At 44.1% G+C, this 144,179-nt stretch overlaps 6 protein-coding genes across 9 annotated transcripts in view; 2 read left to right on the plus strand and 4 right to left on the minus strand.

Moving 5' to 3' along the window:
- The window catches only part of LOC141084877 (trypsin-like), a 6,253-nt gene extending 5,511 nt beyond the window's left edge, over window positions 1-742 (minus strand). The window contains exon 1 of the mRNA XM_073569833.1: window positions 678-742. Within this exon, the coding sequence (XP_073425934.1) occupies window positions 678-717 (40 nt within the window). The 5' untranslated portion in view covers window positions 718-742. The remainder of the gene's footprint in view (window positions 1-677) is intronic.
- An 8,862-nt stretch (window positions 743-9,604) lies between these two features.
- On the minus strand, window positions 9,605-13,934 carry LOC141084878 (trypsin-like). The gene is made up of 5 exons (XM_073569834.1): window positions 13,882-13,934; window positions 12,669-12,825; window positions 12,236-12,492; window positions 10,151-10,290; window positions 9,605-9,943 (listed from the first exon to the last, which is right to left on the minus strand). Exons 1-5 carry the CDS (start codon window positions 13,919-13,921, stop codon window positions 9,767-9,769), a joined length of 771 nt encoding a protein of 256 aa, XP_073425935.1. The 5' UTR covers window positions 13,922-13,934; the 3' UTR covers window positions 9,605-9,766.
- A 12,795-nt stretch (window positions 13,935-26,729) lies between these two features.
- LOC141085261 (alpha-tectorin-like) lies at window positions 26,730-43,847 on the plus strand. Its single transcript, XM_073570528.1, has 8 exons — window positions 26,730-26,786; window positions 32,113-32,177; window positions 32,258-32,290; window positions 34,345-34,475; window positions 34,911-35,192; window positions 35,346-35,483; window positions 35,615-35,774; window positions 43,395-43,847. Exons 2-8 carry the CDS (start codon window positions 32,138-32,140, stop codon window positions 43,565-43,567), a joined length of 957 nt encoding a protein of 318 aa, XP_073426629.1. The 5' UTR covers window positions 26,730-26,786; window positions 32,113-32,137; the 3' UTR covers window positions 43,568-43,847.
- Window positions 43,848-62,575: 18,728 nt separating this feature from the next.
- On the plus strand, window positions 62,576-85,903 carry LOC141084879 (alpha-tectorin-like). Its single transcript, XM_073569835.1, has 8 exons — window positions 62,576-62,628; window positions 64,001-64,062; window positions 64,133-64,171; window positions 69,905-70,035; window positions 83,602-83,883; window positions 84,021-84,158; window positions 84,296-84,455; window positions 85,450-85,903. The coding sequence occupies exons 2-8, from the start codon at window positions 64,023-64,025 to the stop codon at window positions 85,620-85,622; spliced, it is 963 nt and encodes a 320-aa protein (XP_073425936.1). The 5' UTR covers window positions 62,576-62,628; window positions 64,001-64,022; the 3' UTR covers window positions 85,623-85,903.
- Window positions 85,904-93,418: 7,515 nt separating this feature from the next.
- LOC141084880 (alpha-tectorin-like) lies at window positions 93,419-119,262 on the minus strand. Its single transcript, XM_073569837.1, has 8 exons — window positions 119,152-119,262; window positions 109,313-109,368; window positions 109,102-109,140; window positions 108,835-108,965; window positions 95,763-96,044; window positions 95,493-95,630; window positions 94,986-95,139; window positions 93,419-93,974 (listed from the first exon to the last, which is right to left on the minus strand). The coding sequence occupies exons 1-8, from the start codon at window positions 119,241-119,243 to the stop codon at window positions 93,802-93,804; spliced, it is 1,065 nt and encodes a 354-aa protein (XP_073425938.1). The 5' UTR covers window positions 119,244-119,262; the 3' UTR covers window positions 93,419-93,801.
- An 11,209-nt stretch (window positions 119,263-130,471) lies between these two features.
- CTU1 (cytosolic thiouridylase subunit 1) lies at window positions 130,472-143,004 on the minus strand. 4 transcript variants are annotated; one of them, XM_073570532.1, is made up of 4 exons: window positions 142,845-143,002; window positions 138,348-139,850; window positions 137,273-137,769; window positions 130,472-131,879 (listed from the first exon to the last, which is right to left on the minus strand). In XM_073570532.1, coding segments are annotated over exons 2-4 (1,029 nt in total). In that variant the 5' UTR covers window positions 138,350-139,850; window positions 142,845-143,002; the 3' UTR covers window positions 130,472-131,349. The 4 variants fall into 4 exon arrangements, with proteins under 4 accessions (XP_073426633.1, XP_073426636.1, XP_073426634.1 ...); XM_073570535.1 differs by having other exon boundaries at window positions 138,338-139,850; XM_073570533.1 differs by lacking the exon at window positions 138,348-139,850 and having other exon boundaries at window positions 142,845-143,004.
- Between the last annotated feature and the right edge of the window lie 1,175 nt (window positions 143,005-144,179).

The raw sequence follows: 144,179 nt of genomic DNA on the forward strand, positions 1-144,179 counted from the left end.
TAGAAATACAGAAAAACTAGCATTAGTTATATATAGTGGGTGACCATGTGGGCAAAAAAAAATACATTATATGGAGCTTCTTACAGTCAGGGCTGGTGGTGGACCCCCATCCCGAAGCCATGGAGGCGGTCCCATCAGAAAGTGTGGTTCACGATTGGTCGGTTGGACCCAGAATTAGGACAACCTCTCTAATACCCATTTGCCAATTTATTCTTTTACCCGACAGAAATGTATTTAATTTTTGTGGTTTGTTATTACGTGGACATTTTAGATACTGCCAAACACAGGCAAGAATGTCGCAGATCTCATGTACCCTGTTGATTCCACCTGTTCCTGTTTTCTCTTTAAAAGAAAAATTAAATTACAAAAAGTTGACCCACCACCCTTCCATATTACATACAGTAAGTACGCACTACGGCAAAAAATAGTATCATTAATATATAGTAAACTTCTCAATTCCTTCAGAACTTCCTAAAACATCTAGAAGAAAAGTGAACCTCTCCCTAAAGTCCAACAATAGGGTTTTTTGAATCTTATGTTAAGTCACTGTTGCCCTAGAAACACATGGTTTTAAGGATAGAAGGGTCCTGTAAATGCACAGTACAAGACCCCCTGTGAACCCACCGAATCCTTTAGCGTAACACATGAGAAACCAGCTTGTAAAAAGCTCAACTTACCGATGACCCCCAGGAGAGCAGCCAGCAGCAGTCGGTACATGGTGAAGAATTTAGTGCTTAGGAAATTTTCGCCTTCTGTCCCAACTTCTTTCTTTTTTTACTTGAGATTAGGGTGTAAATAATTAACTCCAGGGCCTTTCACTTGCTCTGGATCATATGGGAAGGTGCAGGGGATTGAAGTAATATTTACCAGTCACTAACACTGAGTACAGTATATATCTATCTACTACACAGTCAGGAGCTCACTGTTGGGTACTTAGCTTTTGACGTATATCAGCTCTGTATATCTCAGTCCATGTCATTTGGTGGCTTCTTACATCACAACTAAATATTTTTTGTTTTTTTCCATCATGTCTCGATAGTTTACAAAAGCTAATGACTTCAGATATAATATGGGAAGAACAGGCCAGTCTGAATTGTCCTGCATCCTCACCACCATTGATCCAAGCCCTTCCAAACCGGACCTGATTTCCATGCAGGAGTGATCTCCCAGTGGTATCAAAGCTTTGTACTCCTCTACTTCACAATTATTTGTTCTATCTAGGTATTGTGTGCGATATCAGGGCAGAATGTTTTATCTGAATACAGTGCAATACCTGGGCATTGCTTGAATTATTTGGACACTTTGTGTATTGTCTGGGCACTGTGTGTAATAAATGGGCAATTGTATATTGTCTTGGCACTGTGTGTATTATTTGGGTACTTTCTGTACTATTGAGGCATTATGTTTATTATCTGGAATTTATTGTACTATCTGGGTAACATAGTAACATAGTAATTAAGGTTGAAGGAAGACTTTAAGTCAATCTAGTTCAACCCCTTAGCCTATCCTAACCTGCCCTGCCCTAACATGTTGATCCAGAGGAAGGCAAAAAAGCCCATGTGGCAAACAGTAAGCTTCACATTGGGGAAAAAAATACCTTCCCGACTCCACATACGGCAATCAGACTAGTTCCCTGGATCAACGCAATATCAAGGAAACTAGTGTATATACCCTGTAATATTATACATTTTCAAGAAAGGCATCCAGACCCTTCTTAAATTTTAGTAGTGAATCACTCATTACAACATCATATGGCAGAGCGTTCCATAGTCTCACTGCTTTTACAGTAAAGAATCCGCATCTGTGAGTATGCTTAAACCTTCTTTCCTCCAGACGTAGAGGATGCCCCCTTGTCCCCGTCACAGGTCTAAGAGTAAAAAGATCATTAGAAAGGTCTTTGTATTGTCCCCGCATATATTTATACATTGTAATAAGATCACCCCTAAGCCTTCGATTTTCCAAACTAAATAACCCCAAGTGTAATAACCTATCTTTGTATTGCAGACCCCCCAGTTCCCTAATAACCTTGGTCGCTCTTCTCTGCACCCGCTCAAGTTCAGTTATGCCTTTCTTATACACCGGAGACTAGAACTCTACACAGTATTCTAGGTGTGGTCGCACTAGTGACTTATATAGAGGTAAAATTATGTTCTCCTCATGAGCATCTATGCATCTTTTAAGGCATCCCATTATTTTATTTGCCTTTGCAGCAGCTGCCTGACACTGGCCACTAAATGTGAGTTTGTCGTCCACCCATACACCCAGGTCTTTTTCAGTGACAGTTTTGCCCAGTGTTTTACAATTAAGCACATAATTATACATCTTGTTTGCTCTACCCAAGTGCATGACCTTACATTTATCCCCATTAAAACACATTTGCCATTTATCAGCCCAAGCTTCTAGTTTACATAGATCCTCCTGTAATATAAAATTGTCCTCCTCAGTATTGATTACCCTGCAGAGTTTAGTGTCATCTGCAAATATTGATATTCTACTCTCTATGCCCCCTACAAGGTCATTAATAAATATGTTAAAAAGAAGCGGGTCCAATACTGACCCCTGTGGTACCCTACTGCTAACAATGACCCAGTCCGAGTGTGCTCCATTAATAACCACTAGAGTTGAGCGATACGTCCGATACTTCAAAGTATCGGATCGGAATGGATCGGCCGATCTTAAAAAAAAGTATCGGTATCGCCGATTCCGATACCGGAAGTCCCATTCAAGTCTATGGGACTTCCGGTATCGGAATAAGAAAAACCCTGTTTTTGCCTTGTACAGCCTCTCTGGGGTCTGTACGGGCCTTTCGGGGGGCTGTGCCAGCCTGCCAGGGGGTCTGTGCAGGCTCCGGTGGTCTGTGCCGGCCTGCCGGGGGGCTGTGCCGGCCTGCCGGTGGTCTGTGCAGGCTCCGGTGGGCTGTGCCGGCCTGCCGGGGGGCTGTGCCGGCCTGCCGGTGGTCTGTGCAGGCTTCGGGGATCTGTGCAGGCATCGTCCGATGGGACTACAAGTCCCATCGGGCGATGCCTGCTACCATGACAGTGATTGACACATTAGCCAATGATGGGACAGTAGTAGTCCCATCATCCGGCTAATGTGTTGAATGTAAAAAAAAAAAAAAATTACATGCTACATACATGCTACATACATACAACATGCATACTACATACATGCTACATTCATACTACATACTACATACGTGCTACATTCATACTACATATATACTACATGCAACATGCATACTACATATATACTACATGCATGCAACATGCATACTACATATATACTACATGCAACATACATACTACATATATACTACATGCATGCAACATGCATACTACATATATACTACATGCTACATACATACTACATATATGCTACATACATACTACATATATACTACATGCATGCTACATACATACTGCATGCTACATACATACTACATGTATGCATGTAGTATGTATGTAGTATGTATGTAGCATGTAGTATGTATGTAGCATGCATGTAGTATGTATGTAGTATTTTTTTTTTTTTTTTTTTAACATTTAACACATTAGCCGGATGATGGGACTACTACTGTCCTATCATTGGCTAATGTGTCAATCACTGTCATGGTAGCAGGCATCGCCAGATGGGACTTATAGTCCCATCGGACGATGCTTGCACAGACACCCGGACATCAGCACAGCCCCCCGGCAGGCCGGCACAGCCCCCCGGCAGGCCGGTACAGACCCCCACAGGGTGCACAGACCACCGGCAGGCCGGCACAGCCCCCCGGCAGGCCGGTACAGACCCCCACAGGGTGCACAGACCACCGGCAGGCCGGCACAGCCCCCCGGCAGGCCGGTACAGACCCCGGGCAGTCCACACAGCCCCCCGGCAGGCCGGCAGAGACCCCCGGAAGGCCCGAAATGACGGCACATCATGATGCGCACACACCGCGCATCATGATGACGTCAGGCTGTCAATCAACTTTGAACTTCCGATTCCGATGCCGACTTCCGATATTGAAAAAATATCGGAAGTCGGTATCGGAATTCCGATACAGCAAGTATCGGCCGATACCCGATACTTGCGGTATCGGAATGCTCAACACTAATAACCACCCTTTGTTTCCTATCCCTGAGCCAGCTCTTAACCCACTTACGCATATTTCCCCCTATCCTCATTGTTCTCATTTTATGGATCAACCTTTTGTGTGGCACCGTACCAAAAGCTTTTGAAAAGTCCAAGTACACCACGTCCACTGCATTCCCTTGGTCCTGTCCAGAACTTACCTCTTCATAAAAGCTTATTAGATTAGTCTGACAGGAACGGTCCCTCGTAAACCCATGTTGATATTGGGTCATGAGGTTATTCTTCTTCAGATACTCCAGTATAGTATCTCTTAGAAAACCCTCCAGGATTTTACCCACAATAGAGGTTAAACTTACTGGCCTATAATTTCCAAGTTCAGTTTTTGTCCCCTTTTTGAATATTGGCACCTATTGGCACCTCCTATTTATAGCATGTTTATTCCCATACGGTATATATTGTGCCCAAGTCCTATTCAGGATGCTAATAAATGTCTTCCATTTTCTTTGTGTATTTTTATGTCTCAGGATATCGTCCCAGTTAATTGCACTAAGATAATCTCTCATTTGTTGGAAATTTGCTTTCCTGAAGTTTAGTGTCCTTGTAACCCCTCTACTACACATCTTATTAAAGGATACATGAAAATTTATTATTTTGTGATCACTATTGCCCAAGTGACCCCCAACCTTTATATTTGATATGCGGTCTGGCCTGTTTGTTACTATTAGGTCTAGCAGTGCCCCCCCTCTTGTTGGGTCCTGAACTAGTTGTGAAAGTTAATTGTCTCTCATAGTTGTCAAAAACCTATTACCTTTGCTGGAACTGCAGGTTTCGGTTCCCCAATGTATTTCAGGGTAGTTGAAGTCCCCCATAATAATGACTTCTCCTTGAGTCGCAGCTTCATCTATTTGCTCTATGAGGATATTCTCCGTTGCTTCCATTATTTTTGGAGACTTGTAACAAACCCCTATCAGTAATTTATTATTTTTTCCCCCTCCCCTTATCTCTACCCACAGGGACTCTACATTTTTATTAGATTCACATATATTATCACACAGGATGGGTTCTAAGGATGATTTTACATATAAACACACACATCCCCCCTCGCTTATTTGTACGGTAATTTCTGAACAGACTATAGCCCTGTAAATTAACCGCCCAGTCATGGCTCTCGTCCAGCCATGTCTCAGATATCCCCACCATGTCATAATTATGTTCCAACAAAATTAATTCTAATTCCTCCATTTTATTGGCGAGGCTTCTGGGTAGTTTATGTATTTATGGATTTTGTATTATGTAGTCATTTTTGTAACATCTGGCACTGCGTGTAGCATTTGAGCACTGTGTGTGATGTCCTGGCAGTGTTTATTATATGGGCATTTTTTATATTATTAGGGCAGCTATCTGGGAACTCTGTCAATTATCTTGTCACTGTGTGTATTATTTGGACACTGGGTGTTTTATCTGGGCACTATGTGTATTATCTAGGCACTGTGTGTAATCTTGGCAGTATGTATTATTTGGGCAGGGTGTGTATTATCTGGGCACTGTATTTATCAGGGCACTGTGTGTGTATTATCTGTTCACTGTGTGTAAAATCTGGGCACTGTTTGCATTATCTGGGCAGGACAGTGGGTACAGAAAGTATTCAGACTTCACACCCCTTTAAATTTTTCACTCTTTGTTTCATTGCAGCCATTTGGTAAATTCAAAAAAAGTTCATTTTTTTCTCATTAATGTACACCCTGCACCCCATCTCGACTGAAGACTGAAAAACAAACAGAAATGTAGACATTTTTGCAAATTTGTTAAAAAGGAAAAACTGAAATATCACATGGTCATAAGTATTCAGACCCTTTGCCCAGACACTCATATTTAAGTCACTTGCTGTCCATTTCCTTGTGATCCTCCTGGAGATGGTTCTACTCCTACATTGGAGTCCAGCTGTGTTTAATTAAACTGATAGAACTTGATTTGTAAAGCACACACCTGCCTATATCAGACCTCACAGCTCACAGTGCATGTCAGACCAAATGAGAATCATGACGTCAATGGAACTGGCCAAGTAGCTCAGAGACAAAATTGTGGCAAGACACAGATCTGGCCAAGGTTACAAAAGAATTTCTGCAGTACTCAAGGTTCCTAAGAGCACAGTGGCCTCCATAATCCCTAAATGGAAGAAGTTTGGGACCACCAGAGGTCTTCCTAGACCTGGCCGTCCAGCCAAACTGAGCAATCGTGAGAGAAGAGCCTTCATAAGAGAGGTAAAGAAGAACCCCAAGATCACTGTGGCTGAGCTCCACAGATGCAGTAAGGAGATGGGAGAAAGTTCCACAAAGTCAACTATCACTGCAGCCCTCCACCAGTTTGGCCATTATGGCAGAGTGACCTGAAGGAAGCCTCTCCTCAGTGCAAGACATATTAAAGCCGGCATAGAGTTTGCTAAAAAACACATGAAGGACTCCCAGATTATGAGAAATAAGATTATCTGCTCTGATGAGATGAAGATATAACTTTTTGGTGATAATTCTAAGCGGTATGTGTGGAGAAAACCAGGCATTGCTCATCACCTGCCCAATACAATCCCAACAGTGAAACTTGGTGGTGGCAGCATCATGCTATGGGGGTGTTTTTCAGCTGCAGGGACAGGATGACTGGTTGCAATTGAAGGAAACATGAATGCGGCCAAATACAGAGATATCCTGGACAAAAATCTCTTCCAGAGTGCTCTGGACCTCAGACTTGGCCAAAGGTTCACCTTCCAACAAGACAATGACCCTAAGCACATAGCTAAAATAGCAAAAGAGTGGCTTCAGAACAACTCTGTGACCATTCTTGACTGGCCCAGCCAGAGCCCTGACCTAAACCCAATTGAGCATCTCTGGAGAGACCTGAAAATGGCTGTCCACCAACGTTCACCATTCAACCTGACGGAACTGGAGAGGATCTGTAAGGAAGAATGTTGGGGTGCAGAGTGTGCATTAATGAGAAAAAAATGAAAATGAACTTTTTTGAACTTACCAATGGCTGCAATGAAACAAAGAGTGAAAAATTTAAAAGAGTCTGAATACTTTCCGCACACACTGTATGTGTATTATCTTGACACTATTTGTATTATCTTGGAACTGTGTGTTTTATCTGGGCACAGTGTGTATTATCTTGGCACTATGCATATTATCGGTGCACTGTGTGTAATATCTGAGCAGTATGTATTATCTGGGCAGTGTGTATATTAAATGAGCACTGTTTGTATTATCTGGGCACTATGTATATTTTCTGGGCACTGTGTGCATTATATTGGTACTATGTGTAATATATTGACAGTGTGTGTATCATCTGGGCACTGTGAGTAATATTTGGGCAATGTATTATCTGGGAAGTGTGTGTATTCTCTGGGCTGTGTGTATATCAAATGGGCACTGTATGTAGTATCTGTGCACTGTATTATCTAGGCAGTGTGTATTATCTGGGCATTGAGTGTATTATTTGGGTATTGTGAATTATTTAGTCATTATGTGTAATATCTGGCACAGCATGTAGTATTTGAGCATTGTGTGTAATTTCTGGGCAGTGGGTATTATTTGGGCATTTTAAATATTATTTGAGCACCTATCTGGGAGCTCTGTGAATTATCTTGGCACTGTGTATATTATCTGGAAACTCTGTATAAGATTTTGAGTACTGTATATCTGGGCATTATGTTTATTATTAAGATAGTGTTCATATTGTTTGAGAACTCTGTGAATTATCTTGGCATTATATATATTATCCGGGCACCATGTGTAATATCTGGGCAGTGTGTGTATTATCTGAGTACTCTGTGTATTATCTGGGCACTGTTTGCTTTATCTGGGAACTGTGTATATTAGCTGGGTACTGTGTGTGTTATCTAGGCACCTTGTGTACTACCTGGACACTATGTGTAATAGCTAGACACTGTGTGTATTATCTGGGCACTTTGTGTAATATCAGGGTACTGTTGCACTATCTGGGCAGTGCATGAATTATCTAGGCGCTGATTGTATTATCTGGGTACTGTGTGTATTATCTGGGCAAAGTTTGTATTATCTGGGCACTGTGTTTAATACTGTTAGTATTAAATGGGCACTGTGTTTATTATCTGGGCAGTCTTTGTATTTTTTGGGTAGTGTGTCTAATATCTGGGAACTACTGTATGTGTAATATCTCGGCACTGTATTATCTGGGCAATGTGTATATTATCTGGTCACTGTGTGTAATATCTGGGCAGTATGTATTATCTGGGCACAAAGAGTAATGTCTGGGCATTGTTTGTATCATCTGGGCACTGTGTGTAATATCTGGGCAGTATGTATTTGGGCACTAAGTGTAATGTTTGGGCATTGTTGCATCATCTGGGCACTGTGTATTTTATGAACCCTTCGCTCAGTATCTGGGCACTGATTGTATTATCTGGGCATTGTGTGTAATATCTAGACACTGTGTGTATTATCTGGGCACTGTTTGTACTATCTGGGCACTGTGCGTAATATCTGGGCACTGTGCGTAATATCTGGGCACTGTGTGTAATATCTAGACGCTGTGTGTATTATCTGGGCACTGTGTGTAATATCTGGGCACTGTGTATTTTATGAACCCTTCGCTCAGTATCTGGGCACTGATTGTATTATCTGGGCATTGTGTGTAATATCTAGACACTGTGTGTATTATCTGGGCACTGTTTGTACTATCTGGGCACTGTGTGTAATATCTGGGCACTGTGTGTAATATCTGGGCACTGTGTGTAATATCTAGACGCTGTGTGTATTATCTGGGCGCTGTGTGTATTATCTGGGCACTGTGTGTAATATCTGGGCACTGTGTGTATTATCTGGGCACTGTGTGTAATATCTGGGCACTGTGTGTATTATCTGGGCACTGTGTGTATTATCTGGGCACTGTGTGTATTATCTGGGCACTGTGTGTAATATCTGGGCACTGTGTGTAATATCTAGACGCTGTGTGTATTATCTGGGCGCTGTGTGTATTATCTGGGCACTGTGTGTAATATCTGGGCACTGTGTGTATTATCTGGGCACTGTGTGTAATATCTGGGCACTGTGTGTATTATCTGGGCACTGTGTGTATTATCTGGGCACTGTGTGTAATATCTTGGCACTGTGTATTATCTGGGCACTGTGTGTAACATCTGGGCACTGTGTGTAACATCTGGGCACTGTTTGTACTATCTGGGCTCTGTGTGTGTTATGTGGGCACGGTGTGTAATATCTGGGCACTGTGTGTATTATCTGGGCACTGTGTGTAATATCTGGGCACTGTGTGTAATATCTGGGCACTGTGTGTAATATCTGGGCACTGTGTGTATTATCTGGGCACTGTGTGTATTATCTGGGCACTGTGTGTAACATCTGGGCACTGTGTGTAACATCTGGGCACTGTTTGTACTATCTGGGCTCTGTGTGTGTTATGTGGGCATGGTGTGTATTATTTGGACACAATGTGTATACTGGCTTTATTCTTTATTGTATGAATTATATAATATTTACAAGGAACACATGAGAAAAAAAATCACAATTTTATTGACATGTCTTCTTTGAACATTTGCTTTTTTAATATTTTTATTTTTTACTTATCATTTGTCATCACCAGTAATAGATATCAGTGACAGAGAATTTGGTATAGAAGACACGGCCACATATCATATTGGCGTCCACCTCTAGCTATTTCTACATATTGTGCAATCTTCAGATTCCATCACATAGTTAATCCAGGCAAGATACTTGCAAACTTTGGTGTAGACTCCGGGTTTATTGGGTTGTCCACAGGTTGGATCTCCCCATGAAATGATTCCACATAAGCAGGACCCACAAACCAGAGGACCCCCAGAATCTCCCTGTATGATGCAAGAAAGAATGATTGTTTGCAGAAGTTCATTATGATCTGACAGCAATAATGGACAATCTGGTCTAAATGCTGGGCATTCAAAGGGAAAAGTATTCAGGCTCAGGAGTTTGCTATAATGATTACTATGTACAGCTTATCGTCATGTTTATAGATATATAGAACAAGGATGCTGTTCAATTCAACGCCCAAATATTACCTGGCAAGAATCCTTCCCTCCTGCAAGGTCTCCGGCACAGAACATGTTCTCAGTAACACTGCCATCTTCATAGAACTGCTGACATTCATCATCAGGAAAAATCGTAACATTGAGACACTGAAGAACATCAGGGTACGTCTCTGATAGGGAGGAAATATTAGGGAGTTATACTCTTGTACATAGGACACCCCCTCCTCCATCAACTTAGTGACTCCAAGCAGCTGGCTCAGAGACATCATATTGATGCTGAGGACAGAGAAGATCTACATAGCACTGGATGGACCAGAACTGACAAGCTAAAGTGATCCCACAGCCCAAGCCTCCCACAGTAGCTAGGATTACAGGTGTGCACATGCTGCGGATTTTTCCGCACGGATTTGCTGCAGTTTAAAATCCGCAGCATGTCAATTCTTTCTGCGGATTCCGCAGCGTTTTGACACCTGTTCCATTGTACAGGTGTCAAAACGCAGGGGAAAACTGCAGGCAAATCCGCAGGTAAAACACAGGTCATTTTACCTGTGGATTTACCTGCAAATCTGTGCAGAAAAATCCACAGCAGAATCTGCAAAGTGTGCACACGACCTTAAAGTAGTTATATTCTTGTACATAGGAGCAGTATATAGTAATTATATTCGTGTATATAGGAGCAGTATTATAGCAGTTATATTTTTGTATATAGGGGGGTATTATAGTAGTTATATTCTTGTACATAGGGGCAGTATTATAGTAGTTATATTCTTGTACATAGGGACAGTATTATAGTAGTTATATTCTTGTACATAGGGACAGTATTATAGTAGTTATATTCTTGTACATAGGGACAGTATTATAGTAGTTATAGTCTTGTACATAGGGAACAGTATTATAGTAGTTATATTCTTGTATAAGGGGCAGTATTATAGTAGTTATATTCTTGTACATAGGGGACAGTATTATAGTAGTTATATTCTTGTACATAGGGGCAGTATTATAGTAGCTATATTCTTGTACATAGGAACAGTATTATAGTCGTTATATTCTTGCACATAGGAGCAGTATTATAGTAGTTATATTCTTGTACATAGTGGTCAGTATTATAATAGTTATTTTCCTGTACACAGGGGCAGTATTATAGTAGTTATATTCTTGTACATAGGGGACAGTATTATAGTAGTTATATTCTTGTACACAGGGGGCAGTATTATAGCAGTTATATTCTTGTACATAGGGGACAGTATTATAGTAGTTATATTCTTGTACACAGGGGGCAGTATTATAGTAGTTATATTCTTGTACATAGGGGACAGTATTATAGTAGTTATATTCTTGTACATAGGGGACAGTATTATAGTAGTTATATTCTTGTACACAGGAGGCAGTATTATAGCAGTTATATTCTTGTACATAGGGGACAGTATTATAGTAGTTATATTCTTGTACACAGGGGGCAGTATTATAGCAGTTATATTCTTGTACATAGGGGACAGTATTATAGTAGTTATATTCTTGTACACAGGGGGCAGTATTATAGCAGTTATATTCTTGTACATAGGGGACAGTATTATAGTAGTTATATTCTTGTACATAGAGGCAGTATTATAGCAGTTATATTCTTGTACATAGAGGCAGTATTACAGTAGTTATATTCTTGTACATAGGAGCAGTATTATAGTAGTTATATTCTTGTACATAGGGACAGTATTATAGTAGTTATATTCTTGTACATAGGAACAGTATTATAGTAGTTATTTTCTTGCACATAGGAGCAGTATTATAGTAGTTATATTCTTGTACATAGGGGGCAGTATTATAGTAGTTATATTCTTGTACATAGGGGGCAGTATTATAGTAGTTATATTCTTGTACATAGGGGCAGTATTATAGTAGTTATATTCTTGTACATAGGGACAGTATTATAGTAGTTATATTCTTGTACATAGGGGTCAGTATTATAATAGTTATTTTCCTGTACACAGGGGCAGTATTATAGTAGTTATATTCTTGTACACAGGGGGCAGTATTATAGTAGTCATTTTCTTGCACAGTTCTTGTGATTGTTCTTGCTGATAATTGCAAACTGTTGATTATCTGTATATTTGTTGTTACCTAGAGGACTGGTAGTTGTTCCCCATCCTGAGATTAGACAGTTGTCACCATGCTTTAGTGATTCAGTGGAGCAGAATGAAATAATGTTCACATAGTCATTAAGTGTAGCTGGTGTTGCCAGCTTCAGGAGCATAATGTCATTGTCGTATGTCGATATGCTGTAGTTCTCATGAGGACATATTTTTTTAGCATACGTAAACTGCTCTGTTCCCTCATCCACGTTCAGATTATGTTTTCCAAGCCGAACCTGAATATTCCTATTAAACAATGAAAACATGACATTAGAAAAGGGAGAAAAGAAATTGGAGGCGCTCCCCTCTGGTGAAATGAATCCCCCCAAAAATATTTTTTAATGCTCAAAGTACTACAAACGTTCAGTGTTTTTCAGTGTTGAGTAATGGAGAGCCAGCATATAGGTAAATATGGCACTTACGGTACATTGCAGTGAGCAGCTGTTAAAACCCAGAATTTGTTTATTAGCACTCCTCCACAAATGAATTTATCAAAATAGTAGAGTGCCACCAGCCAAGGCTGTGAATGAGGGACACATTCCTCTCCTCCTATAATCCGCTCTACGGAATAGCCATGTACTAGTAAAAATACAAAGTAGCACAGATTAGAATAATACGTAGACAGACAAATGTCATTGGTGACTTTAGGGATTGGTATTCATATTTCCTGCTATATAATACCTTAATTTTGCATTCAGCCATCTATATTTCACTCTAGGATACCAGAGAGCTGAGACCCACTTCCTTTTAAAAGGAATCATAACTATAGAGCTCAATTAAATAAACAAGAAATATAATTGACCCCCTTTTCATTCTTGTAGACATTCTGCAGAAAACACAGAGGGTAAATTTCCTACTAATCTGGTCCAAGGAAAGAAGTTTATATACCGTATATTAATTTTACATGTAAGTCAACTTACAATCAAGGAAAGGAAGCATTCAAAAGAAGAGAGGATGCACTTTTATATTTAGTGATCCTAAAAGTTCTATTTAATTTTTAATACTTTAATGAAACAGTGCTTGGAATAGAAACATACACATAATAATGAATAATATTGTGAATGCTTTCCATAAATTTCACCCTAGGATATCAGGGAGCTTATATGAATTTATTAATACATTTTAAGACGTACATTTTCATTTGTATTTTTATCACTTTAACATGAAATTTTCTAGAGTTTTTATACTTTTTTTAAAAAATGTTTTACAATTTTTAAGATCTCTGATGCTGTCTGTCAGTTGAAAAGTTGAAAGTTGTGTGATCATCCCAAAGAGTTAAAGAAGAATTTAAACAAAGTGGAGGACCAGGGTTAGGCAAGGGTGCAGACTGACTGCAGAGGGTAGCTGGTCGGGAACACGACATTTGACTTATTCTCCTTTATAACTCAATAAAAATCCATCATTAAGTGTTGTCATAAAAAAATCTATCTATTTACTCCCTTACATGCAATTCAATAGACATCAGAAAGCTGCTTGTAAAGTGTCAGCGAGCCCGTTGATTCCTCGTCTCCTGGGAATCTAGACAGAGCAAGTACACCACTGAGATGAGGAGGACCCCTGTATGATAATCTTTGGCTTCTTATAATAAATCCCACCACATCCTATATTTCATACCCCATATTCTCACCATCTCACCTGCTGACCCCAGTAGAGCTGCCGCAAGTAGTAGTAACATTTCTGACGACTGAGAATTTTGCACTAGAACTTTCCTATTTAACCAGCGTTTTTGATTAAATGGTGAATTATTAACATTTCCAACTTGTATTTCCAGCTTTTCACATTGACATAACATCCTGTGGACTATAGAAATCAAGATTTTCATTATTAATGTCATGGGCTTTTGAGGATGAGCCAGAAAGAGACTAATGGAGGAATGTCATGCCAGCTTCCCTCCTGCTATGCAAAAAATAACAGAAAAATAGGTAAATTATCAAAAGAGTGACAACCAATTTTCCTATCAAGAAATGAACACAAAATGAACATGAACTTCCCTTTGCCCCACTCATCTTGGTACTAGACACAAGGAATGGTACAACACTGAAAAAGGTTCCCAACACAAGAAAATGAAATCTGTGCTTCACCCTTGGGCACGCTGGGAGTTGAGGATAAGTTATTCCAATTTCTACATTAGGTGCAACTCTGAATTATTTTTAGTGAGACCACTGACCAAATACACTAATCATTGCTGAGCATCAATCAACGTCCGGATAGATAAGGACTAAAATTAACTATTAAGCACTAGGGGAAGGGCAAAAGCTACATTACATCAATGAATTATTGAAATCACATATTAGTTATATTGCTACTTTAATTAAATTCAATGGCTGAATTGCTAACAGCACTCATAGATTATTTTATTCCACCTGCAGCTACATCACTAATACCTGAATAAACATAAGCGGAATTATCTCTCCACGACACAAGTTTACCACCTTTGCTTTTCCCAGGGACTTACTGATACAAGTGTGAGCACATCCAAGGTCCCAGGATACAGATTTGGCACCAGAATTATAAGTAAGATACATAACCTGATAGCTATAAACCCGCAGGAATATATGCCAACAGCAACTTCACAACACAGAGTATCAATAATATTAGTACAAAACATGTGTCAGGAATAGAAAAGATGCACATGATCACTTAACCTGTATCAAAAATGTAAAGGTGTTATTCACTGTATTGATATGATGACATATCTCTAGGATAGGTATCAACATTAGATAGGTGATAGGTGCCGGGTGTTAGACTTTCATCAATCAGATGCTACCATCCTCGGCAGAGAACCTCTTGATTTTGAATGGTCCCTGTTACGCAGCTCTTGGATGATTGCGGTTACAAATTGCAAGACAATATTTGTGTTAATTTAGTAGGATCACTGCTGAGTAGGACAAGGGACTTGATGTTGAGAGCACTGTTGACTTTGAGGGAAGTGATTGCTACAGGAACGTGTGAGAGTCACAGATACTCAGCTACAAACTTAAAATTCTTTCCTCTAATATTAATTTACCTTTGGTGTGAACAAGTATTAACAGTAAACAATTATTGTTTACAGATTTGTACTGACTGCAAAATGATTCTACAAAAATTTGATAAAAAGTCAAAGCAGAGAGGTTTCTTTTATTTATTAAACATACGTAAAGAGTTTTTTTAGTTTATTATTTACACCCTAGGATATCATGGAGCTGAGGATAGATGTGCATTATAGAAAACACACAGCAATAATGGATTTTCAGCTTATTATTTGCACCCTAAGATATAAGGGAGCTGGGGATAGATGTTCTTTATAGAAAACAGACAGTAGTAATACATTTTCAATTTATTAATTACACCCTCAGATATCAGGGAGCTGAGGATAGATGTTCACTATAGAAAACACACAGCAATAATGGATTTTCAGTTTATTATTTACACCCTAAGATATCAGGGAGCTGAGGATAAATGTTCTTTATAGAAAACAGAGAGTAGTAATGAATTTCCAATTATGTACACCCTAGAATATCAGGAATCTGATGATATATGTTCATTAAAGAAACAGAAGTAATGAATTTTCAGTTTATTATTTACACCCTATGATATCAGGAAGGAGATGATATACAGGTGCTTCTCACAAAATTACAATATCATCAAAAAGTTAATTTATTTCAGTTCTTCAATATACAAAAAGTGACACTCATATACAGTATTATATAGAGTAATTAGAAACAGAGTGATATATTTCACATGTTTATTTCTGTTAATGTTGATGATTATATCTTACTGCCAAAGAAAACCCAAAAGTCATTATCTCAGTAAATTAGAATACTTTATAACACCAGCTTGAAAAATGATTTTAAAATCCGAAATGTTGGCCTACTGAAATGTATGTTCAGAAAATGCTCTCAATACTTGGTCACACTGTTGGCCAATCAGAGGACAGCAGCTGATGTCAGTGTACATGCGATTGGGTGCATGGTGGTGACATCAGGTGCATCCCATCGCTTTGATGCTGAAATCAGCTGCCAGCTTCAGAAGACGAAATGGCGTCCCTGATAGAGAGGGAGGAAGGTAGGTGAGCATCATTGTTTATTCTGTTTTTTGTTTTTTCCTTTCTATGCATTTAAAAGTGGCTACTCCAGAATGGGGGCACATATACCAGGATGAAGGGCATATACAAGGATGTGGGAGCATATACCATGATTGGGGACATATACCAGGATGTGGACCTATGCAAGGATTGAGGAACATATACAAGGATGGGGGAGCATATATCAGGATGGGGGCATTTACATGCTTTGGGGGAACATATACCAGGATGGGGGAGCATATACATGGATGGGGGTATACGCATGGATTTGGATTCGGGGAGCATTTGCAAGGATGAAGGATATATACCAGGATGAAGTGCAAATACAAGGATGGGGGAACATATACAAGTATTGTGGGAGTAAATACAAGGATGGGGCATTATATACAAGGATGGGGACATATACAAGGTTGGGGGAGCATATACAAGGATAAAGGCATTATATACAAGGATGGGGGAGTATATATTAAGATAGGGGATCATATACAAGGATGGGGCATTATAGAAGGATGGGGGACCATATACAAGGATGGGGCATCATATACAAGGATGGGGGAGCATATACAAGGATGGGAGAACATATACTAGGATGTGGGAGCATATAGATTATAGATGGATGTGGGGCATATGCATAAATTGGGGGAACATATACATGGATGGGGTCATATATATAGATTGGGGGAGCATATACTAGGATGGGGGCATATACGTTGATTGGCAAGCATATACTAGGGTGAGGGTATATACATTGATTTGGGGGCATATACCAGGATGAGTGGAGCATACACAGAATGGGAAGGAGCTTACACCATGAAGGGGTAGCATATACCAAGATGGGGGAGCATATATTCCAGGGTGAAGGGCATATACCAAGATAGGGGAGCATATACAAGGATTGGGGGAGTAAATACAATGATGGGGCATCATATACAAGGATGGCGATATCATATACAAGGATGGGGGAGCATATGCAAGGTTGGGGGAACATATACAAGAATGGGGGAACATATGCAAGGATGAGGGCATTATATACAAGGATGGGGAGAATATACTAGGATGGGGGAGCATATGCAAGGATGGGGCATCATACACAAGGATGGGGGAGCATATGCGAGGATGGGGGCATTATATACAAGGAGGAGGGAGTATATGCTAGAATGGGGGAGCATATATAAGGATGGGGCATCACATATATGGATGGGGGAGCATATACAAGGATAGGGGAGCATATACAAGGATGGGGCACCATATACCAGGATGGGGAGCATATACAAGGATGGTGGCATATACAAGGATGGGAGAACATATACTAGGATGTGGGAGCATATACATGGATGGGGTCATATACATAGATTGGGGAGCATATACTAGGATGGGGGCATATACATTGATTGGCAAGCATATACTAGCATAGGGGTATATACATTGATTGGGGGCACAAACAAGGATGAGTGGAGCATATACAGGATAGAGAGGAGCATATGCCAGGTTGGGGGAGCATATACAGGATGGGGAGGAGCTTATACAATGATGGGGTAGCAAATATTCCAGGATGAAGGGCATATACCATGATGAACATCATATACCAGGATGAAGGGCATATACCAAGATGGGGTAGCATACAGAAGGATTGAGAAGCATATACAAGGATGGGGGAGAAGATACAAGAATGGGAAAGCAAATACTAGGATGGGGAAGCATGTACAATGATTGAAGTAGCATATACAAGAATGGGGGCATCATATACAATGATAGGGGAGTATATACATGGATAGAGAAGCATATACAAGGATGGGGAGCATATAAAAGGATTGGTGACATATGCAATGATGGGAGAGCATATACTAGGATGGGGGAGCATATACATGGATGGGGAGCATATACATGAATTGGCTGTCATATGCATAGATTGGGGGAGCATATACTAGAATGGGGGCATATAGATTGATTGAGGGCATATATATGGATTGGGGGAGTATATACCAGGAAGGGGAGGAGAGCATATACCAAGATGGGGGGAGCACATACCAGGATGGGAGAGCATTTACTAGGCTGAAGGAGCATGTACATGGATGTGGGGCATTGTTCCACTCTGTATGTTTGCAACCATCAAGCTTATTGTTCCACTCTGTGTGTTTGCAACCATCAAGCTTATTGTGTTAGCATGGGTGTACGCAAGTGCATTCAAAGCCAGCAGCACTCCTTCAGCACCAAAAAAGAAAGCAGCTATTGCTTGTTGCTCCAAGTTGTGTCGATTTATTAAGTACCAGCAAAGAAAAACATCTTTCAACCAAATAATGGCATCTGATGGGCTAGACAACTTTCCATATTTTTCTCTCCAACAGGTATCCTTGAAAAGGACATTATTTGGTTCAAACAGCAGATGTTATATGTTTTTTCTATGCTTAAAAAATGCATACAACTTGGAACAGCAATCAATAGCCTCTGTGTAGGTTATGGGAAGTGCTGCAGCACAACTACTGATAAAGGGCACTTGAGTGTCAGAAACCCATCAGTTTTAACTGTTTTGGATGGATCCACTTGTTTTAACTATGTTCTAATGAAGATATTTCATTTTAGCAGTGGTTGTGCCGAGCCACTTCCCACTTTTTTCTACATGTTTCGCCATGCTTCTCCATAGGGATTCAGCATTCAAAGGCTTTTGTGCTTTCAGCTTCTCATTTCCCAGCAAACATGGTGAGCGCCATCTATTTTAGTCCTTCAACCAATAGCCCCTGTCTTCTTTAGAGCAGGGTTCTCTGTGTGTATGCAACCATCAAGCATGTTGTGCTATGGAGCATTTTTGCCTCCATTTGAACTATTTCTCTTGTGAACAGAACCCCATAAACCCCTTTTACATTGGACTCGATGCACGACACTCCTCCAGTCTTTAATGATCCACTTCCTCAGGCTTGGAGACAATGTAACATAGTAATTAAGGTTGAAGGGAGACTTTAAGTCCATCTAGTTCAACCCATATCCTATCCTAACTTGCCCTAACATGTTGATCCAGAGGAAGGCAAAAAAACCCCATGTGGCAACAGTAAGCTTCACAATGGGGGAAAAAAATTCCTTCCCGACTCAACATACGGCAATCAGACTAGCTCCCTGGATCAACACAATATTAAGGAGACTAGTGTATATACCCTGTAATATTATACTTTTCAAGAAAGGCATCCAGTCCCTTCTTAAATTTTAGTAGTGAATCACTCATTACAACATCATATGGCAGAGAGTTCCATAGTCTCACTGCTCTTACAGTAAAGAATCCGCGTCTGTGAGTATGCTTAAACCTTCTTTCCTCCAGACGTAGAGGATGCCCCCTTGTCCCCGTCACAGGTCTAAGAGTAAAAAGATCATTAGAAAGGTCTTTGTATTGTCCCCACATATATTTATACATTGTAATAAGATCACCCCTAAGCCTTCGATTCTCCAAACTAAATAACCCCAAGTGTAATAACCTGTCTTGGTATTGCAGACCCCCTAGTTCCCTAATAACCTTGGTCGCTCTTCTCTGCACCCGCTCCAGTTCAGCTATGTCTTTCTTATACACCGGAGACCAGAACTGTACACAGTATTCTAAGTGTGGTCGCACTAGTGACTTATATAGAGGTAAAATTATGTTCTCCTCATGAGCATCTATGCCTCTTTTAATGCATCCCATTATTTTATTTGCCTTTGCAGCAGCTGCTTGACTCTGGCCACTAAATGTGAGTTTGTCGTCCACCCATACACCCAGGTCTTTTTCAGTGACTGTTTTGCCCAGTGTTTTACAATTAAGCACATAATTATACAACTTGTTCGTTCTACCCAAGTGCATGACCTTACATTTATCCCCATTAAAGCTCATTTGCCATTTATCAGCCCAAGCTTCTAGTTTACATAAATCCTCCTGTAATATAAAATTGTCCTCTTCTGTATTAATTACCCTGCAGAGTTTAGTGTCATCTGCAAATATTGAAATTCTACTCTCTATGCCCCCTACAAGGTCATTAATAAATATGTTAAAAAGAAGCGGGCCCAAAACTGACCCCTGTGGTACCCCACTGCTAACCGTGACCCAGTCCGAGTGTGCTCCATTAATAACCACCCTTTGTTTCCTATCCCTGAGCCAGCTCTTAACCCACCTACACATATTTTCCCCTATCCCCATTGTTCTCATTTTATGTATCAACCTTTTGTGTGGCACCGTATCAAAAGCTTTTGAAAAGTCCATGTACACCACGTCCACTGCATTCCCTTGGTCCAGTCCGGAACTTACCTCTTCATAAAAGCTTATCAGATTAGTCTGACAGGAACGGTCTCTTGTAAACCCATGTTGATATTGGGTCATAAGGTTATTCTTCTCCAGATACTCCAGTATAGTATCTCTTAGAAAACCCTCCAGTATTTTACCCACAGTTGAGGTTAAACTTACAGGCCTATAATTTCCCAGTTCAGTTTTTGTCCCCTTTTTGAATATTGGCACCACATTTGCTATACGCCAGTCCTGTGGTACAGACCCTGTTATTATGGAATCTTTAAAGATTAAAAATAGTGGTCTATCAATGACTGTGCTTAATTCCTGCAGTACTCGGGGGTGTATCCCATCCGGGCCCGGGGATTTGTCAATTTTAGTGATTTGTAGACGCCGCCGTACTTCCTGCTGGGTTAAGCAGGTGACATTTAATGGAGAATTTTTATCCCTGATCATGTTATCCATCATGGGATTTTCTTGTGTAAATACTGTTGAAAAAAAGTCATTTAGCATATTGGCTTTTTCCTCATCCTCATCCACCATTTCACCCAGACTATTTTTAAGGGGACCAACACTATCATTTTTTAGCTTCTTACTATTTATGTAGTTAAAGAATATATTGGGATTATTTTTACTTTCTCTGGCAATGAGTCTCTCTGTCTCAATCTTTGCTGTCTTGATTTGCTTTTTACAGAATTTATTTAATCTTCTGTATTTATTTAATGCCTCATCACTACCTACTTGCTTTAATTCTCTAAATGCTTTATTTTTATCTCTTATTGCGCCCCTTACAGCTCTATTTAGCCATAGTGGTTTCCTCCTATTTCTCGCATGTTTATTCCCATATGGTATATATTGTGCACAGGTCCTATTCAGGATGCTAATAAACGTCTCCCATTTTCTTTGTGTATTTTTATGTCTCAGGATATCGTCCCAGTTAATTGCACCAAGAACATCTCTCATCCGTTGGAAATTTGCCTTCCTGAAGTTTAGTGTCCTTGTAACCCCTCTACTACACATCTTATTAAAGGATACATGAAAACTTATTAATTTGTGATCACTATTACCCAAGTGACCCCCAACCCTTACATTTGATATGCGGTCTGGCCTGTTGGATAATATTAGGTCTAGCAGTGCCCCCCCTCTTGTTGGGTCCTGAACCAGTTGTGAAAGGTAATGGTCTCTCATAGTAGTCAAAAACCTATTACCTTTGCTGGAACTGCAGGTTTCGGTTCCCCAATGTATTTCAGGGTAGTTGAAGTCCCCCATAATAATGACTTCTCCTTGAGTCGCAGCTTCATCTATTTGCTTTATGAGGATATTCTCTGTTGCTTCCATTATTTTTGGAGACTTATAACAAACCCCTATCAGTAATTTATTATTTTTCCCCCCTCCCCTTATCTCTACCCACAGGGACTCTACATTTTCATTAGATTCATATATATTATCACGAAGGATGGGTTTTAAGGATGATTTTACATATAAACACACACCTCCCCCTCGTTTATTAGTACGGTCATTTCTGAACAGACTATAGCCCTGTAAATTAACCGCCCAGTCATGGCTCTCATCCAGCCATGCCTCAGATATCCCCACCATGTCATAATTATGCTCCAACAACATTAACTCCAATTCCTCCATTTTGTGGGCGAGACTTCTGGCATTAGTATACATGCACTTTATGTATCTCTCTGTACCTCTATTCTATCTTAAATTATTAACTGTTCTAACCCCACCCCCCATGCCACCCCCACCCCCAATGTCATTATTTGTGCCCAGGTCTCTATCTGCACTGTCTTCCCCTCCTATAAAAGGAATACCCTCCCCCCCCGTCCCTAGTTTAAACACTCCTCCAACCTTCTAGCCATTTTCTCCCCCAGCACAGCTGCACCCTCCCCATTGAGGTGCAGCCCGTCCCTAGCGTAGAACCTGTAGCCAACTGAGAAGTCGGCCCAGTTCTGCAGGAACCCAAACCCCTCCTTCCTACACCAATTCCTGAGCCACTTATTAACCTCCCTAATCTCCCGTTGCCTCTCTGGCGTGGCACGTGCTACAGGAAGTATTTCCGAAAATACCACCTTGGAGGTCCTTGCTTTAAGCTTACAGCCTAATTCCCTGAAATCATCTTTAAGGACCTTCCACCTACCTCTAACTTTGTCATTTGTGCCAATGTGCACCATGACCGCTGGATCCTCACCAGCCCCTCCCAGTAATCTGTCAACCCGATCAGCGATGTGTCGGACTCGAGCGCCAGGTAGACAGCACACCGTTCGACGATCCCTGTCTTTGTGACAGATTGCCCTATCTGTTCCCCTAATAATTGAGTCTCCCACTACCAGAACCTGTCTGGCCTGCCCTGCTCTCCTATTTCCCCCCTTACTGGAGAAGACACTCCTCCGGCTTTCAGAGGACATGCCTTGCTGCAGCAGTGCTACTCCTGCACTAACACTCCCCTCATCTGCCAACTTTGCAAACTTATTGGGGTGTGCCAGATCAGGACTAGCCTCCCTGGTGCTCTTCCCTCTACCCCGCCTTCTGTCACCCAGCTAGCTGCTTCATTGTCCTGCAGCTCCAACCTAGCATCCCCCCCTCATCTATCCCATTGAGCGTCTGCTCAGTGAGCAGAAGACTCCTTTCCATATTGTTTATGGATCTCAGTGTTGCCAGCTGCACATTTAGATCCAGTATCTGGGCTTCCAAATGCACAACGTGCTCACATCTCGCACAGCAGTATGCACCCTCGACCGGCTGTTCAAGGATTTCATACATGCGGCAAGACGTGCACTGAATGGCATTGGCAATAGTGGAGCACATCCTAATGGGGATTGCACCAGACAATAAGATAAGCAAAAATAAATTAAAAAAAAAAAAGTATTACTATAACAGCAATTCAGTAAGACCTCCCTTGGAAACTCTCTGAATCTAAAGTCACTGAATTTCAAGTCACACACTTACCACAGTTCGCACTTACACTCAGGTCACACTCAGCTCGTTCACACTCGCTCAGGAAGAAGATTTAAAAGAGTTTTTTTTTGTTTTTTTCCCCTTTCACCAGCACACCACCTTGCTGCTCAATGCACTTCCAAAAGGAGTTGAGCCCCAACCAGCTGCCCCTTATAAACCCTTAATTACTGTATGAACTCCCACCCTTAATTAACCCCTTGTGAATATAGTTACACCTCAAGATTTAAATGCAATATAGTTTACCCTTAAAAACACAGATAGTAAAAGAAGAGATTAACCCTGAAGAGAGAAAATATAGGTTAAACAAGCCCCCAAAGCCCCACAAAAATTGAACAGGTAGAAAGCACTCAGCAACTTACAATTCAGCAACTCACACAGGTATTTGTTATAAGTTTTCCAAATACCTCTTCACTGAATTTCAAGTCACACACTTACCACAGTTCGCACTTATGTGACAAACATAAGTGTTTGTTTTCCTGAAGAAATCCTTCTGACTCAGGACATGGAGGAAGCTCTTATGTATCTTGGAAACACATTCTGCGTCCTGCTACATTTCTCACCAAGTGAAGAAGAAAAGCAAATGAAGTGGAATTAAAGGATAAACCCAATATTTGGCAATACCTATGGCCAAGCTCCAACAAAAATTAACCAGGCGGAAAGAGAAACGAAAGGAAAGAATACTTTTGTTTTATTATCTCTTTTTAAAGGAAAAGTTCACTTCTTTTGCATCGTCAGAGGATACAGTGAGAAGTTGGAGGTCGGAGTAATGTGACCCCCACTGATCACTATAAAAATAGACCCAATAGTGTACGTTGAAGAATGAGCTAAAAAGAAAAATCATCATGGTAATGGGTATAGTAATCCCAGAAAGAAAAAAAACTTTTTTTTTTGTTTTCCCTGTTAATAAATTTAGCCCATTGCTCAAACTTGGGGAGTTCACTGAGGTTTTTTGAGGTCTTTATCACCATATTTATGGCTGCTTTTTACAAACCAGGTAGGCAATCAGTTGTAGAGTACATGGCCTCAGCTGAAACGTCTCTGTCATGCTACGATGAAGAATTGCCGAAGAGATTTTCTTTAGGATTTGCTGAGAAAACACTTTAAGTCGATGTTTGGCAACATTTATTTTTGTTATTAAACAATCTTAATGCTGATTATAATCAGATGGGTCTCCAATACAACTAGAAACAGACTGGGATAGTCCAAGTCCAGGTTACTTCTCCAATAGAATTAAAATATTTATTCCAATAAAAATGTCAGACGCGTTTCACAATCGCGCTTCTTCAGGTGCAACAAACAATCAGTGCTTCCATTTAAAAGGAACCTGTCACCAGGTTTTGAGTCTCTGAACAAATGCCACCATCATTATCTGCTTCCATAAATGAGTCTATTGTCTTCTGGTTCCCCCTGTATACCACCAAAATACCATTTTAATTGCTCTTGCGCCGTATGTAAATGAGGATGGTCCAGTCCGATGGACGTCATCAGTGCAGAGTCTATTCCTCCGCTCTGCTCCTAATTGTCACCCTCCATATTTGATTAATGTGGATGACACATCCTGCCTCATCTATACAGCGAAGGGAAATCTTGTGCCTGCGCCGTTGACTCGCAGGCCTGCACTTTGTTCAGAGCATACAACATCATTGCACAAGCGCCGAGTGACATCTCTCCGGCTCCAACATACAAGATTTCATCATTGTTTGCTTTCCCTGCCTCCGGAAATAACCAGAATTATATCACTCGGCGCTTGCACAGCAATGTTTTATTCTCTGCTTGCAGAAGGGCCGAGCAAAGTGCGCCTGTACGGGTCTGTGAGGCTACTACTGCGCAGGCATGACATTTTGTCTTACTATGTGGTTGATGTGGGATGCGTCATCCACATCAATCAAAGCCAAAGGATGGTGCGAAGGAGCAGAGAGGAGGCACAGACGCCCATCGCAGCGGACCATCAAATCTGTCTGGTTCCCTCTGATACGGCCCCCTAGGATTGGAGCGGAGGTTTATTCTCCGTGCCACCTTACACCTTTGTGCCTGGACGGTGCCGATGGTGATAATAAACATTGCTGCCTCCATCCGAACCTTGTGCGAGTCTCTCGCATGAAAACCCGGCACTGCCACCGGCACTGGGACCACATCGTGTGGCTGCATAGAAATACATGTAGCCGCACACTCCGGTCCCAGTGGTTTTCATGTGAGAGACTCGCGCAAGAATCATGCTAGTCACTCGCAAGTGAGTATGAGCCCTTAAAGTTATTGTATGTGCCACAATTTAGCTAGAAAAAAAGCCCAGATTCGAGAATAAGGCTCGGAGTGCAATGCAAATTATTGCAACATCTATCGCTCGATAAAAGTTTTCTTTTTGTCATTGCTACATTGCAAGTGAATGGGGTCACATTGTAACTCCTGAGCGTATTGGAACTACAGCAAGCAAGTCATGAGAAGTCCGACCTTGTTGAATTTTCTGCTTATATCCCTTTTACTTGGTTGTGCAATGGCACAATATGCATTGCCCAGTTATTAGCTGCAGTGGTCATTTGCCATGTATCCGTGATGTCACCACTGCAGCTTATCAACAGAGACCGGAAAAGTAGCAGGAAGCATGAGTAACAACTCAAAAATAACATTTTCAGAAGAACATCTTATCTAAATTAGCCAAGTCTGATTATTTTCCTGGAGTTTCTTATCTCCCCTTCCTTCACCAAAACAAATGGTGGAAAAGAATGATTGGCCATGTTCGATTTCAACATGTTTGATCTTTGTGTTGCTAATTGGAGAATCCCTTTAATTTTTGGATTGAAAGCGAGAGAATGTCAATTGGTGGACTGCAGATGTATCCCAGAAATTACCAAAACATTACCAAAGTCAATTTTCAGATGAGCAAAATTTCCATACATTGTGCCTAGAAGATGTGAAATATAAAGGCTCATTCACACCTGGTGGTTTACTATTGCAGATTTTTTGTATCTGATTTTTGGCTCCGGATTTTTAATCTTATAAATCTGACGTTTTATTCTCATTTATTAGAAGTTGCAAAATCTGGATTGTAGAAAATGGTGAATCATTGTTTGATAAGGGCAGAGTGGTGAGAGAGGAGACAATGTGGCAATGTTGTTTTACTATTTAAATACATCAATATTATTACGTGTTGAATACACATCTTCACACATACAAGGCTTAAAATCTGTGGTAATATTATGTCTCCACCCCGGCACATAATATATAAAGTCATATCGTGTCTGAGTGTCCTTAGTCTCTGATCGATCAGACTATACAGAGGTAAGAGCATTTCCTCCAGCAGCGATATCATCTCTTACAGGTGCACTTTCTCACTTCGTCAGGTGGAGCAAATCACTTACTAAGATAATCCCCAACTTTGAAAAAAAAATCCATAAAATGCCTATTTTTTTTTATTGCTGATGCATTTCGGACCATATCTGATATGCACATAGATTTGGACTTGTTTTTTGCTATAAAGAAATGGGGGTAAAAGTAGAAGGGACCTGGTCCTTGGGAGGGCACAAAATGAATAAATTGAATATTTATCAGCATCACAGCTTTATTATTAAACTAGCTGAAGAGCGCGGCGTTGCCCGGGCATAGTAACTAACTGTGGTTAGTTATAACAAGCCACAGTGATACTGCCTGCTGAGCTGTGTATCTAATCCTATCATGTGTGATACTGTCTGCTGAGCCATGTATCTAATCCTCTCCTGTGTGTTACTGTCTGCTGAGCTGTGTATCTAATCCTATCCCGTGTGATACTGTCTGCAGAGCTGTATATCTAATCCTATCCTGTGTGATACTGACTGCTGAGCTGTGTATCTAATCCTATCCTGTATGATACTGTCTGCTGAGCTGTGTATCTAATCCTATCCTTAGTGATACTGTCTGCTGAGCCGTGTATCTAATCCTATCCTGTGTGATACTGTCTGCTGAGCCATGTATCTAATCGTATCCTGTGTGTTACTGTCTGCTGAACTGAGTATCTAATCGTATCTTATGGCGGGGGGCATTTATGTACATTAAATCGAAGTACATTTGATCAAAGTATGAAGCAGTTATAACAGAGCAGTTAGACAGGGCAGGAGACAGTTAAGACATTTATATACATCTGCTCCTTGTATATCTGGATTACTACACATTTTTACCATATGCATTTGTTTAATTTATATCCTAGCCGTTGCATTCATTCATTTCACCGCCCTGGAATTAACTCCTTACACTCCATCCATATTGGTCCCTCAGTCCTTTCCTCTCCTATGTATAGTACTAGCGCTTTTTTCACATTGCTAAACAGCACATATCCATTCAGTCCCACCAGTCAACACCAGAGACGCTCTCACAAATCACTTAACCATCTACTCACTCTTTCTATCCTCCTCGTAATCGCAGGAGACATTGCTCTCAACCCTGGTCCCCATGTTATAGAAAGTCAAACCCCCCCCAACTTCTACACTCAGAAACCCCTCTAATCTTATTAATGTTCTCTGCATGCCTTCTGTCTCTCTTAATTGTGCCTTTGGAATTCTCGCTCAGTGTGTAATAAACTCTCCTTCATCCATGACTTTTTCCTTTCAAATTCTCTTAACCTTCTGGCTCTTACTGAAACCTGGATCCAGCAGTCAGACACTACTGCTGCTGCTGCTCTTTCATATGGGGGACCACACTTTTCTCATACCGCAAGATCAGACAATAGAGCAGGTGGAGGCGTTGGTCTGCTCCCATTTCCAAAATGTACCTTTCAGGTTATCCCTCAAGTACCCTCACTTGTCTTCCCTTCTTTTGAGGTCCATGCCATCAGAATCTACACCCCCTTCTCCATACGAGTGGCGGTAGTGTATCGTCCTCCCGGCCCCCCTTGAAGCATTACAATGAAACACTTCAAAGTGCCCTGGATGAAATTTCACCTCCTATACATAGAACAACACGACACATATGGCGACAACCCTGGCACACCCTGCAAACACATTTCCTGTAGCGGTGCTCCAGGTGCGCCGAACGTCTGTAGAGAAATTCCAATCTACACGAAGGTTTCATTCATTATAAGTTTATGCTCAGAACATACAACACTGCCCTTCACCTCTCCAAACAAACCTATTTCAACAGCCTCATCACCTCACTGTCCAATAATCCTAAACGTCTCTTTGACACTTTTCATTCCCTACTCAACCCAAGAGTGCAGGCCCCAACCACGGAGCTTCGAGCTGACGATCTGGCCAATTACTTCAAGAAAAAATAGACCAGATCCGACAGGAAATTATCTCCCAATCCCCTCATACCATGCACTGTCCTCCCTCCCCCACTGCATCTTGCTCACTCTCTGATTTTGAACCAGTCACAGAAGAAGAAGTAAGCAGGCTCCTTGCATCTTCTCGCCCAACCACTTGCACCAGTGACCACATAACGTCACATCTCATCCAGTCCCTTTCCTCTGCTGTCACCGCCCACCTGACAAAAATTTTAACATCTCTCTCTCTTCTGGTATCTTTCCCTCCTCATTTAAGCATGCCATCATACATCCACTACTTAAAAAACCATCCCTCGAACAAAACTGTGCCGCTAACTATAGACCTGTCTCTAATCTTCCCTTGATCTCTAAACTCCTGGAACGCCTGGTCCACTCCCATCTTATCCGCTATCTCTCTGATAATTCTCTTCTCGACCCTTTCCATTCTGGTTTCCGCTCTTTACACTCTACTGAAACTGCCCTCACTAAAGTCTCTAATGATCTACTAACAGCTTAATCTAACGGTCATTACTCCATGCTAATTCTCTTGGATTTCTCTGCAGCGTTCAACAATGTGGATCACCAGCTCCTCCTCACTATGCTCCACTTTATCGGCATCAAGGACACCGTTCTCTCCTGGTTTTCCTCCTATCTCTCTGACTGCTCCTTTACAGTATCTTTTGCTGGCTTCTCCCCACATCTTCCACTTACTGTTGGGGTTCCTCTAGGATCGGTTCTAGGCCCCCTCCTCTTCTCTTCGTACACTGCCCCTATTGGTCAAACAATCAGTAGATTTGGTTTCCAGTACCATCTCTATGCTGATGACACCCAATTATACGCTTCTCCTGACATCACTCCTGCCTTTTTAGAAAACACCAGCGATTGTCTAAACGCTGTGTCTAATATCATGTCCTCACTGTATCTGAAATTGAACCTGTCAAAGACTGAACTCCTTGTGTTTTCTCCCTCTACTAATGTACCTATACCCGACATTGCCATTTCTATGTGTGGTTCCACTATTACTCCCCAGCGACATGCCCGCTGTCTTGCTTGACTCCGAGCTTTCATTCGCCCCCCACATCCGATCACTGGCTCGATCTTGTTATCTGCACCTCAAAAACATTTCTAGAATTCAACCTTTTCTTACTTTTGACTCTGCAAAAACTCTTACTGTTTCTCTTATTCACTCTTTTCTGGACTATTGTAACTCTCTTCTAACCGGTCTCCCTCTTACCAAACTCTCCACCCTCCAATCTGTCTTGAATGCTGCAGCCAGGATCATATTCCTCGCCAATCGTTACACCAACTCCTCTGCCTTGTGCCAGTCCTTACACTGGTTACCCATCCACTCCAGAACCCAGTACAAACTTATTACCCTCACCCCCAAAGCACTCCACGGCTCAGCACCACCCTACAACTTCTCCCTCGTCTCAGTCTACCACCCTACCCGTGCCCTCTGTTCTGCTGATGACCTGAGGTTAGCATCCTTAATAATCAGAACCTCCCACTCCCGTCTCCAAGACTATACACGTGCTGCACCAATTCTTTGGAATGCACTTCCCAGGTCAATATGACTAGTCCCCAATCCCTACAATTTTAAGCGTGCTCTAAAAACGCATTTATTCAGTCTGGCCTACCGCCTCAACACATTAACCTAACTATTTCTGTGTGGCACAGTCAAAAATTTTACCATAACCAGGTTCCCTGCATCATGTTCCCACATGATTTATGCATCTATTAGCCTTCTGTGTCTGTACTGTTACAAACTTAACATTATGGCTGGTCCGAAAAATGAAGGCAACTGTTACCACCCACCTTTCGTGTCTACCTTTTTATTTTCCTCATACAGTAGATAGTAAGCTTGCGAGCAGGGCCCTCATTCCTCTTGGTATCTGTTATGATCTATGTGATTATTGATATGCTGTAATGTCTACTGTCTGTACAAGTCCCCTCTGAAATGTAAAGTGCTGCGGAATAGGTTGGCACTATAGAAATAAAATTATTATTATTATTATCCTGTGTGATACTGTCTGCTGAGCTGTGTATCTAATCTTCTCCTATGTGATACCATATGCTGAGCCGTGTATCTAATCCTCTCCTGTGTGATACTGTCTGCTGAGCTGTGTATCTAATCCTATCCTGTGTGATACTGTCTACTGAGCGATGTATCTAATCCTATCCTGTGTGATACTGTGTGCTGAGCTGTGTATCTAATCCTATCCTGTGTGTTACTGTCTGCTGAGCTGTGTATCTAATCCTATCCTGTGTGATACTGTCTGCTGAGCCGTTTATCTAATCCTATTCCTTGTGTTACTGTCTGCTGAGATATGTATTTAATCCTATCCTGTGTGATACAGTCTGCTGAGCAGTGTATCTAATCCTATCCTGTGCGATACAGTCTGCTGAGCCATGTAGCCAATCCTATACTGCATGTTACTGCCTGCTGAGCAGTGTATCTAATCCTATCCTGTGTGATACTGACTGCTGAGCCATGTAATCCCATCCTGTGTGATACAGTCTGCTGAGCTGTATATCTAATCCTATCCTGTGTGATACTGTCTGCTGAGCTGTGTATCTAATCCTATCCTGTGTTATACTGTCTGCTGAGCCGTGTATCTAATCCTATCCTGTGTGATACTGTCTGCTGAGCTGTGTATCTAATCCTATCCTGTGTGATACTGTCTGCTGAGCCGTGTATCTATTCCTATCCTGTGTGATACTGTCTGCTGAGCCGTGTATCTAATCCTATCCTGTGTGTTACTGTCTGCGGAGCTGTATATCTAATCCTATCCTGTGTGATACTGTCTGCTGGGCTGTGTATCTAATCCTATCCTGTGTGTTACTGTCTGCTGAACTGTGTATCTAATCCTATCCTGTGTGATACTGTCTGCTGAGCCATGTATCTAATCCTACCCTGTGTGATACTGTCTGCTGAGCCATGTATCTAATGTTATCCTGTGTGATACTGACTGCTGAGCCGTGTATCTAATCCTACCCTGTGTGATACTGACTGCTGAGCCATGTATCTAATCCTATCCTGTGTGATACTGGGCTCCCCCTGCATTCTGTGTCAGAAGGTGGTCTGGGTTAGCGCGGTAATAAATTGTGTTATTTCCAGCTTTACAGAAGGACGATAACACCATAGAAATAATAAGAATAATAGGCCTCACTTACCACAACTGTCTACAAAGAAAACTGTTGCTCATAGCAACCAATCACAGCTCAACTTTCATCTTTTAAACAGATCTGGTGACATGAAAGATGCTTAGTGATTGGTTGCTATGTGGTGTGGGCGTGGCTGATGCGGACACACACACTCACACATACATACACTCATTTATATATATATAGAGATATTTTATTTTCCCCTTTCAGTATTTTGAATAGAGCTTAAGTCAATATGAAGACTGCGTCAGTGACTTCGCTGCTGCTGCTGCTGGGTAAGTGCTATTTAAAAAAAAAATCTCAAAGTAATGAAAAATATAAATAAAAAATCTGGATTTTTTGTTTCTTTTTGCAGTTTTAATTTCAGTACACGAATCAGTGGAGTCAAGTAAGAATATTTTTTCCACTTTTCTTTTATTATTTTCATCTGTTTTTGTGATAAGTATAAAAAAATCCAAAATTGTAATATTAAAAAATTCCCCAAAAGTTTACCAATCTGGCCAAGATTTTATAAAAGAAACCAGGGATAAAATTAATGATCGTGGAGAGAAATGACGAGCTCGATCATTAAGAATTTAGGATTACAAATGACCTGCAACAATGTAAGTAATAATGATACATTGTGGAACAGAATAAGTCAGATACTTATCTAAAGGAGAGTCCTCAGACATCTGGATTATCACGCTGAACCTGGTAGAGGTATGAGTTCGTTAGACATTAGTGATACTTAATTTAGGTCTTAAAGGGGTTTTGGGGGTACACAAATTAATGCATTATTGTAAAATGTATGCGAAATGAAGAAACTTCTTAATTTATTTGTTGTTAAAATTTTGTTTTTTCCTCGAGCTGTCACATATGGCGATGTTCAAAGCACAGAGGACAGAGATTTCAAGTCTGTGCTTTGAGTGGAATGTTCACTGTCAGCTCTACATGCAGGGGGCGTGGCTCAGCCAGCAGCTCACTGAGGGGTGAGCTGTAATTGGTGATGTCATGGGAGGCGTGGACACTACAGTGCAAGAGAACTAAGCTAGTGTGATCTGTACAGTGATGTCATGCTGAAGCTCTGCTATGTATAGCACAAGCGATTGGAGGATAATAGCTTCAAGTCCCCTAAAGGGACTATCAAATACAGTGAAAAGCTAAAAAATAAATAAATAAAATATTTAAAAAAATTAAAAAACACAGCAATTCTAATCACCCCCTTTTTGTCCCATTAAAAATAAAACAATAAAAAATACACATATTTGGTATCGCTGTGTTCGTAAAAGTTTGATCCATAAAAGTATAAAATAAATTAATATGAATGATAAACGGTGTAATGAGAAAAAAATCTAAACGCCAGAATTACATTTTTTTTTTACCACTACAACATTGCAGTAAAAGGCAATCAAAACATTGTATCTGCCCCAAAATGGTATCAGTAAAAATGTCAGCTCAAGGCAATAAAAAAAATCTATCACTCAGCCCCAAATTGCAAAAATAATAATGTTATGGGTCTCAGAAAATTGGAACCAAAGGAAATTTTTTTTTCTACAAATTTTTTTTTTTTTTGCCACTTAAACTGGCAATCCCTGTGAGTGTTGTGGCTGTTGAGCAGCCTTGAAACATGCAGCCACGGGGACTCGAGCATATTTTTCAAGCTCACTGTAGTACGCCTTATCTGAGCACATTTGCTCATAACTATTGGGGACCACTGCCCTAGTTTTTGCCTCATTGTTCCCCTAGGGCACATTGAGACTATTTGGTGTGAATATTAGCACCTAGAACATTAGTAGTCATCTCTAGCATTTCACAGTTGGTTAATTACGGGAGCGAAACTTTATAGGCAATGATTTGCCCGTCTTGAGACTGTATGGGAGTCTCAGGATGGTGCTTTGTAGGTGGAAAGGGCAGGCACTGAAAGATGGGTCAGAGCACACTGCCTCCTGGGAAATGTAGTCTAGAGGCACAAAGTGAAGATGGGAAGAAAGATCAGAATAACAAAAAATAAGTATGGATGGAGGAATCTAAAAATCAGCTAAAAAGGTCAAATAAAGGAAACATTGGGATTTGGGAGCTCACTGCATTGACAGCAATATTGTTTTTTTTTATGTTTCCAGAAAATCCTTAAACTATCGATTTTACTTGCAATACCCCTCCTGACCAGATGGCGAGCTGTAACAAAGAAACATTTAGAAATAATCAATGATTTTCAAAATTTTAACGCACCTCCAAGGGGAAGAAATGAATAACCGTAGCTTCATTATACTGTATATGTATAACATGGAATCTCTGGAAGTTACTGCTGAAACCAAACTTTTCATTCCCTCTTCGTAGCCAGAACATGCTCAGAAAAGTGTGAAGGATAAGAGCAGATCTTCAAAGACTCCAAAACACTCAAATCTCTCCCCTTCCTCTCGCTCACAGTAAACTTGCTTGTTTGTTTTTTTCCCCGTGATCTAGATGACGTTCTTTACCCATATGGACTCGATCAGGGGGATGAAGTGACCCCAACGGAAGATGATGGGACTTCTGGGGAAGTGCAGCTCTCCATTGAGTTTAAATTTTTTGGCAAAAAATATAAATCTCTTTATGTAAGAATATTTATTTAAATATTTTAAATATCTTTTGATTATTTTGGGGGATTTTACAAGAATTTTAGGAACTTTTATCAATTGTTATCTACTGTCCTTGTCAAATATTTTTTTTTTAAAAATAATGAAAAATTTGACTTTTGAACACTATGTAACAATTGACATAGCCATGACAGTGTCCAAGGTCCCGACCTAGTATTAGAATATAATCATGAAAATTAAGTCTTAAGTGCAATGCTTTCTGGGAAAACTTATGCAAAATAGCTCTTTCCTGTAAGAATGAAAACTGGCGCCACCTGTAGGTGAATACCCCATTTCCCCTTTTTTCATTTTTTTTATTAGTTTCCCTTTAATCTAACGTTTAATGTTATCGCCCCCTGCAGGTGACAAGTGGTATTTCAGGCATAATCTGAATCATAACGTTATATATTGCAGGTAAATAATAATGGAGTTATTTCATTCAATATGGCAGTTTCCCAATACACCCCAGATGCTTTCCCCCTGACTAATGGAGAAACTTTTGTCACCCCCTTTTGGGGAGACGTGGACAATGACTTGGGGGGCACCGTGTGCTACCGGGAAACCACAGACTCTGACCTTCTGCAGAAGATATCAGAAGACATGGAGAAGCACCTGCCGGATCTGCACTATAAGGCCACATGGGCATTCGTGGCCACCTGGGACAAAGTAGCATATTATGGGTCTGCATCTAAAAAGGTCTGATATACATATAACCATTAATTTACTGGTATCAATGGTGGTAGAAGATGACAATGTGGAGATTTACCTCCTGTAAGAAGAATTTTTTTTCTTAATACGAAAGTTTCAAAACTTTTTTTATTTTACTATTTTTGACATTTCCTCTATTAGGTAAACACCTTCCAGGCCGTCCTCACCAGTGACGGTTATAACTACATCGCCATCTTAAATTACGGTGACATCCAGTGGACGACTGGGACAGCCAGTGATGGAGACCCCTTCACTGGACTGGGTGGGATCCCAGCTCAGGTATGGAAAACAAGCATAAATATTGTGTTATACCGCCACCTGCTGGTGATCTCTGGTGTGTCAGCAGATATTTGTATTTTGGAAGTTCCCCAGATACATTGTAACACTGTATATATATATATATACCACAGGCCGGATTTAACAGCGGAGATGACACTCATTACTTCAATATTCCCGGATCCAGAACAAACGAGGTGCTGAAGATCGAAACCACATCTAATGTCAATTACTCCGGACGATGGGTATTCCAGGTCGATGATTTTAAGGTTCCCGGAGGCTGTATCTTCCAAGGTATTTCATTTTTTATTGCACAATACAAGATAATGAAAACAAGCAAAAATAATATAATATGATTAAAACCATAATTCCCTAATCTATCTATTCATCCATCCATTTATCTCTCTGTCTCTCTGTAGATCCTTCCCTCCATCTATCCTTTCATACATCTCTCTGTTCATTCCTCCATTAATCCATTCATCTACCTATTAAACCATAAATTCAAAATCTATCTATCTAATATCTATCTATTATCTATTATCTATCTGTCTAATATCAATCAATCTATTCAAAAAAAACTGACCAGCACCTCCTAAGTGTGAATAGGTGCAAGGTGTAGTGACTGCAAATTGGTGACCAGAAAAATGCCCACAGGAAAAATGCCCACAAGAAAATTGCCCACATGGAAAATTGCCCACATGGAAAATTGCCAATTGCAGCATCACAAAGTTTCAGATCTATGATATTTGAGGTGCAAGGTGAGAATGTTCACATGATATGTGAAAATTGCCCACAGACATGAATACCCACAGGAAAACAGTAGCGAGTTATTGGTGAGATGCTCTGCAGGACAGAGAGTAGCATAGATCTATAGGTTAAATGCTCTGCAGGACAGGGGGATAGTATGCAGGTATAGGTGAGATGCTCTGCAGGGCAGAAGAATAATCTAGAATTCTAGGTGAGATGCTGTGCAGCACAGAAGCACATTTGCTTCTGCTTTTTGGTTCTTGAACTACGTTGTCATCTTTTGTTTTGAGAACTGAATGGCACTCTGAAGAGCGATGCAGTCGGCATCTCCACGTCACCACTGCATTGATAGTATGAAATGCAAGATATTCAAACCCCAAGTAAATCATAACTTTGCTGTTCCTCTGGTTAGAATACTTTAGATGAACTCAAAATACACTTTTATTGAAAATAAATTAAAAAATATGGGGATAGATCTATTAAAGTGCATGTTTTAACTAACCAAAACACAATTGGCTGGCACAGCAGGAAAGCCATTGTCACTGGGGTTGTACCAAAAGGAATGACAGGATTGCCAATTGGAAACAATGGGGGTGGGGAAGCGCTGGAAGGAACATGTGAAATAATGTCAACAAGGAAAGCCCGGTGACTTCCATGGGCTCCATTGAAATACAATACAGCACAACACAAAGAAAATGCAGAATGGATTTCACCACAGGTCTCTGGGCCCAGTTCTGTTCTCCGTGTTCTACAGTTTCGGTTCACTCATACCTAGTCCCAGAGGACAGATTCTGTTCTTGCGAGTTGTCATTCCACTCTCAGTGTGGTGTGAATGGGCCTAGAAACCCTTAATCAAATCCATTCTGCATTTTCTTTCATCCTATGCCTGCCTACACCTGCAGTATATGTGTATGATACATAACTACTGTATGTAGGATCTGTTCACTCTTACTCTTGGTAGTCATAAGTGGACAGGGAAGGAAGTGCATCAATAGGAGAGCGGCGCTGCTATGGCACTTCCGGTGTAACAGGCCAGATTAACCCCCAACCCAGAATATACCTGGGGTTAAAGTGGCCTAGGCCAGATTATACCCCTCTGGGCCAGAATATACCCCGGGGTATAGTTTGGCCTAGGCCAGATTTTACCCCTCCGGTTCAGAATATACCCCAGATGTTGTAGATCAGGCAGCACACGGGGCCCCAGGCAGCACACGGGGGTCAGAGACAGTGAACGGGGTCCCAGGCAGCACACAGGGGGCCCAGGCAGCACACAGGAGCAGAGACAGCGAAGGGGTTCCCAGGCAGCACACGGGCCCCAGACAGAGCACAGGGGCCCCAGGCAGCACATGGGGCCCCAGGCAGCGCACAGGGCCCCCGGCAGCGCACAGGGCCCCAGGCAGCACACGGGGCCCCAGGCAGCACACAGGAGCCTTAGGCAGTGCACAGGGGCCCCAGGCAGAACACGGGGCCCCAGGCAGAGCACAGGGGCCACAGACAGCACATGGGGCCTCAGGCAGCACACGGGGGTCCCAGGCAGCACACAGGAGCCCCAGACAGTGCACAGGGGGTCGTCCCAAACAGCGCACAGGGGGTCCCAGACAGAACATAGGAGGGCAGAGAAAACATACAGGAGCCCTGCAGGCTGTCTCTTCCCCCCTTGCGTGCTGTCTCTGCCCCCCTGTGCACTGTCTAGGGTCCCGTGCACTGCCTGGGGCTCTGTGTGCTGCCTGGGGCCCTGTGTGCTAACTGGGGCCCCCGTGTGCTGCCTAGGGCCTCCGTGTGCTGCCTGTGGCCCCGTGTGCTGCCTGTGGCCCCGTGTGCTGCCTGGGGCCCCGTGTGCTGCCTGGGGCCCCGTGTGCTGCTTGTGGCCCCTGTGCTGTGCCTGGGGCCCTGTGTGCTGCCGGGGGCCCTGTTCTCTGCCTGGGGCCCTGTTCTCTGCCTGGGGCCCCCGTGTGCTGCCTGGGGCCCCATGTGCTGCCTGGGGCCCCTGTGCTCTGCCTGGGGCCCCGTGTGCTGCCTGGGGCCCCTGTGCGCTGCCTGGGTATCCTGTGTGCTGCCTGGGGCCATGTGTGCTGCCTGGGGCCCCTGTGCACTGCCTGGGGCCATGTGTGCTGCCTGGGGCCCCGTGTGCTGCTGGGGGCCCCTGTGCTCTTCCTGGGGCCCCATGTGCTGCCTGGGGCCCCGTGTTCTGCCTGGGGCCCCTGTACACTGCCTGGGGCTCCTGTGCGCTGCCTGGGGTCCCCGTGTGCTGCCTGGGGCCCCGTGTACTGCCTGACCTACAGCAGCTGGGGTATATTCTGACCCGGAGGGATATAATCTGGCCTAGGCCACTTTAACCATGGGTATATTCTGGACGGGGAGTTAATCTGGCCTATTACACCGGCTCCTCTGTTGGTCAGTGACATCACTATGTGCTCTTGTCTGCTGACCTGCCTGTCTTACGAGAGCCCGCAAGAACCAGGGCTCATCCCACTAAATGCCCGCACTCGATCCCCATGGGTAGAACACCACTCAGACAACACAGGGTGAGGGAAACACACATTGGTAAGACTATTGGTTCACCAACAGAAAAAAACACAGAAGAGTAACGACTGTGCTCCCAGGGATCAAGGCCACGACCAGGCACGGGGGTACAGGTGCCTGCTTCTGCTGGCTCTTCGTTATCACTGAAGACGCAGATGCAGATGATATGCAGCGTGTTGCAGAAACCCGTTGGGTCCCTGCACTGCGATACATGCTGTACTGCGACACATGCAGTGGCTGTGAGCTGATGTTGGAGGTGCAGCCACAGGGAGCGGAGCATGACAATGGCGCACACTCCGATGTCAGCTGCCGGGCTGTGCGGTGGCTACAAAAGACACTGGGCGACTTGGGAGCAGAGGAAAGGTGAGTAGAATGTTTTTGTTTTAATTATGCATTAGGGGCAGAACGGGGACATATACACAAGGATTGGGGACCATGTAAACCAGGATGGGACATATATACCAGGAAGTGGGCATATATACCAGGATGGAGACCATGTGGACCATACATACCAGGATGGGGACCATATATACCAGCATTGGGACATATACTGTTTACCAGGATGCGGACATATTCACCAGGATGATGGGCATATATACCAGGATGGGGAACATTTTACTACATAATGAATTGGGCAATTCATGTCTTTATAGAATTTAGAACAATACAGGGGCCCATACATCTGACCAACGTGTGTGTGGGGGGGCAGGTCCAAATTTCGCACTTGGGCCCATCAGAGTCCAGTTACACCACTGCAAAAACATATCATACATTCACAGCAAGAACACAAGGTGGTACAAGTGACAGAATCTAACCTTTTTTTGCTGTGCCTTCTGGGCTTCCAGGAACAACTTTCTCTGCCAGCAGCTCCCTGCTTTTGGTGGCCTCCAACTGAGACGATAATGTATTAGATTTGACCTGCAGTCCCATGTAACTCCACAGATAATACAGTGATACTTTTGTGAGTACTGATAGCAGTGATAGCTCCTCTGGATCACACTGCTTCTGGTTCTGCTTGTGCAGCTGTTTTGGGCTGGTGGGAGGAGTAAGGCAGAATCAGTAGGAGAGCAGGACTATATCTATCTATTGCTGATAATGACAGACTGCTACAAACACAGATCTTCATTTTTGCAGTTTTGCACTAGATCAACTGCAAATCACAAGTTAATCACATATCATGTGAACATCCTCACCTTGCACCTCAAAAAATCATAGAAATTAAACTTTGTGATGCTGCAATTGGCAATTTTCCATGTGGGCAATTTTCCATGTGGGCAATTTTCAGTGTGGGCATTTTTCCGAGTGTGGGCAATTTTCCATGTGGGCAATTTTCCGTGTGGGCAATTTTCTGTGTGGGCAATTTTCCTGTGGGCATTTTTCCTGTGGGTAATTTTACTGTGGGCATTTTTCCTGTGGGTAATTTTACTGTGGGCATTTTTCCTGTGGGCATTTTTCAGGGAACCCTGCAAAATATGTATAAAAGAGCACATCAGCACTCTGTGAATGCCAAGACATATAGTGTCAACGGAAATAACTTCCAACTGTATTTTCCCTCAGCAAGATGTACTTACAAAAAAGCAAAGGTTCTTAGCGCATAAATTGGCCAATTCTTGTGTGCCCATCACCCACGGCAAGGTGACACTTATCTGAAGGGTCCTATCATAACCCTTCACTATCCTACTGTACATGTCACTTTCAAGCTAAAAAGCCTACAATAATGGACAAAAAAGTCTCTTTTGGTCTGCAAGCCTCCAATTTGAATGGGCAAGTAGAACTGGTTGAGAACACCTGCAGGTCTATGGGAGAAGAGCAGTGTCAGAGCAGAGGGAGCCTATTATATCTATAATATATCTATTATCTATGTATTAGCTATATATTATCTATAATATATCTATTGTCTATTATTTATCTGTTATCTATTATATATCTGTTATCTATTATCTATCTATTATCTATGTTATCTATCTATTATCTATTATATCTATCTATTATATCTATCTAGCTATCATATATCTATTATCCATCTATTATCTATCGATTATCTATCTATCTAGAAAGATCAAAGAAGCAGCACACCATCATTGTAGTGCAAAAAAAGCTATTTTAATAGCCCGTTTGTGCGTGACATTTCGGCTCTGCATGTGAGCCTTTTTCAAGCTTGAGCTGAAATGCTGCGCACAAATGGGCTATTAAAATAGCTTTTTTTGCACTAAAATGATGGTGTGCGGCTTCTTTGATTTTTCTAATATAAGGACTGGTCTGTACCTGTGAAGCTTTGCAAATCACCTATTGCCATTGTTCAGCTGCTGCTCTCTGCTCAATGTTTATCTGTCTATCTATCTAATATCTATCTATTTAACTACAGTCATATGTTAAAGTTTGGGCACCCCTATTAATGTTAACCTTTTTTCTTTATAACAATTTTGGTTTTTGCAACAGCTATTTCAGTTTCATATATCTAATAACTGATGGACTCAATTATATTTCTGGATTCAAATGAGGTTTATTGTACTAACAGAAAATGTGCAATCTGCATTTAAACAAAATTTGACTGGTACAAAAGTATGGGCACCTCAACATAAAAGTGACATTAATATTTCGTAGATCCTCCTTTTGCAAAAATAACAGCCTCTAGTCGCTTCCTGTAGCTATTAATGAGTTACTGGATCCTGGATGAAGGTATTTGTGACCATTCCTGTTTACAAAACAATTCCAGTTCAGTTAAGTTTGATGGTCGCCGAGCATGGACAGTCCGCTTCAAATCATCCCACAGATGTTCAATGATATTCAGGTCTGGGGACTGGGATGGCCATTCCAGAACATTGTAATTGTTCCTCTGCATGAATGCCTGAGTAGATTTGGAGCGGTGTTTTGGATAATTGTCTTGCTGAAATATCCATCCCCTGCGTAACTTCAACTTCGTCACTGATTCTTGCACATTATTGTCAAGAATCTGCTGATACTGAATCCATGCGACCCTCAACTTTAACAAGATTCCCGGTGCCGGCATTGGCCACACAGCTCCAAAGCATGATGGAACCTCCACCAAATTTTACTGTGGGTAGCAAGTGTTTTTCTGGGAATGCTGTGTTTTTTAGCCTCCATGCATAACGCCTTTTTGTATGACCAAACAACTCAATCTTTGTTTCATCAGTCCACAGGACCTTCTTCCAAAATGTAACTGGCTTGTCCAAATGTGCTTTTGCATACCTCAGGCGACTCTGTTTGTGGCGTGCTTGCAGAACCGGCTTTTTTCGCATCACTCTCCCATACAGCTTCTCCTTGTGCAAAGTGCGCTGTATTGTTGACCGATGCACAGTGACACCATCTGCAGCAAGATGATGCTGCAGGTCTTTGGAGGTGGTCTGTGGATTGTCCTTGACTGTTCTCACCATTCTTCTTCTCTGCCTTTCTGATATTTTTCTTGGCCTGCCACTTCTGGGCTTAACAAGAACTGTACCTGTGTTCTTCCATTTCCTTACTATGTTCCTCACAGTGGAAACTGACAGGTTAAATCTCTGAGACAACTTTTTGTATCCTTCCCCTGAAAAGCTATGTTGAATAATCTTTGTTTTCAGATCTTTTGAGAGTTGTTTTGAGGAGCCCATGATGCCACTCTTCCTTGGAGAATCAAATAGGAGAACTACTTGCAAGTGGCCACCTTAAATACCTTTTCTCATGACTTGATACACCTGGCTATGAAGTTCAAAGCTCAATGAGGTTACAAAACCAATTTAGTGCTTCAGGAAGTCAGTAAAAAGTAGTTAGGAGTGTTCAAATCAAGAAAATGATAAGGGTGCCCATACTTTTGCACCGGTCAAATTTTGTTTAAATGCAGATTGCACATTTTCTGTTAGTACAATAAACCTCATTTGAATCCAGAAATATAACCGAGTCCATCAGTTATTAGATATATGAAACTGAAATAGCTGTTGCAAAAACCAAAATTGTTATAAAGAAAAAAGTTTAACATTAATAGGGGTGCCCAAACTTTAACATATGACTGTATCTAGGAGTCCAAAAGAATCAGAGGCAGCACACCATTCATGATAAAAATGGAGCTATTTAATCAGCCCAAAGTGGCGACGTTTCGGTCCTAACAATACGGACCTTTTGTATTGTTGGCACAGAAACGTCACCACTTTTAGCTGATTAAATAGCTCCATTTTTCATCATGAATGGTGTGCTGCCTCTGATTTTTTTGGACTCCTATTATTAAGGTTTGGTATTTGCCTTGGGGGCCTTGCTCCCGCTTTTCTCTTTTTCTTCTTTTTTGTGCTGCTTTATTTTTCCTATTTTCTATTTAACTATCTAGCTATTTATCTTTCTATCTAACTATTATCTATCTCCATTATCTATTTGTTATCTATTATGTATCTATCTATTATCCAATTATTGTCTATCTCTGTTAGCTATCTGTTATATATTTATTATCTGTATATTATCTATCTATCTGTCTGTTATCTATCTATGCATTATCTCTCTATCTATTATCTATCTATCTATCCATCTATGTGTTATCTATCTGTTATCTACTGTATCTATCTATGTATTATTTATTTGTTATCTACAGTATCTATCTATTATCTATCTATCATCTGTGACACACAAGAGATGTCATTTTACATTATTTCTTTATCACAGCAAAGTTTGCTAAGGAAGGTGAGGATTTCTGGAGTGAGGCCTCGTGCAGTACTAAGTGCAGATGTCAGGATGGTAAGGTGTCCTGTGCGGAGGAGAACTGCCCAGAGTCTGGAACCTGTGAAGCCTCAGGATCTTTCTTCACCTGCAAGATCCAGAAAAAGGAATGCATCTAAGACAATGAAGTCAAGACTTTGTCTGCCATAACATATGATAACATATGATATCCCAAATCTGTACAAGTGCAACATCAAATCTAGTCACAGCCGTGGACAACCTATGGGGCAACCAATGGCAGAATAAGTCTTAAAGAATGGTGGGGAGATCTCCTTATGGTCCTTCTCGTCTAGACCCCCACTTATTTAAACACTACTCCGCTCATTGCTTCAAGTGAGAGATGTAAACTGTATTTTATATATACAGGATCACGCAATAATAAAATGCTTCTGACCACGAGTTGTGTCCTACGTATATACATTGGATAAGTCATTAATATCAGAGTTGTCATGACACTGTTGTTGGGTGTACTGGGACTAGGTGCTCCTTCCCTGTCCCTAAGGCTAGGGGGCACTCACCCTGTTCCCTGGATTACTTCTGATGGTGAAGACACCGGGGCCATGTACCTTGCCTTAGCTTTTGAATACGCCCTCAGTCTGTAAGCTTCCCCCACCCAGGGAACAGGGGAGTAGTTCTGTACTGGAATACACCAACCAGACTAACAAGGTAATACAAACAGGGATAAAGGAAAATACCAAATATACAAATATACTCACACATATAACAGAGGAATGCAGCTGAGAGTGGAGGATGGTGTTAAACCAAAGTAGGAGAAGAAAGGGAATTATCACACACTCAAAACCTAGCAACAGTCACAAATAAATCCACCAAATACCTTCTGCAACAACAACCACAAACAACCTCCATGTCATGGTTCCACCACTCATTGTGTCTGGGATGCAGCTACTGACAGTTAGGCCGTCCAATCGGGTATAGGAGTCTGCTGAAGCTGTCGGTACTTTGATTGACAGCTTGGCTATCCAATCTGGTACACGGGTGTGCAGAGCTTTCAGTGTGTTGAATGACAGCTCAACTATCCAATCTGAGACTGTGAGGTGTCGGCTGTCTCCATGTGTGCATTATTGCCATGCTTCTTAACTGAGCTGTGTCTCCCAGAACTCTGCCAGACATACATTCAGCCTGTGAGGTTTGTGCTTTCCTGTGCTTTGAGTTCTGTATGCTTGCTCTGTTGTCTGACCTTGGACTATGTTCTGACCATCTGCCTGTTTAACCCCTTCAACTCTGATCCATTATACTCCCGATTCTCTGACCTTGGAACATTACCTGACTATGCTTTTGTCTCGTCCTTCTGTTTATGACGTACCCTCCTGATTTTTGACCTTGGACTCCTTGACCACTCTGATTCATGGCTTGAAAAGTGACTAGCATCACACTCCAGCCATGCAGCATAAGCTTGTTCTGACAATGAGTGCTAGCCAGGGCCCAGATTATGTAGAAAAAAGGAGTGGCTACCAGTGCACAGCTGAGAGCCTTAATGCAGGAAAGCTTCCAGGAGCTCTCAATTGAGCAGATTAACCCCTGCACTGCTAAAAGAAACATGCACCATTTAATATGAAGGTGAAGTGCTTCTAATCGATGCAGGAGTAGGAGAAATCAGATACTGCAGTCTTCTGGCACCTCTCTGTCGTGGTAAGCCCGTGACACTACCCCTGCTTCTATGAGGGACTTTCAGAACTTCAGAACTGGATTTATCAAGGTGTGCCACATGAAAAGATCGGATCAGCCTGGCCACGTGGACGTCAGATGCGGGTACCCACATTCTCTCTTCAGGACTGTATCTGTTATGAATGAGTCACCGAGGAGGAAAAATAAAAACAAGCTAAGCCACAGAAAACCAGAGAGGTTGGTAACTAATTGGATTGCAGACCCCTGATCCTATCCACACAACTAGCAGTAGCCGTGGAGCGTACCTACGATGATCCTAGATCCCTCTTCACAGTCGGAGAACTAAATAAGCCTAAAGCAAGAAAAGGGGAAATCTAAACTGCCCCAGAGCAGATCCCAAAGAAATAGACAGCCCCCAAACATGTATTGTCGGTGAGACAAGATGAAAACACAAACACAGATCGAAAAATAGGCTGAGCAAATGATGGGGCCCACACTAACTAGAAAGGACAGGAAAGGAAAGATGCTGTCTGCAATCACACACAAAACCCTGCCAAAAAATGTCCAACACTTTCTGATAACAAAAAACCCTGAAGTCGCTAGACTTCAATTCCCTATATCAGCATTCTGGTATATTCTGAAGACAGAGCAAAAAGAGACCAATCTGATCAGGGACAAAAAGTAAACTGGCATAAACAGAGACATAAGAATGGAAATTCAGCACAGCCCCAGTAGGGGCTGGCTGACCACAAAAACTGAGTAAACCAGACCAAATCTCATGTGAAAAAATAGCAGAGCACACTTAGCTTGAGATGGCAGGAACAGAACTGGAAACCAGAACCTCAGGGCAGGAAAAATCACCAGCACAAAATTAGGGAGTCGGCTGTCTTAAATCCAGTCAGAGACTCCTGATCTCCACTTACAGTCCTCCTCCTCAGGTGGCAGGTCTTTGCCATTTAGATCAGCTTCATTACCTACTGTCACCACTAGAGGGAGCCCGGATGGAGAACTCACGACTCCTCTGTCAACACAGCCAGCTCCACCACCCTCACCAGAAGCCAGAGGTAAACCAGAAAATGAGTTCACAACACGTATCCCTTCCAGTGTACCAGATATTTAAGTGACCAATGAACTAATTGAGAATCAACGATTTTGGCTATTTGGAATTCCAAATCTCCATCCATAATGACTGGAGATGGTAGTAGTGGTGATGGTACAGAGGACATATTTTTTGAGTAGAGGTCGATTAAACACATTATGGATTCTAAAAGTAAGCGGCAAAGCAAGGCTTAATTCTACCGATTTGACAACGGCCACAATACTATAAGGACTGATGGACCTGGGACACAGTTTCCAAGAGGGAGCTTTCAACTTAATGTTCCTTGAGGACAACCACACCAAGTAACCAACACACAGGCTTGGACCCACCAATCATCTCCGATCAGCCACACTCTTATATTTGGACCCATCTTCCTGAAATCATAAATAACCCCTTGCCACACAGACGTCATTGATTATAAAAATTGTTCTTCATGTATTCCAGAAGAACGATTCCTATTAAATTAGCCGAACTGAGGATGAAACCTGTATGCCCTGAAAAACAGGGACTTACCAGTAGACTCATGACAACAATTATTTCCCTCAAATTCAGCTAGAGGTAAGTAGGTAACCTACTCATGATTCTCAGATACAAAACAAAACATTCTCAAGATTCTGGTTAACCAGTTTAGTTTTCTCTTTAGACTGCAGGAGAAATGCTGAAGAGAATGACAGAGGGATATCCAAACGAGTGCAAAGCGCCCTTCAAAATTTGGAATTAAACTGCACCACCCAGTCAGACATAACGTCAGTAGGGATCCCATTTAATTTTGCAATCCCACTGATGAAAACCTGTGCCAAGGTCTTGGCGATAGGTAAAGCGGGTAGAGCAGTAAAATGTGACATTTTACTGAATCTGTCCACCACCACCATTAAAATTACAGTATTACCTGCCGACAGGGGTAGATCAATTATAAAATCAAAAGATAAATGAGTCCAAGGTCTATTGGGAATCGCCAATGGTTGGAAAGACCCTGACAGATGAGTATGAGAGGCTTTAGAATGCCCACAGACACTGTAGGTGCCTACATATTCCCGTACATCCTGATGTACCCCTGACCACCAAAAACGTCGAGTAAGAAGACCTGTGGTGGCTTTATTTCCAGGATGTCTGGCCAAGACCGAATCATGATGTTCAGTAAAAACTCTCAGATGGAGATTCACAGGCTCAAACAGTTTACCAGATGCCATTTACCAGGAGACGAACCCATTGACGATACAGCTCCCACCCTCACTTCAGACACGTCAACTTCTACAATAAAAGGCTGAGTGACGCATCAGGCTGTATGAGAATTGGCGCAGATGCAAAACACTCCTTCAAGGTATCAAATGCCTCTCTGGCTGGACTGGATCACTTGGAAAAGTCTGTCCCTTTTCTGATCATATTTATCAGAGGTTTGGCCTCTACCGAAAAATTTTTGATGAACATACAGTAGTAGTTGATGACACCCAAAAACCTTTGCAACACCTTCAAATCCTGAGGATGATCCAAATCCAGTACCGTCTGGACTTTCACAGGATCCATGCGAAAACCAGTGGACAATAGCACATATCCTAGAAAAGGGAACTCCTCAACCGAGAACATACATTTATTTGGTTTGACAAATAATTTATTGTCTCTGAGTATCTGTAAGACCTGACTGACATGTACCTGATGTGACTCAAGGTCAGGTGAATAAATTAATGTCATCAAGAGAGATTACAATTAATCTACCTACAAGGTGACTAAAGATGTCATTTACAAAGTGCTAAAAGGCGGCAGGAGCATTCATCAATCCAAATGGCATCAAAGGGTTCTAATAGTGTCCCTCAGGCATATTAAAAGCTGTTTTCCACTCATCGCACTCTTTAATACAAATGAGATTATACGCCCCCTGAGATCTAGTTTAGAAAACCATTTTGCTCCTGCAATCTGATTAAAGAGGTCCGGGATAAGAGGGAGTGGATACGGATCCCGGACCGTGATCTGATTAAGTTTGCGGAAATCTAGGCATTCGTGTACCCCCCATCGTGTACCCCCCATTACCCCCCATCTCCCACAGCAATGGGAGATGAGGATGATCTGTTATGACCCTTTGCCAAACTTACCACAATATATTCCTTCATGGACTGCTTCTCTGGACCAGACATATTATAAAGTCTGCTCTTAGGCAGCTTAGCCCCAGGGACAAAAAAAATGGCGATGTCATAATGACGATGGGGGGAAAGTTCTTGGCACCCCTGCTCCGAGAACACATCACCAAAGTCAGAAAGTTATTTTGGCACAGACTGGGCATCGACCATTGCAAGCCGGGTGCCCAAGCTGTGTGCTTGAAAATACTCACTCCACTTCACCACCTCCTGAGTATGCCAATCTACCACAGGTTTGTGCAGAGTGAGCCAAGAATCACAGGAGAGGGAAGATCCTCTAGCACATAACAGTCAATAACTTCTGAGTGCATGGCCCCTACTTGTAGATGTAACTCCTGGATGGCTTGAGTATAATACCCCGTCTCAATATTGTAGAGTCAATGGTGATTATGGGTATAGGTCAGGACAGTATATGTGGTGTTAGGGACTGCGGAACGCACCAAATAATATGAAAGGAGATATGAGGTACGTTCGCAGCCCGGGGTCCACTGTGCAGAGATGGAACCTGCTGCTGAGTAATGGCGGAACAAGATGGTGGCTAAACGCTTACTTACACGTGGGTTGACATCACCCAGTGTGAATAGAGGTGAACTCTGTTGCTCCACAGAGCCGCTACAACAAAACACCGGAGCCTGTTGAACTCACAGAGCTCCACTGAGTGAGCGCTAATTAGGGTCACAGAGCTCTGTCCTAGAGACACCGGACTAGAGCTCCTCTAGACCATCAGCACTCGGCGCCGCGGCTGCGGTGCCAGCAAGGGTTAATAATATATTTAATTGCACCAAGTGCACACAGTGCCGCTTCGGCGGATGCCACTAACCACCCCCTGACGGGGAGGAAAGTGCTAGAGGTGCGCATGGCGTCGCACGGTGATCACAGCTACCTTGTGTGGTACGACAGTGCCCATAGCAGGAAGGCACAGTCGGACGCTAGCGTGCATAGACTACTGGGAGCACAGTGGCTTGAGCATAGCCACCCATTGGCGCTGACTCTCACTCTGAATCCCTAGCCAACAAGTGTATCAAAGGGAGGGGAGTCTTAATGAGTCAGTCACCAGATACATGCATCCATCCTCATACACACAAATAAGCATAAGAGTCTTATACTAGCGCATGGCCGTGCGGCCATGCGGCTCTTTTATAGCCGCTTCCTTCCGGGACCTTCCTGACCTTTCAGATGGTCCAATCCGAGCTGGAGAAGGACCTGAGCATGTGACCTCCGATCTCCAATGAGAGATCATCCCACGGGCATGCTCAGTGGAGGGAAAGGAGGACTTAGTCCCTGGAGTGGCTCGCTGCTGGCCAGCATGCATTGCTATAGGTGGACCAGAGGTGGCAGCAGCAACCGATCCTACACTGCTGGTCTGGGCAGAGCGCCTGGACCGATGAGTCTGTTGAGCAGGCTCCCCTGCGACTGAAGAAGAATGGGAGACCGCTGGGTGCAAGGTTCTGGATTCCTGCTGTGCAGTGGCAGGAACCCGATGCCTAACATGTGATTTGATGCCCTGGAGCTGGATGAACCAAGCATCGATCAAGTTAAACCCCACCCTACTGTCCTGAATGGCAAAAATAACCACCTTATTTTTCCCCCTATTGGAGTGCGGCAAAATTGTGTCCTACACACAGAGGAGATATGTACATCTGGGTTGCTAACCACCCCGCAACCTGGGGTCTTTAGTTTTCCAGCGGCTGTGTACAGTGAGATAGAGAAAGACACATGCCCACAAAATGGCCTTTTCTACCAGGGGCGTATCTAGGGGGGGCAGCCAGGGCAGTTGCCCCGGGCGCAGCCAGCAGGGGGGCACAGTCGGGCCGCCTAATGCAGCGGTCCGCAGTGTCCTCCTTGGCGGCTGCATTCTGCCGCCCCCCCGGCCTGAGAGTCGGCTGTTCTCTGTGACGGCTGTCAAGCTGACAGCCGGCGCAGAGAAGGAGCGCGTGCCGGCTCCCAGGGAACAATTGTACTGGCGTCTATACAGACGCCAGTACAATTGCAGCTCTCACCGCTGGGCCAGAGCGACGTCAGCATCGTGATCAGGTCATGTGATCACACTGCTGACGTCACTCCCCGGTGCCCAAAGCAAACGCTGGTGGTAAGTGTGCTCCTCTGTGGAGCTGAAGAACCACCGAAGATGGGAGATGGGGGGGATTTGTAGAGGGGATGGCGGTTAATGTGTGGGGGTATTTAGAGTGGGGATGGGGGTTAATGAGTGGGAATGGGGGGTAATGTGTGTGGGGGTTAATGAGTGGGGATGCCATGGGGTTAATGTGTGGGGGGATTTGGAGTGGAGATGGGGGTTATTTAATGTGATGGGAGTTAATGAGTGGGGATTGGGTTAATGTGTGTGGGGGTTAATGAATAGGGATGGGGGTTAATGTGTGGGGGCATTAATGAGTGGGGATGGGGGTTAATGTGTGGGGGTATTTGGAGTGGTGATGGGGTTAATGAGTGGGGATTGGGTTAATGTGTGCGGGGGTTAATGAATGGGGATGGGGTTAATGTATGGGGGCGTTAATGAGTGGGGATTGGGTTAATGTGTGGGGGTGTTAATGAGTGGGGATTGGGTTAATGTGTGGGGGTATTTGGAGTGGGGGTGGGGGGATTTGGAGTGCTGATGGGGTTAATGAGTGGGGATTGGGTTAATATGTGGGGGGATTTGGAGTGGGGATGGGGGGTTACTTAATGTGTGGGGGGATTTGGAATGGGGATGGGGGGTACTTAATGTGTGTGGGGGATTGGGGATGGGGGGATTTAATGTGTGGGGAGATTTGAGGACACAAAATAAAGAGTATGTATGAGGAAACAGTATGGGGGATTGGTGCAGACAGTATGGGGAGCGAATGGGTTAATGTAAGTGGACACAGTATGGGGAGTCAGGGGTATGTGTGAGCAGACAGTATAGAGAGTGAGGGGGTAAATATATGAGGAGACAGTATAGTGAACAGGTGGGATGCTAGAGGGGAATAGTGTGAAGCGACAGTATATTGCAGATATTTTTATTTAGGGGCAGTATAATGACACTTCTATCTTTAACGGCATCGTGTGGAGATTTGCTGCAGAAGACCGGAGAAGATGGAGGTCTGCAGAGACGAGATGTGGGTGAGAAAACTCATCATGGGGTCTAGAAGAAAAGGTGACTGACTGCAGAGACGTTGTCATCTATAAGGTACTTGGATTTAAATGTTATTTGTGATACTGACTAATTCTCATGTTTTTATTTGTTAGGAACATTATAGGGGTTGTCCAGGTTTGTGCTGAGTCTGCAGTCATTCTATGTGACTGCAGACTTCTGAATTCTCACAGTGCTCACTGAACGCTGTTAGGATTCTCTTGTGCCGGTAATTTACATACATGCGGTCACATGCTGACTAGACATGTGTGGCCTCACTCAATGAAAATGAACAGAGCGAGGCCGGGCACGTCTAGTCGGAATGTGGCTAGAAGTATATAAATCACATGCTTGTGCTGACATGACTGTACATCGGCAAGGGAGAATCCTAAAAGTGTGCAGTGCATTCGTTGTGAGAATTCAGAAGCTGCAATGTCAGGATTCAGCTCTGCAGGTTGCCGTAGTCATCACATGGACACTTCACTCATATGCAATTTTCATAGGTATGGTCCTGTGGCAAAGAGCTTCTCTTCCTGCTTCTCTCAGTTTTTTACTGAACATTGAGAGCATTAGGAAGAGCAGCTCGCGGGTACATGGCTAAGTGTTCAAGTCGCATATGTACTTGGGCGGGGGGGGGGCGCCGAACCAAATTCTTGCCCCGGGTGCCAGAAAGCCTAGATACGCCTCTGTTTTCTACCACAGTAAAAACATACTCCTCTTTGCGCCGAACAGCAGACTGCATTCCAGAATGAGTTGCCCCACTCAACTGCATGGGTTCCTCAGATGACTCAGACCAGGTTTCCCTTTGTCCCGAATCTCCTGCACATTGGGGTGTCTATTTAGGTCTCTGGCGAAGATGGAAATCCACCCGGATAGCCAGAGAAATGGCCGCCTCAAGGGAATTGGCTACGGAGAGTGAGGCCATTTCACTTACTGTCAGTGGACCATCTCCGAAGCTTGGAGCAATATTCCTCAGCCGGCTGCTCTCCCTACCAAAGTTGACATAGTGTGGACTCAGCCAGGGAGACGCAGTGGGGGACGTCATATATATGACTCAGCACCAGAAAAAATCCTTCCACCATCTGGAGCGACTGGAAGTCAAACAGGAAAGAGAATACCCATGCTTATGGGTCACCCACATGGAGAGAGATTATTATCCCCACCTGTTGCTCCTCAGCTCCTGAGGAACAAGGATGCAATCTAAAGTATAGTTAACAGTCCTCCCTGGAAATAACAAACTTGAGCACCTGGCAGGCAAAGCGATCTTGGGCTCCACTAAGGGTTGCCTGGGAGTCATAGTCCCCAAGCCTGATGTGTTAGGGTGTGGCAAAATGACAGTGCACAGATCTGCTACCTCCAGGCTGACCAGCTGCAGTTGACCTGTCAGAGCAGTGATAGGATCCATAATGGATCAAAAAATGGTTTCGGTAAGAGCTAATGTGAAGACTGTTGTCGGGTGTCCTGCCACCAGGGGCTCCTTCCCGGTCCCTAACGCTAGGGCACCTTAGCTTGCCCTGAATGCTGGATTACTTCTGATGGTGAAGACACCAGGGCCACATTCTTTTCCTTAGCTCCTGATTCCTCCCTCAGTCTGTACCCTTCCCCCACCCAGGGAAGAGGGGAGTAGTAGTGAACTGCAGTACCCCAACCAGACTAACAAGGTAATATGAATAGAGGTAACAAAAAATACCAAACATATAAACATACTCACACATATAACAGAGGAATGCATCAGGGAGTGGAGGATGGGGTTAAACCAAAGTAGGAGAAGAAAGGCAATTAGAGAATGTTTTTACCAGCATATAACATATATGTGGCCAGGGTGATCCAATCTTTTTAGTGGCACACCCTGTTAAACCCAGTTCTGAGGTTCCGGAGGTCCCTCGTAGAATGGGGTGGTACTGTCATGGGTTTACCACGACAGAGAGGAACCAGAAGCATCTGATTTCTTCTACTCCTGCACAGATTAGAATCAATTCACCTTCATATTAAATCGTGCAAGTTTCTTTTAGCAGTGCAGGAGTTAATCTGTTCTGTTGAGAGCTCCTTGAGCTAAGGCTTTCAGCTGTGCACTATTAGCCACTACTATATCCTATATAATCTGAGCCCTGGCTAGCGATCATTGTCAGAGATAGCTTATGCTGTATGGCTAGAGGTTGGTGATGGTGGTTGGTGATTCTTGTGAGTATAGATGTGGAAGCCTTATATTCATCCATTCTCCACTCAAAAGGCCTGGAAGTTGCTAAACTACTATCTTAGAAGCAGGGGTTGTCAATTTAAAAAGCATAATAATTTTTTACTGGAATGTTTGGACTTCCTCTTCACCAGAAATGCCTTTTTGTTTGATGGAAAATACTTCCATCAGCTCAGGGGAACTGCGATGGGGAGTCCCCATGCTCCCTCTTATGCTAATTTGCTCATGGGATGGTGTGAGGAAGCAAAAGTATTTGGTGAGACTGGTATAATAATAATAATAATGATCTTTATTTATATAACGCCAACATATTCCACAGCGCTTTACAGTTTAACAGTTTCAAAACACAAGCCATAAATAACAACGTTAACAATACAATAATTAAAGCAAAATAAGACAAAATAAGATGACCCTGCTCGTGAGAGCTTACAATCTACAATGAGGTGAGGGAGATACAAAAGTACAGGAGTGTATTTACAATTGTATATTTACAATGAAGGTCCAGCCATCTTTAGGGAGTGAAGGATGGATGGATATAGTGAATGGGCTACACACGCACACTTACACATAGAATGACTTTGATTAGTGAACGTGATAAGCCACTCTGAACTAATGTGTTTTGATGGAGCGCCTAAAACTATGCAAATTGTGCTTAGTCCTAATTTCTTGGGGTAGAGCATTCCAGAGGATAGGAGCAGCACGGGAGAAGTCTTGGAGTCGGGAGTGAGAGGTACGGATTAGTGCAGAGGTTAGTCGAAAGTCATTTGCAGAGTGCAGCGATCGGCTAGGCTGATAGACAGAAATGAGGGAGGAGATGTAGGGGGGTGCCGCACCATGGAGAGCTTTGTGTGTGAGAACAAGTACTTTGAATTGGATCCTATAATGAATGTGACTGACGAAGAGAAGACACGTCCGAGTACCGATTAGCCAGATGGACAACCCTGGCTGCTGCATTAAGTATGGACTGGAGAGGGGATAGTCAAGTGACTGGGAGGCCAATTAATAAAGCGTTGCAGTAATCCAAGCAGGAGTGGATCAATGCTACAGTGAGGGTTTTCGTTGTTTCCATGGTGAGAAAAGGGCGGATTCTAGAGATGGTCTTTAGGTGTAAGCGGCAACAGTGGGCAAGAAATTGTATATGGGATGTGAAGGAGAGATTGGTGTCAAACATAACGCCTAGACAGCGTGCCTGCTGCCGGGGTGTTATTGTGGTACCACCCACGGAGAGGGAAATGTCCGATTTAGGGAAGTTAGTAGATGGCGGGAGCAGAAGAAGTTCAGTTTTGGAGAGGTTGAGTTTCAGATAGAGAGTGGACATGATATTGGAGACTGCGGACAGTCACTGGAGTTCTGTAGTACAGAGGGGGTAAGGTCGAGGAATGACGTGTATAGTTGTGTGTCATCAGCATAAAGATGGTACTGAAAACCAAATCTGCTGATGGTCTGTCCAATTGGGGCTGTGTAGAGAGAGAAGAGAAGGGGGCCAAGGACTGAGCCCTGAGGTACCCCGACAGCAAGAGGAAGAGGTGATGAAGTGGAGCCAGAGAACAAAACACTGAAGGAGCTGTCAGAGAGATAGGAAGAGAACCAGGACAGAGCAGTGTCCTTAATGCCTAGTGACTGGAGCCTAGAGAGTAGGAGATGGTGGTCAACAGTATCGAAAGCTGCAGATAGGTCAAGAAGAATGAGCAGAGAGTGGTCACCATTACATTTTGCTGTCAGAAGGTCATTGGTCACTTTGCTGAGTGCAGTTTCAGTCGAATGTAGGGGGCGGAAGCCGGACTGTGAAGGGTCTAGAAGGGAGTGAGTGGAGAGGTAATGGGTAAGACGAGAGTAAACTAGGCGCTCCAAAAGTTTAGAGATGAAGGGGAGATTGGAGACTGGTCTGTAGTTGCTTGTGCAGGATGGGTCGAGAACGGGTTTCTTTAGTAATGGAGTAATGATGGTGTGTTTGAAGGAGGATGGGAAAATGCCCGAGGAGAGTGAGAGATTAAAGATTGTAGTTAGGTGGGTTGTGACGACTGGAGAGAGAGACTGGAGGAGATGTGAGGGAATGGGTCGGTAGTGCATATAGTCAGATGAGAAGAACAGCGGAATCTGGAGACTTCTTCTTCTGTGATGGGATCAAATGTGGAAAGTGAGCCAGGGGAGATGCAGGAAGGGATGGGAGTCACAGCACTTGGTGGCTGGGCGCAGATTTCCTGACAGATATTATCTATTTTTTCTGTAAAGTGGGAGGCCAGGTCATCAGCACAAATGTCTGTGATAGGGGCTTGTGCTTTTGGCCTGAGGAGGGAGTGAAAAGTGTCAAAAAGTTTCTTGGGGTTGTTGGCTAGTGAGGAGATCAGGGTGGTGAAGTAGGTCTGTTTGGCGAGATGAAGGGCAACGTTATAGGTTCTTAACATAAATTTGAAGTGGACGAAGTCTTCTGGTGTGCGGGTTTTTTGCCATAGGCGTTCAGCACTCCTAGAGCATCGCTGGAGAAGTTGAGTTTGCGATGTGAGCCAGGGCTGTTTAACTCTGTGCTTGGAGGTTCTGAGGGTGAGGGGAGCTACTTGGTCAAGGGTGCTTCTAAGAGTGTAATTGTAGTGATGAACAGCAAGATTAGGACAGGAAAAAGAGGAGATAGGGGACAGTGATGAGTGTAGGGAGTCTGAAAGTGTCTGAGGGTTAATGGCTTGTAGATTTCTGACTGTGTGGTAGGTAGGAGTGAGCTGGGGTGGGTGAGGATTTGTGAGTGTGAAGAAGAGAATGTTGTGGTCAGAGAGTGGAAGCGGTGAGTTATTTAGGTGGGAGATTGAGCAGAGCCGGACAAAGACCAGATCAAGGGTGTTACCATCCTTGTGTGTCTCAGAGGTTGAAAGCTGCGAGAGGCCTAGAGAGGTGGTTAGTGATAGAAGCTGGGATGCAGATGTGGAAATAGGGCTGTTAATGAGGATGTTAAAGTCTCCCAGGATAAGGGTTGGAAGTTCTGAGGACATGAAGTGCGGCAGCCGGCTGAAAAGTGGTCAAGGAAGTGGGTGGGTGAGCCTGGGGGCCGGTATATGACCGCTACTCTGAGGGAAAGGGGACGAAAGACCCTGATGGTGTGGACCTCAAAAGAAGGGAATAAGAGTGATGGAACTGGGGGGATGACCTGGAAAGTGCATTGTGGGGACAGGAGTATGCCGACTCCACCACCATGTCTGTTTGTGGGTCTCGGGGAGTGGGAGAATTGTAAGCATACCATAGGAAATGGCAGCAGGAGAGGCAGTGTCAGAATCCTGAATCCAGGTTTCAGTGAGGGCCAACAGATTAAGAGAGTTGTTGAGAAAGTAGTTGTGTAGGAAAGGAAGCTTATTACAGGCAGACCGTGATTCCAGAGGGCACAATTAAAAGATGGAGATGAGGGAGTGCAAGTAATATTAATAAGATTGTTATGGTTTCGATATGAGGTAAGGTAGGGGTTGGGTGATGGTGGGCCAGGGTTGGGGGAGAAATCCCCTGAAATCAGTAGGAGTAGGAAGATAAAGAGCAAATAGTTGTTGGAATTGTAAGTAGCTTTTTTCTGCGATGTGTTTGGGCAAGATGGGCTGAGGTTTCTCAGGAAGGTGAGGAGTGCATGGGAGCTGTACATGGGAGAGGGAAGTATAGAGGGGCTGATGTGTATGAGTCTTCATGGAGGGGGGATAGGGTGCTGAATGTGGATGGCAAGGGAACACAGGAGGATAAAAATAAAGCATATGGTTAAAGGGGAGAGCAAAGTGTGGGTTACCTGACTCCTGCCCTGACTAACTGCCATGTATAACTGCCGTTTTCATGATGCTTAGCTTCTGTGATGCTTTGCTTATGGGATGCTTGCGTGCTGCACCCCACACTGCGTGCTTCCCCTTAGGAATTACTATATATATAGGCCACACTACAGGGTCAGGAGAGAGGGATTGTGGGAGCTGGTTGGGTATAATTTGGCAGCTGGGGCCAGCACACCAGGGGATGGTTAGATGACCAAAGGCACTAGACCATGCTGTGTCAATATGCTATAGCGCCTTCCACCTGATAAGATCTAGAGAGGCCCCAGTCACGGATCTAAAGCAGTATTACATACAGTGCAACAAATGAATTATACCAAAGCTTTAGCAAGCACATTAAAATATGCAGCAAAATGGTAAAGCAGCAGAAGTACAGAGTTGTACGATTTGGATATATTGCAGCAGAGAAATAGAGGCAACAGAGGTGGGAAGTTGTACCATTCAGGCTGCTTGCTAGCAGTGAATGGAGTAAATACATGCAGGGTGGCTCAGTTCATTACCATTTGGATATATTGCAGCAGAGAAATAGAGGCAACAGAGGTGGGAAGTTGTACCATTCAGGCTGCTTGCTAGCAGTGAATGGAGTAAATACATGCAGGGTGGCTCAGTTCATTACCTGTGTGAAGAGAGAAGAGAAGATGAATGTTAATTCCATGCCATGTATAACTGCCGTTTTCATGATGCTTAGCTTCTGTGATGCTTTGCTTATGGGATGCTTGCGTGCTGCACCCCACGAAGGACAATGGAAATATACTTTTATGGCTTAGATATATTGATGATGTTTTTGTCATCTGGAGGGGCACGAACGATACCTTTAACAATTTTGTCACTGCCTTAAATTCAAATAACCTTGTCTCACTTTAAAGTCTGTGTCCAATTCTTCTAGACTTTCCTTCCTGGATGTGGCGATTGAAAGGACATCTGATGGCTGCCTGAACACCAGCACCTACAGAAAACCCACCACCACCAACTCCCTACTAAAGTGGGAGAGAAATCACCCCACTGTACAAAAGAGAGAGATCCCCAAGGGACAATTTGTTAGATTACGTAGGAATTGATCAGATAGAAACAATTTTAAACAACAAGCGGGTCGCTTGTGCAATAGGTTTTTGGAAAGGGGATACCCTGATAGAATTCTAAGAGAGGTATATCAGGAAGCCCTGGAAAAGAACAGAACTGAGTTACTATCCCTTACCCCAAGAGGCCTGATGACCATGCAGGGCAGCATTTTATAACCACCTACAATAATGGTGCTGCCGAAATGAGGGAAATAGTAAATAAACATTGTGATATCGGTGATCTCTTACCATCACATTCTCTGATTGCATATTCGAAGGGTAGATCACTCAATGACCATCTAGTGCATAGCCACTTTGTTTCACCCCTCAAACTACATGGTCACCACCATCATGAGTAATGGGCTGCCATAAATGCAGTGGGTGTGTGGCTTCCAAGTCCATTACAGTTGGAAAGACCTTCTGTGATACAAACACTGGCAGAAGGTATGACATAAGGTCGTTCATTAACTGCAGAATTGAAGGGTCATCTATAGGGCCTCCTGTGTGTGTGGATTGATTTATGTTGGAAAGACCTTCAGGGAATTTAGGAGACAAATAGAGGAACACCTAAGAGACATAATCAAAAAGAGGGACACACCAATAGCGAGACATGTGAATTCAATATATGGGGGCACTGTGTCCTCTATAAAATTTGTGGGGATTGAAAAAGAGTAGAAACCGGTGCGTAGTGGCGACTGGGATAGATCCATCTTGCAACATGAGGCAAGGTGGATCTATTACCTTGGATCCATCTGGGAACTTAGGAGGCAGCGATCATGCTATCCTCAAATTTTGGATTTCAAGAGGAGGAAGATCAGCATGGACGCACATTTTAAGGTTGGACTTCAGAAAGGCAGATTTTAGTGGACTCAGAAAGAGGCTAGGAAAGGTCCAAAGGTCATCATTATTCTCATTTGCACAATGAAACAAATGAAACAATGGAATGAAGCTGAAAAGGAGAAGATACAGATTACGGTAAATATTAAAAAAAACTTTTTGACAGTGAGGGTGATCAATAAGTGGTATAGCTTAGGCTGCCACGAGAGGTGGCGAGTTCGCCTTAAATATAAGTCTTCAAACAGAGGCTGGACAGACATCTTTCTGAGATGGTTTAGTGAAAATGGCCAAGTTCTCCAAAAAATATGACATAGTTGTCATGGGAGATTTCAACTATCCAGACATTTGTTGGGAATCTCTCTCAGGCAAAACTAACAGGTCAAGGAAATTCTTATCCTCTCTTGCTGACAACTTTATCTTCCAAAAGGTAGGGGAGAAAACAAGGGGAACTGCTACCTTGGATCTAATCCTTATAAACAGGGAGGAAATGGTTGAGGAGGTAAAAGTGGCTGGAACCCTAGGAGGTAGCGACCATGCTATTTTAGAATTTTGGATAACTAGAGGCGGAAGACCTGTGAAGACTCAGACGTCAAGGTTAGATTTCAGAAAGGCAGATTTTAAGGGATTCAGAAAGATAATTGGAGGGATCCAATGGCTGGATATCCTTAAAGACAAAAATGTCCAGGAAGGATGGGAAATCTTGAAAAATGAAATTCTCAAAGCACAGTTGTTAACAATTCCGAAAATAGGGAAGAATAGGAAGCATTTAAGGAAACCAGGATGGGTGAACACAGAACTTAAGCACATGCTAAAAAGGAAGAAAAAAATGTTTATAAAATGGAAAGAGGGAGGCATATCTAAAGAAGAATATAATGCTGTCTGCAGAATCTGCAGGGCACAAATCAGATTAGCTAAAGCTGAAAATGAATTGAGGCTTGCAAGAGATGTCAAAAGCAATAATAAAGGATTTTGGGGATATGTCAAAAGTAAAAGAAAAGTCAAAGATGCTATAGGATTTTTACAGGATGAAAATGATGAAATGGTAAGACAGGATGTTGAGAAGGCTGAACTTTTAAATTCCTATTTTGCATCTGTTTTCTCTCAGAAAGGAAATGTAACACCAACTGTTATTCACTGTCCTATTAAGGGAATAGAAGAATCCAGGATATCTATAAACAGAAAGATAGTGAGGAAACACTTAGCTAACCTAAATGAATTCAAGTCTCCAGGTCCAGATGAATTACACCCCAGAGTACTGAAGGAGATAGCAGAAGAAATTTCTGAACCACTCTCCATAATCTTTGAAAATTCTTGGAGAACAGGAGAAGTGCCAGAAGACTGGAGAAGAGCAAATGTTGTTCCTATCTTCAAAAAGGGGAAGAAGGTGGACCCAGGCAACTATAGGCCGGTGAGTCTGACTTCTATACCAGGAAAGATCTTTGAACAAATTATTAAACAACATGTAAGTCAATACCTGGATAAGAATGAAGTGATCAAACAGAGTCAGCATGGGTTTGTAACTAATAAGTCATGTCAGACTAACTTAATTTCCTTCTATGACGGTATCACTGATTGGGTGGATCAAGGAAATTCTGTAGATATAGTATATCTTGACTTCAGCAAAGCATTTGACAAAGTCTCTCATACAATCCTTATTGAAAAAATGACTAAGTATGGAATGGACAAGGCAACTGTTAGGTGGATTCATAGCTGGCTTAGTGATCGGACCCAAAGAGTGGTCGTAAATGGCTGCACATCCAGTTGGAAGAATGTCTCAAGTGGGGTACCACAGGGCTCTGTCCTGGGCCCTGTATTGTTCAACATCTTTATCAACGATTTAGATGAAGGAATTGAGGGTAAACTGATTAAATTTGCTGATGACACAAAGCTAGGAGGGATAGCTAATACTAGAGAAGAGAGAGAGAGGATTCAAAAAGATTTAAATAAACTGGAGAAGTGGGCAGTAACTAACAGAATGGTTTTTAACAGGGAGAAATGCAAAGTACTACATCTGGGCAATAAAAATGAAAAAAGCATATATAGAATGGGAGGAATAGGGCTAAGTGACAGCACATGTGAAAAAGACTTGGGTATACTAATAGATCACAGACTGAATATGAGTCAACAGTGTGATGCAGCAGCAAAAAAGGCAAATGCAGTTCTAGGATGTATTAACAGAAGCATACAGTCTAGATCACGTGAAGTCATTATTTCCCTCTACTCCTCTTTGGTCAGACCTCATCTGGAATATTGTGTCCAGTTTTGGGCACCACATTTTAAAAAAGACATCAACAAACTGGAGCAAGTTCAGAAAAGAGCGACCAGAATGGTGACCGGTCTGCAAACCCTGTCTTATGAGGAAAGGTTGCAGGATTTGGGAATGTTTAGTTTGCAAAAGAGAAGACTGAGAGGAGACTTAATTGCTGTCTACAAATATCTAAAGGGCTGTCACATTGTAGAAGGATCAACTTTATTCTCATTTGCACAAGGAAAGACTAGAAGCAATGGGATGAAACTGAATGGGAGGAGACACAGATTAGATATTAGAAAAAACTTTTTGACAGTTAGAGTGATCAATGAGTGGAACAGGCTGCCACGAGAAGTGGTGAGTTCTCCTTCAATGGAAGTCATCAAACAGAGGCTGGACAGACATCTGACTGGGATGATTTAGCGAATCCTGCTTTGAGCAGGGGGTTGGACCAGATGGCCCAGGAGGTCCCTTCCAACTCTACCATTCTATGATTCTATGATTCTATGATCCTGTGCTGCATTGAGCAGGGGGTTAGACACGATGACCCTTGAGGTCCCTTCCAACTCTAACATTCTGTGATTCTATGATACATGTCCATATAGACAGCTTATTAGGGCTGATCCAACTGACAGATTCCCTTTAACTTTTGGGCCAAAGATTGGACTTATGAACCAGAACATAAGAAGAAGTGAACTTGTGAAGTAGAAGGGGGGACGGTCAACCCTCAAATATTTTCCTACAAGGAGCAAAATTTCTAGACTACTGCCCTATTGTACACAGACGATAAGAAACATAGAGACTATATTGTACTTTGTTATTTGTTCTCATAGATTAGATCTTCAGAGAATTCTGGAGAATTGTGAACCATTGTTTGATAAGGGCTGAGCGGTGAAAATGGAGGCAATGTGGCCATATTGTACTTCTACATAATTACCTCTTTATTACTACTCTGTGTAAACATCTGCCCAAATACAAAGCTGAAGATTTGACGTAACATTACGAGTCTCCGCCTCGACACAAAATCTATAAAATCGTGTATTATGGTATCGTGCCTGAGTGTCTTCAGGCTCGGATCGATCAGACTACATAGAGGTAAGAGCATTTACAGCCCCACTATCATCCCGTTCACTCACGTACTCTTCCTCACTTGGTCAAGTGGAGCAGATCACAGTTTAGAGTAATTTCCACACTAAAAAAAAATCCATAAAATTCAACACTTACCAGAAATGCTCATGCATTTCAGCTGGCATCTATAATTTTTATGTATTTCAATTTGTTTCTTTTTTTAATATTAGCTGTTTAACCATTTAATTGCAACTGTCGATCACTGGTCGCAGCATAAATGGCTTTGAGTTAATCCCAACAATGAGATTGCGTTGCGAGATGCTCATGGTTTTCCATGGCAGTCAAAAACTTACCTTTGTAGGTGACCATAATTTTCAGTACAGGCTGTAATACTGAAGTTTAGAGTACGAGCAATCAAATGATCATAGTTTCAAGTCCCCAAAAGGGACTAAAAAAAGGCGTAAGAGCTTAAAATCACACTGTTTTTCCCCCAGTTTAAACGTAATATAAAATATTAGTAATACTGCATCTGTAAGAATCTGATCTACAAAAGCAAAATAAAATAATTATCCAAAAGGTAAACACTGTAAATAGAAGAAAAAATGCTGTTTTTCAGTCTTTTCACTTTCCTCTAAAGAATGCAAAATCAAATGCACCTTAAAATTATAGAAATAGAAATGTCAGCTCAACCCAGCAAAAAAACCTTAAAAATAAAAACGTTATGGGTCTTAAAAATTGGCAAAATCCGATGTTTTAGAGGGAGGGTTTCTTACAAAGTTAAGAATGTTTCCAGATGTTTTTCCTTGAGTTATCATTTGCTACTTTTTATCAACTCTAGTTTCTCCATTCTCAGATTTTATGTGTGTGATTTTATGCACACCAGAAATTTGGGTGCAAATTTTGCAACTTTTTGTAATAGACAGTTGCAAAAAAAAAGTTGAAAAGAAAACGCCGCACAAAATTCATGAACCTCATGAAAATTTTGATAATTTTGGTGCAAAAAATGACATCAAATGCCATAAGACAAAAAAAAGAAAATATCAAATCTTGAATCTGGCCCTATATATTTAAAAATCAACTTGTAATACATTTTTTTCTTTTTTTTTTAATCACTAAAAAGTGTTACCGGATCATTTTTAGCAAACAATGAACACCAAAGAAATGGAACCACCTGAAAAATGGCAAAATTGAGTTTTTTCACCAATTCATATCATTTGAAATTGTTTCCTGGGCTTTTTTTGTACATTATATTACAAATGCATATTATTTGTCCTGAAAGAAAAAAAATTGATACGGCCATGTTGACATAAAAATAAAAAAGATATAATGCTAAGAAAAAACTAAAATACAAAAAGTAAATAACGCTCATCCTTAAAAGGTTAATGTTATCTCTATTCAGTATTTCAGAGAGCTCAGCCAACATGAAGTCTGTGTTACGAGTGATTTTATTACCGCTGTTGGGTAAGTGCTTGCAAAAATTTTTTAAAAAAATCTGGAAAAAAGATTAAAAACGTTTTATGTTTTTGTGCAGTCTTCATCTCAGTGTGCGAGTCCGGACCAGCAGAATCAAGTAAGAATTTTTTTTTTCAGAACTTTTTTTATTACGTTTATGAGATTTTGTGATAATTGCTAAATTGATATTAAAAAATAAGAAATAATAATAGTTAAAAAAAAAAACAAATAAAAAAATAAATAAAAAAACTTAGAATAATCTGGCTAAGTGTTCTATGGAAGAATCCATGTATAAATGTATAAAGAATGTATAAAGAAAATAATCCTGGACAAACAGTAGGAGCTTCTTTATCAAGTACTTGGGATTAGACCTCATCTTAAATGGTTATTTCCAGATCCCATTATTTTTCACAAAGCACAATAAATACATATTTATTCTTAACGTATAGAATTAACCCAACACAATGTTTATTTCTTGTACCTCTGTTTAGTTTTCATCTCTATTATGTAAAGCGCGGTGGAATAAGATAGCGCTATATAAGCAAAGCATAATAATAATAATCTCTATCCTCCCCTCTGTTCATGAATGAGTCATCCAATTGCTATCACCTAAAACTACATTTCCCAGCAGCACTTGCTTCTCCTTAGGGCTGCAGACCCCTCCCTCTGTTCTCTGTGCTCCTGACTAGCCCTACCTCTCTGAGTTATCATCAAGTTAATCTAAGCATGCAATTCGCCATGTGCTTCTGTGCACTTGCTGCTCCTGTACAGAAATCTGCCTAGTGAATTTTTATCTTCGGCCATCAACATCCATACAGCGCCTTTTAGTTTTACATCATTAGCTGGTTCTTGCAAAGCTCAACTCTCTTGTTCTTCTCCACAACAACAGTGTAGAGCTGTGTTTGTTGCTTGCTGCTGATAAACCTGTAATGTAAAACTGCAAATGCTGCTATATTGATGCAAAGGTCAGAAGACAATCCTTTGACATATGCATCAATGCAGCGCAATTTTCAGTTTGACATCACTGGTCTCTCAGCAGCAGGCAACGAACACAACTCAATAAATCTCATTCCCTGTATACAGCTTTTTCTACATTATATCTGCCCCATCCTGATATACAGTGGGGAAAAAAAGTATTTAGTCAGTCAGCAATAGTGCAAGTTCCACCACTTAAAAAGATGAGAGGCGTCTGTAATTTACATCATAGGTAGACCTCAACTATGGGAGACAAACTGATTAAAAAAAATCCAGAAAATCACATTGTCTGTTTTTTTTTTCATTTTATTTGCATATTATGGTGGAAAATAAGTATTTGGTCAGAAACAAAATTTCATCTCAATACTTTGTGATATATCCTTTGTTGGCAATGACAGAGGTCAAACGTTTTCTGTAAGTCTTCACAAGGTTGCCACACACTGTTGTTGGTATGTTGGCCCATTCCTCCATGCAGATCTCCTCTAGAGCAGTGATGTTTTTGGCTTTTCGCTTGGCAACACGGACTTTCAACTCCTTCCAAAGGTTTTCTATAGTGTTGAGATCTGGAGACTGGCTAGGCCACTCCAGGACCTTGAAATGCTTCTTACGAAGCCACTCCTTCGTTGCCCTGGCGGTGTGCTTTGGATCATTGTCATGTTGAAAGACCCAGCCACATTTCATCTTCAATGCCCTTGCTGATGGAAGGAGGTTTGCACTCAAAATCTCACGATACATGGCCCCATTCATTCTTTCATGTACCCGGATCAGTCGTCCTGGCCCCTTTGCAGAGAAACAGCCCCAAAGCATGATGTTTCCACCACCATGCTTTACAGTAGGTATGGTGTTTGATGGATGCAACTCAGTATTCTTTTTCCTCCAAACACGACAAGTTGTGTTTCTACCAAACAGTTCCAGTTTGGTTTCATCAGACCATAGGACATTCTCCCAAACCTCCTCTGGATCATCCAAATGCTCTCTAGCAAACTTCAGACGGGCCCGGACATGTACAGGCTTAAGCAGTGGGACACGTCTGGCACTGCAGGATCTGAGTCCATGGTGGCGTAGTGTGTTACTTATGGTAGGCCTTGTTACATTGGTCCCAGCTCTCTGCAGTTCATTCACTAGGTCCCCCCGCGTGGTTCTGGGATTTTTGCTCACCGTTCTTGTGATCATTCTGACCCCACGGGGTGGGATTTTGCGTGGAGCACCAGATCGAGGGAGATTATCAGTGGTCTTGTATGTCTTCCATTTTCTAATTATTGCTCCCACAGTTGATTTCTTCACTCCAAGCTGGTTGGCTATTGCAGATTCAGTCTTCCCAGCCTGGTGCAGGGCTACAATTTTGTTTCTGGTGTCCTTTGACAGCTCTTTGGTCTTCACCATAGTGGAGTTTGGAGTCAGACTGTTTGAGGGTGTGCACAGGTGTCTTTTTATACTGATAACAAGTTTAAACAGGTGCCATTACTACAGGTAATGAGTGGAGGAAAGAGGAGACTCTTAAAGAAGAAGTTACAGGTCTGTGAGAGCCAGAAATGTTGATTGCTTGTTTCTGACCAAATACTTATTTTCCACCATAATATGCAAATAAATGAAAAAAAAACAGACAATGTGATTTTCTGGATTTTTTTTTCTCAGTTTGTCTCCCATAGTTGAGGTCTACCTATGATGTAAATTACAGACACCTCTCATCTTTTTAAGTGGTGGAACTTGCACTATTGCTGACTGACTAAATACTTTTTTTCCCCACTGTATATATATATATATATATATATATCTCCTCTCAGCCATCTGTGGGTGGCCCATCCTGCAATGCATTGCTTCTCTCATGTATATGCTGTCCTGCAGTATATCACACCGGTCAGCCCTTCTATATACAGCTCCATTCTGTAATACAGTATATCTTTCCTTTTAGCACCATCCTGTAGTATATCTTTTCTCTGAGCCACATGTATGCATCCTATCCTGCAGTATATTGCTCCTCTTGTGTATGTACAGCATCCTCCTGCAGTACTTCACTCTTCCTTTCAGCTCCATCCTACAATATGTCTCTTATCACCTGTGTGCAGCCTATCCTGCAGTACATTGTTTCTCTAAGCCACCTGCATGCATCCTATCCTGCAGTTCATGGCTCCTATTATGTATGCAGTACTTCACTCTTCTTTCCTCCTCTATATACAGTCCCAGCCTGAAGCATATATTATATTTCAGCCCCATCCTGCTGTATGACTCTCCTCTCATCCCCTGTATGCAGCCTATCCTGCAGTACATCATTCCTCTCAGCCACCTGCATGCATCCTATCCTGCAGTACATACATATATATATATATATATATATATATATATATATATATATATATATATTTTTTATTATTTCTAATTTCTATTGTGACTTGCAAACTTTAAATGCTACTTTCCATTATAACCAAGTGGGCATTATCAGAGAATCTTCTCTGGGGTGGTTATTTCTTCCTTTTATGACATAGAATAAGCATAAGCAACAGGCATCATGCAGAGGGAGAAAAAAGGGCATGCTCCCAGAGAAGAACAGAACAGGCTTTCTCCTGTGTGAGGCATGTAATGACAGACATCTAGATTCTCCTCCCATGTTTACATTGATCTTACTGCCAGCATCTAGTGTGATTAAAACTGAGGGAAAGGAGTAGAGCAGTGCTGTGTGTCATTACAAACACCTCTTGCAGTATTCATCTCTCAGCACTGACAGTGTGGAGGAAGGAAAGTAGGCAGTCAGCCCCGCAATAATGATCGAGCAGATAGTTGGTAACTTTTTTAACTGTCTTTTCTGTGCTCCTCACAACTGATTTTTGAGCACAGACCACATCAAAGTTGAATATACCAGGAAACAAAGAGCATGTAAAAGTCAAAGTGTGCAGTTTTCTTAATGGAACTTAATTACAAAAATGATTTTAAGCTTTAAATTCTTGCACTTAAAGGGGCTGTCCACTTCTAGGACAACCCGTTCTTAAACTAAATGTTCGGCCACAATAAAACAATAAAGGCTGTACTCATCTTGCGTGCTGGCACTGTTCCTGCGGTGTCAGCACTTGCTCTTCCCGGGGTTGTGATGCTGTGTTGTGACAGGTGATGCTGGCGCCCAATCAGTACTGGCATCACTGTCTCTGCCTTCGGACAAACTGAACATGAAGAGGAAGCCAGGGCTCAGCTGCATCCCAGACTTCCTCTTCATGTTCAGTTTGTCCAAAGGCGGAGACAATGACACCAGCGCTGATTGGGCACCAGCGTCATTCCACCACATCAGAGCCCCAGAACCGCGAGTACTGACACCATGGGAACAGAGTGCCAGCAAGGGAGGAGAGTATTGGTTTTATTATTTTATCAAGGCATAACATTTAGTTTAAGAAAGGGTTGTCCTAGTAGTGGACAATCCCTTTAAGGAAAAAAATGTCCCTACAGGTGAAAAACCCCTTAAAGAACCAAACTGATTAAAAAAAAAAATACCCACAGACCTATTATACAGTACTCACAAAAAGTTAGGGATATTTGGCTTTCAGGGGAAATTTATGAAAACCTAAAAAGTTCCCGCTCCAGTGATATTTTATTATGACAGTGGGGGATTAAGTAGAAGCAGCAATGGTGATCTCCTCATCTGAAACTATTTATGAAAACAAAAGCCAACACCAGTGATTGTATACCCCAACAAGAAATGTCAATGTCTCAATAACTTGTCCTGTGGCCTTGAGCATCAATTACAGCTGACAACGCCTCCTGCTGTTCACAAGTGGAGTTAAGGCCCCTTTACATTTAGCGATGCACCAGCGATCCCGACAACGATACGACCTGGTCAGGATCGCTGGTGCATCGCTAAATGTTCGCTAGTTAGCTGCCACACAGGCAGATCTCACAGCGATGCAGCAGCGATACAGCGGTCGTTACTTACCTGTCAGACGCAGCGATCCTAACGTCCTCCCGTCCGTGTCCACGCGTCGCTCGTCGGTGCCAGCAGGAAGCCCAGCAGGAAGCGCCCGACGAGAAATGGAGCTGCGCGATCAGCGACAGACAGCGGGGGAGCCGGCCGGAGGTAAGTATCACACATAGCGATATCGCTAGCGATATTGCTGCTGCGTCACCAAATCGGTGATGCTTTAGCGATATTGCTAGCGATATCGCTATGTGTAAAACCCCCTTTTTTGTCTGCTGAGACATGGCGTGCCACTCCTCTTGAAGGCCAGAGTTATGAACCTGTACACGGCAACTCAGCTGATCCCATAGATTTTCCATGGGATTCAAGTCTGGAGAAAGTGCAGGTCACTCCATATGATGTACCCCAGTCTCCAGCAGCCATTCCCTAAGGATGCGACCTCGCTGAGCTGGAACATTGTCGTCCAAAAAGATGACATTAGGCCAGGGTTGTTCATGCAGAGGCAAAATTACTGGAATAATGATGATATTCTAGTAGTAGGGGCCTGTTACTGTATCAGTCACAAAGTGTAGGGCAGTTCTGTATTGACCAGACACATCTGACTACACTGTAACACCATCACCACCACCAAAGGCTCGTCTGGTGACAACAGTGGCTGATACATAGCGCTCTCCTTGACGTCTTTAACATCGTTGGAGGCCATCATTTCTGCTCAGTCTGAATAGATTTTCATCAGTGAACATTCACTGAGGCCAAATGGTCCCTCGTCCAGGGTAGATACTCCCTTACCCTGGGTGGTGGGGTAGGGTATATGTACAATAGAGAACCCCCAAAAATTGATCTTTCCATTACTCATCTAGAATAAGGCCAATTTATTACCAAAGATGGGGAAGGTCTTCAAACCTTCGAAAACACTGTAATCTCTCTATTTCCACTCGCTGTCAATATTCTTACTTGCTTTGTTTTCCTGTATTCTAGATGAGGTTCTCTACCCATATGGTCCTCACCAGGGTGACCAAACGACCCCCATTCAAGATGATGGAGCATCCGGTGAAGTGCGACTCTCCATTGAATTTAAATTTTTTGGCAAAAAATACAAATCTTTATATGTAAGAACTTTTCAATGTTTTATTATTTTATTGGTATGTTTAGTGACTACTAAGCGATAATTTTATGATCTTTTTCTCTGTTTTCGTTACCGTCCTTAAAAAAAACGTGACCGGTGGTCCTGTAATCTAATTGACAAAATATGGTGACATGGTGGTGCCCATGGTACAAAGCTTTAATCATACTGTAATATAGTGGAGAGTCAGCTAAAAGGAGTCCCAAGGGCAATGTATGTAAAAAATCTCTCCTGTAGAACAAATAAACCTGTGCCACTAGTGCCCCCTATAGGTGATTATTCGGTAAATCAATTTTCAAACCTTCAGAAGGCAATTATTTGCGTTATCAGCCAAACCAAAGAGAGAGATTTAAGGGCGTGATTTTGTACGCTTATGTAAAGAGGTGGCCGGAACCCGCATGTACCTTATCTGTCCTGAACGCTGTTTGCACGATTACATGCAGCACCTCATTGTTATTAATGTGTAATATAATGTTTATGTACTGTGATGTCGTGTATTTGCCATGTATTGTGTATATGTTTAGGATTAGAGATAGAAGTTAGCATAGAGTAATAGCGGGGTTAGAACAGAGGGGGCGCATTAGAGATAGAGAATAGGATAGATAACGGTATTACTTTAGGCACAGGCAGCAAGTTGTTAAGTAGATGGGAGGGACACAGCAGAGCAGCACACAGCAGGGAGATATAGGAAAGGCACTTCCGTTTTAGAATCAGACACCCGGGCAGCCTGCCCAATGGCAGAACACATACAGTGAGACAGTTACAGGCTGTAAGGGAAAAGTCTGAGGATGGCAGTAAGTGGCCCCCCAGCTGAATAACAGTGTAAACGGGCAACAGCTCAACAGGATCATCCCCAGGAAGGATTCAGGGTCTAAGATTGAGGCGGGAGCAACCTAAGATGGTGTTTCGGCACCTTTCCCTATTGGAACCGGACAAGGGGCTGACAGGGAGCTAGTGATGCTGAAGGTACAGATGGGACAAGAACTGTCCAAAGGTACTGCCCAGATTGCAGAGGAAGGGAAAGTACAGGAAACGTTGCCTTGTATGAACTATGCTGCTGATATGATGGATGCCTTGCTGTTTAGTAAAGTTTAACTGTTGGAAAATAACTGTGACTTTGTGGTGTTTCAAGGAACCTGGGAACTAGAACCTGGAGTAACAGAGGTAACCAACTGTATAGCAGTACCTGGACTTTATTTATCTTTTCATGTACAAGGTGTCGGGGTGCTCACTAACTGTTGCTTAATGGACTCGCCCACGACTACCACCTCGTGCCATGTTGTTACACTTAGGGTATTGTTAAGATGGTTTTTTTGAAGTAGAGCTACAACAGCATCAAAGCTAAAGGGTTATTACAAGAATCACAGTATTTTTCACAAAGCAGAGTAAATGCATACCTTTTATTATTATGTACAAAGATTCATTCTTGTACCTTTGTATCTTATTCATCTCTCTCTGCCCCTTTGTGTTTTCAGATTCCTATTTTTATCAGCTAAAACATTTCCTATAAGCACCCTGCTTCTCCTGAGTGCTGCAGACACCTTTCTCCCTTTCCTGTGTGCTGCAAACTAGCCCTTCCCATGAGTTATCATCAAGCTAATCTTAGGGCCCCGTTACACATAACGATGTCCCAGCGATCCCACCAACGATCCGACGTGTATGGGATCGCTGGGACATTGTTAGCTGATCGCTGGTGAGCTGTCACATAGACAGCCCCTCCAGCGATCAGGACCAGCGAGCACACTGGTTACCAACGTAAACATCGGGTTTCTAAGGGCTGCGGGGCCCTTAGAAACCCGATGTTTACCCTAGATACCAGCGTGCACTGCAGGCAGGGCGGGAGGTGGAGGCAGAGCGGCGGAGAGAGACCGGCGTTGCTCTGCTATCTGCTACTCCGGTCTGACAGACTGGAGTAGCAGATAGCGGAGCTACTCCGGTCTGTGCGCCGCTCTTCTTCCTCCTCCCGCCCTGCCTGCAGTGCACGCTGGTATCTAGGGTAAACATCGGGTTGCTAAGGGCCCCGCAGCCCTTAGAAACCTGATGTTTACGTTGGTAACCAGCGTGCAGCGTCACTCATCGCTGGCTCCCGCTGCCACACGCAGCGATGCGCACTGGCCAGCGGGAGACCAGCGATGAAAAAACGGGCCAGGACGATCGAGTGTAGGGTTCGTGGGCCGAGCTGGGGAGTGGTCCTTTTCTCACTGCGCAGAGATGTAACAGAGACAATGGAAGCACATGTCGGGTACAACAAGTCCAAGTTTATTCAGCCGCTGTCCGCCTGACGGCCACAGAAGTACACCGCACTTTACTTTGCTTCACGGCACTCCATTCCTCGGGCCCGCTATGCACACCGCACTGTTACACCAGGGACGTATTAATACATACCGTCCCTTTACACTTGTGACGCACTGACAGCTCCGACACTGTGGCTGCCGTAGGCCTGAACACTAACAGTACTTTCACTGGTCAAACGTCGTCCTTAACACGGTATGCATACTCTCTTGGCCTAGTCTCTGTTGCTCTATTCTTGTCAGGACCACCCCCCTGACGTTCTCTCTCCTCAGTCACCCTGGTCTGGTTCTCCTCAGAGAGCACGAACTGTCGTAGTCCTCCTGTCACCTGAGCTCCCCCTGGGGACTGGAATCTTCTGGAACCCTCCCTCAGTATTTATACTACTCCCGGTTCCCTGTAACTCCGCCCCCCATGACCAACGGTTTCCTAACCCTAAGCTGCTGTCAAGTCCTTTTCCTCACACTCCCCCCCTGCCACCTTGTGGTCACCAAGGGTACTGCCTATCACTTTTACTGCCCAGCTGTTATCCATCTGTTATAACTGACAAGTACGTCTGTCCATCAGGTCACTGTCCCTACACCAGCACGATCAGCGATACCCCACGGGGGGGCCGGTCGCTGCTGGATGTCACACACAGCGATCTCGCTGGAGAGATCACTGATGTGTCACAAAATCAGCGATCTCGCCAGCGAGATCGCTGTATGTAACGGGCCCTTTAGGGCATGATTCACCTTATGCTTTTGTGCACTCTCTGTTCCTTTACAGTACCATGCCTAATCAATTTTATCTTCTGCCATCTACATTAGTATAGCTGCTTGTATGTTTTTTGCATAATTTTTGGCTGCAGAGCTCAACTCTACTGTACTGCTCCACGATAGCATAATTAAGCAATTTGTTGCCTGAACCTTAGAGATCTGTAATGTGAACTTGCACATGCTGCTCTGTTGATCCATTTGCCAGAGAACTATCTTCTTTAATATGCATCAGCAGAGCAGGATTGGGAGTTTCTCATCACTAGTGTTGAGCATTCCGATACCGCAAGTATCGGGTATCGGCCGATACTTGCTGTATCGGAATTCCGATACCGACTTCCGATATTTTTTCAATATCGGAAGTCGGCATCGGAATCGGAAGTTCAAAGTTGATTGACAGCCGAAATGACGTCATCATGATGCACGGTGTGTGCGCATCATGATGCGCCGTCACTTCGGGCCTTCCGGGGGTCTCTGCCGGCCTGCCGGGGGGCTGTGCCGGCCTGCCGGGGGGCTGTGTGGACTGCCCGGGGTCTGTACCGGCCTGCCGGGGGGGCTGTGCCGGCCTGCCGGTGGTCTGTGCACCCTGTGGGGGTCTGTACCGGCCTGCCGGGGGGCTGTGCTGGCCTGCCGGGGGGCTGTGCTGATGTCCGGGGGTCTGTGCAAGCATCATCCGATGGGACTACAAGTCCCATCTGGCGATGCCTGCTACCATGACAGTGATTGACACATTAGCCAATGATGGGACAGTAGTATTCCCATCATCCGGCTAATGTGTTAAAGGTTAAAAAAAAAAAAAAAAAAAATACTACATACATACTACATACACTCACTGGCCACTTTATTAGGTACACCTGTCCAACTGTGTGTTAAGACTTAATTTCTAATCAGCCAATCACATGGCGGCAACTCAGTGCATTTAGGCATGTAGACATGGTCAAGACAATCTCCTGCAGTTCAAACCGAGCATCAGTATGGGGAAGAAAGGTGATTTGAGTGCCTTTGAACGTGGCAAGATTGTTGGTGCCAGAAGGGCTGGTCTGAGTATTTCAGAAACTGCTGATCTACTGGGATTTTCACGCACAACCATCTCTAGGGTTTACAGAGAATGGTCCGAAAAAGAAAAAAAATCCAGTGAGCGGCAGTTCTGTGGCCGGAAATGCCTTGTTGATGCCAGAGGTCAGAGGAGAATGGGCATACTGGTTCGAGCTGATAGAAAGGCAACAGTGACTCAAATTGCCACCCGTTACAACCAAGGTAGGCAGAAGAGCATCTCTGAACGCACAGTGCGTCGAACTTTGAGGCAGATGGGCTACAGCAGCAGAAGACCACACTGGGTACCACTCCTCTCAGCTAAGAACAGGCATCTGATGGCTACTTTCAGCAGGATAATGCGCCATGTCATAAAGCTCGAATCATCTCAGATTGGTTTCTTGAACATGACAATGAGTTCACTGTACTCAAATCGCCTCCTCAGTCACCAGATCTCAATCCAATAGAGCATCTTTGGGATGTGGTGGAACGGGAGATTCGCATCAGGGATGTGCAGCTGACAAATCTGCGCCAACTGTGTGATGCCATCATGTCAATATGGTCCAAAATCTCTGAGGAATGCTTCCAGCACCTTGTTGAATCTCTGCCACGAAGAATTGAGGCAGTTCTGAAGGCAAAAGGGGGTCCAACCCGTTACTAGCATGGTGTACCTAATAAAGTGGCCAGTGAGTGTACATACTACATGCATGCTACATACATACTACATACATACTACATATATACTACATGCATGCTACATACATACTGCATGCTACATACATACTACATACATACCACATATATACTACATACATACTACATGCATGCTACATACATACCACATACATACTACATACATACTACATGCATGCTACATGCATGCTACATGCTACATAGAATCATAGAATCGTAGAGTTGGAAGGGACCTCCTGGGCCATCTGGTCCAACCCCCTGCTCAAAGCAGGATTCGCTAAATCATCCCAGTCAGATGTCTGTCCAGCCTCTGTTTGAAGACTTCCATTGAAGGAGAACTCACCACTTCTCGTGGCAGCCTGTTCCACTCATTGATCACTCTAACTGTCAAAAAGTTTTTATGTAGTATGTATGTGTTACATACATAACACATATATACTACATGCATGCTACATACATACTACATGCTACATACATAACACATATATACTACATGCATGCTACATACATACTACATGCTACATACATACCACATACATACTACATACATACTACATGCTACATACATACTACATATATACTACATGCATGCTACATACATACTGCATGCTACATGCATGCTACATACATACTACATACATACTACATACATACCACATATATACTACATACATACTACATACAATACATTCATACAATACATACATAGACATACAGTACATATAACCCACAATTCCCACAATTCCCACACAGCAATGGCATAAAGTGAGACTAGGGACTTTTTTTTTTTTTTTAAGTGGCAGAGGAATACAGTGCGGAAGGATACCTACCTTCCGTCATTGGATTCCTGCAGCCCGTAGAGAACGGCAGCATCAGCTGATGCTGCAGTTCTCTACCCAAGATCGTCGTGGGACACACTCGTGGACTGCTTCGGATCGTGGGTGAGTATTTTTGTGGTTTGTTATGTTAATATTTATTCCGTAAAAGACAATGGCTTCGGGGAACAATGTGACAAGTATTGGTAAGTATGTTATTCTATGTTATATGTACTGTATGTCTATGTATGTATTGTATGAATGTATTGTATGTAGCATGTATGTAGTATATATGTGGTATGTATGTAGCATGTAGTATGTATGTAGCATGCATGTAGCATGCAGTATGTATGTAGCATGCATGTAGTATATATGTAGTATGTATGTAGCATGTAGCATGTAGTATGTATGTAGTATGTATGTGGTATGTATGTAGCATGTAGTATGTATGTAGCATGCATGTAGTATATATGTAGTATGTATGTAGCATGTAGTATGTATGTTGCATGCATGTAGTATGTATGTAGTATGTATGTGGTATGTATGTAGCATGTAGTATGTATGTAGCATGCATGTAGTATATATGTGTTATGTATGTAGCATGTAGCATGCATGTAGCATGCATGTAGCATGCATGTAGTATGTATGTGGTATGTATGTAGCATGCATGTAGTATGTATGTAGTATATATGTGGTATGTATGTAGCATGCAGTATGTATGTAGTATGCATGTAGTATATATGTAGTATGTATGTAGCATGCATGTAGTATATATGTAGCATGTAGTATATATGTAGTATGCATGTTGCATGCATGTAGTATATATGTAGTATGTATGTTGCATGTAGTATATATGTAGTATGAATGTAGCATGTATGTAGTATGTAGTATGAATGTAGCATGTATGTAGTATGCATGTTGCATGTAGTATATATGTAGTATGTATGTTATATGTAGTATGTATGTTACATGTAGTATGCATGTTGTATGTATGTAGCATGTATGTAGCATGTAATTTTTTTTTTTTTTACATTCAACACATTAGCCGGATGATGGGACTACTACTGTCCCATCATTGGCTAATGTGTCAATCACTGTCATGGAAGCAGGCATCGCCCGATGGGACTTGTAGTCCCATCGGACGATGCCTGCACAGACCCCCGAAGCCTGCACAGACCACCGGCAGGCCGGCACAGCCCCCCGGAGCCTGCACAGACCACCGGCAGGCCGGCACATCCCCCCGGCGCCTGCACAGCCCCCCGGCAGGCCGGCACAGCCCCCCGGCAGGCCGGCACAGACCACCGGAGCCTGCACAGACCCCCTGGCAGGCCGGCACAGCCCCCCAAAAGGCCCGTACAGACCCCAGAGAGGCTGTACAAGGCAAAAACAGGGTTTTTCTTATTCCGATACCGGAAGTCCCATAGACTTGAATGGGACTTCCGGTATCGGAATCGGCGATACCGATACTTTTTTTTAAGATCGGCCGATCCATTCCGATCCGATACTTTGAAGTATCGGACGGTATCGCTCAACTCTACTCATCACTGATCTGCCAGTAGCAGGCAAAAAACACTGCTCAATTCCTCTCAGCCTCTCTTTACACAGTCCCATGCTACAGAACATCTTTCCTTTCAGCCTCTCTATATACAGCCTCATCTAGCAGTATGTCTCTTCTTTCATCTCCTTTATATTCAGCCCCTTCCTGTAATATATCATTCCTTTCAGCCCCATCCTGCAGTGCATCACTTGTTTCAGTCCATCCCTCCTCTCAGTATTTTATGCTTCTGACCCCTCTATAAACAGCAATATATCTCTCCTTTCAACCCCAATACACAGCACCATCCTAGAATACATCACTCCTCTCAGTCCCTCTATCTACAGCCTCATCCTGAGGTATATCTCTCCCCTCAGACCTATCCTTCCATACATTAGTCCTCTTATTTACAGCACACAAACACACTGCCGTTTCCTGGTATGAGCTCTCTGCAATGTAATGAAGAAGGCTCTGAGTCTCTGACCCTTCTATAAACAGCCTCATCATACAATAAATCTCTCTTTTCAGCTACCTATACACAGCTCCATCCTACAATGCATCACTCCTCTCAGCCCTTCTATGTACAGCCCCATCCTGCAGTATATCTCTCCTCTCAGTCCCATCTTGCAGTACATCACTCCTATTATTTATCAGCACACATGCATGCTGCCACTTCCTGGTATGAGCTATCTGCACTGTATTGAAGGAGGCTGTGACCTTTTTATAAACAGTCCCATCATGCAATATTGCTCTCCTTCTGACCACCTATACACAGCCCCATCCTACAGTACATCACTCCTCCCAGCTCCTCTATGTACAACCCCATCCTTCAGTAAATCTCTCCTCTCAGCCCTATCTTACAGTACATCTCTCCTTTTGGCCACTCTATATTCAGCCTCACCTAGCAGTATGTCTCTTCATGCATCCCCTTTAAATTTAGCCCCTTCCTGCAATATATCATTCCTTTCAACCCCATCCTGTAGTATATTATGTATAATATACAGTATCAGTATACTATGCCTCTGACCCCTCTATAAACAGCAATATCAAGCAATATATATGTCCTTTCTGTCCCTATACACAACCCCATCCTACAATACATCACTCTTCTCAGCCCCTCTATGTACAACCTCATCCTGCAGTATATCTCTCCTCTCAGCCCCATCCTGCAGTACATGTACATAGCACCTCTTATTTACCAGCACACAGCCTCTTCTAGTATATGCTCACTGCATTGTAATGTAGAAGGCAGTGACCCTTTTATAAACAGCCCAATCATGCCATAAATCTCTCTTTTCAGCCACCAATACACAGCCCCGTCCTACAGTACATGACTCCTCTCCGCCCTTCTTTGTACAGCACCATCCTGCAGTATATCTCTCTTCTCAGCCCCATCCTGCAGTACATCATTCCTCTTATTTACCAGCACACATACACACTGCTGTTTCCTAGTATGAGCTCTTTCACTGTAAGGAAGGTGTCTCTGAGTCTCTGTCCACTCTATAAACAGCCCCATCATGTAAAAAAATCTCTCCTTTCAGCTGCCTATACACAGTCCCATCCTAAAGTCTCAACCCTTCTATGTACAGCACCAATCAACCTGCAGTATATCTCTCCTCTCAGCCCCATCCTGCAGTACATAACTCATCTTATTTACCAGCACACATACATGCTGGAGACTCTGAATCTCTCACCCTTCTATAAACAGTTGAATCATGCAATATCCCACTCCTTTTGGCCATCTACACACAGCACCATCCTACAATATACCACTCCTCCAGCCCCTTTATGTAAAGCCCCATTTTACAGTACATCACTCCTTTCAGCCCCTCTATGTACAACCCCATCCTCTCAGCACCTCTATGTACAGCCCCATCCTCCAGTATATAATAATAATAATAATTTTTATTTATATAGCGCCAACATATTCCGCAGCACTTTACAATTAAGCGGGGACATGTACAGACAATAAATTCAATACAAGTTAAGACAATTCAAACAGTGACATTAGGAGTGAGGTCCCTGCTCGCAAGCTTACAATCTACAAGGAAATGGGGGGACACAGTAGGTGAGAAATGCTTGTTAATTCAGGTCTGGCAATTATAATAGGGATTTTCATATAAAGCTGCATGATCCAGTCATCAGCCCGTGTGTTTAAGTGCAATAGACAAGTATCAAGTGCAGTTATCATGTGCATGAAGGGTGTGGAGACAGATGAATAGTAGGGTGCAGATTCAGAATAATATTTGGAAGGAGGGAACAGGGCAAAGTTAGCTTGCTGGGTAGTTGATGTGGTAGGCTTGTTTGAAGAGATGGGTTTTCAAAGCGCGCTTGAATAGGTCAGGGCTAGGTATCAGTCTGATCGCCTGGGGAAGTGCATTCCAGAGAGCTGGAGCAGCACGAGAGAAGTCTTGGAGGCGGAGGTGAGAGGTTCGGATTACGGGGGATGTTAGTCTTAGGTCATTTGTAGAACGGAGGGCACGTGTAGGGCGATAGACAGAGATGAGAGAGGAGATATAAGGCGGTGCAGAACAGTGGAGAGCTTTGTGGGTGAGAGAGATGAGTTTATACTGGACCCTGTAGCGAATAGGTAGCCAGTGTAATGACTGGCACAAGATGGAGGCATCGGTGAAGCGGCTGGACAGAAATATGACCCTGGCTGCCGCATTCAAGATGGATTGGAGAGGAGAAAGTTTGGTAAGAGGGAGACCGATCAGAAGAGAGTTGCAGTAGTCCAGGCGAGAATGAATAAGAGCGACAGTAAGAGTCTTAGCAGTTTCAAAGGTGAGAAAAGGTCGGATTCTGGAGATGTTTTTAAGATGCAGGTGACAAGAGCGACTGAGTGATCGGATGTACGGAGTAAAGGAAAGTTCAGTGTCGAATATGACCCCAAGACAGCGGGCATGCTGCTTGGGAGTTATGGTTGAACCCTCCAGGGTTATTTCGATGTTAGGTAGAGTGAGGTTAGTAGAGGGGAGAAACACAAGAAGTTCAGTTTTAGAGAGATTTAGTTTCAGATAGAGGGAGGACATGATGCTAGAGACAGCAGACAGACAATCCTTGGTATTTTGAATTAGGGTAGGGGTGATGTCAGGGGAAGAAGTGTATAATTGGGTGTCATCAGCATAGAGATGATACTGGAACCCAAATCTGCTGATTGTTTGTCCAATAGGGGCAGTGTATAAAGAGAAGAGGAGGGGGCCTAGGACTGAGCCCTGCGGGACCCCGATAGTAAGGGGACGAGAAGAGGAAGAGGAGCCGGAAAAAGATACAGTGAAGGAGCGGTCAGAGAGGTAGGAGGAGAACCAGGAGAGGGCTGTGTCCTTGAGGCCTATAGAGCGGAGCATAGTGAGGAGGAGCTGGTGATCCACAGTGTCAAATGCGGCAGAGAGATCCAGGAGAATCAGCAGGGAGCAATGACCTTTCGATTTAGCTGTTATTAAATCATTAGAGACTTTAGTGAGGGCAGTTTCAGTAGAGTGTAAAGAGCGGAAACCAGATTGTAAGGGGTCGAGAAGAGAGTTATCCGAGAGATAGCGGATTAGACGGGAGTGGACCAGGCGTTCCAGGAGTTTAGAGATGAAGGGAAGGTTAGAGACAGGTCTGTAGTTAGCAGTGCAGTTCTGGTCCAGGGATGGCTTTTTAAGTAAAGGGGTTATGATGGCATGTTTAAATGAGGAGGGAAATATACCTGAAGAAAGAGAGAGGTTAAATATTTTAGTCAGGTGAGTGGTGACCACTGGTGAGAGAGACTGCAGGAGCTGTGAAGGAATAGGGTCACTGTTGCAGGTTGTAGGCCGAGCAGAAGCGAGGAGCTTGGAAACTTCTTCTTCTGAAACAGGCTCAAAGATGTCTAGTGAGCTTGAGGTGCGGCAGGGAAGGGGATCCAGGCACTGAGGAGATAGGGCTGAGATATCCTGATGGATGTGGTTGATTTTTTCTAGGAAATAAGTGGCCAGATCCTCACCGCTGAGGTTGGTGATGGGGGCCTGTACTTTAGGTTTCAGGAGGGAGTTTAAGGTTTCAAAAAGTTGTCTTGGGTTGTTGGATAGTGAGGTGATGAGGGTGGTGAAGTAGGATTGTTTGGCCAGATGAAGGGCAGAGTTATAGGTTTTGAGCATGAACTTATAGTGGATGAAGTCTTCTGCTAAGAGAGATTTTCTCCACTGCCGCTCTGCACACCTCGAGCAGCGCTGAAGAAAGCGTGTTTGCGTTGTGTGCCAGGGCTGCCGTTGTCTGTGTCGGGTCTTTCTGCGTATAGAAGGTGCTGCTTCATCTAGGGCATTCTTCAGTGTATTATTGAAGTGTGACAATGCTATGTCTGGACAGGAGAGGGTGGAGATGGGGGCTAAAGATGTGTGGAGATTGTCCCTAAGCTGTTGGGTATTAATGGTACGTGTATTCCGATAAGTGTGGTAAGTGGGGGAGTCCCGGGTGAGGAGACAATTCTTGACAGAGAAGGAAAGAAGGTTGTGGTCCGAGAGCGGGAGAGGTGAATTAGTAAAGTCGTGCAGTGAGCCGGGACTGGAGAAAACCAGGTCCAGAGTATTCCCGTCCTCATGTGTAGGAGAATTAGTAAACTGTGAGAGGCCGAATGAAGAAGTTAGAGAAAGAAGATGAGAGGCAGACTGGGAGAGCGGATCATTGATGGGGATGTTAAAGACTCCCATGATGAGGGTGGGGATGTCACAGGATAGAAAGTGAGTAAGCCAGGTGGTGAAGTGGTCTAGAAACTGGCGGGAGGAGCCTGGAGGGCGATAAACGACCGCCACTCGTAAGGAGAAGGGCTTAAAGAGTCTGATGGCGTGGACTTCAAAGGAAGGAAATGTAAGTGAGGGAACCGGGGGGGATGACCTGGAAAGCACATTGTGATGAAAGGAGCAAACCAACACCTCCAGGTCTGGGGTATGTGAAAATTTTAGCCCACCAAACGAGAGAGCGGCAGCAGCGGGGGTGTCTGAATGCTGGATCCAGGTTTCTGTAATAGCCAGAAGGTTAAGGGAATTAGAGAGAAAAAGATCGTGAATGTAAGTCAGTTTGTTACACACAGACCGTGCATTCCAGAGAGCACATTGGAAAGTGAGAGGAGAAGGCATGCACTGAATGTTAATAAGATTAGCAGGGTTTCTATATGCAGATGGAGGAAAGTAACGTATGCTGGTGGAGGGAGGCCCAGGGTTGGGGGAGATGTCACCTGCAACTATTAAAAGGAGAAAAAACAGAAAAAGCAGGTGGTGGGATGATTTGTATGAACGTTTTGAGTGCTGCATGGTGGTTTTGGATGGTTTGGCGTGGGTAAGAAATGTCAATAGAGCCTCAGAGTTATACATGGGAGAGGGGAAAAGGGAGGGGTGGATATGCAGAGAGTGCACAGAATGTGTAAAAGGGCAGGCGAGTTGTTAGAAAGCAGAGGTGAAGACAAAAAAGCAGCAGGTTGATATGATCAATGCATATGTAGTACGACTGACCAAGAAGCATGCGTGCATGAAAAACTAATGCACCTTACCTGTCTTCTGCCCTGTCCAACTGCATTGTCTAACTGCAAAACACTTGATCCCGTTGCACTTAATATCTGTTGCACGCGTGAGCCCGCACGCATGCTATCCCAACCAGAGCTAAATATATATGAAATGAAATGTCTGCTAGCTTCAGCCACCAAAAGGCCACAATCAGTAATTAACCAATTAGCACAAGGCCAGAGCAGGCATTACTATGCAGGGTAAATAACTAACGCTGGACAAGGCCATCAAACAGAGAAAGGGAAAAAAAACCTTTCTACACTTCAAAGCAGAAACCAAATAGTTAAAAAAAAAAAAATAAATAAAATAAAGACCCACCACAGGAGTGATGGAATGAAATACCATAAAAATATCTGGCAATATATGATGCAGTTCACACTTGTCAGACAGCATACATGGATGATGGAATGAAATACCATAAAAATATCTGGCAATATATGATGCAGTTCACACTTGTCAGACAGCATACATGTATACAAGTATATCACTCCTCTCAGACCCATCCTGCAGTACATCGCTCCTCTAATTTACCAGAACACACGCACACCGTTGCTTCCTAGTATGCACTCCATGCACTGTAATGAAGAAGGCTCTGACTCTTCTAGTGACATCATCAAGAGCGGCACTGTTTTAGACAAGACCAAGAACACAGCTGTGATCCTGGTACTTAGGAGGTGTCTTTGGATCTTTCCAAATTTCCTTGCAAGGGGTCACTTTCCCTGTTAGAAAACAAAAAAATGAAACCCCCCCCAAAACTCCCCCATGAACGATGATTTTTTTTCATAATTGTAGTTTAGCTTCCCTTTAACCTGGAACGATCCGGCAGCATTTGTGGTTATCGCCACCTACAGGTGATAAATGGTATTTTGGACACAATCTAAATCTTAACTTTATTCATTTTTTCATGTCTTGCAGGTAAATAATAATGGAGTCATTTCATTTAACAAGGCTGTTTCCCAATACACTCCAAATGCTTTCCCCCTGACTAATGGAGAAACATTTGTCACCCCCTTCTGGGGAGACGTGAACAATCATTTAGGGGGCAATGTGTACTATCGGCAAAGCACAGACCCCGATCTTCTGCAAAGCATATCAGCGGATATGAAGAAGTACCTGCCAGATTTGCACTATAAGGCCACATGGGCATTCGTGGCCACCTGGGACAAAGTAGCGTATTATGGTTCAAAATCTAAAAAGGTCAGATATACATATACATGACCATGAATAGTCACTCCTATCGCTGTGATTGCTAGTATCACGTGCAAAAATATTTTTTTCCTAATAGCAAACTTTATAAACTTTTATTACTCTTTTCGTGACCTTTCCTCTATTAGGTGAACACCTTCCAGGCTGTCCTCACCAGTGACGGCTATAATTATATCACCATTTTAAATTACGGTGACATCCAGTGGACGACTGGGACAGCCAGTGATGGAGACCCCTACACTGGACTGGGTGGGATCCCAGCTCAGGTATGAAAAACAAGCGTAAACACTGTGTTATACCGCCACCTGCTGGTGATCTCAGGAATTTCAGCAGATTTCTGCACTGTGTTTTTTCTTCTGAAATTTCCCCAGATACATTGTAACACTGTATATATATATCATAGGCCGGATTTAACAGCGGAGATGACATCCATTACTTCAATATTCCCGGATCTAGAACAAACGAGGTGCTGAAGATCCAGACCACATCTAATGTCAATTACCCTGGACGATGGGTATTCCAGGTTGATGATTTTAAGGTTTCTGGAGGCTGCATCTTCCAAGGTATTTCTTTATTTATTGCAAAGGTACGTAATAACAAGTAAGAAAATGAAAACAGGAACGAAAATAATAAATACTGTATCTGGTGACTCCTGTCACCTCCATCATCAGTATCTGTGACCCCTGTCATCTCCATCATCAGTATCTGGTGACCCCTGTCACCTCCATCATCAGTATCTGGTGACCCCTCTCACCTCCATCATCAGTATCTGGTGACCGCCTGTCACCTCCATCATCAGTATCTGGTGACCCCTGTCACCTCCATCATCAGTATCTGGTGACCCATGTCACCTCCATCATCAGTATTTGTGACCCCTGTCATCTCCATGATCAATATCTGGTGACCGCCTGTCACCTCCATCATCAGTATCTGTGACCCCTGTCATCTCCATCATCATTATCTGGTGACCCCTGTCACCTCCATCATCAGTATCTGTGACCCCTGTCATCTCCATCATCAGTATCTGGTGACCCCTGTCACCTCCATCATCAGTATCTGGTGACTGCCCGTCACCTCCATCATCAGTATCTGGTGACCGCCCGTCGCCTCCACCATCAGTATCTGGTGACTGCCCGTCGCCTCCATCATCAGTATCTGGTGACCTCCCGTCGCCTCCACCATCAGTATCTGGTGACCTCTTTTTACCTCTATCACTTCTTTTTGTCACTTGTTCACAGTTTATGAAGGATCTCAGCAGGAGGTTGTTCCAAAAATCTTGGAGAATTGACCCTAGATCATCATATACTGATGATGGAGGCATCGGGTGGTCACTAGATACTGATGATGAGGCAACGGGCAGTCACCAGATACTGATGATGGAGGTGACGGGCGGTCACCAGATACTGATGATGGAGGTGACGGGCGGTCACCAGATACTTGTGACATGGACATATATATTGTGGCGCACACAGTGTGCTGCTGCAGTTTTGGGAACTTTCTTTCTATTTACCTTCTGTGACACATGAGATGTTACATTACATTATTTCTTTATCACAGCAAAGTTTGCTAAGGAAGGTGAGGAGTTCTGGAGCGAGGCCTCGTGCAGCACTAAGTGCAGGTGTCAGGGTGGTAAGGTGTCCTGTGCAGAGGAGCACTGCCTGGGGTCCGGCACCTGTGAAGCCTCAGGATCTTTCTTCACCTGCAAGATCGAGAACAAAGTCTGCTTCTAAGTGGTCCACCGGCACTTCTGATCACCCAGGGCATCTTATCGGCAACCTATTGGTATGATCCCCCAGAGGTCAAATAGAGCAGTGGGGAGACCTGCCTCATGTCTGTGGTACCCTACCCCCATAGAGACCCCACTGATGTATACACTGCCTCAATGACTAGTCACTGTGAGATACCGCACATCATTGCTTCATATACCTGTCAGACATGTCAGCATAGCGACAAATAAACTGTAATCAGTCCATATAGGACGTCATGTGATAATTAAAGGCTTTTCACCAGGTGATGTGTCCTCCGTGTATACACTACATACAGTAGGTCATCAATATAAAATCCCATTTAATTCTCTTCCTTCTGCTTCCCTCTATCTAATGTGCTTGGTATGGTAAGACAGGAAGGAGCCGCACTCCACCACGTCCTCCTTCACAGTACAATGTACACAGTGGTAACACAGTACAGAGATAATTTACAGAGTGATATCACAGTCCAGAGATAATGTACAGAGTGATGTCACAGTACAGATATAATGTAAAGAGTGATGTGACAGTACAGAAATAATGTAAAGAGTGAAGTCACAGTACAGAGATAATGTACAGAGTGATGTGACAGTACAGAGATAATGTAAAGAGTGAAGTCACAGTACAGAGATAATGTACAGAGTGATGTGACAGTACAGAGATAATGTAAAGAGTGAAGTCACAGTACAGAGATAATGTAAAGAGTGAAGTCACAGTACAGAGATAATGTACAGAGTGATGTGACAGTACAGAGATAATGTAAAGAGTGAAGTCACAGTACAGAGATAATGTAAAGAGTGAAGTCACAGTATAGAGATAATGTACAGAATGATGTCACATTACAGAGATAATGTAAAGAGTGAAGTCATAGTACAGAGATAATGTACAGAGTGATGTGACAGTACAGGGATAATACACACAGTCATTTCACAGTACAGGGATAATGTAAAGAGTGATGAGACAGAACAGAGATAATGTACAGCGTAATGTCACAGTACAGAGATAATGTACAGAGTAATGTCACAGTACAGAGATAATGCACACAGTGATCTCACAGTACAGGGATAATGTACACAGTGATGTCACAGTACAGGGATAATACACACAGTCATTTCACAGTACAGGGATAATGTAAAGAGTGATGTCACAGTACAGAGATAATGTACAGAGTAATCTCACAGTACAGAGATAATGTACAGAGTGGTGTCACAGTACAGGGGTAATACACAGAACCCCACTCCACACAGCATGACCTGCTACATGCAGCATTACTGAGGCTAAGTTTTTAGGCATGGATCAGAGAGAGTGGTGTCTCGCCTTAGGCAAATACTTATCTCTTCTCATGGCAGAAGTGCGCTGCCCCTGTGCCAGACCACCGTGGCCATCATAGGCCAAAAGGCGCCGCTCCTGCCCATCTCCTCTATGGATTTGGGTTAGATGAATACAAGTTTTATTATTTTCTGGGAAATAAGAGGCAATGTTAACTATGATGGGCCTGACCGTACATCTCTATTGTTGAGGCGCAAAGTAATTGTTACTAATGTTAATACAATGCCTTCTGTGCCCCCACACAATAGATACAATTTAAGAGGCATAAACAGGGCTTCTTATGTGTGTAATGGGCAGAAAGGGGGCCATTATTATATTGCGGGGCTGTAAGAGGAGCGCTGTTACTGTGTAACACCTACTGTAAAAGGGGCTTTACTACTGATTGAGGCTAATAAGGCGATCACTATTACAGTGTGCGATACCCGAGGCGTAGGTGATGTCTGGGGCACAATATGGGCACTCTCCCCATTTGTTGCTATTAATTTTGAGGACATATTTTGCATTAATGTTTTTTAGGACATTCTATTTTATGAGGGGGAGACTGTAGTTCTGACACTATTATTTCTGCCGTATTGAGGTCACTGCGCCACGCAGCAGCTGCAGTGTTAGGAGAAGAGGACGCAAAAACAGACACAGAATTTGCATAGCAGCAGGATGCAGAGCTTGATTAGAAAATATTAGAGAAGGTGCTGGAATTTGGAGCCTGAACTGGAGGAAGTTGTCGTGGATGTCTGGGCCGGATGGAAGATATGAGAGAAGATGTCAAGTGTAAGCCATTAGATATAACTTGTAGCATTTAGTGTACCTGTGTATCACTGGTATCTGCCACTACATAGGCACTTTGTTACCTGTCCCAGCTCCAGCATGGGGCTATAACACCTTTTCATTATGGCTGGCTCCCTCCAATGCCTTTCACGTTTGACTCAAGTATTAGTGCATTCAACTACCATGTGCCTAAGGCTGGTTTCACATTAGCGCTTTTTAAGCGCACGCACGGCCGGGGGTAGCTCCGCCCCCGAGCCGGCTCTCTGCCCGGCGAGCCCGCCCCTTGCTTGTAGCGCCGCCTCCTAGCGCACAGCGGCGCCTGCGATCGGCGCACCCTATCTTTAGCATAGGGTGCGCAGATCGTGCGCAGGCCGTGCGCTAGTTGCGCTTTGACCTGCGCTGCGCACTTTTGACGGTGCACTGTGCGCGCCAAAATCAAACTTTTCGGATTTTGGCGCGCACGGCGCACCGTCAAAAGTGCGCAGCGCAGGTCAAAGCGCAACTAGCGCACGGCCTGCGCACGATCTGCGCACCCTATGCTAAAGATAGGGTGCGCCGATCGCAGGCGCCGCTGTGCGCTAGGAGGCGGCGCTACAAGCAAGGGGCGGGCACACCGGGCAGAGAGCCGGCTCGGGGGCGGAGCTACCCCCGGCCGTGCGTGCGCTTAAAAAGCGCTAATGTGAAACCAGCCTTAGGCTATGTGCACACACTGCGGATACACCTGCGGGTTTTACAGCGCGGATCCACAAGTAAAACCACAGGTAAAGTGACCTGCGGTTTTCCTGCAGATTTGCCTGTGGTTTTCCCCTGCGGTTTGACCCCTGGACAATGGAACAGGCGCCAAACCACTGCGGAATCCGCAGAAAGAATTGACATGCTGCGGTCTGTAAACCGCAGCAAAACTGCGCGGAAAAAAAAACGCAGCGTGGGCACAGCGGTTTTGAAAACCCATAGGATAACACGGTACTGTACTATGTCTGCAGAACTGCTGCGGATCCGGGGGGCCAAAAACGCTGCGGAACTGCAGCAGAATCCGCAGCGTGTGCACATACCCTTAAACATTTTCCTCTTGGCTCTTCTTCAAGCAGATGTCTGATTATCCCCTCAGCTGCCCCCAACTGCTACCCAGTTGCTAGTTTCTACAACAAGCCCAGTTCTGCTATTCCTAGAGCTGTCTACACCCTCATCTCTGATGAATCAGGATACCCAAATACCAACTTGCCTCAGCTAGTCCTGATGGTGTCCATAAATGCATATCTGCTGTGTCAAGGTTTCTGCCAACATGCTCATATCTGCTGTTCTTATGTGCTACAGCACTCATACAACAGGGTGCCTGATTGCCTACTCTGCTGCTTCTGTGCTGTTCACACCTTTGGCTCTGCTGTATTTATTAATTCCTGCTCCTATCATCCAAAATCCATTATGCAGGGCCGGCCCGAACGTATAGGTGAACTAGGCGGCCGCCTAGGGCGCCGACCCAAAGGGGGCGCCAGAGAAAAAATAGAAAAAATTATAAAAAATCTTTTCAAAAGGCAAAAAGTTTTAGGGATGGAAAGAAAAGTGTACATATTTAAGGGCAAATATGACGCAAGAGAGGTCGGTTGGGTTGGCAACAATTTCGGTAGAATCTGAAGTTGCTAAACAAATTAATCTCGGTGACTTAGTGTCATCCTTTTAGAAAAAAAAGGCAAGGAAACAAAAATTTTAATTACCTATGGTCGTTTTTGTTTTGTGTTATTGATTACTTTGTATATATTTGTCCTATACAACTTCTCAGAAGATTAAAGAGTTAGGAGAGAGTTAATTAATCATTGTTGTTGTGGTTTATTTTGCTCCTAAATTTATATCCCAAGTTTTCATCTACTGCCAAGAATAGTAGGGGCGCAACAAAATAGTTTCGCCTAGGGCGCCGTAATCTCTCGGGCCGGCCCTGCCATTATGGCATTATATATATCCAGTTCTACTGGTCCTCTCTGTTTCACATGCTATCCAGCAAGTCCAGTTCCGCTGCTTCATCTCCTCCAGTCCGTTCTGCTCCTTCTATCATATGACTTTGTGAATCCACATCACGTGGTGATGGTATTTTTCAGATGCTATGTAGAGGTGATGACAGAAGACGTCCTCTGGTGGTAATATTTGTGCCTTGCACACCAGCCTTGTGTGATTACTTTAGCGTTTGAGGCCCCACTTTCAGTTTTGCAGAGGGCCACGGTTTCTCTAAAACTTTTCACAAGCACTTTATGGAGCATAAGAGCAGAAAGCGAAACATGGCTTGAGGTCTGACACTGGCAGCTCATCAAGACTTATCTGTCACTTTTTGAGGAGGCCACCAAATTTGTGAGTGTGGTCATCATCCCATCATATCATGGCAGTGCTACATTGACTACCCAGACTGTCATACATCTTTACAGCTTGACACAAAGACATAGTGCACGTTGCGTTTCTCCATATTTTGAGATCTGGTGTTAGTGAATAGTCCATAATAAATGTTTATTACACAGTGAAAACCTAAATTTTAGCTTAAAAAAGAATAAATACAGAATCGAGGAGATTTGAATATCATAAGTGCTTGAATACTATATGAAGTGGAAAGAGACTGGAGGATGGAGTTACGTACTTCTTGCCCAGATATTTTAGGTATTGTTGTATCCTTTAGTTCCTTTTGGTGATAGTTCCCAACCCAAAACTTCTTCTGCTGAAAGTTGCCATTTAAAGCAGATCTGTCATTTTTCTCTCTGGGGCATCATAGAAAACAGGACGAGATGCTGATCTGAGCCATATATAAGTTTCTTTAATTTGATTGAGTAATTTTATGTAAAAAGACATTTATTTAGTGTGTGTGCATGTAGAGCTGTCATCATTCTATGTGGGAGGAGTTATTAGGACTTTTTCTACAGTGGTTGGGGAAAGTAAGACTCACAGGCTTTCTTGGTGAACAGTTTCTCAAGTAGCGCACGGCTCCTGAGCCTCTCAGCTTGCTGTTTGCTCAGGGGCAGTACGCTCATGGTGATTGACAGTTCGGACCAGCAGCATGGTTGCGTTACTAGTCCAAAGTGCAAGCTCTCTCATGAGGCTAGCTGAGGCAGCCTTACACCTGCAACATCGGAGGAGCCCAGGGGGCTTAAGTTGGCCAAATCAGCAGCACTTGCAGGCTCTATCGCAAGGAGCTTATAAGTGCTGCACTCCTTGCGGAGGATATCAGACACTTTGGACAATAATATAGAACATAAAAAGACTAAAAATTCCTGTATTTTTTCGTGAAAGGAGAGGATTTTTAAAGGAGGCAAATAACATAGTTGATTGTTTTTACGAGAATTTTGCAAATTTGAATTCCATCCTGAAAAGCAAATTACAGCTCTACTATAAGTAAAAAAAAAATAATCTGTTTTGCTAGTGCTACCTTTTGGTGATTACTACACTATTAGTTAAAGCCCAATGCTTAAACTAGCCCTGCAACATGACTCGTGTTGCAAGACTTGGGTGGACGTTAGTTACAGTCATATGTTAAAGTTTGGGCACCCCTATTAATGTTAACCTTTTTTCTTTATAACAATTTTGGTTTTTGTAACAGCTATTTCAGTTTCATATATCTAATAACTGATGGACTCAGTTATATTTCTGGATTCAAATGAGGTTTATTGTACTAACAGAAAATGTGCAATCTGCATTTAAACAAAATTTGACCGGTGCAAAAGTATGGGCACCTCAACATAAAAATGACATTAATATTTCGTAGATCCTCCTTTTGCAAAAATAACAGCCTCTAGTCGCTTCCTGCTGCTATTAATGAGTTCCTGGATCCTGGATGAAGGTATTTGTGACCATTCCTGTTTACAAAACAATTCCAGTTCAGTTAAGTTTGATGGTCGCCGAGCATGGACAGCCCGCTTCAAATCATCCCACAGATGTTCAATGATATTCAGGTCTGGGGACTGGGGTGGCCATTCCAGAACATTGCAATTGCTCCTCTGCATGAATGCCTGAGTGGCTTTGGAGCGGTGTTTTGGATCATTGTCTTGCTGAAATATCCATCCCCTGCATAACTTCAACTTTGTCACTGATTCTTGCACATTATTGTCAAGAATCTGCTGATACTGAGTTGAATCCATGCGACCCTCAACTTTAACAAGATTCCCGGTGCCGGCATTGGCCACACAGCCCCAAAGCATGATGGAACCTCCACCAAATTTTACTGTGGGTAGCAAGTGTTTTTCTTGGAATGCTGTGTTTTTTAGCCTCCATGCATAACGCCTTTTTGTATGACCAAACAACTCAATCTTTGTTTCATCAGTCCACAGGACCTTCTTCCAAAATGTAACTGGCTTGTCCAAATGTGCTTTTGCATACCTCAGGCGACTCTGTTTGTGGCGTGCTTGCAGAAACGGCTTCTTTCGCATCACTCTCCCATACAGCTTCTCCTTGTGCAAAGTGCGCTGTATTGTTGACCGATGCACAGTGACACCATCTGCAGCAAGATGATGCTGCAGGTCTTTGGAGGTGGTCTGTGGATTGTCCTTGACTGTTCTCACCATTCTTCTTCTCTGCCTTTCTGATATTTTTCTTGGCCTACCACTTCTGGGCTTAACAAGAACTGTACCTGTGTTCTTCCATTTCCTTACTATGTTCCTCACAGTGGAAACTGACAGGTTAAATCTCTGAGACAACTTTTTGTATCCTTCCCCTGAAAAGCTATGTTGAATAATCTTTGTTTTCAGATCATTTGAGAGTTGTTTTGAGGAGCCCATGATGCCACTCTTCAGAGGAGAATCAAATAGGAGAACTACTTGCAAGTGGCCACCTTAAATACCTTTTCTCATGATTTGATACACCTGGCTATGAAGTTCAAATCTCAATGAGGTTACAAAACCAATTTAGTGCTTCAGGAAGTCAGTAAAAAGTAGTTAGGAGTGTTCAAATCAAGAAAATGATAAGGGTGCCCATACTTTTGCACCGGTCAAATTTTGATAAAATGCAGATTGCACATTTTCTATTAGTACAATAAACCTCATTTGAATCCAGAAATATAACTGAGTCCATCAGTTATTAGATATATGAAACTGAAAAAGCTGTTGCAAAAACCAAAATTGTTATAAAGAAAAAAGGTTAACATTAATAGGGGTGCCCAAACTTTAACATATGACTGTATCTACCTGCACAGGGTATCATTAGTGAGTTTGATTTATTTCATCATGGGAGAGAACTAATTTGCATTTAGTTTTCCCATGAACCCTTGCCAATGAGACAACATGCATATCTGGTCTTATTAACGAGAACTATTCCAGGTCCCAGAAGATGTAGAGGAAAAAGAAAAATTGAAGCAAGTAGAATATATACAGATAGAAAGAGCAGAACTCCTATCCTAGTTCATCTGATATAGGTCAAATTGTTCATCCTCATCGTTTAGTCTTCAGTCATTTACTATTGGGCATGAACTCATCCTAGTTCTTGCTCAAGTTTTTGGCCAAGTTATTGGAGCTGTTTCTTTGTGAATCCATAGAACTCAATAAGTTGAAGACGCTACCAATGTCCCACCTTGAAATCTTCAACTTCTTGTCCAAAAACTTGAGCAGTATGTACAATGACCAGAGAGTAGAATTTATCAAAATCTCCTGTGCCTCCTCCTTACAAATTCCGTAGTTCAATATGGACATAGAGAAGAAAAAAATAACCGCAGAGAAGACAAGAGCTGAGAGATTTATTTTAATGTCAGTAAGATGTAAAGGAAAAGGGGGAGAGATAGTGGGAAAAACTACTGTGAATCGTTATACTGCAGAGGAATTGAGAGACCGCATTGACAACCTTCTAACTTTCGATGGGTTTGGAGGCCAGAAGAAGACACTATGGAAGTTATCAAAGAAGACAAGTCAAGGACTTCAATCATGTAAGTTCAAACATCACAGACTTTGGAATTTTTGCATAATACGATGGTGGAAAGTAAAATGATAGATTAGTTTTATCTGTTCTACCTAAATAATATGGTGTAATAAAGCTGAAAGATTTAGAGAAGAAGGTGAGCAAGTGAAGCAGGGCCGAGGCTCCGAGACCCTTCACATAATCTTCAAGTGGAGACCTAGCAGTCTTCCTCATCGATTTGGCATGTGTAGTGTTTCCCTGATGGCACACAGACGAGACCTTCATTGCACTTCTTGTCTTCGCACAGCACTTTCCCGCTGCGCCTACAAGAACACTGGGTGGTACAAGCTTCATCGCTCCACATGGTTTGTCCAAACTTTAGGAAACTTTCTGGAGATTGAAGAAGAAAAAAGAGCTGAGAAATTAGCTCCATAAACTTTAGAATTATGGTTAGTTTCTACTTTCTGGTTCGGGTTCTTCCATGAAAGTCAATATAGGCAGCTTGGGTATTGACGTTGACCTTTTTTTCTATTACTTACAGGCTACCAAAACATTAGAATATTTAGGTTAGACTGGACGCTTTTGTCTAAATAATTTCCTAGAATAAATCAGTTGTTTAAAGGTTTTTTTTTATTGTAGACATCAATGACCTATTTCTAGGAACAAAGGCATAAAGAAGCAAGACATCCATTGGGTTATCTGTTATAACACAAAAGTAGGATTGTTTTGGGTCAGGAGTGGTACTAAGTGAAGACAAAACCATTGGGGTCAATTTATATTGTGTAGAGCTGCATAGACTTTGTTTTAAGACCAAGTCTGGACCTCCACTGGTCAAAATTAGGGTACCGTTACTCTAAGCGACGCACCAGCGATCCCGACAACGATACGACCTGTAAGGATCGCTGGAGCGTTGCTAAATGATGGCTAGTAAGCTGCCAAACAGTCAGATTTGCCCAACGACGCAGCAACTATCTCGGCGGTAGTTGGGACCTTGTCACACAGCAGCGATTCTGACGACTCCCGCCTGCGTCCATGATTTCTGAGTCGCTAACGAGGTCGCTCGTTGGTGTCAAACAAAGCGATGCATGCTGGCCAGCGGGACACCAACGATCAAAACATGGCCCAGGACATTCGAGCACGATCAGCGACATCGCAGCGGGGGCCTAGTCGCTGCTAAGTGTCACACGTAACGAGATGGCTGACGAGGTCGCTGTTGCGTCACAAAATCGGTGACGCTTCAGTGATCTCACTAGCGATCTCGTTACATGATCCCTTAGTGGAATATCCTATCAATATGTCTGCACTTTAATATTTTTACGTAGAAGAAGTTCACTGCCACTTTGGTGATTAGAAATGGGGGACTCAGGACCCCCATTTTTGTGATTATAGGGGAACACATACCTGAGTAAGTACAGCCACCGGGAGCCTTGAAATCATCCACTCGGAAGACCCAGCACCCGGGAATGTCAACATTGCTGGAAGATTGAATATTCTTTATATGTTCAGTTCTGGAGAAGGGAATGCTGAAGTGTTTGTTAGCGGTGTTAAATCCAGCCTGTTACAAGAAAAAAAAATGGTATTAGAGTATTTATTGGTTTACCCTCAATCACAGGCTCAAAATAGCCCCCCGGATTATGTATTCATTGTATAAGCACTGAGTCATGGTAGCAGTCTGGTTTCAATGATGTAGACCTTTATTGGCCTTTTTTTTACATGACCTCTTTATTCCATGTCATCAAATACATGACTCTGAAAATGTGATTTTCCCTTTGCGGATGTCAAAAGTGAAATTTCATTGTCGAATCATTTTTTTTCCTTTGTATTATTTTGTAGAAACCTTAAATTTGTCAAGTGTCTTACTGGAATTTTGCAGTTGTTCATTGCCTTTAGTGAACTTTTTATACATACCTGGGCAGGGATACCTCCAAGACCGGTCTTAGGGTCTCCACCGCTGGCTGTACCAGTTGTCCAACAAATATCATGGTAAATAAAAATAACAATGGACGTGGAACCATCAGACGTGAGGATGGCCTGGAAGGTGTTCGTCTGGTAAGGGGAATTAGAGGAGAGCATCAGTTAGATCATTGGACGCCATCACACGACTTTGATCTTGGAGGAAATAGTAATCTATTGATCTGAAATATTTGCTCGTTCGTTCCCAATTTTTGGGCCCCTGACCTTGCTGGATTCAGTTCCATGATACGCCACTTTGTGCCAGGTGGCGATGAACGCCCAATCTGGTTTAAACTCCTTATCTATATCAACCATTTTGTGTATGTCATCAAATAAGCGATTCATCAGTTTTTCATCTGTTGTCTGCCTGTAATAAATCGACCCTCCTCTTTCATTGTCGACGTCTCCCCAGTAGGGAACGATCATATAGAGATCAGGAATGGGGAATGCGTCAGGAGTGTATTCAGTCACCGGTTGTTTAAATGAGATCGCTCCATTGTTGTTCACCTGCAAAATAAATGAGAATTTGTGATGAGATAACGATGAACAATCACTGTAAACAGGGTCATATGTAGAGTGTCCCTATTAACAGTGCCGGACACTGAGTGCACCCATGTATACTGTCATCCAAACAGCGTAACTATTAACGGAGTGCATGTAGGAGAACGGAGCACAGGAGATAAAACGCTGCAAAGCCGTGCAGGCCTGATCAAAACCCTGGGGAACTGACTTGAGAGGGAAAATTTGCAGGAGGGACAGAATTAGGTAATGCTCTGGGTCAGGTGACAATGACGAAGCCAGCCTTCAATATAAAAGGTCGGCGTAAAACAGGAGAAGATTTGGCGCAAAGGGAAGTGACAGTTTCACTCGCTGCAGCACCAGCTGTCCAGACAGTAAGACGCAGCCGCGTGAACCATCAAGGCTGCGACACAGATTAAGACGGTCAAACACTGATGAATCAAACAACACCAGTCAAAGTTCCCGACCCAGATGACGCTAGTCAACAGCCAAGGACCAGCCCTCATTGATACAGGCCAAGGAAACACTCATTGGATGTCAAGTACGGAAGAGATCCCAAGGATACCTGACCAGAGCCTCATGCCTGGGACGGTGATCGGAGCAGATATGTGAGCCGGGCCATCACTATCAACAAAAACTTGTGGTACTGGGAGTAAGCACGGGGAGGACTGTACGCCAGATGGGGTCTGGCTGATGCTAAAGAGGCCCAGAGAGCCATGGAAGTTCCTTGAGATTGGTCCCGAAAAAATCAGTGTTTGCCCCCTTCCAATTAGAACCAGGTTGAACTGTAGATCCTGAGCTGATCTCTAGATTCTTTATCGTATACTAACCAAAATATCTCTGTGTATATAATTGTGTGCAAGTAATTCCATGAATATTGTTCCTTTGTGATTAACCTTTAACAATAAAGTTTCCCCCAGTATTATCCTGTTAATGGAATAAAGTAAATTGTTGATCCCACCTGGTGTCTCCAAATTTGCAGTCTTACCATGTGCTTACATTTGGCAGTCAGCAGGATGCAACATTCATTCGATCAGTTTGAAACCAGAAGTGTTCCCCTGGGGGCCATGCTCAGTATTCATCCAAATTCTTGGGGAATAATTTGCAATTGTGTGACTGAGTGGAGAGACTGCTGAGCATGTTGCATATGTAATCCATGACTCCTGCTGTACAGGTGGAGATGACTCTACTTACTCTCGACGGAGAGGCTCGACAGACAGTTATGTACCGAAAGCCAAAGGACCATGATGCTGTAAAGAAGATGATTTAGATCTTAGAGAACATGCATGGTGACACTACTGAGCTTGGTAATTTACGGATGCGCCTATTCGGATGGGTCCAAGAGGGCAAGACTGTAGCTCAGTATGACGTGACGGCACATATCACCAAGAAGACCCAGGATGAATATTGGGGGCTGGAGCTTTGGATGAAGTTTTGCAGGACCTTTTAACTGCCAGCCTGAGGGACCCCTATTTGAGGAAGGCCCTGAAAGAACGCCTAAGGTCTAACCCTGACAGGAGTTTCCTAGAGGTTGGGGCTGAGGCTCGAGTCCAACAAAAAGAGGCAACAAGTGGCCACAACTTCGGAAGCAGCTAGCATGGAACCCGACTGGGCACGAGAATTATGTCAGGAGATCAGAGATATCCCAGGAAATAATGCAGTATAAATGAAGCCCCTGGTGACTTTCAGTGGAATGTCCCCCCAATTCGATATAGAGAGAGAGAGATGAAGGGGAGTATCCTCCACCACTTGGCTCGTTGTCTTGAGTCTGTCACTTGTTAGTAGAACGTAGAGTGGAGTTGGACTTGCAATGGCAGGGGACAAATATCCTGGGACTGAACGAGCCAGGTAAAGGGAAGGAGAAACTTTCAGTTAAACTAATGAGCCTCACGGTTGAGGAGTACACCATGGGGTTCTGTGCACCAGAAGAAGGGGAGGAAGACTCCAAAGATATTGTCTCTGAGAGGCTTATTATGTGGGCTGAGTTTGATGGGGAATGCATCTGTTGCTTGATGGACAAGGGGTCCCAGGTGACCAAGATGCCAGAGGAGCACTTTCAAACCATGATGCTGGCCGGTCTAAGAAGGAACCGAATCTTAGACTAGTGATTGACAACCAATAGCCTACCCTAGTGGCCGGAGTGGTGTGAATGACCATTCGGATGTGCAGAAGAGAGTTGTGAAAAAAAGAGATTGTGTGGGTAAAAGGCCCCACAGCCCCTGGATCCATCGTGACCTGGGGAAAAACATTCTAAAGGAGGTAGGAGTGTTTCTAGCTGACGGATGGCAAGGGGGTGACCAGAATCATGTCACCAGATATCATGCCAATCGAAGAGTGTTCCAACAGCTTATCTGGGTAAGTCAGGTCCAGAAATTGCCTGACATCTCCCAGCTCCTTGGCAAAGTGGTCATACCCAGAGAAGCTGTGACGACCTTGCCTGCCAGACAGACTGTACTCACCATGCCGGTGAGGGCCTGCAAAACTACAGAAGGGGCAGAGGTACAGATTGAGCCCACAGAAGGAGACGAGAAAATCCCTGGACTCTTGGTTGCTTGCACTCTGGCCACGGTGCAGCAGCGGTGTGTGCCTGTACACTGAGTCAACCTGAGAGGAACGAATTTGCAGTTAACCCCCCCCAAAAAAAAGAGAACGGCCTGGGGTACGTCATGCTGGAGGACCTCACCAAGCACAATGCCATAGAGTTGACACCAAAGGAGGGAGACCCATGGACTCTTTCGGTGTCCCTCACTGTGAAAGACAACAAAAGGAAATAGCAGGCAGTGCAGCTTCCAGGCCTGAACAAAACTCTGTGGAACTGAGCCGAAGGAGAAAAGTTGCAGGAGGGCCAGAATTAGGCAGTGATCTGGGTCAGGAGACAGTGACTAAGCCAGCCTTCATTATAAAAGGTCAGCCTGCCAAAATGGGAAAAGATTTGGTGCCAAGGGAAATGACAGGTCTCCTACTGTAGCTCCAGTAGCCAAGATAGTAGGCCGCAGCCACGTGTACCAGCAAATCCCAGACCCAGATGACAACAGTCAAGCACCAAAGACCCAAACGATGCCTGTCAAGGTTCCTGACCCAAACAATGCTGGTCAACAGCCAAGGACCAGCCCTCATCAATGTGGACAAAGGAGACACTCATTGGTGGTCAAGTACCGAAGAGACTCCAAGGATACCCGACCAGAAACTTGTAGCTGGGCTGGAGATTGGAGGAGATGTGTTAGCCGGGCTGTCACTTTCATCATGGACTTACGGAGTAATTAAGGAGAGCAGAGAACCTGGACCTATTGTATTGGTTCGGAATAAGATTGGGACATTGACTGAGGTTCTGTGTGGACTACCGACAATTGAATGCCTGTACTGTGTGGGACTCCTACCCCCTGCTGAGGATTGAAGAGTCCCTGTCTGCTCTGAGAAAAGCCAAGTACTTCTTTTCCCTAGATTTAGCCAGTGGCTGCTGGCAGGTTCCTATCGCTTCTAAAGATCGATCGAAGACTTCTTTCATCCACCTCATGGGACTATTCAAATTTAACCGGATGTCCTTCAGCCTAACTATTGCACTTGGAAGAATTCAACAGCTAATCGAGAGATGCCTTAGAGACCTGAATTTCAAAGTAACTTTACTTTACCTGGATGACAATGTTGTAGACTCCTCCACTTTTAAGAGCATCTTAGTTGGCTAGAACAAGTGTTGGAGCTGCTCCAAAAGCATGGGCTGAGGATCAAACCTTGAAAATGCCACTTGTTCCCCATCCAGAAGTGGTCCACTCCTAATAATCTGAGGAAGCAAAGAGTGTTCTTGGGCTTGATGGGGTACTACCAGAGGTGCATCAAAGACTGCAAAGGTTACAGTTCCGTTCCACTAACTCCCAAAGGGAATGGCATGAGGACACAAGTAGAGGTTCATTCAGTGGAGACCCTGGCAGGATGAAGCTTTCTGTGCCCTGAAAATGCACTAAGCAATACCCCCATACTGGCCTACTCTGATTTCTCCCAACCCTTCATCTTGTACACAGATGGAAGCCTGTACAGACTAGGTGCAGTGACGGCCCAAGTCCAAGATGGGAAGGAAAGAGTGATTGCATATTCCAGCCGGTCGCTAGGGAAAACTGAGAACTCCCCAATAACTATAGCTCATTCAATCTGAAACTATTGGCTCTGGTATGAGCCAGCCGTGACCAAGAAGTTTGCCCAAAACTTATTGGGATCGGAAGGTCAGGTGTGGACCAATAACAATCCCGGCGCCCATCTGGAAAATGTGATTTTGGGGGCACTGGAGCAAAGTGGATCACAAGAATATCCAAATATTGGTACAAAATCTCGTACTAGTCAAAAACCTAAATCACACATGTGGATGCACTGTCCCGGGTCACCCATGCAAGTTTGAAGGGAGAAATACAGTGTCTTGCAAAAGTATTCGACCCCCCTGGAACTTTTCAACCTTTCCTCACATATCATGCTTCAAACATTTACCAAATGTAAATGTCATGATCCAGCGTGGATCTGACAGATTAAATGGATAAGTGAACTTTTTTCCCTTTGGCTAGGTGACAAAGTGGTGTGATTGCCCCCGGTGGCCATTAGAATTATTACACGTGGTGTCATTCATTCTTAGTTGCCCCGGTGGTGGTGAGTGGCAGTGCACTTTAGTTTCCTTGGTTTAGTGCACGTAATTATAAATCAGGTGTTAGGCTCTATAAAAGAGAGCCAGGTGTGTTCAATCACTGTTGGTGATATTGTGTGTTAGTCATTCACAAGGAAGCCTGGGTGAAAGAAGGAGCTGAACATGAGTCCTGCGCAGCCCAGCCAGAGGGGACGAGTGGCAGCTATGTGGTCTGCAGGAATGGCTGGCATGGCATGGTGGAGTCGCAGTTTATGGTGTCGGCGGGAAGTGCTTGCATGGCTTGGTGAAGTGGCAACGATGGTGAGAGTTACACTCAGCATGCTGGACTTGGTTGCTGAAAACTGGACTCAAGCATGCTGGACTTTTTGGGAGAAGCTGGACTCATCTTTGGGACTCTGTTTACTGGGCAGCTGCAACTGGTGGTGGACTCTGCTCCAAGGCTGCACTATGGTGAAGGATCCAGTTATGGTGATGGATCCGGGTGGAGGAGAAGATGCACACAGGTGGTGGGCTCTGTTGCTTGGAGCGTACGCAACAGAGCAAAGCTAAGTGGTGTTTCCCCTGTATTGTCATTTTCCCTCATGTGTGTTTAGTGCAGTGGTGGGATTAGTTTCCGCACCAACCAATTCCCTAGTGAGGGTTTAGGTTTAGGGCGAGCTAGGGTTTTAAGGTACGCGTGCGTCTCCCGGTGCAGAACCGGCATAGGGAACGTTAGGAGTGCAGGGACACTGGCTCAGGGGAGTTCAGGAGGTCTCCACTTCCCTATTCCCTATTGCAGGGCCCACCATTGTTAATGTTACCCAGGTTCCCCATTATTATTTAAATTCGCCATACTGGAGGTGGGGCTTCCAGACTACTTTATATCTACGTGTAATACCTAAATTCGCCAGTTGGAGGCGGTGTATCCAGCTGCACGTCTTATTATTTAAATTCGCCCAACTGTAGGCGGTGTATCCAGGGTCACGTGTGTCATATGGATTCGCCTTGCGGTACTTGCTGCGTCCAGACACACGTGACCGTGTCAGTAAATTTTTGGTGAAGAATCAACAACAAGTGGAACACAACTGTGAAGTAGAACGAAATTTATTGGTCATTTTACATTTTTGTGGAAATTCAAAAACTGAAAAGTGGAGCGTGCAATATTATTTGGCCTCTTTACTTTCAGTGCAGCAAACTCACTCCAGAAGTTCATTGTGGATCTCTGAATGATCCAATGTTGTCCTAAATGACTAATGATGATAAATGTAATCCACCTGTATGTAATCAAGTCTCCGTATAAATGCACCTGCTCTGTGATAGTCTCAGGGTTCTGTTTGAAGCACAGAGAGCATCATGAAGGCCAAGGAACACAACAGGCAGGTCCGTGATACTGTTGTGGAGAAGTTTAAAGCCGGATTTGGATACAAAATGATTTCCAAAACTTTAAACATCCCAAAGAGCACTGTGCAAGCGATCATATTGAAATGGAAGGAGTATCATACCACTGCAAATCTACCAAAACCCGGCCGTCCCTCTAAACTTTCATCTCAAACAAGAAGACTGATCAGAGATGCAGCCAAGAGGCACATGATCACTCTGGAAGAACTGCAGAGATCTACAGCTGAGGTGGGACAGTCTGTCCATAGGACAACAATCAGTTGTACACTTCACAAATCTGGCATTTATGGAAGAGTGGCAAGAAGAAAGCCATTTCTCAAAGATATCTATAAAAAGTGACATTTAAAGTTTGCAACAAGCCACCTGGGAGACACACCAAACATGTGGAAGAAGGTGCTCTGGTCAGATGAAACCAAAATTGAACTTTTTGGCAACAATGCCAAACGATATGTTTGGCATAAAGGCAACACAGCTCATCACCCTGAACACATCATTCCCACTGTCAAACATGGTGGTGGCAGCATCATGGTTTTGGCCTGCTTTTCTGCAGCAGGGACAGGGAAGATGGTTAAAATTGATGGGAAGATGGATGGAGCCAAATACAGGACCATTCTTGAAGAAAATCTGTTGGAGTCTGCAAAAGACGCGAGACTGGGACGGAGATATGTCTTCCAACAAGACAATGATCCCAAACATAAAGCAAAATCTACAATGGAATGGTTCACAAATAAACGTATCCAGGTGTTAGAATGGCCAAGTCAAAGTCCAGACCTGAATCCAATCGAGAATCTGTGGAAAGAGCTGAAAACTGCTGTTCACAAACGATCTCCATCAAACCTCACTGAGCTTGAGCTGTTTGCCAAGGAAGAATGGGCAGGAATTTCAGTCTCTCAATGTAGAAAACTGATAGAGACATACCCCAAGCGACTTGGCAAAACAAAGTATTAAGTTAAAGGGACCGAATAATATTGCACGCCCCACTTTTCAGTTTTTGAATTTCAACAAAAATTTAAAATAATCAATAAATTTTGTTTAAGTTTACAATTGTGTTCCACTTGTTGTTGATTCTTCACCAAAAATGTACATTTGGTATGTTTATGTTTGAAGCATGATATGTGGGAAAAGGTTGAAAAGTTCCAGGGGGGCAAATACTTTCGCAAGGCACTGTAGATGAAGATCTCAAGGCCAACGAGACTCCAGACTTTAAGTGGTTTGCAGCCGCAGTGGTGGCTGCCCTAGAAGCAGAAGTAAGACACAATACTGCTCAGATCCTGGAGCACCCAAAAGATGAGGGGGTCCATCTGCAGCAGTCCAATACCAAACTAGCAGAGATAAGGAAGTGGGTTGCCCTCTGGAAAATGCCTGACCAGAAGTTAAGAACATTTTACTAGCAAGCCCCTTGCAGATTCTGGGCCAGTGGGAAATGCTCTTCATGAAGGATTGCTTGCTGGACCAGATAATTCAACTGCCCTGAGAATTTTATGTCACCTGGCAAGTGGTGATCCCGGAAAGGATGACCACCAACCTGGCCAAGGAAGCTTGTGAAAGGGGTGCCCACTTTGGTACTGAGAAGACTTTCCAATGGCTGCAACTGTCAGTCTACTGGCCTCAGCTGTGCCAGACAGTAAAAGAGGCCTGCCGAAAGTGCCTCCAGTGTAAACTAACCAAATTCCTGGAGCAGAGGGCCCCTGTTCAGGTCATAAGGACAACCATTTAATTGGAAGAATTAATGGTAGATTACCTGATGATCGGAACATTTCACAATGGTTATTATGAGTAATGCTTGGTGATGACCAACAACTTCACCAAATTTTCTGTGGTCACTCCAACCCAGGAACAGATGCCGATGCGGCGGCCAGGGCAATATGTCAGTACTTCATTCGTGTGTATTGGTGCCCTAAAATAATTCATTCGGACTAAGGGGACTCATTCCAAGGGAAGATAATTGAAGAGTTACACTATCTTAACAGCATTGATAAGCCCCGAACTACGCTCTACCACTCAAAGGGGAATGGACAGTATAAACGCTTTAATAGAACTCTGTTGCAGATGCTGCAAATTCTGGAGGGGGACCAGAAGATGAGGTGTCCTGAGCTAAATTCCTACCTTGTGTGTATGTGCAATAATCAGGTCTATGCAACCACTATTATTCTCCATATGCTGTTATTCGGACGGAGTGGCCAAGAGATTACCGAGTTAGAGCTATATCCAGGGAGGCAGCATACCTGCGTCTGAGGGCATAGACACCATCTCCAGGTGATGAGGCAATTGGTAGAGCAAAAACTCAGATGTGGAGCACACAGACAAACCCCGAGACAAGAAGAACCCTTTTGGATGAGAGATTGGGTGTTGATATGGGCTAAGCGGCCCAGAAGTAAACTGGACCATAGATGGGAGGCGGTACCCTACAGAATTGCGAAGAGGGTCCATCCAGATAGCCTGGATTATGAGGTCCAGTCTGAAGGTGAAGAAGGGGCCCTGACATGGATGCTGCACAGGAATATGCTCAGCCGTGTCATTCCGAGAAGTAGAAGGGCAAGAAGGTGAGTCAGATTCACTTGAAACCAATACGAGGACAGCGGCTGATCATGAGGAAGGGTAGGTTGCCGATGGATCCACAAGGATTGACACCCTCACCCCTAACCAGGTTAGAAAACAGGTCAGAAGAAAATCCACCCCTGAAGAAGCACTCGTCATTTAAAGATTCTCCTCGCCCAAGGACTGGCAAGATAAAAGGAGGGAGGAATGTAGGAGAACGGAGTACAGGAACTAAAACGCTGCAATGCCGTCAGCTTCCAGGCCTGAACAAAATCCTGCGTAACTAATCCGAAGGAGAAAAGTTGCAGGAGGGACAGAATTGGGCAGTGCTCTGGACAAGGTGACTGTGACGAAGCCAGCCTTCAATATAAAAGGTCAGTGCTCCAAAATGGGAAATGACTTGGTGCCAAGGGAAGTGACAGGTTCTCCCACTGCAGCTTCAATGGCCGAGATAGTAGGCCACAGCTGCGTGTACCAGCAAAGCCAGACCCAGGTGACAATGGGCAAGCACCAAATACCCAAACGATGCCGGTCAAGGTTCCCGATCCACACTATGATGGTGAACAGTCAATGACCAGCCCTCATCAATATGGACCAAGGAGACACTCGTTGACGGTCAAGTACCGAAAAGACCCCAAGGATACCCGACCAGAGTCTTGTACCTGGGCTGGAGATTGGAGGAGATGTGTGACCCGGGCCGTCAATTTCATCATTAAGTTACAGTACCAGGCATGTGCAGGGAGAGGACTGCAGCCCAAAAGGGGGTATGGATTACGTTAAAGTGGCCATGAGATCGCTGATAGACTTTGTTAGGAAAACGTGCGACTAGTGAGATGGAGCAACAGCCTTTGTAAATTGTTGATCCCTCCTGGTGTCTCTGATGTTGCATTCAGACCACCTGCTTACGTGCATCCAAGTATACTACCTTCCAAAGACTGCCTGATAAGCAATGCCAGACACTGAGTGCACCCATGTATACTGTCATCCAAACAGTTCCCCAAAAGCAGTGCCAGACAGAGAATGCACTCAGGTACATTTGTCTGAAAAAGTGTTTGCCCCCTTACTGATTTCCTTTTCTTTTGCATGTTTGTCACACCTAAATGTTTCAGATCACAAAACAAATTTAAATATTAGACAAAGATAACACAAGTAAACAAAAATGCAGTTTTTAAATTAAGGTCTTCATTATTAATGGAAAAAGAAGTGCAAACCTACAGAACCCTGTGTGAAAAATGGATTCTAAAGCAATTTCTAAAGCTTTCAGACTCCAGGGAACAACAGCGAGAGCCATTATCCACAAATGGCAAAAACATGAAACAGTAGTGAACCTTCCCAGGAGTGGCTGGCCAACCAATATTACCCCAAGAGGTCACAAAAGACTCCACAAAATCATCCAAATAACTGTAGTCTCACTTCCCTTAGTTAAGGTCAGTGTTCATGACCCCACCATAAGAAAGAGACTCAACAAAAATGACCTGCATGGCAGAGTCCCAAAACGAAAACCACTGCTGAGGAATAAGAGCATAAAGGCTTGTCTCAGTTTTGATGGAAAACATCTTGATGATCCCCAAGACTTTAGGAAGAATACTCTGTGGACTGATGAGACAAAAGTTGAACTTTTTGGAAGGTGTATGTCCCTTTACATCTGGCATAGAAGTAACACAGCATTTCAAAAAAGGAACATCATACCAACAGTAAAATACGGTGGTGGTAGTATGATGGTCTGGGGCTGTTTTTCTACTTCAGGACCTGGAAGACTTGCTTTGGTAAATGGAACCATGAATTCTGCTGGCTACCAAAAAATCCTGAAGGAGAATGTCTGGCCATCTGTTCATGACCACAAGCTGAAGCGCATTTGGGTCATGCAGCAGGACAATGATTCAAAACACACAAGCATGTCCACCTCCGATTGGCTTAAGAAAAACAAATTAAGACTTTGGAGTGGCCTAGTCAAAGTCCTGACCTTAATCAGATTGAGATGCTGTGGTGGACCTTAAAATGGCGGTTCATGGACAGAAACCCTCCAATGTTGCTGAATTACAACAATTCTGCAGAGATGAGTGGCCAAAATTCCTCCAGAGCGTTGTAAAAGACTCATTGCCAGGTATCACAAACGCTTGATTGCTGTTGTTCCTGCTAATGCTTGCCCAACCAGTTATTAGTTTTAGGGAGTAATCACTTTTTCATTCAGGACACTGTAGGTTTGGATTTCTTTTTCCCTTATTAATAAAGACCTTAATTTGTAAACTGGATTTTGTGATTACTTGTGTTATCTTTGTCTAATATTTAAGTTTGTTTGGTGATCTCAGACATTTAAGTGTAACAAACATGCAAAAGAGTAGGAAATCAGGAAGGGGATGAACACTTTTTCACATCCTGCAAAAGTTGCTATTTACAGTGGAAAAGAGGGAGTACACCCACCTATAGAAAGTGCCCCTATTAACAATGTAAGGAAGAGAGTATACCCATGAACATTGTCATCCAGCAGAGTGCCTTGAAAATAGTGTCAGCCAAAATATGGACCCCAAAATACAGAAATGCAGAGAGCGCCCCATAAATAGTACCAGCTACTGATTGCACCCATGAATACTGTCATAAAGAGAGTGCCCCATAAACAGTGTTAGGCCTCTTTCAGACGTCAGTGTGTCCGGTACGGTGGTGACAGTTTTCACACATACCGGAGACACACACGTAGACCCATTCAAGTGAATGGGTCTGTGCACATGTCAGTGTGTTTCAATGGATGGTGTGTCCATGGGCAAAATACCTTGACATGTCCATTTTTTACCAGCAGCCCGGCCGCAGAACGTCCCGCACATGTGAACATTGATGACACACAGATGACATCCATGTGTCATCAGTACCACACATACTGGCGCCAGGGAAGCAGCGATACAGTTAGCGCTGCTCCCACTTGCGGGATCCTGAAGACGGCTCTCATCATTCTTCCCTGCTCTGATGGCGATCAGCGGGAGCAAGGGAGAATGATGAGAGTTTTATTTAACTGATTACAGTGAGAGCTGGCGGCAGCTGATGGGACTACTAGTCCCATCAGCCTACACCTGCTACCACTAATAACAGTGAGAGCAGGCAGTGGCTGATGGGAGTATTCATCAACTGCCACCTGTGCTATAAATAAAAACATTTTTAAAAAAGCGCACAGGTTCCCCTGTATTTTTGATAACCAGTCAAGCAAAACTGACAGCTGCGGGCTGTAACCCTCAGCTGTCAGTTTCAGCAAGGCTGGTTATCAAGAAAAGAGGGGTCCGCATGCCATATTTTAAATTATTTAAATAATTTTAAAAAACGGCATGTGGTCCTAACCATTTTCGACAATCAGCCTTGCTAAAGCAGGCAGCAGGGGACTGGTATTCTCAGGCTGGTAAGGGGCCATGGATATTAACCCCCCCAGCCAAAAATAGGAGTCCACAGCCGCCCAGAAAAGGCACATCTATTAGATGCGGCGATTCTGGCTCTTTGTCCGGCTTTACCCACTTGCCCTGAGGGTTGCAGCTCGCAGCTGTCAGTTTTGCCTGTTTTTATTTATTTATTTATAGGGCAGGCAGTGGCTGATGAATATTCTCATCACTCTCACTGTTATTAGCAGCAGCAGGTGTAGGATGAAGGGAGTAGTAGTTCCTTCAGCTGCCGCCTGCTCTCACTGATATGACTTGAATATAATTCTCATGCTGTCAGACCAGGGGAGAATGATGAGAGCTGTCTTCAGCACCCGGCGCTAGGGAACTGCACTAACTGTACCGTTACTTCCCTGATGCCGATGCGTGTGGTACTGATGTGGTACACGGTTGCCACACATGTGCCACAAGTATTACACAGAGACTGATATCTCCGGTACCGGAAATATCAGGATGTGTAAAACAGGCATTAGGTAAACAGTGCACCCATGAATACTGTCATAAAGAGAGCGCCCCATAAAAAGTGCCACATAGAGAAAGCACCAATTTCCACCAGTCAGAAAGTGCCATCATAAACAGTACTAGTCATAAAGTGATTCTATTAAGACTGAAAATCCAGAGTATCCCACTCACCCCCAAAAAGAGTTATCAAGACAGTTTCCTCATTCCTAGAACTTCCAGAAAAAAAGTATCATTCTATATCGGACTAACAAAACTCTAACCAGGCGCTAGATATTGGGTGGATATTCCCCGAAAAAACTCCTTTGGTAGTTCTGTAAGTGTGGGGCTGCTGCCCTTTACTGATCAGTGATGGCGGACTTACATAAAGACAGCTGTAATTTGTCTGGAAGAAGCAAAATGGATGGCTGAGAGGGATGCAGTCGGTGCCGCCATCGTCCTCGGTTTCAGTGACCTCGTCGTTGTGAGCTTCACCATAGGGATAAAGGAGCGAGCCTGGAGGGGAGACAGAGACAGCGGCAATGGGCAAAGGATCCCAAAGTGCACCTGATGATGTGTAACATGAAGTCCGCCTGAAAAATGACCACCAAATCTCTGATAATTCTCTGTAGGGAGTCGCCACATACAGTACCTTGTTCTAGATATGACATGGAGAAAGCTGACGGCAGCGCTGGAAAACAAGTGTGAACAGAGTTATTAGTACATTGGAGCCTAAAGCTGCGAATATGGAAGTCGTTTATTATTCACTGTGGTCAGTAGTTAATTTTAGGGTCACTGGCCCTTTAAGAAAAAGTCAGGTTTTTTTTATAATCAAAGTTTTGCCCATCAGCCCTGTCACTTACCCAGGAGCAGGAGCATCCAACAGTCCCAGGATCCCATGTTAGTGATTGCTTCTCCACTGAAACACAGGATGATGAGATTGGTAATGCGGAACACGAGAGATTAATATGAGGCAGCAACGAGTCCTCAAACCCCAAAGCCATGAATTATATAATGTACAGTAATACCGAATAATAAAGGACTGTAATCCTCATTCTGAGGAAAAGACGCAGTCACCAAAGCTGCATCATTAATGCACAGTGTGAACCAGGACCAGAAATACACGAATATCACTGCAGCTCCTGCTGGAGGAGAAACCAGCGGCATCTACAGACTGACGTCACTGAGTCACTGAATCACTGAATCAGACATATCCAAAGTATCGAACAAACGTGGAGCACAAAATTTAGAATTCTGCTGAATTCAGCACAGGAAATGTCCTAGCGTATCTAATCCTCTCCTGTGTGATACTGTCTTCTGAGCTGTGTATCTAATCCTCTCCTGTGTGATACTGTCTGCTGAGCCGTGTATCTAATCCTATCCTGTGTGATACTGTCTTCTGAGCTGTGTATCTAATCCTCTCCTGTGTGATACTGTCTTCTGAGCTGTATAGCTAATCCTCTCCTGTGTGATACTGTCTGCTGAGCTCCATATCTAATCCTCTCCTGTGTGATACTGTCTGCTGAGCTCCATATCTAATCCTCTCCTGTGCGATACTGTCTGCTCAGCTCTGTATCTAATCCAATCCTATGTGATACTGTCTGCTGAGCCGTGTATCTAATCCTATCCTGTGTGATACCACATGCTGAGTTTTGTATCTAATCATATCCTGTGTGATACTGACTGCTGAGCTCCATATCTAATCCTCTCCTGTACGATACTGTCTGCTCAGCTCTGTATCTAATCCTATCCTATGTGATACTATCTGCTGAGCCGTGTATCTAATCTTATCCTGTGTGATACAGTCTGCTGAGCTCTGTATCTAATCCTATCCTGTGTGATACTGACTGCTGAGCCGTGTATATAATCCTATCCTGTGTGATACTGTCTGTTGAGCCATGTATCTAATCCTATCCTGTGTGATACTGTCTGTTGAGCTGTGTATCTAATTCTATCCTGTGTGATACAGTCTGCTGAGCTGTGTATCTAATCCTTTCCTGTGTGATACTGTCTGCTGAGCCATGTATCTAATCCTATCCTGTGTGATACAGTCTGCTGAGCCATGTATCTAATCCTATGTGATACTGTCTGTTGAGCTGTGTATCTAATTCTATCCTGTGTGATACAGTCTGCTGAGCCATGTATCTAATCCTATCCTGTGTGATACTGTCTGTTGAGCTGTGTATCTAATTCTATCCTGTGTGATACAGTCTGCTGAGCCATGTATCTATTCCTTTCCTGTGTGATACTGTCTGCTGAGCCATGTATCTAATCCTATCCTGTGTGATACAGTCTGCTGAGCCGTGTATCTAATCTTATCCTGTGTGATATTGACTGCTGAGCTGTGTATCTAATCCTATCCTGTGTGATACCGTCTGCTGAGCCGTATATCTAATCCTCTCCTGTGTGATACTGTCTGCTGAGCCGTCTATCTAATACTATCCTGTGTGATACAGTCTGCTGAACCGTGTATCTAATACTATCCTGTGTGATACTGTCTGCTGAGCTATGTATCTAATCCTATCCTGTGTGATACCGTCTGCTGAGCCGTGTATTTAATCCTATCCTATGTGATACTGTCTGCTGAGCCGTGTATCTAATCCTATCCTGTGTGATAATGACTGCTGAGCCGTGTATCTAATCCTTTCCTGTGTGATACTGTCTGCTGAGCTATGTATCTAATCCTATCCTGTGTGATACTGACTGCTGAGCCATATATCTAATCCTATCCTGTGTGATACAGTCTGCTGAGCCGTGTATCTAATCTTATCCTGTGTGATATTGTCTGCTGAGCAGTGTATCTAATCCTCTCCTGTTTGATACTGTCTGCTGAGCTGTGTATCTAATACTATCCTGTGTGATGCAGTCTGCTGAGCTGTGTATCAAATCCTATCCTGTGTGATACTGCGTGCTGAGCCGTGTATCCTCTCCTGTGTGATCTAATCCTATCCTGTGTGATACTGACTGCTGAGCCATATATCTAATCTTATCCTGTGTGATACTGTCTGCTGAGCTGTGTATCTAATCCTATCCTGTGTGTTACTGACTGCTGAGCCCTGTATCTAATCCTATCCTGTGTGAAAGTCTGCTGAGCTGTGTATCTAATCCTGACCTGTATGATACTGACTGCTGAGCCGTGTATCTAATCCTATCCTGTGTGATACTGTCTGCTGAGCTGTGTATCTAATCCTATCCTGTATGATACTGTCTGCTGAGTTGTGTATCTAATTCTATCCTGTGTGATACTGACTGCTGAGCTGTGTATCTAATCCTATCCTGTATGATACTGTCTGCTGAGTTGTGTATCTAATTCTATCCTGTGTGATACTGACTGCTGAGCCATGTATCTAATCCTATCCTGTGTGATACTGTCTGCTGAGCCGCGTAGCTAATCCTATTCTGTATGATACTGCCTGCTGAGCCGTGTATCTAATCCTGTCTTGTGTGATACTGTCTTCTGAGCTGTGTATTTAATCCTATTGTGTGTGATACTGTGTGCTGAGCCGTGTAGTTAATGCTCTCCTGTGTTATACTGTCTGCTGAGCTGTATATCTAATCCTTTCCTGTGTGATAGTCTGCTGAGCCATGTATCTAATCCCATCCTGTGTGATACTGACTGCTGAGCCGTGTATCTAATCCTCTCCTGTGTGATACTGTCTGTTGAGCTGTGCTTCTAATCCTCTCCTGTGTGATACTGTCTGTTGAGCTGTATATCTAATCCTATCCTGTGTGATACTGTCTGCCGAGCCATGTATCTAAGCCTATCGTGTGTGATACCGTCTGCTGAGCCATGTAGCTAATCCTATCCTGTGTGATACTTTCTCCTGAGCTGTGTATCTAATCCTATCCTGTGTGATACTGTCTGCTGAGCCGTGTATCTAATCCTGACCTGTGTGATACTGTATGCTGAGCCGTGTATCTAATCCTATTGTGTGTGATACTGTGTGCTGAGCTGTGTAGTTAATCCTCTCCTGTGTGATACTCTCTGCTGAGCTGTGTATCTAATCCTATCCTGTGTGATACTGACTGCTGAGCCGAGTATCTAATCCTATCCTGTGTGATACTGTCTGCTGAGCCGTGTCTCTAATCATATCCTGAGTGATACTGTCTGCTGAGTTGTGTATCAAATCCTGACCTGTGTGATACTGTCTGCTGAGCCATGTATCTAATCCTATCCTTTGTGATACCGTCTGCTGAGCTGTGTAGCTAATCCTATCCTGTATGATACTGTCTGCTGAGCCGTGTATCTAATCCTGACCTGTGTGATACTGTCTGCTGAGCCATGTATCTAATCCTGTCCTGTGTGATACTGTCTGCTGAGCTGTGTATCTAATCCTACTGTGTGTGATACTGTGTGCTGAGACGTGTACTTAATCCTCTTCACTGCCTACTGAGCCATGTATCTAATCCTATCCTGTGTGATACTGTCTGCTGAGCCGTGTATCTAATCCTGTCCTGTTTGATAATGTCTGCTGAGCTGTGTATCAAATCCTTTTGTGTGTGATATTGTATGCTGAGCCGTGTAGTTAATCAGCTCCTGTGTGATACTGTCTGCTTAGCTGTGTCTCTAATCCTCTCCTGTGTGATACAGTCTGCTGAGCCGTGTATCTAATCCTATCCTGTGTGATACTGTCTGCTGAGCCGTGTATCTAATCCTATCCTGTGTGATAGTCTGCTGAGCTGTGTATCTAATCCTATCCTGTATGATACTGTCTGCTGAGCTGTGTATCTAATCCTATCCTGTGTGATACTGACTGCTGAGCCGTGTATCTAATCCTATCCTGTGTGATACTGACTGCTGAGCCATGTATCTAATCCTATCCTGTGTGATAGTCTGCTGAGCTGTGTATCTAATCCTGACCTGTATGATACTGACTGCTGAGACGTGTATCTAATCCTATCCTGTGTGATAGTCTGCTGAGCTGTGTATCTAATCCTATCCTGTATGATACTGTCTGCTGAGTTGTGTATCTAATTCTATCCTGTGTGATACTAACTGCTGAGCCATGTATCTAATCCTATCCTGTGTGATACCGTCTGCTGAGCCGCATAGCTAATCCTATCCTGTATGATACTGCCTGCTGAGCCGTGTATCTAATCCTGTCCTGTGTGATACTGTCTTCTGAGCTGTGTATCTAATCCTATTGTGTGTGATACTGTGTGCTGAGCCGTGTAGTTAATCCTCTCCTGTGTGATACTGTCTGCTGAGCCGTATATCTAATCCTATCCTGTGTGATACCGTCTGCTGAGCCGTGTAGCTAATCCTATCCTGTGTGATACTGTCTGCTGAGCCGTGTATCTAATCCTATCCTGTGTGATAGTCTGCTGAGCTGTGTATCTAATCCTATCCTGTATGATACTGTCTGCTGAGCTGTGTATCTAATCCTATCCTGTGTGATACTGACTGCTGAGCCGTGTATCTAATCCTATCCTGTGTGATAGTCTGCTGAGCTGTGTATCTAATCCTGACCTGTATGATACTGACTGCTGAGCCGTGTATCTAATCCTATCCTGTGTGATAGTCTGCTGAGCTGTGTATCTAATCCTATCCTGTATGATACTGTCTGCTGAGTTGTGTATCTAAATCTATCCTGTGTGATACTGACTGCTGAGCCATGTATCTAATCCTATCCTGTGTGATACCGTCTGCTGAGCCGCATAGCTAATCCTATCCTGTATGATACTGCCTGCTGAGCCGTGTATCTAATCCTGTCCTGTGTGATACTGTCTTCTGAGCTGTGTATCTAATCCTAATGTGTGTGATACTGTGTGCTGAGCCGTGTAGTTAATCCTCTCCTGTGTGATACTGTCTGCTGAGCCGTGTATCTAATCCTATCCTGTGTGATACCGTCTGCTGAGCCGTGTAGCTAATCCTATCCTGTGTGATACTTTCTCCTGAGCTGTGTATCTAATCCTATCCTGTGTGATACTGTCTGCTGAGCCGTGTATCTAATCCTGACCTGTGTGATACTGTATGCTGAGCCGTGTATCTAATCCTATTGTGTGTGATACTGTGTGCTGAGCCGTGTAGTTAATCCTCTCCTGTGTGATACTGTCTGCTGAGCTGTGTATGTAATCCTATCCTGTGTGATACTGACTGCTGAGCCGAGTATCTAATCCTATCCTGTGTGATACTGTCTGCTGAGCCATGTCTCTAATCATATCCTGAGTGATACTGTCTGCTGAGTTGTGTATCTAATCCTGACCTGTGTGATACTGTCTGCTGAGCCATGTATCAAATCCTATCCATGTGATACCGTCTGCTGAGCCGTGTAGCTAATCCTATCCTGTGTGATACTGTCTGCTGAGCCGTGTATCTAAGCCTATCGTGTGTGATACCGACTGCTGAGCCGTGTAGCTAATCCTATCCTGTGTGATACTTTCTCCTGAGCTGTGTATCTAATCCTATCCTATGTGATACTGTCTGCTGAGCCGTGTATCTAATCCTGACCTGTGTGATACTGTATGCTGAGCCATGTATCTAATCCTATTGTGTGTGATACTGTGTGCTGAGCCGTGTAGTTAATCCTCTCCTGTGTGATACTGTCTGCTGAGCTGTGTATCTAATCCTATCCTGTGTGATACTGTCTGCTGAGCCGTGTATCTAATCCTGTCCTGTGTGATACTGTCTGCTGAGCTGTGTATCAAATCCTATTGTGTGTGATATTGTGTGCTGAGCCGTGTAGTTAATCCTATCCTGTGTGATACTGTCTGCTGAGCCGTGTATCTAATCCTATCCTGTGTGATACCGTCTGCTGAACCGTGTAGCTAATCCTATGTTGTGTGATACTGTCTGCTGAGCCGTGTATCTAATCCCTTGACCTGTGTGATACTGTCTACTGAGCCATGTATCTAATCCTATCCTGTGTGATACCGTCTGCTGAGCCGTGTAGCTAATCCTATCCTGTGTGATAATGTCTGCTGAGCTGTGTATCTAATCCTATCCTGTGTGATACTGTCTGCTGATCTGTGTATCTAATCCTGTCCTGTGTGGTACTGTCTGCTGAGCTGTGTATCTAATCCTATTGTGTGTGATACTGTGTGCTGAGCAGTGTAGTTAATCCTCTCCTGTGTGATACTGTCTGCTGAGCTGTGTATCTAATCCTATTCTGTGTGATACTGTCTGCTGAGCTGTGTATCTAATCCTGACCTGTGTGATACTGTCTGCTGAGTTGTGTATCTAATCCTATCCTGTGTGATACTGACTGCTGAGCCGTGTATCTAATCCTATCCTGTGTGATACCGTCTGCTGATCCGCGTATCTAATCCTGATCTGTGTGATACTGTCTGCTGAGCCGTGTCTCTAATCCTGTCCTGTGTGATAGCCTCCTGAGCTGTGTATCTAATCCTATCCTGTGTGATACTGTCTTCTGAGTTGTGTATCTAATCCTATCCTGTGTGATACTGTATGCTGAGCCATGTATCTAAACCTATCCTGTGTGATATCGTCTGCTGAGCCGTGTATCTAATCCTGACCTGTGTGATACTGACTGTTAAGCTGTGTATCTGATCCTATCCTGTATGATACTGTCTGCTGAGCCCTGTATCTAATCCTATCCCGTGTGATACTGACTGCTGAGCTGTGTATCTAATCCTATCCTGTGTGATACCGTCTGCTGAGCTGTGTATCTAATCCTGACCTGTGTGATACTGACTGCTCAGCTGTGTATCTGATCCTATCCTGTGTGGTACTGTCTGCTGAGTCGTGTATCTAATCCTATCCCGTGTGATACTGACTGCTGAGCTGTGTATCTAATCCTATCCTGTGTGATACTGTCTTCTGAGCCGTGTATCTAATCCTATCCTGTGTGACACTGACTGCTGAGCCGTGTATCTAATCCTATCCCGTGTGATACTGACTGCTGAGCCGTGTATCTAATCGTGTCCTGTGTGATACTGCCTGCTGAGCCATGTATCTAATACTATTCTGTGTGATACTGTGTGCTGAGTTGTGTATCTGATCCTATCCTGAGTGACACTGTCTGCTGAGCCGTGTATCTAGTCCTGACCTGTGTGATACTGACTGCTGAGCTGTGTGTCTGATCCTATCCTGTGTGATACTGACTGCTGAGCTGTGTATCTATTCCTATCCCGTGTGATACTGACTGCTGAGCCTTGTATCTAATCCTATCCTGTGTGATACCATCTGCTGAGCCGTGTATCTAATCCTGACCTGTGTTATACTGACTGCTGAGCTGTGTATCTAATCCTATCCCGTGTGATACTGACTGCTGAGCCGTGTATCTAATCCTATCCTGTGTGATACCATCTGCTGAGCCGTGTATCTAATCCTGACCTGTGTGATACTGACTGCTGAGCCGTGTATCTAATCCTATCCTGTGTGATACTGTCTGCTGAGCCATGTATCTAATCCTATCCTGTGTGATACCATCTGCTGAGCAGTGTATCTAATCCTGACCTGTGTGATACTGACTGCTGAGCTGTGTATCTAATCTTATCCTGTGTGATAGTCTGCTAAGCTGTGTATCTAATCCTATCCCATGTGATACTGACTGCTGAGCTGTGTATCTAATCCTATCCTGTGTGATACTGTCTGCTGAGCTGTGTATCTAATCCTATCCCATGTGATACTGTCTGCTGAGCTGTGTATCTAATCTTATCCTGTGTGGTACTGACTGCTGAGCCGTGTATCTAATCCTATCCTGTGTGATACTGACTGCTGAGCCGTGTATCTAATCCTCTCCTGTGTGATACTGACTGCTGAGCCGTGTATCTAATCCTCTCCTGTGTGATACTGACTGCTGAGCTGTGTATCTAGTCCCATCATGTATGATGCAGGCTTGATGAACCCCACAGAATGACCCCCATTGTGTGATGTAAATAATAATATTTCCATAAGTCAATATCAACATCAATCAGAAATCGTCTGAATCTTTGCTATAATTCGAAATACAAGAGATTGAGGCTGGAACGTGGAAGGAACACCTGGAACTGATAACATTGTCACATTTTTCCTTTTCTATTTGTAAATAACAATGTTCCTGATACATAACAACGTTACCAGAAATCCTGAGGTTTGCTTCTCTATTCACATCCAAAGCTGCAATAAGAAACTTGCTGCTTTCCAAAGAGCCGTATTATGAGCGCTCAGATATAATGTGCTAGAATTAGGAAGCAGCTCTGGATGTGAATGGAGACGAAAAACCGTGAAATAACTTACCCAAAGTCAGTAATGCTGAATGTTTGTAAAGTTAGAGATGTAGCAGAGCTGAGAGCATAAAGTCACTGTGTGCGGACAATGAAAAAAAATACTTTAGCAGTCTCCCCATAGTAGTGATTACCCCCAGTAGGACCGCATGCACACACAGATTGTGGAGACTGACGGTATCCTCCTTCAAACGCACAAAACTCCCTGAAAATTGAGTTTTTGCTCAGTTTCTGCTCCAAAAATTCCGCAAAAAGTCTGTGTGTGCGCATGGAAAGCTTAACCCCTGCACAACCCCTGCGTCACAAATCCCAACCTTCTGCGCACACGCAATGTGAAAACAGTTTTACAAAATAAGAAAAAAAAAAAAAGTTCAAATCAGCTTTCATTTGCCCCATTAGAATAAATAACAATAACAAAAAATACATGTTTGGTATCGCTGCATTCAGAAATATTCCAGCTATCAAAATATTTTTAAAAATTAATCTGATCGGTAAATGGCGTAACGAGAAAGAAATAAAAACACCAGAATCAAGTTTTTTGGCAGCTGCAACATTGCAATAAAATGCAATAACAGGAGATAAAAAACATTGTATCTACACCAAAATGGTATCAACAAGAACGTCAGCTCACCCAGATCTGGAAGAACGGACATGCTACGGGTCTGGAAACACGGAAACAAGCGCAAACTTTTTTTTTTACCAATTTCGGATTTTTTTTTTCATCACTTAAATTTAAAAAAAAACTACACATTTGGACGTTTGGTACCTGCGAACTAGCCCTGATCTGGAGAATCAGATTTCCAGGTCAGTTTTACCTTATAGTGAACTAAGTATATATATATAAAAAAAAAAAAGAAAAACTCAAAATTGTGGAATTGCACATTTTTTTTCTCGCAATTTTACCGCACTTGGAATATTTTTTTTTTCCCGTTTTCCAGTACGCTATATGGTAAAATCGATGGTGTCGTTCAAAAGTACAACTCGTCCCGCAAAAAAAAAACCAAGCCCTCACGTGGCCGCGTTGACGGAAAAAATAAAAAATAGTTACGGCTCTTGGAAGAAGGGGAGCGGAAAAAAAAACGAAAGCGCAAAAATGGAAAATCGCAAGGCAGTGAAGGGGTTAAACTACACGAGTGCAAAATAACAACTCAGCTCTGCTGCATCTGTGCGCAAAGGGAATTGGTATTTGACTTAAAATTGTCGTTGGCATCATTGCAATGAACAGTATATAATTATTAGATACAATGTATATTACATGTATCCACAGAGCTACCCACTGCCCGCAGCCCACTGCCTGCAGCTCACAGCCAACTGCCTGCAGCCCACTGCCTGCAGCTCACAGCCCACTGCCTGCAGCCCACTGCCCACTGCCCTCAGCCCGCAGCCCACTGCCTGCAGCCCACTACCCACTGCCTGCAGCCCACAGCCTGCAGCCCACTGCCTGCAGCCCACTACCCACTGCCTGCAGCCCACTACCCACTGCCTGCAGCCCACTGCCCGCAGCCCACAGCCCACTGTCTGCAGCTGCTCCTACCTCCTCCTGTGCTTCTCGGCTGTACAGTGAAGGGCAGCGCCTGCAGATGTCACACATCTTATAACTCTGGATTTGGGGGAGTAACATGTCATCGTTTTACATATTAATGATGCTGATGGCGTCTACAATGCAGCCACGTGACACTTTGCAGTCGTTCTCCAGTTTGCGACCGCTTTATTTATCCGGGAATCTCCTTTTAAGCAATTCCTGACTATGGTAAAACAGCTGGATACAGGATTGCTTTCTTTTTTAGGCTAGAGTTTTCTGAGGATTTTAGGGTGAAACTCCCAAAAATCCTACAACACATCTTAAAACTCTTCAAAAACTTAGATTTTCTGCTAATTTTCAGCTCCAAAATCTCAGAAAATAAAGGATTCAGTGTGCACACGGCCTGACTTTGAAACCAATGGGGGGAGTTTCAAAATAAAGTTATTTAAAAAAGTAACTAGATTTTGGGGCGCAAAAGTGGGGACCCGAATTTATATATGTTTCATATAGGACTTGCAGGGGGCTGAGGTTTGTGTGGGGGAAGAGGAGGAGGCACAAAAAGGCTCAGTGAGTAAATAATACCGCCATGATGTGCCCATAAAATAGGATCACATAGTGGCGCTCTAGGAGACGAGGCAGCGGCGGTGAGATAAGGGTTGGGATGAAGTGCGGCTCTTGGGTATGGCCAAGCTCTTGGAATTTGGCCCTAGAGAGAGAGAACAGAGACCTGAGATGTGGACACTTTTGGAAATCTAAACACAGTTTGGGATAATAAATATTTTTTTTCATTTGGATTTTTATTAAAAATGTTGCACCATTTGGATTGTACGGGCTCTTTGTTTGCTTGCATGTTGCAGACTGAGTAAACTGAGAATCCATCAGTGAGCTGCTGGAGAGTTTGTAACTCGTATATTTGAAAGAGAAACCCCTCCAGGCAAAAATTAATTTACTCTAAAAGATTAAGAAAGTGACATCCTCAAGTACATCCAAGTATATATGAGATTCAGAGCCCTAAGGACTGAGTCAAAGTCTGAAACGCGTAGGAAACCATATGCTATACTTGGATGTACTAGTTTTCTGGAATCACGGCTGGAGGTGTTTCTCTTTGGGATCTACGTAGTGCTGAAGACTACTGCGGTCTTAGTAAAGGTGATCTACTTCCATTCCATACTCTTTAATCTGACCACATCTGTGCTGATTTATGGCCACAGACCACATCAAACTCCATCTGCAGTTTGATGTGGTCATGAAAAAGTAGCAAACTCCCACGCAGCATGAGCTCGCTGACTGAGTCTCAGTTAACTCATTTGGCAGCTGTCAACGTGCAAAGAAATTAAGAACCAGTAAAAACAAAAAAAGTGTAAGAATTTTAATGAACTCCAATTGTAAATATGTTGTGGTTTTTTGCCAAAATACATGTATTAAAGAGAATGTGCTGAAATTTTACTTTTTGTTTTAGTCCAAGATCTCACAATATCATAAAAAAAATATCAGGGGAGTTGTGGAAATGTTTCCGAAAGTGTAACTCTTGGTAATTCCTGATGTGGAGTCCTATGTCGCTGATCCTGAGCGACACACGGAAAGAACGAGAAAAACTACAAATGTAACCAGCGATCACTCATCCGAGCCTCGGTTCATTGGTGGCTTTTAATCCCTAATGTTTGTGCACAGGGGATTTACAAAGGTTAGAGCCATTATCATCGTTCCCGCGTGACTTCTAGAGCCGCCTCATTGGCCAATTCCATCTTACCCGGCTTCACGCTTTTGCTTACGACCAACCACAGGTCACGGATGTGTTTGACCGGTCGTCCCTCATGCGTACCTTCCAAAAATTGGGGCTTAAATTGAATGACACCACTGACCTCCATGTGATGACTCTTCATTACGTGCTTACTTCTTCATGGGGAAGTACGAATCAACTTTTTGAGATGACCCCTTCATGGAATGACTTTGGGTAAAAGTTGAGAAACTTTGAAAGTAACTTATAAAAAGTAATACATCCAACCTGAGTCACTTGGACAAAGGAATACTGCACAGTTTTTTGGATTGGGAGGATGGGAAAAAGAACAAAACATATGGAAAGGTAGGAGGTGTTTATGGATATGTAGATGGATTAACATACTAACATAACATAGTAACATAACATAGTTTTGAAGGCTGAAGGAAGACCTTATGTCCATCTAGTTCAGCCTATTTTTAGTGCAGCTGTTCTGCATTGTTGATCCTGGGGAAGGCAAAAAACCCACAGAGTAGAAGCCAATTTTCTCCATAGGGAAAAAAATTCCTTCCCCTAAGCTGCGTCAACCATCTACCTATAATATTATGTTATTCTTAACCTTCTATACTGTTACTCACAAGAAAAGCATCCATTCCTTTCCTAAATTCATTCAGTGAGTTGGCCATCACCACTTCCTCAGGAAGAGATTTCCAGTGCCTCACTGCTCTTACTGTGAAGAATCCTCTTCTATGCTGGTGCAGAGATTGTCTTTCCTCCAAACGAAGAGAATGCCCCCTTGTTCTTGTCACAGTCCTCGGTACAAACAGTTCATTGGAGAGATCTCTGTATTGCCCTCTGATATACTTGTACATATATATTAGCTCTCCCCTAAGTCTTCTCTTTTCTAGAGTAAATAGACCTAATTTTGATAGCCTTTCTGGGAATTGTAGTGAACCAACTCCATTTATCATTTTAGTAGCCCGTCTTTGAACCCTTTCAAGTTTAGTAATGTCTTTCTTGAGCACCGGCGTCCAAAATTGCACACAATACTCCAAGTGTGGTCTGACGAGTGATTTGTACAGAGGGAGAATTATGTTTTCATCTCGTGTCCCCAGACCTCTTCTAATGCATCCCATGACCCTATTTGCTTTGGTTGCAGCTGCCTGACACTGGGCACTCCAATTTAGCTTCTCATTGACTAAGATGCCTAAGTCTTTTTCCATGTCTGATTTCCCCAGCAGTTTCCCATTTAGTAAGTAATTATAGCATCTGTTTCTCCTTCCCATGTGCATAACCTTACACTTATCTGTGTTAAACCTCATTTGCCTTTTTTCATCCCAATTCTCCAATTTACTCAAATCTGTCTGTAGTTGCAAACTGTCCTCCTTTGTGTTAACTACCTTACATAGTTTTTTATCATCTGCAAATACTGATATTTTACTGTGTAAGCCATCCACTAGATCATTAATAAATATATTAAATAGTAGGGGGCCCAATACAGAACCCTGTGGTACCCCACTAGTAACCCTGGCCCAATCTGAGTATGCCCCATTAATAACCACTCTTTGTTTTCTATCACTAAGCCAGTTACCTACCCATCTACACACATTTTCCCCTAGCCCAAGCTTTCTCATCTTACTTACCAATCTTTTATGTGGGACAGTGTCAAATGCTTTAGAGAAGTCGAGATAAATGTCCATTTGAGAGCTTACATCCTCATAGCAGCTGATTAGGTTAGTCTGACAGGAGCGATCCTTCATAAATCCATGTTGATATGGAGTTAAACATTTATTAACATTGAGATATTCCATAATGGTATCCCTTAGAAACCCTTCAAAAATTTTACCCACAACAGATGTTAAGCTTACCGGCCTATAGTTTCCAGGTTCCCGTTTACACCCCTTTTTGAATATTGGTACCACATTTGCTTGCCGCCAATCAAAAGGAACAGACCCTGTTTCTATAGAGTCTTTAAATATAAGGAATAGAGGCCTGTCTATCACATTACTTAACTCCCTTAAGACCCGAGGGTGAATGCCATCAGGGCCTGGTGATTTGTCAATTTTAATCTTACTAAGGTGGTTCTGCACTTCTTCCTGGGTTAGGCAGGTAAAGGTACTGTCACACTAAGCGACATCGCTAGCAATATCGCTATAACTTGTGGCGCTATAGCGATATTGCTAGCGACAGCGCTGTGTCTGATACTTACCTACGACCCGCTCCCCCGCTGGTTATCACTGATCGCGCGAGAACGTCCAGGACTGTTTCTCGTCGTCAGCTTCCTGCGGCGCTTCCTGTGGAGAGACGAGCGACGAGCGTGGACGCGGGCGGGAGGACGCAAGATCGCCTAGTATGACAGGTAAGTAGCGACCGCTGACCCCTGCCATGTCGCTGGTGAGATCTGCCTGCGTGGCAGCTCACTAGCGACCACTTAGCGATGCACCAGCGATCCTGACCGCATCATATCGCTTGTCGGGATCGCTGGTACATCTTTAAGTGTGACAGTACCTTAATACTTAATGGGGAGTTTACATTATCACTCTGCATTTCCCCTGGCAAATCCTTTTCCTGTGTCAACACTGCTGAGAAAAAAGTATGTAAAAGGATTCAAGCACTGGGCCCCAGGGCAACTACTGGACCTGACATGTTGCAGGAGAGCCACAGTGGAAAGCCATGTCAACATTTGGACCTAACATGTTGCAGGTGAGCCACAGTGAAGCGCCAGGGCAACTACTGGACCCGACATGTTGCAGGTGAGCCACAGTGGAGCGCCAGGGCAACTACTGGACCTGACATGTTGCTGGTGAGCCACAGTGGAGTGCCAGGGCAACTTTTGGACCTGACATGTTGCAGGTGAGCCACAGTGGAACGGCAGGGCAACTTTTGGACCTGACATGTTGCAGGTGAGCTACAGTGGAGCGCCTGGGCAACTTTTGGACCTGACATGTTGCAGGTTAGCTACAGTGGATCGCCAGGGCAACTACTGGACCTGACATGTTGCAGGTGAGCCACAGTGGAGCGGCAGGGAAACTTTTGGACCTGACATGTTGCAGGTGAGCTACAGTGGAGCACCAGGGCATCTTTTGGACCTGACATGTTGCAGGTGAGCCACAGTGGAACGGCAGGGCAACTACTGGACCTGACATGTTGCAGGTGAGCCATAGTGGAGCGCCAGGGCAACTACTGGACCTGACATGTTGCAGGTGAGCCACACTGGAGCGCCAGGGCAACTACTGGACCTGACATGTTGCAGGTGAGCCACAGTGGAGCGCCAGGGCAACTACTGGACCTGACATGTTGCAGGTGAGCCACAGTGGAGCGCCAGGGCAACTACTGGACCTGACATGTTGCAGGTGAGCTAAAGTGGAACGCCAGGGCAACTTTTGGACCTGACATGTTGCAGGTGAGCTACAGTGGAGCGCCAGGGCAACTACTGGACCTAACATGTTGCAGGAGAGCCACAGTGGAGCGCCAGGGCAACTTTTGGACCTGATATGTTGCAGGTGAGCCACAGTGGATCGGCAGGGCAACTACTGGACCTGACATGTTGCAGGCGAGCCACAGTGGAGCGCCAGTGCAACTTTTGGACCTGACATGTTGCACATGAGCCACAGTGGAGCACCAGGGTAATTACTGGGACCTGACATGTTGCACGTGAGCCACAGTGGAGCGCCAGGGCAACTTTTGAACCTGACATGTTGCACATGAGCCACAGTGGAGCACCAGGGCAACTTTTGGACCTGACATGTTGCACATGAGCCACAGTGGAGCGCCAGGGCAACTACTGGGACCTGACATGTTGCACATGAGCCACAGTGGAGCGCCAGGGCAACTACTGGACCTGACATGTTGCACGTGAGCCACAGTGGAGCGCCAGGGCAACTACTGGGACCTGACATGTTGCACGTGAGCCACAGTGGAGCGCCAGGGCAACTACTGGGACCTGACATGTTGCACGTGAGCCACAGTGGAGCGCCAGGGCAACTACTGGGACCTGACATGTTGCACGTGAGCCACAGTGGAGCGCCAGGGCAACTTTTGGACCTGACATGTTTTGACGTGAGCCACAGTGGAGCACCAGGGCAACTACTAGGACCTGGCATGTTGCACGTGAGCCACAGTGGAGCGCCAGGGCAACTTTTGGACCTGACATATTGCACATGAACCACAGTGGAGCGCCAGGGCAACTACTGGGACCTGACATGTTGCACGTGAGCCACAGTGAAGCGCCAGGGCAACTACTGGGACCGGACATGTTGCACGTGAGCCACAGTGGAGCGCCAGGGCAATTTTTGGACCCGACATGTTGCAGGTGAGCTACAGTGGAGCGCCAGGGCAACTACTGGACCTGACATGTTGAAGGTGAGCCACAGTGGAGCACCAGGGCAACTACTGGACCTGACATGTTGCAGGTGAGCCACAGTGGAGCGCCAGGGTAACTACTGGGACCTGACATGTTGCACGTGAGCCACAGTGGAGTGCCAGGGCAACTTTTGGACCTGACATGTTGCACATGAGCCACAGTGGAGCGCCAGGGCAACTACTGGGACCTGACATGTTGCATGTGAGCCACAGTGGAGCGCCAGGGCAACTACTGGGACCTGACATGTTGCACGTGAGCCACAGTGGAGCGCCAGGGCAACTTTTGGACCTGACATGTTGGACGTGAGCCACAGTGGAGCACCAGGGCAACTACTGGGACCTGACATGTTGCACGTGAGCCACAGTGGAGCGCCAGGGCAACTTTTGGACCTGACATGTTGCACATGAACCACAGTGGAGCGCCAGGGCAACTACTGGGACCTGACATGTTGCATGTGAGCCACAGTGAAGCGCCAGGGCAACTACTGGGACCGGACATGTTGCACGTGAGCCACAGTGGAGCGCCAGGGCAACTACTGGGACCTGACATGTTGCACGTGAGCCACAGTGGAGCGCCAGGGCAACTACTGGGACCTGACATGTTGCACGTGAGCCACAGTGGAGCGCCAGGGCAACTTTTGGACCTGACATGTTGCACATGAACCACAGTGGAGCGCCAGGGCAACTACTGGGACCTGACATGTTGCATGTGAGCCACAGTGAAGCGCCAGGGCAACTACTGGGACCTGACATGTTGCACGTGAGCCACAGTGGAGCGCCAGGGCAACTACTGGGACCTGACATGTTGCACGTGAGCCACAGTGGAGCGCCAGGGCAACTACTGGGACCTGACATGTTGCACGTGAGCCACAGTGGAGCGCCAGGGCAACTTTTGGACCTGACATGTTGGACGTGAGCCACAGTGGAGCACCAGGGCAACTACTGGAACCTGGCATGTTGCACGTGAGCCACAGTGGAGCGCAAGGGCAACTTTTGGACCTGACATGTTGGACGTGAGCCACAGTGGAGCACCAGGGCAACTACTGGGACCTGACATGTTGCACGTGAGCCACAGTGGAGCGCCAGGGCAACTACTGGGACCTGACATGTTGCACGTGAGCCACAGTGGAGCGCCAGGGCAACTACTGGGACCTGACATGTTGCACGTGAGCCACAGTGGAGCGCCAGGGCAACTACTGGGACCTGACATGTTGCACGTGAGCCACAGTGGAGCGCCAGGGCAACTACTGGGACCTGGCATGTTGCACGTGAGCCACAGTGGAGCGCAAGGGCAACTTTTGGACTTGACATGTTGCACATGAACCACAGTGGAGCGCCAGGGCAACTACTGGGACCTGACATGTTGCACGTGAGCCACAGTGAAGCGCCAGGGCAACTACTGGGACCGGACATGTTGCACGTGAGCCACAGTGGAGCGCCAGGGCAATTTTTGGACCTGACATGTTGCACGTGAGCCACAGTGGAGCGCCAGGGCAACTTTTGAACCTGACATGTTGCACATGAGCCACAGGGGAGCACCAGGGCAACTTTTAGACCTGATGTGTTGCACATGAGCCACAATGGAGCGCCAGGGCAACTTTTGGGCCCGACATGTTGCAGGTGAGCTACAGTGGAGCGCCAGGGCAACTACTGGACCTGACATGTTGAAGGTGAGCCACAGTGGAGCACCAGGGCAACTACTGGACCTGACATGTTGCAGGCGAGCCACAGTGGAGCGCTAGGGCAACTTTTGGACCTGACATGTTGCACATGAGCCACAGTGGAGTGCCAGGGCAACTACTGGGACCTGACATGTTGCACGTGAGCCACAGTGGAGCGCCAGGGCAACTTTTGGACCTGACATGTTGCACGTGAGCCACAGTGGAGCGCCAGGGCAACTTTTGGACCTGACATGTTGCACGTGAGCCACAGTGGAGCACCAGGGCAACTTTTGGACCTGACATGTTGCACATGAGCCACAGTGGAACATCAGGGCAACTACTGGGACCTGACATGTTGCACATGAGCCACAGTGGAGCATTAGGGCAACTACTGGGACCTGACATGTTGCACATGAGCCACAGTGGAGCGCTAGGGCAACTTTTGCACCTGACAAGTTGAACATGAGCCACAGTGGAGTGCCAGGGCAACTTTTGGCCCTATGTTCAACGTGAGCCAAAGTGTAGCGCCAAGGCAACTACTGGACCTGACATGTTGCAGGTGAGCCACAGTAGAGCGCTAGGGCAACTTTTGAACCTGACATGTTGCAGGTGAGCCACAGTGGATCGCTAGGGCAACTTTTAAACCTGATGTTGCACGTGAGCCACAGTGGAGCGATAGGGCAACTTTTGGACCTGACATGGTTCACAAAAACAAGTGGAGCGCCTGGGTCTCTAAGTATTTTGTAACCACTTACTTACCACCCAGCGGCTCTTTCTTTCAGTGGCTTGGCCCAGCGTTGTGTGCACCATGTGGCAACAATGACCTTGCACCAAGTGTAAAAATAAGATAAAGCACCAGGAATGTCAGCCGATTCACAGGGCTCCAGTCTGGCGGCCGCCGACTACCGAGTTGCCTGTTGCACCATGGTCTAAACGGATTTGCTCTTCTCTATTGGCCACTCCACCCAACTTGACCCAGGAACCTGAGATCTTTGGTGCTGTAGATCCTATCCCCTTCCACATGAGGCTCGTCACATGGCCCCCTAGTTACTACATTTTTTCGATGAAAAAAGGTTTCAAAGTTTCAAAAAAAGTAATGGGCCGCCAAACTACTGCACATTTGCAAACATAAACTAATAGAGTACTCATGCTCCCCCCGTCCCGTGCGTTTTCACTACACAAGTGACATCATGACAAAAGTGAACATCACCGCTGCAGCCAATCACTGAGAAAGCATGATCTACAGTAACTGACTGCAGCAATGAGCACTGGAGCGGTGAAATCACAGCTGCAGCCAAAAGAGAAAGGAGCAGAGGTGGAAAGCCAGCACAGTACAAGGATAGTGCGAGCACTCCGCTATATGTTATTAATTGGGGACAGGGGAAGGAACAAAAGGAAAGCCATCACCAGATTCATGAGAACAGTGGCTTACACAGGGGGGAAATATTACATGTTTATAGCAAGTGACACACTTATTAATTCTGCATGTCGACCAGATGCTAAAACATGGCTGCATTACCACCTTGTGAATGGAAAAATATCTCCTCAGCTTCTACTTGTGTTCCTATACGGGGTTTAATAGGAGAAAGTTTACAGTGTGGAGAATAAAGAGTTATATAAATGATGGGTACATTTCAGTGAGAAAGATCCTGGGAGAAATCAGAAGCATCAGAGTCCTCTGGCTGCCCTGACCGCCTGTATCCAAAATCCACGGAGCATAGCGGAACCTGTCATATGCTTTATGAAGCACGGAGAAATCTGTCTGCGTGCCAGAGGTGCATCTCCAAAGCGGAAAAAACAAACTGTACCCCAACCCCATGACGCACTTTATTTAATCCACTAATGGGACATTAAAAATAACACTGCCACATATACAAAAATATATTATAATAGTGTTCATATGTACAAGAATATAACTATTAATGTACTGCCCCTATGTTCACGAATATAACTACTATAATACTGCTCTTATGTACAAGATTATAACTACCATAATACTGCCCCCTATGTACAAGAATATAACTACTGTAATACTGCTCCTATATACAAGAATAAAACTACTATAATACTGCCCCTATGTACAAGAATATCACTACTATAATACTGCCCCTATATACAAAAACATATTATAATAGCCCCCATATGTACAACTACTATAATACTGCTCCTATGTACAGGAATATAATTACTATAATACTGCTCCTATGTACAAGAATATTACTACTATAATACTGTCCCCCTATGTTCAAGAATATAACTACTATAATACTGCCACCTATATACAATATAACTACTATAATACTAACCCTATGTACAGGAATACAATTTCTATAATACTGCCCCTATATACAAAAACATATTATAATAGCGTCCATATGTGCAAGAATATAACTACTATAATACTGCCCCCATATGTACAAGAATATAACTACTATAATACTGCTCCTATGTACAGGAATATAATTACTATAATACTGCTCCTATGTACAAGAATATAACTACGGTATTATAATACTGCTCCTATGTACAAGAATATTACTACTATAAAACTGTCCCCCTATGTTCAAGAATATAACTACTATAATACTGGTTTTTCAGCTGCAAAAGCTGATCATCTTTTTAAAAAACTGCATCACCTGAAAGGTTTTTGAGCTCATAGATAATGTTTTCAATAGCAAAAGCAGATTAGAAATCTGCTCTATCTATATATCCATTTATCCATATCTGTCTATCCATATCGTATCTGTACCAAAAAGAATGAAAACCGGGTAGTACACCAATATATATTCTGTTCTATCTAAATATCTTGATTATTGGATCATAAAAATGATTAAATATCTGAGGTTCACATTGTACTACAATAAATTTTTCACTTAAATATAAGCAATATGTGTGGGAGTCGGAGTCGTGGAGTCGGAGTTGGAGTCGGTGTAAGGGAAATTGAGGAGTCGGAGTCGCAGGTTTGGCTTACCGACTCCACAGCCCTGGCTCCTATATACAATATAACTACTACAATACTGCTCCTATGTACAGGAATATAATTACTATAATACTGCTCCTATGTACAAGAATATAACTATGGTATTATAATACTGCTCCTATGTAGAAGAATATTACTACTATAATACTGTCCCCCTATGTTCAAGAATATAACTACTATAATACAGCTCCTATATACAATATAACTACTATAATACTGCCTTTATATGCAAAAACATATAATAGTGTCCATATGTGCAAGGATATAACTACTATAATACTGCTCCTATGTACAAGGATATAACTACTATAATACTGCCCCTGAGTGATTCTTTCTCCCAATGAAGGAATATACGTCTGGGTGTTCCCATTCTCCATGTCAGGGTTATGTACCTGCACACTGCAGACAAATCATATGTTATAAGACCTTGCAGTGTTCTTCCAGGACCATTGCACGGTGTATACAGTATTGCAGCATTTTATTTTTTATTGCAGCAAAAAAAAAAAGTTACGAATTTCAAAAAACATAAAACAAGTGAACAGAGCAGGACGGCTCCTCCCACATGACCTATAAATGAAGTATCACACATCTGTTACATATATACTGCACATGACTTTTTCAAAGCTCGTTTAATCTAAAATCAAACTTTTTTACAAAAAATTAAGATTCTTCCTTAAAGTGACGGTACACCTTTAAGACGATTCTTCTAAATACGATTCCTAGGCAGGGGACAGCTTATTATAGGGGACGGATCCCTTCTCTTAGTAGTCAAACAAAACAAAAAAAAAAAAAATTGCATTCACAATAAGAGCGTTTCCCTCCACCTTATTTAGCAGTCAGATCCCCTTTAATACGGGCCGTACAATCCTTCTGATGCAAGTGCTATGTCACTAACTTACTGTAATAATGTTTTACTATGTACATTGCAGGACAAAAATGCATTCACGATGGAAACCAACAAGTTGCTGGTGATAGATCTGATAGTTTTACGTGTCTCAACTTAGTACTCTGAGTGTCCATGGGTGTAATTTCAAATGTTACAGTCGTTCAGAGACAAATCAGTTTTACACTGGGCAGTCATGGCTAAAATTAAAGGACTTGCATAACTAAGATCAGCAGCCGACCTGCTTGTTGATGGTATCCTTTTAGTCACCATAGTTTCCACACAGAAAAAGGAAAAAAAAAAAATAAAATTTTTAAAAAAATCATCAATCTTTAAACTTCTACACACAAATCGGGGGATCGATCCGCCCCACAAAGATTTTCGACCATAAGTTGCATTCAGTTCTTTGGTGATAGCCTGGAAGTATTTTTTTAATGTGTTTGTGACTTCTTAAAGGGACGGTCAAAGACAAGAAACACATGACTGCACCCCTTCCCCCATAAACAAACAAAACCAAAAAAAAGAAAAACAGCGCCACACCTGTCCCCAGGTCAGGCCTGGTATTGCAGCACTGCACTGTAATATAATGTGGGGAGGTCTCTAGTGGTCAGATGTCCACGACTTTCAGCTTTCGGGTTTCCGCTTCGCTCAGTGGTTCCTGCGCCAGGAGCTTATGGTGTAGTTTGTGGTGTTTCCCGATCCCCAGTTTCGGGAGACCCCGGTTCAGGCCCTCGAGGAGGACACAAGCCTTGCAGAGTCCCTGGCTGGAGATGTAACCGCAGCGCGAGCAGGTTCCCTGGACCGGCATCCGCACGTCTTCCCTCACCGACAGGTTTTCCCCGGAGTGGATGATGTCCATGATGGTGCTGGGCCGTAAAGCCTCCAGCTCCTTCAGGAAGGCGCGGGCGTGGCCCCGGTAGGCGTTAGGGGAGTAGATGCATTCAGTGGAAAAGTAGTCCAGCTTTTTGAAATAGGCGTACAGCACGATCTCCTTCTCGTAGGCGTACTTCAGGGGCTTGCAGCGTGGGATGGCACCTTCTCTGCCCGTGGTTATGGCCGTGCAGCGCCGTAAGCGAGCAATGTCCCCTCGAAGAAAATTCATCAGGACGGTTTCTGCTATGTCATCTGCATTATGGCCTGGGAGTAAAGATGGCAGTAATAAGTCTGTGTGGTGTGGAAAGGCAGTCTATTATTGTACTGCATGGTAGCAGGAAGCCCCATCTGTCGTAGATCTCCCCCTTACTCACTGTATCACTTGCTTTGCAATCTCATTTTATGATATTTGGGTAAGACCTTAAACAAGTCTGTGTGGCATGTAGAGGCAGTCTAATGTCCAGCAGTTAGAGCTTCCTGTAACCAGATATACAGGGTGGGCCATGTATTTGGATACACCTAAATAAAATAGGAATAGTTGTTATGAACTTCCTGTTTGCGGCACATTAGTATATGGGAGGGCGGAAACTTTTCAAGATGGGTGGTGACCAAGGGGGCAATTTTGAAGTCGGCCATTTTGGATCCAACTTTATATTTTCCAATGGGAAGAGCGTCATGTGACATCAAACTTATTGAGAATTTCACAAGAAAAACAATGGTGTGCTTGGTTTTAACGTAACTTTATTCTTTCATGAGTTATTTACAAGTTTATGACCACTTATAAAATATGTTCAAAGTGCTGCCCATTGTGTTGGATTGTTAATGCAACCCTCTTCTCCCACTCTTGACACACTGATAGCAAGCAACACCGCAGAAGAAATGCTAGCACAGGCTTCCAGTATCCCTTGTTTCAGATGCTGCACATCTCATATCTTCACAGCATAGACAATTGCCTTCAGATGTCCCCAAAGATAAAAGTCTAAGGGGGCCAGATCGGGAGACCTTGGTGGCCATTCAACTGGCCCACAATGACCAATCCACTTTCCAGGAAACTGCTCATGTAGGAATGCTCGGACCTGACACCCATAATTGATGGTATGGGGTGGTATATGGGGTACAAAGATAGTGGGGCCATTCTTCATCAAAAGGAAACCTCAATGCCACTGGATATCTGAAATTGCTACATGATGATGTGTTGCCCTCTTTATGCACTGAAGATTGCACGTTCCCTGAGTTTTTCCAACAAGATGGTGCACCACCACATTATGGGTGTCAGGTCCAAGCATTCCTACAAAGAATCTGACCCCCTTAGACTAGCATTTCTTGCTATCAGTGTGTCAAGAGTGGGAGAAGAGGGTTGCATTGGCAATCCAACACAATGGGCAGCACTTTGAACACATTTTATAAGTGGTCATAAACTTGTAAATAACTCATGAAAGAATAAACCAAGCACACCATGGTTTTTCTTGTGAAATTCTCAATAATTTTGATGTATCACATGACCCTCTTCCAATTGGAAAAAATAAAGTTGGATCCAAAATGGCCGACTTCCAAAATGGCCGCCATGGTCACCACCCATTTTGAAACTTTTCCCCCTCCCATATACTAATGTGCCACAAACAGGAAGTTGATATTACCAACCATTCCCATTTTATTTAGGTGTATCCATATAAATGGCCCATCCTGTATAAACAAATGCTTATTCAGAAAATATATTTAAGGGCAAAACAAGTCTATCATGTTATCGTACAGCAAACAAAGCTTCCTACAGCCAAGGCATCCTTAAAGGATACTAAAGACAAAACAAGCCTGTGTGGTACGTAGAGTCAGTCTACTGCACAGCAGATAGAAGTTTCTTGTAACTAGATACATATAATTAATTGGTAGTTATCCAGAAATAATGCTAAGGCCGGGATCATACTACCGTGTGTGATGCCAGAAACTCGCACTAGTCTCTCGCATCAACACCCGGCACTACCACCAGCACTAAGGACCGGAGCTGCGGCTGCATAGAAACACCTAGAAATACATGCAGCCGCAGCTCCGGTCCTGAGTGCCAGGTGTTGATGTGAGAGACTCGTGCAAGTTTCTCGCATCACACACGGTAGTGTAATCCCAGCCTAAGGGACATAAACAAGACTGTCAGAATGTAGAGGCAGTGAACTGTACAGCTGATTAAATATGTGTGCTTGGTAGTAGGAAGCTCTATCAGCTGTACAGTACACTGCCTCTACTTGGTGCACAGACTTGTTTATGTCCCTAAGGGCTCATACTCACATGCGAAAAACTCGGACAAGTCTTGCACATCAATACGTGGCACTGCCGCCGGCACTTGGATCTGAGCGTTCAGCAGCATAATAATACATCCAGCTGCACACTCCGCTCCCGAGTGCCGTCAGCAGTGCCGGGTATTGACGTGCGAGACTTGTCCGTGTTTCTCGCATGTGATTATGAGCCCCTAACATCCTTTCTGGATTACTACCATTTACCATAAGTATATGTATCTTGTTACAAGAAACTTCTGTCTGATGTACAGTAGACAGCCTTTATACGTTACACAGACTTTTTTTTGCCCCTTAATACTTTTTTTTTTAACTAAATGTTTCAGCATAAATATCTGGTTACAGTCTTCTCTATTTGATGTACAGTAGACTGTCCCTTTCATATCTTAACTTTTCAGGGTGACTGCCGTTATAGTATATGTACTTGGTAGTAGGAAGCCAACAGGCTGAAATGTTAGTGAAAAAAATAAAAAAATACATGTCTGTGTAACATGTAGAGCTAGTCCACTGAACAGCTTTCTGTTACCAGATACATAAATGCAAATAGTAGTTACCCATAAACAATATTGAGTCACACTAGGAATACAAAAATATAGTCTGTCTTACATGTAGAGACAGTCCACTGTACAGCAGAAAAAGCATCTCCAAAAGAAAAAAAAAAAAAAAATTATATACAGTTGTGGCCAAAAGTATTGACACCCCTGCAATTTTGTCAGATAATACTCAGTTTCTTCCTGAAAATGATTGCAATCACAGATTCTTTGGTATTATTATCTTCATTTAATTTGTCTTAAATGAAAAAAACACAAAGAATTGTCCTAAAGCCAAATTGGATATAATTCCACACCAAACATAAAAAAGAGGGTGGACAAAAGTATTGGCACTGTTCGAAAAATCATGTGATGCTACTCTAATTTGTGTAATTAACAGCACCTGTAACTTACCTGTGGCACATAACAGGTGTTGGCAATAACTAAATCACACTTGCAGCCAGTTGACATGGATTAAAGTTGACTCAACCTCTGTCCTGTGTCCTTGCGTGTACCACATTGAGCATGGAGAAAAGAAAGAAGACCAAAGAACTGTCTGAGGACTTGAGAAACCAAATTGTGAGGAAGCATGAGCAATCTCAAGGCTACAAGTCCATCTCCAAAGACCTGAATGTTCCTGTGTCTGCCGTGCACCGTGTCATCAAGAAGTTTAAAACCCATGGCACTGTGGCTAACCTCCCTAGATGTGGACGGAAAAGATAAATTGACAAGAGATTTCAACGCAAGATTGTGCGGATGTTGGATAAAGAACCTCGACTAACATCCAAACAAGTTCAAGCTGCCCTGCAGTCTGAGGGTACAACGGTGTCAACCCGTACTATCCGTCGGCGTCTGAATGAAAAGGGACTGTATGGTAGGAGACCCAGGAGGACTCCACTTCTTACCCAGAGACATAAAAAAGCCAGGCTGGAGTTTGCCAAAACTTACCTGAAAAAGCCTAAAACATTTTGGAAGAATGTTCTCTGGTCAGATGAGACAAAAGTAGAGCTTTTTGGGCAAAGGCATCAACAGAGTTTACAGGAGAAAAAAAAAAGGCATTCAAAGAAAAAAAACACGGTCCCTACAGTCAAATATGGCAGAGGTTCCCTGATGTTTTGGGGTTGCTTTGCTGCCTCTGGCACTGGACTGCTTGACCATGTGCATAGCATTATGAAGTCTGAAGACTACCAACAAATTTTGCAGCATAATGTAGGGCCCAGTGTGAGAAAGCTGGGTCTCCCTCAGAGGTCATGGGTCTTCCAGCAGGACAATGACCCAAAACACTTCAAAAAGCACTAGAAAATGGTTTGAGAGAAAGCACTGGAGACTTCTAAGGTGGCCAGCAATGAGTCTAGACCTGAATCCCATAGAACACCTGTGGAGAGATCTAAAAATGGCAGTTTGGAGAAGGCACCCTTCAAATATCAGGGACCTGGAGCAGTTTGCCAAAGAAGAATGGTCTAAAATTCCAGCAGAGCATTGTAAGAAACTCATTGATGGTTACCGGAAGCGGTTGGTCGCAGTTATTTTGGCTAAAGGTTGTGCAACCAAGTATTAGGCTGAGGGTGCCAATACTTTTGTCTGGCCCATTTTTGGAGTTTTGTGTGAAATGATCAATGTTTTGCTTTTTGCTTCATTCTCTTTTGTGTTTTTTTCATTTAAGACAAATTAAATGAAGATAATAATACCAAAGAATTTGTGATTGCAATCATTTTCAGGAAGAAACTGAGTATTATCTGACAAAATTGCAGGGGTGTCAATACTTTTGGCCACAACTGTATATATATGTAAGGGACATAAATCAAGTCTGTGTAGCATGTGGAGGCAGGATACCATGAAGCAGATAGATTTCTGTAACCAGATATAGTCAAATAATAGTCACCCTTAAAGGACATTGAAGGGAATGTGTCATCAGAATAGGATGTATTGGATGTCAGATTATTGTGTTACGGGATACTTTTTTCCTCTATGTCAATTTTTTATTTTTTTAATAAACAAGATATGTAATCTGCCATTTTCGCACAGACCACTGGGGCCATTTTGGACTCCTAGAAGAGATTTCAGCAGTCTCCTTATCGGCAGTCAGAAATACAATGACTGATAACACTTCTACTCACAACATAGATGAAGTCACAGCTCACCTCCTCCTGTACAATGACTGATATCACCTCTATATAAAGCAGATAACACAGGATACACCATTCACAATGTGATGTCACAGCTCACCTCCTCCTGTACAATGACTGGTAACACCTCTGTTTACAGTAAATAACAGGATCCAGCATTCACAATAGGTGATGTCACAGCTCACCTCCTCCCTTCACAATGACTTTTGCACACGCTCATTAAATGCTTCAGAGTAAGAGCTGAATTCTGTGTCGGTCCATTTCTGTAAATGTACATGTGCATTTCCTGAAACAGGGGTTAAAAAAAAAAAAAAAAACCTAATGGCCGGTGTGAGAATAAAAACTGTTATATGGGGAAATATGAACTGCAGAAACTTTTCTGATGACACATTCTCTTTGGAATTAGGATACAGATGTCCTCTCCTCCGGATAGGACTCCTGGCTCCTCTACGATCATCTGATTGAAGGGGCAGTGGCGTTCCGTCTTGTACCCGTTGTTGCTCACAGGGCGCCGCTCTGAACACCGTTTTGTGGCAGTCCTTGGTACTGTAGCTCAGTCTCATTCACTTGTGTACGACTGAGCCTCAGTACCTGCAAGACATGCCTCCACCATCCCCTTAATTAGCGGTTTCGCCATGAGAAAGCAGCCCTGTATCCTACAACGAAGCTGGACGTTGTGCAAGGCAGCTTGTAAGGTGGCCCCCCTAAAGGCTACTAACCTGTGCAGATCTTGTTGACCCCCAGCATGATGGCGCCCCGGTCCAGAGCTTGTCTTCTGAATACCCCACAAAACGTGCAGTTGTTCTTCAGCCCCACTTGCTGGACGATCTGGTCCATGGTCCATCCGTACAGCTCCTGGTAGGACACGATCTTCAATGGCAGCTCGTACTGAAGTTGGTTCCTTTTCACCGTCTCTAAGGAGTCATCTCTATATCCAGAGATGCCTTCGTCCACGGAGATGAGAATGAGCTCTAAGCCGTAATTGTAGCGTCCGTTCAGAACCTTTAACACGTGGGCAAGGACCGTGGAGTCTTTCCCACCTGAAGCTCCAATGCCAACCTTCTCCCCCGGCTGAAAGAGCTTGGCGGATACGATGGTATGGTGGACCTCCTCCTCGAAAGCATGGAAGAAGCACTCTTTACACACTGAATGGCCGGTCTTGGGTCTCCGCAACGCCGCGCGTCGGGTCTCGCAACTACTGCAATTCACGGGCATCCTGGCGGAAAGGAAAGCAGGTCAAAAAATTGTCACCAGGAACGTCCTCTGGGGACATAAAGTAGACTCTACCCAACACGTTGTGCCACCAAAACGAATCGTGTCTGGAGGCTCCAAACTGGCCATATAGAAAAGAGCAAGGCAGGGGAACCTTATACAGGAGTCCAAAAGGGGAATCGAAGACATGCAGCACTGTTCGGAGCATACGAGTTACTGCTAGACATGAGCAGACCGATCCACAGGACCCTGATCAGTGGCTGTTGGATAGAAGTCATGCAAAACACCTCCTACCTGCCGGTACATCCGGCGCCTCTTGATTAGCCACCAAGGCACCACGCCATGTGTGTGTCATGCCATAACAATGATACTAATCAGAAGAGCCATGGCTGCCAGCAGGTAGAGGTCCACATGCCTACCGCATACTGACGTGGCCACTAGATCACGGTCCTGCAAATCGCTTCTCTGGTTACCACCCATTCAAAGGAAGTCCATGGCCATGGGACTGGAGCCCTGTGAACGGCCTCCTACTTGCCGACATACCCAAAGCCTCTTCCGATTAGTAGGCCCACCTTGACGTACATGGTGCTAAATCAGAGGTGGCGCCAGTAGGCAGAAGGATCAGAGGACTCCACTCCGACAGTCATGGACCACAGACATGGCAGCTAGACCTAGGTCCATTTTTGATAATTTCTATCCTCCACCGATCACGTCGGAGCATTTATGGGATGTGACCAGTTCATCTCTCTCATTAAGTGGGCGATACACGTTCTGTACAATGGTAGCAGTCTATGACCAGCTCGTATCCAGGTGTCACGCACCAACGTCAGCTGTAGGAAAGCCTCTAGAGAAAAAAAAGTAACGGAAAGTCATCCAGAGATTAGTTCTACATCTTTGCAGAAACAGGTGAGAAGGATCTGCCCGGCGGCATATGGAGGTCATGGGTTGGCAATGAACGGTGCAAGTGCTCGGGGTGACGGGTCAGAAGTAGGACAGGAATAACGTAACAGTCCTGCACGGGTCGAGGATCAACGCTGAACAGAAGACGGTAAAGAACTGGAAGGACACAGACCCCCGAGGCGCACATCTCTGGCGGCTCCGCTCTTTAAGAGCTTGAACATCTGTGGGTGATTGGTGGAGAAATGCGTTTCTAAAGCCAGATCGCGCCCGCTCTGGCTGCGTTCCCCGGACAGCACTAAGGCGTGGCAGACCTCGCAGAACAAGTGCATGCTGCCGAGTAGACGGTCCCGTAAAGCCTGCCGGTACGCTGAGGATCTAGTACGGCCTCCTTGGTTCTGCCTATCTGACTGGGAGCTGGAGGCGGGAGGTCCAGACGAAGTGGCGGGGGCGGTCGTAGTTTGACGCATGGACACATCCTCGTCGTCATCATCTGAAGAAGAGATGAATGCCCCAGATCTCTTAGAAGCGGCTCGTCTTCCACCAACACACTCCGAAGACAAGGCAGCAAACATCGGCTTGGGGCCACAGTAACCCAAAGTCACAGCTTTCTCGTAGACCTCCTGTCTGGTCATGCCATGCCGCCTCTCCAGGTGAGTGAGGAGACAGGTGGTGCCGACCTTGCCCGGATTAATGCCCCTTCGTACCTGGGCACGGCAAAGCTTACAGGTAACAACGAGCTCACGTTGTATGTTGGGGGATCCTCCCGGGACCCCGAAAAAGCACCAAGCAGGTGACCCGAAGGCGCAGTGAGCAGTGGTTACTCGCTCATAGTCCACAGTGGGTGTAACCGAGCGTGACTGAACCTCCTCTGGGCCGACGTCGTACGGAGGGCTGTGAACCTCGATCTGGATTTGTATTGCTGTCTCTGTACTGGAGCTGCCGCCAATCTGGGGAGGGCAGGCAGTGGTGTCAGCATATCCATCCGCCATCGGAACCAGTGACATAGCCGGGGGCAAAGAGGGGAGAACAGGGCACGACTGATAGCGGGGAGTCCTCCGGCGCTGTCCGTGACTCACAGATCTCCAGAGTCTCTGACCAAACTGATCCGATGGCTGCAAAGAAGTCAACGCGATGGATCTCCTGACAGCACTGAGCCTCTGCCCTCCGACTGTAGACGGATCCACCCTGAAACAGAAGCAACAAGACCTTCAGTGCCTCCCCAAGACCTCCACTCCAGCAAACATCTTAAGGGGCACGGACAACTTTGCAAATATATATTTTATCTTTTTAAATTGCTTCAGGGCATTTGCATATCCCGTCATAAATCGTGAGCTGCGTTACACAGCCGGCATCCACCACAGAGAGCAGCGATTACAGCGAAGGCGTCGGGACTTTCATACCTCCGCAATCGCAAATACTGCTCTCATAGACTGACAGTGAAACGGTTAATCAGCAGCGATCGGAGCGAGTTCCAGTTGCTGCTGTTAGAGGCAGGGGAAGTATCCAAGGTTTTTTGTTTTTTTTTTTGGGGGGGGGGGGTTTGCAGCCGCAATTTTCCTGGAAAAAAAAAATGCTATTAGAAAAAAAACATAGTATGTCCCCCAGAGTGAAAAAATGAATTCTACGGCTCACCGCGCAAAAAAAAAAAAAAAAAAAAAAGTGCCAGGCTGATATTTACTGTAAAAACGGAAAAGCAAAAACACTGGTGGAATTGAGGTGTTTTTCATAATTTCAAGCACTTTGAATTTTTCTTCTGTTTTTTCCGTTTATTTTATGGTAACGTGACCGATGGCAATCAGCACTACAAGAAAAGTATGGCAAAGGTAAAGGAAAAGAAAAAAAAAGTGGATCCAGGAGGAAAAACAGAAGGGCAACAAAAAAGATAGGATTTGCGGTCACATGAGGCAAATGTGTGATGGCGCAGACTTGACAAGGACCCTCTCTACAACAGAGGCTGCCAGCTCCGCCCTCCACTCTAATATTGCAGACTGATGACCCTGCACCTTCCCCACTTCCCTCTCAACTTCCCCCCCTCACCTCCCCACACCCCTCTCACCCCTCACACCTCCCCGCGCCCCTCTCACCTTCTACCCCCTCACACCTCCCCGCGCCCCTCTCACCTTCTACCCCCTCACACCTCCCCGCACCCCTCTCACCTTCTACCCCCTCACACCTCCCCGCACCCCTCTCACCTTCTACCCCCTCACACCTCCCCGCACCCCTCTCACCTTCTACCCCCTCACACCTCCCCGCACCCCTCTCACCTTCTACCCCCTCACACCTCCCTGCAATCCTCTCACCTTCTATCCCCTCAAACCTCCCCGCACCTCTCACCTTCTACCCCCTCACACCTCCCCGCACCCCTCTCACCTTCTACCCCCTCACACCTCCCTGCAATCCTCTCACCTTCTACCCCCTCACACCTCCCCGCGCCCCTCTCACCCTCTACCCCCTCACACCTCCCCGCACCCCTCTCACCCTCTACCCCCTCACACCTCCCCGCACCCCTCTCACCCTCTACCCCCTCACACCTCCCCGCACCCCTCTCACCTTCTACCCCCTCACACCTCCCCGAATCCCTCTCACCCTCTACCCCCTCACACCTCCCCGCACCCTTCTCACCCTCTACCCCCTCACACCTCCCCGCACCCTTCTCACCCTCTACCCCCTCACACCTCCCCGCACCCTTCTCACCCTCTACCCCCTCACACCTCCCCGCACCCCTCACCTTCTACCCCCTCACACCCCTCTCACCTTCTACCCCCTCACACCTCCCCGCACCCCTCTCACCTTCTACCCCCTCACACCTCCCTGCAATCCTCTCACCTTCTATCCCCTCAAACCTCCCCGCACCTCTCACCTTCTACCCCCTCACACCTCCCCGCACCCCTCTCACCTTCTACCCCCTCACACCTCCCTGCAATCCTCTCACCTTCTACCCCCTCACACCTCCCCGCACCCCTCTCACCTTCTACCCCCTCACACCTCCCTGCAATCCTCTCACCTTCTACCCCCTCACACCTCCCCGCGCCCCTCTCACCCTCTACCCCCTCACACCTCCCCGCACCCCTCTCACCCTCTACCCCCTCACACCTCCCCGCACCCCTCTCACCCTCTACCCCCTCACACCTCCCCGCACCCCTCTCACCCTCTACCCCCTCACACCTCCCCGAATCCCTCTCACCCTCTACCCCCTCACACCTCCCCGCACCCCTCTCACCCTCTACCCCCTCACACCTCCCCGCACCCCTCACCTTCTACCCCCTCACACCCCTCTCACCTTCTACCCCCTCACACCTCCCCGCACCCCTCTCACCTTCTACCCCCTCACACCTCCCCGCGCCCCTCTCACCTTCTACCCCCTCACACCTCCCCGCGCCCCTCTCACCTTCTACCCCCTCACACCTCCCCGCACCCCTCTCACCTTCTACCCCCTCACACCTCCCCGCACCCCTCTCACCTTCTACCCCCTCACACCTCCCCGCACCCCTCTCACCTTCTACCCCCTCACACCTCCCCGCACCCCTCTCACCTTCTACCCCCTCACACCTCCCCGCACCCCTCTCACCTTCTACCCCCTCACACCTCCCCGCACCCCTCTCACCTTCTACCCCCTCACACCTCCCCGCACCCCTCTCACCTTCTACCCCCTCACACCTCCCCGCACCCCTCACCTTCTACCCCTTCACACCTCACCGCACCCCTCACCTTCTACCCCCTCACACCTCCCTGCAATCCTCTCACCTTCTACCCCCTCACACCTCCCCGCACCCCTCTCACCTTCTACCCCCTCACACCTCACCGCACCCCTCACCTTCTACCCCCTCACACCTCCCTGCAATCCTCTCACCTTCTACCCCCTCACACCTCCCTGCAATCCTCTCACCTTTTACCCCCTCACATCTCCCCGCACCCCTCTCACCTTCTACCCCCTCACATCTCCCCGCACCCCTCTCACCATCTACCCCCTCACACCTCCCCGCACCCCTCTCACCTTCTACCCCCTCACACCTCCCCGCACCCCTCACCTTCTACCCCCTCACACCTCCCTGCAATCCTCTCACCTTCTACCCCCTCTCACCTCCCCGCACCCCTCTCACCTTCTACCCCCTCACCTCCCCCTTAACACACCTCCACCACCCCCGCTCCCCTCACACACCGCCACCTTCCCCCTCTCACCTTCCTGCTTTTCTCTCCAGCCGCTTCTGTCCCAGCACTTCACCTACAAACACGTTTTGCTTCCCCGGTTAAGCCCTAAAAAAAACAACTCTTCTTAAAACTACAACGCCCAGCAGGCTCCGCGCAGCTATTAGCATTCCATAACATAAGTGCGGCATGCTGGGAAATGTAGTTTACTTTAAAGTGAGCAGTGGATGACGTTATGAAGACGGCGATAAACACATGATCAGAAGGTGGCCATTTTCTCGGAGACCAACTATAAGCGGTCTAAGAGTGGAATGGCTGTCGCCAACATAATGGCGCCTAGGGTGGAGATAAATGGTGGGAAAAGAGGTTATATGTGAGTATATTAGGGTGAAAGAATTATTCTCTTTTATATAAATTATTCCTTTTTTTGCCTGCGTTCAGTAAGCAATGTTTATTTCTTCGGTGTAGTTCCATATTTGGACACTAGAGGGGAGCATAGAACAGGGCATAATATATTCCTATTATTACTACTTCTATCATTATTATTATTATTGTGTTATTATTATTTTTTATTGTTTTATATTATTTTATTTATATTATATTTATTATTATATTGTTAGCAGTATTATTCGATTTTATTATTAGTTTCTTATTCAAATGTATTATTATTATTATTATTATTATTATTATTATTATTATTATTATTATTATATTATTACTACTACTATTATTGCTATTATTTTATTATTGTATTTTTATTATATTATTAATATACTATTATTCTTCAATATTATTTTGTTTAAATTATTAATATACTATTGGATTATTATTGTATTATTAATATTTGTTATTATTTTATTAATATTTAACCACACCTACTCGGACTTATATTTAATTTGCCGGAAGAAGAGATCCAGTAAATAAAATTATTCAAAACACTTTTTTATTAGATCCAATAATTAAAAATCCACATAAATTATTAACATTCAAAAATTTAAAAAAGCCCAAAAGGGGGAAATAACTGCTACATATATATATATATATATATATATATATATATATATATATATAAAATATGCCAGTGTTCTATACACAAAGTAATATTATGCTACAAATGAATGAGGTCCTGCTAGTGCACAACTACAAATAACGCCTAAAAACCACAATAAGTAGCTTCGCTATCTCCATAAAATGTATAGCTCAATGCTTATGAATAGATAAGTGGAGACCAATACCATATATACAGGATTCTTGGCGCAAGCTAGCGACAATCTTCATACACAAGGCTTTCCTAACAAAGACATCATATAGAGAACTCATAACAAATCCAAAAATGAATATTTTACCTATGTAGTAGACACCAAGTGG

Source organism: Dendrobates tinctorius, unplaced genomic scaffold (genome assembly GCF_039654945.1).
Source record: "Dendrobates tinctorius isolate UK_male_01 unplaced genomic scaffold, ASM3965494v1 ptg000028l, whole genome shotgun sequence".
Lineage (NCBI taxonomy): Eukaryota > Metazoa > Chordata > Amphibia > Anura > Dendrobatidae > Dendrobates > Dendrobates tinctorius.

Bases quoted from the DNA above. Each gene is read 5' to 3' on its own strand.
- LOC141084878 (XM_073569834.1), bottom strand. From the start codon at position 13,921: ATGTTACTACTACTTGCGGCAGCTCTACTGGGGTCAGCAG. The intron at 12,493-12,668 runs GTAAGTGCCATA...ATTGTTTAATAG, and splicing joins GCTGCTCACTGCAATGTACC to GAATATTCAGGTTCGGCTTG. The intron at 9,944-10,150 runs GTAATATTTGGG...TGCATCATACAG, and splicing joins GAGGGAAGGATTCTTGCCAG to GGAGATTCTGGGGGTCCTCT.
- LOC141085261 (XM_073570528.1), top strand. From the start codon at position 32,138: ATGAAGACTGCGTCAGTGACTTCGCTGCTGCTGCTGCTGG. The intron at 35,193-35,345 runs GTCTGATATACA...TTCCTCTATTAG, and splicing joins ATGGGTCTGCATCTAAAAAG to GTAAACACCTTCCAGGCCGT. The intron at 35,775-43,394 runs GTATTTCATTTT...TCTTTATCACAG, and splicing joins CGGAGGCTGTATCTTCCAAG to CAAAGTTTGCTAAGGAAGGT.
- LOC141084879 (XM_073569835.1), top strand. From the start codon at position 64,023: ATGAAGTCTGTGTTACGAGTGATTTTATTACCGCTGTTGG. The intron at 64,172-69,904 runs GTAAGAATTTTT...CCTGTATTCTAG, and splicing joins GTCCGGACCAGCAGAATCAA to ATGAGGTTCTCTACCCATAT. The intron at 70,036-83,601 runs GTAAGAACTTTT...CATGTCTTGCAG, and splicing joins AAAAATACAAATCTTTATAT to GTAAATAATAATGGAGTCAT.
- LOC141084880 (XM_073569837.1), bottom strand. From the start codon at position 119,243: ATGACATGTTACTCCCCCAAATCCAGAGTTATAAGATGTGTGACATCT. The intron at 109,369-119,151 runs GTAGGAGCAGCT...CCTGTGTTTCAG, and splicing joins GCCGAGAAGCACAGGAGGAG to TGGAGAAGCAATCACTAACA. The intron at 109,141-109,312 runs GTAAGTGACAGG...CTTGTTTTCCAG, and splicing joins TTGGATGCTCCTGCTCCTGG to CGCTGCCGTCAGCTTTCTCC.
- CTU1 (XM_073570532.1), bottom strand. The intron at 131,880-137,272 runs GTTAGTAGCCTT...CTTTACTCCCAG, and splicing joins GGTCAACAAGATCTGCACAG to GCCATAATGCAGATGACATA.